At 40.1% G+C, this 144,179-nt stretch overlaps 1 protein-coding gene across 3 annotated transcripts; it reads left to right on the plus strand.

Moving 5' to 3' along the window:
* Positions 1 to 7,018: 7,018 nt before the first annotated feature.
* ACSL3 (acyl-CoA synthetase long chain family member 3) lies at positions 7,019 to 89,531 on the plus strand. 3 transcript variants are annotated; one of them, XM_082841556.1, is made up of 16 exons: positions 7,019 to 7,245; positions 28,736 to 28,792; positions 57,236 to 57,652; positions 66,879 to 67,056; positions 68,304 to 68,413; positions 69,281 to 69,419; positions 71,379 to 71,529; positions 72,989 to 73,112; positions 73,348 to 73,419; positions 74,707 to 74,846; positions 76,440 to 76,612; positions 78,523 to 78,597; positions 79,674 to 79,865; positions 81,372 to 81,486; positions 82,877 to 83,034; positions 87,423 to 89,531. In XM_082841556.1, the coding sequence occupies exons 3-16, from the start codon at positions 57,275 to 57,277 to the stop codon at positions 87,578 to 87,580; spliced, it is 2,163 nt and encodes a 720-aa protein (XP_082697682.1). In that variant the 5' UTR covers positions 7,019 to 7,245; positions 28,736 to 28,792; positions 57,236 to 57,274; the 3' UTR covers positions 87,581 to 89,531. The 3 variants fall into 3 exon arrangements, with proteins under 3 accessions (XP_082697682.1, XP_082697684.1, XP_082697683.1); XM_082841558.1 differs by having other exon boundaries at positions 87,427 to 87,555; XM_082841557.1 differs by lacking the exon at positions 28,736 to 28,792.
* Positions 89,532 to 144,179: the final 54,648 nt, after the last annotated feature.

Consider the following 144,179-nt stretch of genomic DNA (forward strand, 5'->3'; position numbering starts at 1 on the left):
ATATATAGGAATGAACTGGCTGCAGAAAGAATGACTATTAAGATAAACTAAATATCACCGAAGCAAGAACCGAAATAAATGTAGTGTGAGGACAGTTTCTCAGTCAAACTTTTAAAAAATAGTTTGATGTCTTGTGAGAGATTTAAAGGTACTGCAAATACCATCACTGGTATATGTACTCTTCTACACTTACACATGTGTGTACCGTACTCAATAGTTGAATTCAGCAAATGTGTGTTGAGCTCACTTGGTGCAGGTATTCTATCTATCAGCACATTGGGTAGACCTTATGGAATAAAAAGATGAAGATGTGGTTCTTCTTCTCAAACAGTTCATCATGGGGTTTGAGAAAGAGAGAAACACATTTGACCTAATACAGCACAAGAAGCACTAAGATCACGGTAGTGCAATATGGTGCTTTTGTTTCCTTTCACCTTTCTACCAGTAACAAGCTCTGATTTTCCTGTGGGACATCTACACCCACCTCCCAACACTTTCCCTCGTGCTTCTGAGATGTGAATTGCTGACCTCCATCCTTGGATCCCAGGCTGGAGCCGGTGAGTCAGGTCTGGACAGACAGAGTATACTGTTGTGGACATAAATTGAGCAAGGAGAGACATAATGCCTCAAGAGGAAATGAAATTTCTGGGAGGAGAGTTGGAATTTCCAGTGGGAGAGGAGTGTCCATAACCTCCAGCCGTCTTGATGCCCTGGGGGTGGGGAAGCCAGGATGAAGCAAACAGTCACCAAGGAAGTAGATCTGAGGAATGGAGAAAGTCAAAACTACTCTTTCTGATCCTTTTGAGCTCTGTATCAAGCTGTCCCTGAAGGCCGATGTACACCCTTTAATTTGTAAGCCATTAAACTCCAATTGCTTAAGCAAGTTTAATTTGCATTTTCTATTGCTTGTATCCCAAGGAGACCTAACTGATAAAACAATAGCATGAACAAGGCAGAGAGAATGGGACAAGTAATTTTGCTTGGGATCTTCCCAGAGCACTTGACATTGAGTTAAATGCCTTAAATGACAAAGCAAGATATAATGGACGTTTGGGTGATAGGACTGTGTTCCTTGTTGTAATATTTATGGATTCTGCAAACTGGGCAGGATTTCTAAAAATGCCAGGTCAAGTCCATGTGATACGAGAATATATTTCTAGTTTCTGGGAGAGGCTCTCTAGAGTCACAAAATTATTTTCCTGCCAAAAATATCAGCCAGTTCCTCACTAGGGCTTAAATGTCACCTCTCAGAGTTGTCTCCCCTGACCTCTTTATCCAAAATTGTCTTTGTTCCTCTTTTCTCCTAGTTATCCTGTTTAAATGTCCGAAGAGCACCTCCAACTCTGGAACTATCTTTTTATTTATTTATTATAATGATTTAGAGCATAAGCTTCTTGAAGGTCAGGACCATTTCTGTCTCGATAAGTGCTATATTTGTGACATCTAGCACAGTACCTGTCCTCTGGTGGCACTTAAATATCTGTTGAATTAATGTTCAGTTAATTAGAGCATTGAATCCAGGTTTGGTTTCCAAATACTTTATAATGATGGAGAGAAATTATAGCAGGTCCAGAGAAAAGAAACAAAAAGGATGCAGGGAGTGAGAAGTAAGTTCAGTAAGGAATGCTAAAAGGAATTAAGACAGTTCCCAAGAAGTCTTAGGGGTTATTTACTTATTTCACAACTATAGGAAGGCTCTTTATCAGAAAAATATAGAACAGTTTGTATTGCCTAAAACTCTCTATTGCCTTTTACATCCTTCTTTCTTTATTTTTTAAAGCTCATGATGTTCTTAAGGGTTTTTAAAAAAATTTTATTTTATTTATTTATTTTTGGTTGTGTTGGGTCTTTGTTGCTGTGCGAGGGCTTTCTTTAGTTGCGGTGAGTGGGGGCTACTCTTCACTGTGGTGCGCGGACTTCTCATTGTGGAGGCTTCCCTTGTTGCGGAGCACGGGCTCTAGGTGCGTGGGCTTCAGTAGTTGTGGCATGTGGGCTCTAGAGCTCAGGCTCAGTAGTTGTGGCACATGGGCTTAGTTGCTCCGTGGCATGTGAGATCTTCCCAGACCAGGGCTTGAACCAATGTCCCCTGCATTGGCAGGCGGATTCTTAACCACTGCACCACCAGGGAAGCCCCCTTTCTTCCTTCTTAATGCCAGCGTGTGGTTGTAATGGCTGGAGCTCTAGCAGCTATTTTATGACCTTGAATATGGACCTTGAATATGGTCACATATGAAGAATCCACACACCGAGAATAGCAGAGCAGAAAGAGAGAAGCATCTTGGGTCCCTGATGATTTCATGGAATTGTTGTTCTAGCCTTGGACTACCTCGTTCCCTACTCCTTTTATGTAGAATATACACCTTTGCATGGTCTAGCCACTATTATTTTGCATTCTCAGGTACATGCAGCCAAAATTAATTCTAGCTGATACTCTAGGTTATCTCTTTTTAATCAAATATATTGAGTCTCTGTGCCAGTACATCTTTGAAAAATAATAGAAAACCAACTATTCTGGAGAGTTTAATATAACTGCCTGAATTCAGAGTTTTTTTTACAGATATAAAATGGATAGGAGAGTTATATGAATTGATAAATTACAGAGGTTTAATAAAAATAATATAAAAAGCTAAGTATTCAGAGACTAATACATAAAACAGCAAACAAGCCCAACAGTGGATTTGAAGAGACTTTTAGACACATAAGTATGCATAGCTAATTAATGTTCACTGCCTTAATTGGAAGTTATCATTAATCAAAATGAACCAGGAATGAAAAAGTATGTGTGGTTACTTTAAAAAGCCAATTAATTTTAGGCTATTTTAATGGAATTCTGACAGGTAAGGACTTGGAATGGATTCTTTCAATATGTTTTACAATTGTCAGGCCCTTGTTAAAGTTTAGGTATTCTATTTCGTCCTCCAGATGACGAAGAAAGGAGAAAAATAATAAAAATGACTAAAGGGATAGACGATAGGTCATTTGGAAAAGAGTTAAAAAAAAAAGATAGTCTAGCCTGGAAAAGAAAAAGTAAAAGTGGAGTTTAAAGTATTTCATTAATATGAAGGGTTACTAAAAGGAGGCGGGTCGGTTCTTAATCACTAAAGTGGAACAAAATTAAATTACCTTAAATTGAAGAAAGAACACATTGCTAGAGTGTTTATGGAATCCAGTGTCATTGAAAGACATTGAGTTTGAGAGTCTCAATCCCTAGAGATCTTTAGTGGATGAGAGGGTGTCCCACTGTGATGTCTCACCCCATGATCAACATGTGCATCCCTCCTAAAGTTGATACCTGTGTTGCAAAGAACTTTCTAGAAGGACTGCAGGATTTGGATATATAAGATCTCTTAGAATTCTCCTGATTCTTCCCTTGAAATTCAGTAATTGGAAAATTTCTTAAAATACATTCCAGTTTCTTTTTTTTTTTTTAAACAAAATGATAATGGCAGACACTGTTGAGTGTCCACCTGTAGCAGATTCTGCTGATGCCCTGAACATATCCCCTCAGCAGTCACACATCCAGGATTTGCTGATGGCGCCTGTGAATCTCCATCTCAGGGCTTTCTCCCTACCAGAGTGTAAGGCAGTAATTTGTCCCTATTGGGGCTGATACATAACCCAGGCACAGTTCTGCCAATCCTGCCTACTAAGTCTTGCTAGCACTACAACGTGAGGCCCCACAGAGTATCGGCTTTGCCTTCATGGAATCTTGCGTTAACACTGATCTGCAACCAAGAAACTCATTTTCCTGCAGAGTAGCAGCAATGGGCATGTGACTATAGGATCCATGGATATTACCATATACATGCGGCCTGATAGAACTCTTAAAGGTCTCTTAAAGGCCCAGCTAAGGAGTCAGCTTGTAGATGACGCTCTTTTGGGGTGGGGCCCTGTGCTTGAAAATATGGCATGGGCTTTGAACCAAAGGTCAAATGATGCTCTGTCCCCAGCTGCTAGAACATCCTCTCCCAGCCCTAGTGGATGATCTATGATTGAGCTAAGCTTATCAGGGTATTTTCACTTGCTAGTGATTGGTTTAGGGGAAGTGGGCTGAATACACCTTGGGAAGATGCAGTGCCATAATAAACACATACTGACATGTCAGAGAAGCCAATTTCCCCTTCTGGCTTTGGATGTAGTATTGTGTAAAGATAACGTTTGGAGCAGTTGCAGCCACTCTGTAACCAGGAAGAGACAGAACATGAAGACTGAGAATGGCAGAGTAAAGAGATAGAAGGAGCTGGGTTCTGATGACACCAGTGAGCCCTTTGAAGAAACCCTAGAATTGCCTTCCTCTGGACATCTTAAGTGAGATAACAGATGGTTTTATTGTTTAAGCCACTTCTAGTCAGAGGTGAGTAATTTCCAGTGATACCCACGGTGGACACTTCTGAATTGGGCTTCCCACATTTATTCCTTCCCATGGCTGCTTCTGTATTGATGGTGTCCACCTTCCACTAGAAAGGCCCAAAATGCTGGCATTTCCTGGTTTCTCTTGCAGCTAGGAAATGACGTGACCCAATCTGGCCACTAGGACTTGAGGAGCTGTCAGTTGTTAGCTTTCTGAGAAAGGGTTTCCTCCTTGATAAGAAGCGGCATTTAGGCCCTATTCTTTGGCCAGATGCTGTTGTGTCTTCATGTGACACTTGAAACTGTGGCGTCCATCTGTGACTATCATGGTCTAAGGATAAAGCCAGAGTGAAAGATGTAAAAGCTGAGGTCCTCAGTGACCTAGCAGAGTCCCTGGACCAATCGTGGACTTGTCCTGCCTCTTGAGTTATCTTTAAGTGAGGTAAATAAATGACGTAATTTAAGTTGGTTTTTGTTGGATGTTCTGTTCCTTGAGGCCAGCGCCATCTTAACTCAAAAATATAGTATAGTATGCTACCTCAGTCACGGTCTTCCCTTCCCAATCCACCAGAAATGAAAGAACAAAAAGTTTCTGTTAAACTTTTAAACATCAGCTGGTCCTGGTTTTACCTTATAACGATTATGGAAAATGCTGGTAGTATATACTTTGCTATAGAAGCACAAACTATTTCTATGACCCTTCACATGAGACAGGTCATTAGGTATTCAGGAAAATGACAAAGATATCTCCTCTCAGTAGCCCTGTAATTGGGAGAACTAACAAAACTGTAAAAGGAACTGTTGGATGTTTTCATTCAGTTGGCCATTATAGTTTCTGAATTGAGTTTTTCTAAAAAGAAGGGAAATGCAGCCAAATTCCATAATTCCCTCAAAAGCTCTAAGTAAAAATATACTGAAATCCTGAATAAAAGAAAAGCAACTGTGCATATATTATTTTATTTTAAAAACAGAACATCTTAGAGACTGGAAACATTACATTTCTGTTTACCCTAAGCAAACAAGATGGGAATTTAGAATTTTGAGTCCAGGGAGTATTTTCCTTTAAAATATATATATCATACACACACGTACAGAACGAGATAATGAAGATGTTAAGATGTTGCTGGAATTCTACTAGTCTGCTTTATGCTTATTGATGGAAAAAAAGATTCCTCCCTTGTAAATTACTTATTTTGCTAGAGGCTTTTCCTGGTTCTGGAACTACCACTTTTAAGGTATACTTCCCTCAGCATGCAGAATGGTGGCAGTCTTTTCAGATAAGAAATTCTGCATTCTATTTATCTTCAGGATGTTAACCTTTGACAGCACTTCGAAAGATTAGCGAGCAAATTAACCTATTTTTCTAGCAGAAGAGCAGGTTGCCTGAATCAGGTATCCTTTCCTTTAGGTAGTTAAACTGGCCTGGGGCCCAAGGTGAGTGAGATTTCTTTGCTCTCAGCCTCATCACTCCACCCAGCTCAAGTTCAGGCGGCTTCACGGATTTTGAGATTCTCTTGGGAAGTGAGCCCCTGCTTTAGCCTGAGGCTGGCTCATGAACGTCACCTTTCACCTACTTAAAGACAAGTTTTGCATAGCATCGAGGTTTACTATTCAAGTAGCTATTTCTAGCTCCTTCATTACTTCAAAACAAAATAAACCCCTCCAAATGTTTTATTTCCTGTGGTATCAAATCTGACTTAATGTTGTAACTTTGTCCACAGACCAACTAAATAATATGTTGGATTAAAGGAAAAAAAAAAGCTCAATCCCACTGCTGCTTGGGTAATGAAAGCCATCTTTCTTACAGTGTATTGTACTTGTTGTTTTAGTCATTTGTGTTTTGGTTCGTTTGCTTGCAGTAAGGCAGTCTACCTGAACTCTATGTTTTTTTCCTTTTTGTAGTGTCTAAAGTGAAATATAATGGCAAACTTTAAAATACAGGAACACTTTTAGCTTCATAAAAAGAACGTACAAAGACAATAATTTGGGGTCAACTTTATCATTTGAAAACAAATATCAATCTGGTATAAGTAGTGAGTGCACTGAGGGGAGATGGGTTATTTGCTGGGTTCGGTAAGGCCAAAACAAGAGACAATAAAGAAACATGCTTTGAATTTTTGAGACCCTCTCGCTTCAGACATTTCCAAAAATCATTTTATTTTACAAAATCTGACAAATTTGTGCAAGAACGAAACAAGTAATCCAATTAAGAATGAAAATAATAACGCGCATTTTTTTTCCTGAACTATGTTAAGATTTAGGCATTACAGCAATATCTGCGTTTTCTAGTTCTTTTTTCGGGAGACAAGGCGGTGGTCTTTTACCCCAGGAACTGCCCTCCTGCAGACCCGGCCGGCCCCGCCCCATCTCCGCCCATGTCGTGGCCGCACAGACCGGCTCCCCTCCCCTCCCCCGGCCGCAGCGGTCCCGTTCCTCCCCGCCGACCTGTCCCCGCCCCGCGCCGGCTGCGGCTGGGTCCCGTCCGCCCAGGCTCGGGCGAATGACCCATAGTAACCCCGCCCCGCCCCCGGCCGCCCGCGCCGCGCTCCCGGCCGGAATTCGATAGGCCCAGCCCCGCACGCGCCACCGCCCGCGGGCCAATGGGCTGCTGCCTCTCTGCATATGCAACGAGCGCCGGCCGGGGGCGCGCGTCCTGGGCGGTTCGGCTCAACAGACGCTGGTCTGCAGGCGCTGGGGCGCTACGCTGCGCTTGTTGCGAGTGCTGGGGCTGAGACGAGTCGGCGCGGCAGCTGACCGGGCAGCCGACCGCCGCCCTCTCGCAGTGCGACTCGCGGAGGCTGCGTCAGGGTCCCCAGGAGGCGGCCCGGGGCGTGAATGCTCTGGGGGCACAGCCAGGCCTGCATGGGCCGGAGGAACCGGAGCTCCGGCGTCGCGGTGAGTGCAGCGCCTGTGGTGGGAGCGGCGGGGCCGTGTTGGCGGCGGGGCCTCCGCGTGCGGCCGGGCTGGGCCCGAGGGCAGCCCGGGACTGGGGGAGGGACGCGGCCGGCCTGGAGGCCCCGGCTCCTCGACGTGGCCGCCGAGCCCGGCGCCGAGGGTGTGCGCGCTGGCGGTGCGGGCTCTGGGGCCGGCTCGCGGCGTATGTGGGAGGCGCGCCCGTGGGGTCCGGGAAGCGGGTGAGGTGGCGCCCGGGCCGAAGGGCCCACGTGAGCTGGGGGAACCGCAGCCCGGGCGGCCGCGCTGTTCGGGGGAGGAAGGCTGCGCGGGGTCTCTCCCGGCGCTTTGGGGGCGGGGTGACCTGGGGGATTGGCAGCTTTCACTAGCCCGGCTCTGACGCCGTCGCTGGGAGGAAACTGAGCCCTGCGGTTTCGGAAACCCACACTGGGGGGGTGGGTTGCTGCCGGGTGTGAGGAGAAATTGGGGGTGTGAGATGGGTCGACTTTGGTATTTGTTCAGGCCACGATCGGTGGTGATGGGGCGGGGATGAATACTGTTGTTTTGGGGTTGGGAGTTGAAGGTTTATTTTCCCTAGGTGCGTTTTAATTATACAGCAGTAGTGGAATGTGTAACACTGAGAGAGTGCTCACTACCAGCAGCCCAGTGGGGTAGGGATGATCCGGCCCGTTTCACAGATGAGGAACCTGAGGCCCAGAGACATAGAACTGGTTTGTCCAGGCTGGATTTAGAAAATGTGCTCGAAGCTATTGTGTATATGGCCCTTCCAAAATAGGGTAGAACAACGTCTTTGAAATTATATGGACGTTAGAGAGAGAATAGGCCTCGTGAAAGTGATTATAGCCGAATAAGATGACAAACAGCTGACACTTATTGAGCCTTTATAACATTGCAGGCGTTGTGCTAAGAGCTTTCTGTATAGTATCTCTGAAACTGTTAACAACCCACTAGGGTGGCGGTTATTCCCATATTACAGCTGGAGAAACTGCCGTTTGGATATATTAACTTGCCTCCAGATCACAGCAAGTAAGAGGAGAAGCTGGGATTCAGATCCGCCTGTCTGAAAATCCAGAGCTTTCACATCTAAGCACTATAGTATGCTGCCACTCCTTGGTGGCTGGCTGAATAGTTGTCACCGTGGATTTTTGTTTGAGTGGCCAGGAGAGCTGTAGTGTGATGATAACCTTTTTTGTTTCCCCAGATTAGTTCCGAGAGTTGAAGGGTGCTGCTGAGGTGCTCCTGAAAGTGTATTAGTAGGTTCTTACAGGGCGGAGGAGGTGTGACACAGGAGTGTGCTGCACAGACTTTATTCTTTTCTTTTGTGTTCTGGCGTCTTCCCATGCACTTCTCACCCTTAGGAATGAGTAAGGCTTCTTTAGTCACTCTGGCATTTTCCCTTTAGACTTTTCCTGGTTTCTCTCTTTTTCTATAGAAGGAGTTGTTTCTGTAGGAGGGCAGTGTTGGGTGTAGAGCAGAGATCCACTGGATGTATGGGTCACCTAGTGTCTTTGGGTCTCAGTTACTGGGTTTGTAAGATGTTTGCGCTGGTTGATTTAAAGCTGAAATATTCTGAGTCATGTCCTTGAAGGAAAGAAGGAAGGAAGGAGGGATGGGAAGGAGCAATCCCTGTCTGGTTTGGGAAGTCAGATCTTAAAGCCCCAACATTTTTCTCATTGCTTATGTGCTCCTCTGCTGTCTGGTTCTGCTTAAATTAAGCATTCCTCTTTCAATTAATTGCTCACTTAGAGCCTTTAATTCCTGTTCTATGTCAGGCACCATGTAAAGTGCTAAGAATGCAGCAGTGAACAGAACCGATGTGAGCTTTGCCTTTACGGAGGAAACAAACGAAGCAAATCTCATACAAATAATAAATAATTACAAATTATATGTGTAATGTGTAATGAAGGACAAGTAGTGTGTGAACAAATATTATATAGAGGATTGTGATTTAGATGGAAACCTAGTCTAGGGAGGCTTTTTTGTTTTTCCCCTTAGATGGTTGGTGACCAGTAGTGCTTGTTGACTAGACTGGGTACTATATATATATTTTTAAACTTTTTATTTTGGGACGATTTGAGATTTACAGAAAAGTTGCAAATATGGAATATTCCTGTATACCATAACCCAGCTCCCCTGCTCTTATATTAACGTGTCACATAAACTTGGTTCATTTGTCAAAACAAGAAATTAATATTGATATTATCCTCTTAACTATAGACTTTATTCAGCTATCACCAGTTTTTCCACTAATGCCCTTTTTTCTGTTCCAGGATTGAGTCCATGATACCAGCTGGCATTTTGCATTCATGTTATTTTAGTCTTCTCTAATATTAAATACTAATTTTAAAATTTACCTTTTATGAGTTTACTTCTAATAATTTGTAAGAGTGGTATGGAACACTAAGAAAATAAATATACGAATATGTAAAATAAACTATATGTCATTTTCCAGCGATTCCAATTTTGTTTAAATTAAGATTGCCCAGTATCAGTACGGTAGAAAGAAAATTGATCAGACTTAAAATTCAGGATCTGGAAAGGGAACATTTTCACTGGCATCTCTTTTTTTTTTTTTTTTTTTTTTTTTTTGTGGTATGCGGGCCTCTCACTGTCGTGGCCTCTCCCGTTGCGGAGCACAGACTCCGGACGCGCAGGCTCAGTGGCCATAGCTCACGGGCCCAGCCGCTCCGTGGCACGTGGGATCCTCCCGGACCGGGGCACCAACCTGTGTCCCCTGCATCGGCAGGCGGACTCTCAACCACTGCGGCACCAGGGAAGCCCTCACTGGCATCTCTTTCCCTCTCAAATTACTTTTATTTAATTTTACTTATTTCTCTTTCTTTTTCTTTGACAGATTATATTCCATTATAGGTTATTACAAGATATTGGGTATAATTCCCTGTGTTATACAGTACATCCTTTTTGCTTATCTATTTTACGTATAGTAGTGTGTATCTGTTAATCCCGTACTACTAATTTGTCCCTCCCCTCCTCCCTCTCCCCTTTGGTGACCATGTTTGTTTTCTGTGTCTGTGAGTCTGTTTCTGTTTTGTATATATATTCATTTGTATTATTTTTTAGATTCCACATACAAGTGATATCATATAGTATTTGTCTTTTTCTGTCTGACTTTTTTCACTAAGCTTAATATTCTCTAGGTCCATCCATGTTGCTGCAAATGGCCATATTTCATTCTTTTTTATGGCTGAGTAATATTATAAACACACACACACACACACACACACACGCATATACACATCACATCTTCTTAAGCCAATTGTCTGTTGATGGGCACTTGTGTTGCTTCCATGTCTTGGCCATTGTAAATAGTGCTGCTAATATACATGTACCCAAATGTCCATTTTGAATTAGACTTTTCATCCTTTCTGGAGTGGAATTACTGGATCATATGGTGATTCTATTTTTAGTCTTTTAAAGTACCTGAATAGTGTTTCCCATAGCGGCTACACCAAATTACATTCCCACCAACAGTGTAGGAGGGTTCCCTTTTCTCGTTCAGCATTTATTATATGTAGACTTTTGATAGTAGCCATTCTGACAGGTGGGAGGTGATATCTCATTGTGGTTTGTTTGGATTTGTATTTTCTTTAATAATTAGTGATGTTGAGGATCTTTTCATGTGCCTGTTAGCCATCTGTATGTGTTCTTTGGAGAAATGTCTGTTTAGGACTTCTGCCCACTTTCTGATTGGGTGGTTTGAGTTTTTTTTGATATTGAGTTGTATGAGCTGTTTGTATAGTTGGAATATTAACTCTTTGTCAATCGCATCATTTGCAGATATTTCTCTCGTAGGTTGTCTTTTCATTTTGTTTATGGTTTCTTTTGCTGTGCAAAACTTGTAAGTTTGATTAGGTCTCATTTGTTTATTTTTGCTTTTATTTCATTTCCCTTGGGAGACTGATTTAAGAAAATATTGCTACGATTTACGTCAAAGAATGTGTTGCCTATGTTCTCTTCTAGGAGTTTTATGGTGTCGTGTTTTATATTCAGATCTTTAAACCATTTGGAGTTTGTTTTTGTATATGGTTTGAGGGAATGTTCAGATTTTGTTGTTTTACATGGAGCTGTCTAGCTTTCCCAACACCACTTTTTGAAGAGACTGTATTTTCTTCTGGGGAGATTTTTGAATTGATATGGTGAGATATTACTAGATGACCATCTTGCATTCTGAGGCTGTAATTAAATGTACATAAAGCAAGAGTTAGAGAACTTTTAAGCAACAATATTCTTTTAATTTCAATGTCTGTTTCTACTCAGAATGTCACTCCAGCTCACATTGCAAGATATGAAAGTGAGAGGGAATTTTTTCAGGAAGTCATTCTCCCTGCCTTTAGGGTACTTAAAGCTTAAATATTCCTGTAATACTTAAACTTTCCCCTTTCAGATGAACAGTTGGGAAGCAAGAAACTTATGTGAGATTTGGACCTGAGGATGGGATTTGGATGTTTTCAGGAAAGCTAGGCAGTTTTTTCTAACTTTAGATAAGTAGTATTATAATTATCGGAAGTATCCGGTGTAGTTTACACTTTACAGAGTGATTTAACTTAAAATTCTCACCTCTTAGGAGACAAATGATGACATGATTTGGGAAATATGAGCCATTAAATGTGTGACTATTTCAGTTGAACATGTATTAAGTCAATACAAATAGTTCATTGCAGTACATTACTGAATGCCGTCTGCATGCAAAGTACCGTGCTAGGTGTACAATGTGGAATAAATAAAAAGATGAACTTGTAAAGTCGTTGCTTTCAAGGAGATTTCAATTTAATGAATACTAATACTCAGATTAAAGGTTTTTTTCCTTTTTAAAGTACTATCATTTTAGCTTATTTGATCCTCTTAAGAGCCTTATATCATTAGCAGAAATATTGAGAAAATGGAGATTTAGAGGCAAAATTGCCAGACCTGGTGATTAATAGTAGTATATGGGTTGGAAGAAGGAGATGTTGAGTGATTACTCATTTACTATTTTGACGCTATCAGTGTAGAGATTGCCAGTGGAGAGACTAGAAAGAGAACAGGAAGAGGCCAGGGATGGAGCTGGGTATAGGAGGCTGAGCTTGCAAAGGAAACAGGAGTAGTGGCCAGGGAGGTGAGAGGACCGCCAGAAGCAGGTGTCCCTGCTGCCAAGGGGGAAGCTGTCAATACTGTGGAACGCCCCTGTGAGGAAAATTGAGTACCGTCTGTTGTATTTAGCAACTGGGAGGTCATGGGTGACCTTGGCAGGAGATACTGATGTGGTGGTAGGGGTAGGATGGGGAGCAGAAGTAAGTAGAAGATGGGGAAAATGGAGACAGCAAGAATCGGAAACTGCTTCCGCGAGTTCTGATTTTTAGCATATTTAAATGCTGAAGGGAGGGTGTCTGTTGAGAGGGGGAGGTCGAATATAGATGAGAAAAGTGTTACTTGTTTGTGCAAAGTTCGCGAGAAGATGGGAGGGCATGGGATCCAAAGCACGTGAGCCCTGTGCCTTAGCTGGGAGGAGGGACACGTCTTCTATAGTAACAGAAGATGGGCCTGTAACCACCTGACAGGAGTCAGTACCATATTATGGAGCCCTGAGCAATTTCCAGAAAATTGCCAAGAACTGTTGAATTCCTAAAAATCAGCCCAATTTTTGCTGACTCATGACATAGTCTTTTTAGAAAACCTCACTACAAAGCATTGTGTGAAATTGATTTAACATGTGACTTAATCTCGATTTTTTTATCCACCTTAATATGGTATATACTTTCATCTGACTTCTGATTATAGTTTATTTCTTTTCTGAAGAAGGGGACAATATAAACATTAAATCTTGTGATTTCTTCCTTACGTGCTATTTTTAGTTTCATAATAGTTTTCGCACTGCTTCTGTCTTCCTGACATTTTAAATGCCTAAATTCTTTTTATTTAAAATCTTAACTGCTGTTTTTACTGAAATATGTTTACTTCTCATGTTTCCCATTTGGAGGAGTAAAGAATTATTGGATGATTCAGTGGGCTTAATGGATCTGCTAATTTTTATTTTTAACTGAAGATACCTAAGTAACCAATGTTTTGGATAAATTGCCTCCAACTATAGTTCCCTATTTGTTTGTGAAGGTATTACGAGGATATATAGGGGCAATGATTTATTTGCTCATGTATTTCTTTAGTATGTATCTTGCAAGACACTGGGAATTTGAAAATGATTAAGAGATCGTCCCTGGGCTTCTCTGGCGGCACAGTGGCTAAGAATCTGCCTGCCAGTTCAGGGGACGTGGGTTCGAGCCCTGGTCTGGGAAGATCCCACATGCCGTGGAACAACTAAGCCCGTGCGCCACAACTGCTGAGCCTGTGCTGTAGAGCCCACGAGCCACAACAACTGAGCCTGCGCACCTAGAACCCGTGCTCCACAACAAAGAGAGCCACCACAATGAGAAGTCCGCTCACCGCAACGAAGAGTAGCCCCCGCTCGCTGCAACTAGAGAAAGCCCACGCAGCAATGAAGAATAAATTAAAAAATTCACTTATAAATAAATAATTTAGAAAAAAAAAAAAGAGATCGTCCCTGCTCTCGAAGAACTCAGAATTCATGTAAGGAAAGTGTGAACATTATATGGTGTAAGGGAAGAAGGTATAAGAATAGATGCATTACTGTATGGTATAGCTCAGGGCAGGAGGTGTATACCATAGCTCCTGTCTGGTATAGCTCAGACAGAACAGGGCAGGAAAAAGGGGAGACTTTACGGTGGAGGTGGTAGCCCAGTTCTCTACAACAAACTGGACTTTTTGCTAAGTGAACAAGGGAGACGGAATAGAATGTTTCACCTTGAATCTGTACCAGGTGTGTGTGTACACAGATATGTACACATTGGAGGTGTTATAACAATACTAAGGAATGTTGTTAGAAAAATAAAAACCATATCTTGCTATAAAAAGCTTCCCATTTGTTTGTCATGTCATGGTCAGCTTTTCTATCCTTTATTTAATTTGGAAAGTAATCACACTTAGATAATATTTTTCTGATACAAAGCCTGGTTTTTCTTTTTCTATACTAATGGTCTTTGGAATAAAGATGATAGCCAATACCTTTACAGTATTTCCTCTGGCCAGGTGCTGTTCTGATTTTGTTCTCAATTTTATGAGATAGTTTTTTTTTTTTTAATCATTCTTATTTCACACATGAGGAAATTGAGGCACAGGGAGCTTAAGTGATTTGCCCAAGTGTGTGCTGTACCTCATCCCAGGTAGTTAGGTTCCAGAGTCCAAGGCCCAGGCGCTGCACCTCCTCTCTGGGGTGACAGCTTGGTTTGAAGTTCATATATACCTCTGAAGGCATGATTATACTTGGAAGGAGCTGTGATGACAGTTTATCTATTTTTATTACACATAACTTACCTCCCCCCCCCCCCCAATAAAAGCCCTGTTTTTACAGAGGAGAATGTGAGGAGTAACAAACTAAATTGAGAGAATTTAACTAAAATTTTCTTCTTGAACTTGAACGTAAATACATCAGGATACATTCTCCTTTAACATTCTTACATAGGAATCATTAACATTGCCCTTTTAGCATTTTTTTGGATCAGGAATATAAAGCAATTTTGGGTTCTGTAATTCCATTTTTTTCCTTTTCTTTCTTAAGAAAAAAAAGAAAGGAGACCTGCTTTCTGTATGTCTGAGAAATATTTCGTACTATTTAATCCAGTTAAAGAAACCCACTTCCTTCCCCCAAATCCTCCAGTTAACCACTAATCTGAATTTGGTGTTCGTTATTCATATCCATTGCTCTGCAATTTTACTACATATGGATGTATCCCTAAACAGTGTACAGTATTGTTTTATGTATTTTTAAACTTGATATAGATGGCGTTGTATGTATTCTTATGTAGCATCCTTTTTTTTCAATCAATATCACTTAATCTATGTGGTTCCATCAGTTGAGTTTCATGACTGTGGGTACATCTCAGTTTAGCTAATTTACTTTAAAATTGTTTTACTTTCATTTTTATTTCCCTTTTTGTTCTTAGTAGATAATTTTGCAGATATATATCTAATATTGTTTCATTTTAAATTACATAAATGACTGTAGGGATAATTCACATGTGTCCTTCCTTTTGGGAAATTTTTATAAATCTACTTTTGATTTAGCCAGTTCTGTATCTGAGTGCTTGTTTAAGAATTTTCCTCTAAAATGTGCCTTCTTCCATTGTAATTTTGGTGGGTAGGGACATGGACTTGGAGTTAAGTTTTCTTGGAATTGAATTCTGGCTTATTAGTTATGTGATCTTGAGCAGCTTATTTAACCTCTCTGTGCCTCAATTTCTTCTGTAAAAAACGGATAATAAGAAAATCTGCTATATATTGTTGTCAGGATTTATATGAGATAAGTTCCTGGCACATAGTCAGCACTCAGTAAATATTAACTATTTTAAATTTATTTATTTTGAGAATATACAGAATTTTCTAAGTTCATCCACTCACTTTTTGTTATTGCCTTACCTTTTGAAGCAGCGTTATCCTTACATAGACAGATACACTTCAAGGAAATGTCTAATGTATTGTAACCTCTGGTTAATGGAGATTGGGAAGAGATATTGTAAATAGTAAACTGTAAACTGAGGGACATTAAGTAGATTTTGTTATATTTTAACGTCAATAATTTAGGATTTATCTTGTGCTTTAGTTTTCTGGAAGTGTATATAAAACACCTTGAAAGTAGGTTGACATGGTGTACTTCTCAGTCGGGTAACTTATGAATCTCTGTATTAGTTTTAAACATCTTTTGAATATGACCTCGATAATGGTTCAGGTAGCATTTCTAAATATACTGTTTTAGGTCATCAACTTTGTGTTGAGTGGCGAAGGAATCATTGCCATATATGTGGGTAAAACTTGCTGTGTAAATTTGATCTGATTCCTTAACCTTTCTCAGCCTTCCATTTCAATTTCTGTAACATAAAGATGTTCTTACTTTGCAGGGCTATCACAAGGATTGAGGGAGATGACAGATAGTAGTTTAGGGTACACGGTTGACCCATATGTTAGTTGTTAGTTATTTCTCTGCCTCCCTCTGTCTTCTCTTTTTTCCTCTTTTCTTTCTTCTCTATTCTTTTTTTCTCTTTCCTCCTTTCTCTGTCCTTTCATTGATATATAAAAATCTGCACATATTTAATGTATACAATTTGAGTTTGGACATGCATGCACCTGTGCAGCCATCACCACGATCAAGGTAATAGGCGTACTGATCACCTCCAAAAGTTTCCTTGTGCCTCTTTGTTTCTTGTTTTTGTTGTATTTTGATTTTTTCTGTCCTTCAGAAGCAGTTTTTTGGTAAGAAATAACAAGGTATTCTGAGTCCAGCGTGTGACCAAACCCATCATATAGGTAAAAAGCATACATCACTTAAAAGGGACTAAGGAATACTAATTCCTTAAGGATGAGAGTGTTCAAGATACACAAAGGATGTGGTTAATGTTGAGTGAGCAGTACAGAGGTCAGAGAGGTCATGTTGGCCAGGGTATACAAGAGTCAACTGAGCAAGATTGGATTTGAAAAAATAGTTGAGTTTAAGTTGGAGGAACTCAAATGGGGATGTCCAGGGCAGTTGGGGAAGAGCAAGGTTGACAAATAAAATTGAGAAATCACTTGTTCCGGGGGACTAGAGAAGCTGTGAGGATAAGTCACATCCCTGCGGAGAAGCAAGAACACCAGAGATTTGGAGGACAGAGACAATTAAAGACAATTAAGACTCATTTATTTATTGATTCCTTCAACTCAGGAAGTACAGTTGACCCCTGAACAACATGGGTTTGAACTGTGCGGGTCCACTTACTTGTGGATTCCCCCCCCCCCCCCCAAATGTGTACTACAGCACTACACAATCCAAAGTTGGTTGAATCCCTGGATGTGGAACTGTGGGTATAGAGGACTGACTATAAAATTATATCCGGATTTTTGACTGTATGGAAGGTTGGCGCCCCTAAACCCCGTGTTCAAGGGTCAGCTGTAATTGTTGAATGAATGGAAGGTAGTAGGAATAGGAAGGGACACTGGGCAGCCAGCAAGTGAAGAGAACCATGTGGGCTCTGAGTTGTTACAGGAGGAGCATTCAGGGTCTGGCCCGAGTTGTTTCTAACCCTGCTGCTTGACTGTCAGTGTGGCACTGCCCATGCCGTTTAGCCTTTGTGGAGCTCAGTTTCCTTGTCTGTAAACCTTGCTCAACGCTGTTGTGAGCTGCTTCTCCATCAGTGCTCTTTTTCTTTTACCTCCCTTTCCACCTCTTCCTTTTTCTTGGTTTAGGACTTTTTCTATTTCTGCCACGTTTCTTTCTTAGGCTTCTTTGAAACTTTATCAGTTAGCTTTGTGTGTTTCCCCCTCTGTGTTTGTTTATGTGTTTACTACTTGTAATTCACTGGGGTATTTGTATGGATTTTATTAGATACTAACTACACTGGCTGCTGCATAGGTGTAACCTTTAGAATATTATCTTCTAAATTGGTATTGTAGGCATAAAACAGTTCATTTTTCTGCATTGCTGTTTCTAGGTTATAAAATACTCAGTTATCACTTTGGCCAGAATTATGAAAAATTCCTACTTCAACCAGAGAAGTTTCTTATTTTTACTTATTTTACTTTCATCAGGATTGAAGTGATCCTCATTCTGGACCCTGACTTTGGCTATTTTTTTTAATGTAACATTAAAACAATCAGAAATCTTTCTCTTCTTTTTGGAAACTGACTTGATCTCTGAACTTATTACCTCCTGTTTGGGGGAAGCTTGGGGTAGTCGAGTTCTTTCTAAAATGAAGTAAGGAGTTTATTTTAGTTCCATGGAAAACCAGAATGAACCAGAATGAATTAATCTTACAACTGTACTTGACATTAATTGCAGTTATACCACATGGACCATAATACACGGAATTATTATTTGTTACATATTCACAATACTTCCGTAAGTCATTTTCCTTTCGTACTGAAACTTTCCACATTGCTAGTGTGTTAGAGTCTAGGAATTTGTATTCATCATTGACTCTGAAACTAGGCCTGACTTCTAACCTGATGCCTGTTTAGACTCTCCTGCCTAGTATTCTCCTTAGAAATTCCAGATGTTTATTTGTAAATCACTTTCTGAGGCATAAAAAGAATACCTGTTTTCTCCAACATCTTGAGTTGGGAGGGTTGTGAGAGGTAGTAGCTGGTTGGGAGTGAGGTGTGAGGTCAGAGAGGGGAGCTCATGGGACCCCAGGTATAAGGAGTGAGGTTGGCGTGATAGAGGGGAGCGATGCAGGGCTTGAGCTTTACGACCACATTGGCACTTGAATTCCCAAATCTGACTCCACCTCATTTTAGTTTTGCAACCACAGCAGATTACCTCCAAGCGTCAATTTCTTTGAGATAAGGATGGTCTCTGTCTTGCAGCGTACGTGTGCTCCGGGGTGTGCATGCAAGTCATCTCTGCAGTGCTGGAAGAAAACGTTAGAGTTAAAAAAAAAAAAGTCCATATTTTATGCATGATTTGTGGTGTTTATAGTATGCTAGAAAAATAACACATATGTACAGTGTTAAAGGTGCACATGTTTGCAATGCCAGCAGTTTTACCAAAAGGGGCTTGTTGTGACCCTTAAAGTTTAGAGACCCTGAGCTAGTAGATAAAAGCTAGGCCCATGCTCGGAGGCTTATTAGTTTGGGGGCAGCATTATATATAGATGAATTGGGGATGGGGTTGAAGAACTTGGGTTATTTGGCTCTGGGAAATGAAGGGTATCAGATTTAGGGAGCACGTCTCTGCAAGTTCATTTGAAAAATGGTAGACATAGTGAATCTGGCATGGGTAATGATTTGAGTTACTTTGTGAAAGTTTTAAACTGTATATTCTTACATTATCTCAGTGTTAGAAGATTACATGGTAGAAATTTGGGTGGGACATAACCCAGAAAAGTGAGTCAGTGTTTAGGGAATTGCTCTTGATATGCATGGGTAGTTTACCCACAGATAACTGAGAGCTGGCTAACTTAATGTTTGTTTATATTGTATGATGCCAGAGGACAGGCTTGTTAACTATAGGTGATTAATTACAGTTTTGTGTTTCATGCTCTCAATTTCAAATTGCTTTATGAAATAAATGTATTTGCTATCTTTTCTTTTTAGATAAGTCTAAAACATAATGTGTTTGTTTTGGGCTCCTTTAAGGGAGAGTAGCTGTTTAACGTGGAAAGTAAGCATCTCTGAGGACGGGGATACTTGTTAGTTACTGATGCACGTCCAGTGCCCAGCACATAGAAGACACTCATATTTGTTGTTAGAATCCATCTCTGCATCCCTGTCGCCTAGCACAACAATGAACATGAGATACTCAGTAAATGTTTATTAAATTGAATTGAAAGATTTGAGCATAATACCAGAAAAATTTTGGAAGGCCAAAAACCTGACATCAAAATGACCAGTGTACACTTATTAGTGGGAGCTCAGGAATTCTGAAAGAGTAGACTTGCTTTTGATATGCATTTGAGTAGCTCACTGGTTGAGTAATAGGTATAGTTACAATTTAAAAATTATGTGATAAAGAAAGCAAGAAAGTGTTATGGATTGTCTCGGGCCAGGCCAGCTGCTTGTTGTACTTTAATATCATAACCACTTGTAGCCTTTGACACTCTTGACCATGCCCTCATTGACCCTTATGTCTGCCTTTGGCTTCTAGGACATGCTCTTGGTTTCTTTACCCTTCTAGCTGGCTTTTATAATAACTGTCTTTAATCCTTTTATCTTATAACTGAGTATACTATTTTTGAGGGATTCCATGGTTTCAACTCTAATATGGTTAGAGTCAGTGATGATTCTAAAATAAACATCTTCAGTTCTGTCTGGAGCCCCAGTCTTGTATTTCTGACAATATTGTGACTATCTTTTCTGGCCATTTCCCCAGACTTAATATCCTACCCTATACTCATGTACTCATATGTATCTGTTCTTCTTCCTGTATTCCTCATATCTATTGCAAGTCATCCAATATTCCAGAAGTGTTGACTTTAATCTTCAAAGATGAATCTTCACATCTCACCACATCCTATTACCTCAGAAAAGTCTCTCCAGTTGGTCCTCGTACTTCTGTATCTACTGCCCTAAACCCTGGACCTCATCATCCTTTCTTGGGCTATTGTAGTAACTACATACCGGGAATCTTTTGTGCTTTGTTCTGTTTGTTGACCCAAGTAGTCATTCTGAAAAAACAAATTTGGTCAAGTGCCTTGCTTCTTAAAACCTGTCTCTGCAACATATTCCTCTATTCCATTTTCATTTCTACCTTACCTCAATTTCCTGTGTTCCAACTATCTCAAGCTACTTGTGATTCCTTATTCTCTGCCCCTTCATGCCTCTGTGTGTCAGGCAGGAGTGGAGGGTGGAAATGGGGCACAGAGGGATTGAGTTAGCGCTTGTCTGTGGGACCAGGGAGGCCTTCACATGGAGGCTTCAGCTGAATCTTAAAGAATGAGTTTACTTTGGCAGGCCTTTTAGTTTCTTTTAATTCTATCAAATTCTTTTAATTCAATCCCAGTTCCAGGTTCTAGAGAGAATATTAGTGAACCAACACATCAGTGCTTTCGTTACAGGCCTCACTGGTCATAGGCTCCTGGATCCCTGTGGATGCCTGTGTTTGCCAGTCAACTGGGGTAGAGATGGGCGTGAAGTGGCGTAGTTCAAACGAAACCAGTGCTTCTCTTCCCAACAGAGCTGTAGGCCAGGCAGTGTGGGCTGTGTAGGCTACCGTGATAGCACTGGAGATGGTTTTATAATGAGAAAAAAGACTTAGGAACAAATCCTTTTTGGGACATGGGAGCTGTGGAAGAGGTATTGCTAGGCTGATTGTTTGTTTCAGGGATGTGTTCCTCATCTTTCTAGGACTCACATTCAGCCATTGGCTCAATTCTGGTTTTACTTTGATGCTGTTTAATTTATTGAATAATCTATCCTTCACTCATTGATCTGAAACGCCACCGTCATTAAGTGTAAATGTCCCACGACTATTTCTAGTTTTTACAATTCTGTACCAGAACAGTTAGTGTTAGTTTTGGCATCTAATAGGCTGGTATGGGCTAAGTATTCTTGTTTTCAAATTTTCTTAGTTAATCTTAAAATGTTTCTTCTAGATAAACCTTGGAACTAGTATATCAACTAGCCATACAGAATTGACAAAGTCCTAGTAGGATTTTGATTGGGATTGTATTTGGTTTATAGGTTAATTTTGGTGGAGTTATAGTTATCCTTTCTACCTGGGACCTAGTCTGTCTTTCCATGTATGCAAGTCTTTTAGTGTCTATCAGTAGTATTATATATATATATTTATATATATATATATATACACACACACACGTATATAAAATCTTTTTCCTTTTTATTTTCTAACTGGTTATTACTACTGTATAGGAAAATGATTGGTTTTTGTTGTCTACCTAGTATCCAGATATCTTAATGAACTTTCTCTCTGGTTGGATAATTTTCAGATGATTCTTTTGGATTTTCTTGTCAGACATTAATTATCTGCAAACAGTGATTATTGTGTGTCTGTCTCCTTTTCCAGTATTCCTATTCCTCATTTCTTTTTTTCATCATTGCATTGGCTAGACTGCAGTGCTGTCCATAAGAAATGCAATTAGAGCCACAAATGCGAACCATATCTGTAGTAGTTTAAATTTCTAGTAGGTATCTTAAGTAAAGAAGAAACAGGTAACTTTAATATATTTTATTTAATCCAGTATATTCAACATATAATCAATATAAAAATGATTAATGAGATGTTTTACATTTTCTTCATACTAAGTCTTTGCAAGTCCACGCGTATTTTACATTTAGAGCACATCTCAATTTGGACAAGCCACACTTCAAGTGTTAAGTAGCTCCATGTGGCTGATGACTACAGGGCTAGAGCCTTTTTAACAGTGTTAAATAATTATAGTCACAACTGGCCTCCTTGTCTTAATTCCTGACTTTAATGGAAATTTGAGTCTGATGTTTGCTATTGGTTTCTGATATGCTTTTATTAAGTTGAAGTTTTCTTTTGTTTCTGAGTAAGAAGTTCCTTTTAATAATTGACGGTGATGGGGAAATTGGGCAGCCACATGCAAAAGAATAAAACTGGCCCCACTATCTTATACCGTAAACAAAAATTAACTCAAAATGGATTAAAGACTTGAGTGTGAGACCTGAAGCCATAAAGCTCCTAGAAGAAAACATAGGTGGTAAACTCCTTGACAGGTCTTGGTGGTAATTTTTTGAATCTGCCACCAAAAGCAAAAGCAACAAAAGCAAAAATAAATAGGTGGGACTACATTAAACTAAAAAACTTTTGCACAGCAAGGGAAACATCAACAAAAAAGGCAGCCTATTTAATGGGAGAAAATATTTGCAAATCATCTATCAGATAAGGGGCTAATATCCAGAATATATAAAGAACTGATACAACTGAACAGCAGAAACAAAACAAAACAAAAAACAACACAACCACAAAAACCGATTGAAAAATGGACAGAAGATCCAAGTAGATATTTTTCCAAAGACATACAGATGGCCAACAGATGAGTGAAAAAATGCTCTACATCATCATTCATCAGGGAATTGCAAATCAAAACCACAGTGAGAGATCTCCTCATACCTGCTAGAATGACAGTTATCAAATAGACAAGAAATAACAGTGTTGACAAGGATGTGGAGAAAAGGGAACCCTTGTGCACTATTGATGGGGATGTAAATCAGTGCATCCAGTATGGAAAACAGTATGGAAGTTCCTCAAAACATTGAGAATAGAACTAACATATAATTCAGCAGTTCCACTCCTGGATATTTATCTGAAGAAAATGAAAACACTAATTCAAAAAGATATGTGCATCCCCATGTTCACTGCAGCACTATTTATAATAGCCAAGATATGGAAACAACTTAAGGTGTCCATCAGTGGAGGAATGGATAAAGAAGACCTGTATATACACAGTGGAATATTAGGCATTAAAAAGAATGAAATCCTGCCATTTTTGACAAAATGGATGGACCTTGAGGGCATTATACCAAGTGAAATAACTCAGAGAAAGATAGACACCATGTGATCTCTCTTTTATGTGGAATCTTCAAACAAACAAACAAACAAAAGCTAAGGTCATAGATACAGAGAACGGATTGGTAGCTGGCCAGAGGTAGGGGTTGGGGGAGGGAGAAATTAGCTGTTTTGGCAAAAGTTAATAATATTTATTTTTCTTAAATACTTAAAAAAAACATATACTGACATGATTACACCTTTCTGCCCCACTTAAACTGTTAATATAAATAATGATAATAATAGAGTTCTGTAGTATAATACAAGAGATATATAAGGTTTTTGTCCCCACTCTTGGCACAGAGCTCCTGAGACCCTTGGAATTTCCTGATTGTTAGGAGTACCTTTTATTCATAAAAGCTCCTTTGGATCACACCCTAGTTTACGCTAATGCAGTGACTTAGGATGGAGTCCCTAGAGCATCTCAGGATGGAGCTGGTCACCAGAAAGACCAAGTGATTAGAGGTTTGAACTTTCAGCCCTACTCACCGACCTCCTGCAAGGAGTGAGGGGGCTGGAGACTGAGCTTTATACAAACTCTTGAACAAGGGGATATTCAGTAAGCTTCCGAGACGGTGAGCATTTCTGTCCAGGTGCTGGGGAGGCGGCACACCTGGAGAGGGTTTGGAAGCTCTGCTGCATACCTTCCTCCCCATCCCTTGCCCTGTGCATCTCTTCCGTTTGTCTGTTTCTGAGTTGTATGCTTTATAATGAACTGGAAAACATAAGTAAAGAGTGTTCCTGAGTTCTTTGAGCCATCCTAGTAAGTTATTGAACCTGAGGAGGGGTTTGTGGGAATCCCTATTTATAGCTGGCCAGAGACTTGTAACTACCAAGTGGGGAACAGTCTTGTGGGACTAACCCCTTACTTAAGCTGTGGGATATAGCTCTTATGAAATAGATTACAAAACTTAGACCAATTCTGGCTTAAAAATTATCTCTAACTTTTATCAAAAGAGTGTACACACACGGTGGAAGACTTTTTAAAGTAATTTCTTGGCAGAGTGTGTTTGTGGAATTAAATTTCGTGAGTCCGTGTGTGTCTGAAAATGTCTTTATTCTACCTGCAGTTGAACAGGAATGTAGATGGGAGTAGAGTTCTGGATTAAAATTTCCCTAAAAAGTCTGTAAGGCAGGGCTTCCCTGGTGGCGCAGTGGTTGAGAGTCCGCCTGCCGATGCAGGGGACACGGGTTCGTGCCCCGGTCCGGGAGGATCCCACATGCCGCGGAGCGGCTGGGCCCGTGAGCCATGGCCGCTGAGCCTGCGCGTCCGGAGCCTGTGCTCCGCAACGGGAGAGGCCACAACAGTGAGAGGCCCGCGTACCGCAAAAAAAAAAAAAGTCTGAAGGCATTGTTCATAGCCTTCTAGCGTCCAGTACTGTGGAGACATCTGCTGCCAGTATGATTCTTATTCCTTTTTAGGAAGGGTGGCTATACATCCTGGTTTGTCTGGAATACCTTCAAATTTATCTTATAGTAGTACATGCTTTTATTCCCCAAAATATCCTTCTTTGTTGATTAATTATAGAATCACCTTATTTGTAAGTGACCTGGTTTTTGTTTTTTGGAAGCTTTTAGGGTATTCTTATACCTGGTGCTCTGAGAATTCACAAGGCTGTGTTGAGAGTTCAGTTAATTTTTTTCCCCCCTTCATCCGCTCAGTACTCAGCAGGCCCTTTCAATTTGAAGACTAGTGTTCATCAGCTCTGGGATATCTTATTGCAGAATACTTCAGTAATTTTTACCTCTTCATTCTCTTTATTCTTTCTTTCTAAAACTCCTTTTAGTGGAACTTGGTCTTTGGGATTAATTTGACACCCAATTAGAAAAACAAAAACTTTTTAACCTCCTGTTCTCTACTTCATTGCCTTTGCTTTCCTTTCTGGGAAAATATTCCCAACCTCATTTTCTAATACATCTATTGACTTTTATTTTCAGGTGTTACTAACTTCCAAGAGCTTTTTCTTATTTTCAGTCCTTCTGTATACCATACTATTCTTGTTTCATCAACAAGATGGTCTCTTTTATCCCTTTGAGAATATTAATTACATGTGCATATTTAAAGTGTTTCCTACATTGTCTATCTCCATTTCATACCCTCCTCACACACACTTTCTGTTTTCATCTCTCACTGTGATTTTTTCCCCTCAAATATCTGGTGATCTAGAGCTTTATTTTCTGTCTGGATTTTTGGTTCTGATACATCTTCCTGTTTCTAGTTTTTTTCCATCAATACATTCTAAACATTGGCACTAGATTTAACATTATGAAACAGATCTGATTATCCCATTCACTTGCATAAAAATCTGAATGGGTCTTCAGAGATCTGGATAATGTCTAAACCACTTAGCGTGGCACACAGGGCAGTGGCAGTGAGGTACAGTGTTTTCTAGAGCTGCTGTCATGCCACAAATTTGGTGGCTTAAAACAACAGGAATTTATTCTCATAGTTAATAGAAGCTAAAAGTTTGAATCAGCATTACTGGGCTGAAATCAAGGTGTTGCCAGGGCTGAGCTCCCTCCTTCTAGAGAAGAAGCTGTTCCCGCCTCTTCTAGCTCTTCTAGCCTCTTCAGCCTCTGGGACTGCTGCAGTCCGTTGCTCCACTCGAGGCTTCTAGGCCAGCGTCTTCAAATCTCTTTGCTTCATCTTCACTGTGTATGTCAAATCTAGTGCTTCTGTCTTACAGGGACACTTGTGATGGCATTTAGGGCCCACTGGGTAATCGACGATTGTCTCCCCATCTCAAAAGCCTTAATTTAATAACACCTGCAAAGACCCATTTTCCAAATAAGGTAACATTTACAGGTTCCAGGGATTAGGACCTGATACCTTTGAGGTCGTTATTCAGCCTACAACAAATACTTAGAGTTTTCTTAAATTGCCCTTTTCTTGAATACCTCTGCTTTTCCAAATACTATTACTGCCTGCAGTTTCTTCTCTTCTTGCCTCCTTGGCCAAAAATGAATGGATCATTAAATCTTTGTTGAGGAGATTCAACAATTATTGAGGGTCAATTGAATACTAGGACTTGTCATATTAGAAAACAAAACAAGGTAAAGTAAACATGCACCTGTGTCAAACCTTCTCCGCGGCAAATTACTCAGAAGGGATTCACTAAGTCATAGGAATTTACACTTTTAGCTTTTGCTGCCAAATTGCTCTCCAAAGTGGCTGCACTTCCCCTAATAATGCCAAGAGCGATCTTGTTTCCTATAGCCTTGCCAATACTTGTGATTTTTTTTCATTAAAAGAAATCTGATAGGGGAAAATTATATTGTTTTAACTTGCATTTCCTGGATAACTAGTGATGTTGACCATGTTTTTCAAAGTTAAGAGGCGTTTGGATTTTTTCTCTGAATGTACATAGCGCATTTTTTCTATTACGTTGCCTTCTATTTATAGAAATTCGACAAATATATGTCGAATATGTCATATATGTTGTTGCTGTCCTCATTTACATAATGAGTAAACTGGCACAAGAAATAAGTAAATTGATAAGGTGCCCCCCTCACTCCCCATGGACAGATGGATAGATGAATGAAGATAGATGAATGAAGAAATGAATGAATGCGTCTAGAATCATAGCTATTAAAAAACAGAGCCGGGATTTTGGACCCACATATATCTGGTTTTAAGGCCTGTCCCTTTTAAAGTACATCTGGCTGTCTTGTAGCGAATGAGGAAATTAATAGTGAGGCAGTGGTGTGCTGAATTTTGACTCAAAATACTTAACCATTACTTACTAGCTCTGTGAGTTTGGGCTGATGTTAATATATTTTTTTAAGTAACTGTAATGATTCCTAACCTATCTGCTTTGAAGGTGATTGAGAAAATCATTGAGATGATATACAAAAGTATGGTATATACAATGAAATACTATTATAAAACTTACAAATTCTCCTTGACCATCATAACAGTGAGTGAAAAAACTCAACATACTTTATAAAAGTTTTGGATATACCTTTTTTAAAAAGGTAGACTTTATTTTTTAAGAGTAGTTTCAAGTTCAAAATTGAGCAGAAGGTAGTGAGATTTCCCACGTATCCCCTGTCCTCCCATATGCACAGCCTCCCCCGGTTTCAGCGTCCTGCACCAGACGTCCTGCACATTTATTACAATCGATGAACCTACACTGATGCATTGTTACCATGCACAGTCCTCAGTTTACATTAGAGGTCACTTTTTTTTTTTTTTAAATGAAAGTAATCTACCTTTTTTTTAAAAAAAATTATTTATTTATTTATTTTTGGCTGTGTTGGGTCTTCATTTCCGTGCGAGGGCCTTCTCCAGTTGTGGCAAGCGGGGGCCACCCTTCATGGCGGTGCGCGGGCCTCTCACTCTCTCGGCCTTTCTCGTTGCGGAGCACAGGCTCCAGATGCGCAGGCTCAGCAGTTGTGGCTCACGGGCCCAGTTGCTCCGCGGCATGCGGGATCCTCCCAGACCAGGGCCCGAACCCGCGTCCCCCGCATTAGCAGGCAGACTCTCAACCACTGCGCCACCAGGGAAGCCCTAGAGGTCACTCTTGGTGTTGTACGTTCCATGGATTTTGGCAAATATGTAATGTCGTATATCTACCATTATAGTATCGTACAGAGTAGTTCCACTGCTCTGAAAATCCTCTCTGCTCTGCCTGTTCATCCCTTCTTTCTCCTTAACCCTAGGCAACATTTTGCTGTCTCAGTAGTCCCAATCCTGTCTCCGTAGCTTTGCCTTATCCAGAATGTCATATAGTTGGAATCATATAGTATGTAACCTTTCAGATTGACTTCTTTCACTTAGTAATCTGCATTTGAGTTTCCTCTATCTTTTCATGGCTTAATGGCTCATTTCTTTTTAGTGCTGAATAACATTCCATTGCCTGGATGTAGCAGTTACACATTCACTTGCTGAAGGACATCTTAGTTACTTCCAAATTTTGGCATTTACAAATAAAGCTGCTATAAACAGTTGTGTGCAGCTTTTTTGTCTAGACATACATTTTCAACTCATTTGAGTAAATACCAAGGAGATCAGTTGCCGGATCATACGGTAAGAGTCTGTTTAGTTTTGTAAGAAACTGCCCAACTGTCATCCAAAGTGGCTGCACCATTCTGCATTCCCACCAGCAGTGATGGAGAGTTCCTGTTGCTCTGCATTCTTGTAGCATTTAGTGATGTTAGTATTTTGGATTTTGGTTATACTAATAGGTGTGTAGTGGTATATACAACATGCTTTTTTGGTAAAAGTTTACATGATAACATGTCATTTGCTAGTATAATAGATGATGTTTCCAGAAAAACTCAACAGAAATTTTCCCGTGAGGTTTGGAGATAGAGATATCTCCAGGAAAAGGTTGATATTTGGCTCTATGATTAACCAGATGAGGAGTAGTAATGCTTGCCTTCATGTGTTTGTTTTGACAGGTATTGAAACAAAGGCCCATATTTGAAGGCACTAGTACCTCCTACCATTGTCAACCGGTAAAGTGTTTAATTTTATTTAACTACAAAGTTTCTATTATTAGGTGTAAAATGTATTAAGTTAAAACCAAATGTGGGTAAACTGTCAAAGAAAAAATTATTTTCTCTCCATTTTGTGATTGTAGAATTATGAAAGTTATGAGAAAGTAGCTTTTATACTAATTTTAATTCCATGTAAGCCCATTGGAACATTGAGCCATGTTATTCAGCAATATTATTGATATTGACCTTCCTTTCCTCAATTTGAATATCACTAAGCATCTCTGCAAAAGTTTGAACCTCAGTATCCTCTTTATTTGGCGAAGTTCAGCACTAATTAGACTGGTAGCACCATGTCAACACGTGATGGTCCTTTGAAATTTGTGTTTTATTTAAAATTTCAAACTGGACATTTTAACAGAAATTGTAGGTTGAAGGCCAGTAAAACAGTGGATTTTTTGTTGTTGTTTTTTGTTTGTTTTTTAACATCTTTACTGGAGTATAACTGCTTTACAATGGTGTGTTAGTTTCTGCTGTAGAACAAAGTGAATCAGCTGTACATAAACAATATCCCTATATCATCTCCCTCTTGCATCTCCCTCCCACCCTCCCTATCCTACCCCTCTAGGTGGACACAAAGCATCTAGCTGATCTCCTTGTGCTATGTGGCTGCTTCGCACTAGCTATCTGTTTTACGTTTGGTAGTGTATATATGTCCATGCCACTCTAGTTTCTAGGTCCATCCACCTCACTACAGATAACTCAGTTTCGTTTCTGTTCATGGCTGAGTAATATTCCGTTGTATATATGTGCCGCATCTTCTTTATCCATTCATCTGTCGATGGACACTTAGGTTGCTTCCATGTCCTGGCTATTGTAAATAGAGCTGCAGTGAACATTGTGGTGCATGACTCTTTTTGAATTATGGTTTTCTCAGGGTATATGCCCAGTAGTGGGATTGCTGGGTCACATGGTAGCTCTATTTTTAGTTTTTTTAAGGAACTTCCATACTGTTCTCCATAGTGACTGTATCAATTTACATTCCCAGCAACAGTGCAAGAGGGTTCCCTTTTCTCCACACCCTCTCCAGCATTTATTGTTTCTAGATTTTTTGATGACGGCCATTCTGACTGGTGTGAGATATCTCATTGTAGTTTTGATTTGCATTTCTCTAATGATTAATGAAGTTGAGCACTCTTTCATGTGTTTGTTGGCAATCTGTATATCTTCTTTGGAGAAATGTCTATTTAGGTCTTCTGCCCATTTTTGGATTGGGTTGTTTGTTTTTTTGTTATTGAGCTGCATGAGCTGCTTGTAAATTTTGGAGATTAATCCTTTGTCAGCTGCTTCATTTGAAAATATTTTCTCCCATTCTGAGGGCTGTCTTTTGGTCTTGTTTATGGTTTCCTTTGCTGTGCAAAAGCTTTGAAGTTTCATTAGGTCCCATTTGTTTATTTTTGTTTTTCTTTCCATTTCTCTAGGAGGTAGGTCAAAAAGGATCTTGCTCTGATTTATGTCATAGAATGTTCTGCCTATGTTTTCCTCTAAGACTTTTATAGTGTCTGGCCTTACATTTAGGTCTTCAATCATTTTGAGTTTATTTTTGTGTATGGAGTTAGGGAGTGTTCTAATTTTATTCTTTTACATGTAGCTGTCCAGTTTTCCAAGCATTACTTATTGAAGAGGCTGTTTTTTCTCCACTGTATATTCTTGTCTCCTTTATCAAAGATAAGGTAACCATTTGTGTGTGGGTTTATCTCTGGACTTTCTGTCCTGGTCCATTGATCAGTATTTCTGTTTTTGTGCCAGTACCATACTGTCTTGATTACTGTAGCTTTGTAGTATAGTCTGAAGTCAGGGAGCCTGATTCTTCCAGCTCCGTTTTTCTTTCTCAAGATTGCTTTGGCTATTCCGGGTCTTTTGTGTTTCCATACAAATTGTGAAATTTTTTGTTCTAGTTCTGTGAAAAATGCCAGTGGTAGTTTGATAGGGATTGCATTGAATCTGTAGATTGCTTTGGGTAGTAGAGTCATTTTCACAATGTTGATTCTTCCAATCCAAGAACATGCTATATCTCTCCACCTGTTTGTATCATCTTTAATTTCTTTTATCAGTGTCTTATAGTGTTCTGCATACAGGTCTTTTGTCTCTTTAGGTAGGCTTATTCTTAGGTATTTTATTCTTTTTGTTGCAGTGGTAAATGGGAGTGTTTCCTTAATTTCTGTTTCAGATTTTTCATCATTAGTGCATAGGAATGCAAGAGATTTCTGTGCATTAATTTTTTATACTGCTACTTTACCAGATTCATTGATTAGCTCTAGTAGTTTTCTGGTAGCATCTTTGGGATTCTCTATGTGTAGTATCATGTCATCTGCAAACAGTGACAGCTTTACTTCTTTTCCGATTTGGATTCCTCTTATTTCTTTTTCTTCTCTGATTGCTGTGGCTAAAACTTCCAAAACTATGATGAGTAAGAGTGGTGAGAGCGGGTAACCTTGTCCTGTTCTTGATCTTAGTGGAAATGGTGTCAGTTTTTCACCATTGAGAACAATGTTGGCTGTGGGTTTGTCATATATGGCCTTTATTATGTTGAGGTAAGTTCCCTCTTTGCCTACTTCCTGGAGAGTTTTTATCATAAATGGGTGTTGAATTTTGTTAAAAGCTTTTTCTGCATCTACTGAGATGATCGTATGGGTTTTCTCCTTCAATTTGTTAATATGGTTTATCACACTGATTGATTTGCGTATATTGAAGAATCCTTGCATTCCTGGGATAAACCCCTCTTGATCATGGTGTACGATCCTCTTAATGTGCTGTTGGATTCTGTGTGCTAGTATTTTGTTGAGGATTTTTGCATCTATGTTCATCAGTGACATTGGTCTGTAGTTTTCTTTTTTTGTGACATTTGTCCGGTTTTGGTATCAGGATGATGGTGGCCTCATAGAATGAGTTTGGGAGTGTTCCTCCCTCTGCTATATTTTGGAAGAGTTTGAGAAGGATAGATGTTAGCTCTTCTCTAAATGTTTGATTGAATTCGCCTATGAAGTCATCTGGTCCTGGGCTTTTGTTTGTTGGAAGATTTTTAATCACAGTCTCAGTTTCAGTGTTTGTGATTGGTCTTTTCATATTTTCTGTTTCTTCCTGGTTCAGTCTCGGAAGGTTGTGCTTTTCTAAGAATTTGTCCATTTCTGCCAGGTTGTCCATTTTATTGGCATGTAGTTGCTTGTAGTAATCTCTCATGATCCTTTGTATTTCTGCAGTGTCAGTTGTTACTTCTCCTTTTTCATTTCTAATTTTATTGATTTGAGTCTTCTCCCTTTTTTTCTTGATGAGTCTGGCTAATGGTTTATCAATTTTGTTCATCTTCTCAAAAGAACCAGCTTTTAGTTTTATTGATCTTTGCTATCGTTATCTTCGTTCCTTTTTCATTTATTTCTGATCTGATCTTTATGATTTCTTTCCTTGTACTAACTTCGGGGTTTTTTGGTTCTTTTTCTAATTGCTTTAGCTGTAAGGTTAGGTTGTTTATTTGAGATGTTTCTTGTTTCTTGAGGTAGGATTGTATTGCTATAAATTTCCTTCTTAGAACTGCTTTTGCTGTGTCCCATAGGTTTTGGTTTGTCACGTTTTCATTGTCATTTGTTTATAGGTATTTTTTGATTTTCTCTTTGATTTCTTCAGTGATCTCTTGGTTATTTAGTGTATTGTTTAGCCTTCATGTGTGTGTTATTTTTTTGTTTTTTTTTACAGATTTTTTTCCTGTAATTGATGTCTAGTCTCATAGCATTGTGGTTGGAAAAGATTCTTGATAAGATTTCAGTTTTCTTAAATTTACCAGTGCTTGATTTGTGACCCAAGATATGATCTGTCCTGGAGAATGTTCCATGAGCACTTGAGAGGAAATTGTATTCTGTTGTTTTTAGATGGAATGTCTTATAAATATCAATTAAGTCCATCGTGTTTAATGTATCATTTAAAGCTTGTGTTTCCTTATTTATTTTCATTTTGGATGATCTGTCCATTGGTGAAAGTGGGGTGTTAAAGTCCCCTACTGTGATTGTATTACCGTCGATTTCCCCTTTTATGGCTGTTAGCATTTGCCTTAAGTATTGAGGTCCTCCTTTTGGGTGCATAAATATTTACAATTGTTATATCTTCTTCTTGGATTGATCCCTTGATCATTATGTAGTGTCCTTCTTTGTCTCTTCTAATAGTCTTTATTTTAAAGTCTATTTTGTCTGATATGAGAATTGCTACTCCAGCTTTCTTTTGATTTCCATTTGCATGGAATATCTTTTTCCATCCCCTCACTTTCAGTCTGTACGTGTCCCTAGGTCTGCTATGGGTCTCTTGTAGACAGCATATACATGGTCTTGTTTTTGTATCCATTTAGTCAGTCTATGTTTTTTGGTTGGAGCATTTAATCCATTTACATTTAAGGTAATTATTGATATGTGTGTTCCTCTTACCACTTTCTTAATTGTTTGGGTTTGTTATTATAGGTCTTTTCCTTCTCTTGTGTTTCCTGCCTAGAGAAGTTCCTTTAGCATTTGTTGTAAAGCTGGTTTGGTGGTGCTGAATTCTCTTAGCTTTTGCTTGTCTGTAAAGGTTTTAATTTCTCTGTCGAATCTGAATGAGATTCTTACGTGGTAGAGTGATCTTGGTTGTAGGTTTTTCTCTTTCATCAGTTTACATATGTCCTGCCGTTCCCTTCTGGCTTACAGATTTTCTGCTGAAAGATCAGCTGTTAACCTTATGGGGATTCCCTTGTATGTTATTTGTTGCTTTTCTCTTGCTGCTTTTAATATTTTTTCTTGCTATTTAATTTTTGATAGTTTGATTAATATGGTCTTGGCATGTTTCTCCTTGGATTTATCCTATATGGGACTCTCTGTGCTTCTTGGACTTGATTATTTCCTTTCCCATATTAGGGAAGATTTCAACTGTAATCTCTTCATATATTTTCTCAGTCTCTTTTTTTTATCTCTTCTTCTTCTGGGACTCTTGTAATTCGAATGTTGGTGCGTTTAATGTTGTCCCAGAGGTCTCTGAGAAAGTCCTCAATTCTTTTCATTCTATTTTCTTTATTCTGCTCTGCAGTAGTTATTTCCAGTATTTTATCTTCCAGGTCACTTACCCATTCTTCTGCCTTAGTTATTCTGCTATTGATTCCTTCTAGAGAATTTTTAATTTCATTTATTGTGTTGTTCATCATTGTTTGTTTGCTCTTTAGTTCTTCTAGGTCCTTGTTAAATGTTTCTTATATTTTGTCCATTGTGTTTCGAAGATTTTGGATCATCGTTACTCTCATTACTCTGAATTCTTTTTCAGGTGGACTGCCTATTTTCTCTTCATTTGTTTGGTCTGGTGGGTTTTTACCTTGCTCCTTCATCTGCTTTGTATTTCTCTGTTTCTCATTTTGCTTAACTTTCCTCGCTTGGGGTCTCCTTTTTGCAGGCTGCGAGTTGGTAGTTCCTGTTGTTTTTGGTGTCTGTCCCCAATGGGTAAGGTAGGTTCAGTGGGTTGTGTAGGCTTCCTGGTGGAGGAGACTGGTGCCTTTGTCCTGGTGGATGAGGCTGGATCTTGTCTTTCTGGTAGGCAGGACCACTTCTGGTGGTGTGTTTTGCGGTGTCTGTGAACTTACTGTGATTTTAGGTAGCCTCTGTGCTAATGGATGGGGCTGTGTTCCTGTCTTGCTAGTTGTTTGGCATGGAGTGTCCAGCAGTGTAGCTTGCTGGTCATTGAGCGGAGCTGGGTCTTAGCATTGAGATGGAGATCTCTGGCAGAGCTTTCGCTATTTGATGTTACGTGGAGCTCGGAGGTCTCTGGTGGACCAGTGTCCTGAACTCAGCTCTCCCACCTCAGAGGCTCAGGCTTGGCACCCAGCTGGGGCACCAAGACTCTGTCAGCCACCCGGATGAACTGTGCCCTGAAGAGCAAGCATATCTTCTACCACCTGGTTATCAGGTTTAGAAAGTGAAATGAATGCCATTGCATTGTAGGCATTCAAAAACTCGCTTTCCGTGGATCCTCAAGTGCCGGAAGACCTGGCTTCACATGGACTGTAGACGTCATATGCCCGCGCCTGTGCCCACTGCATCCGCATGTGTCCAGCAGTGGAGTTTTTGTTAACCTGTAGCAAGATCTTCCTGTTAATTAGTTGTCATGGGGTAAAATATAGCATAGTTTTATTCTTTACTTACTGTGACTTGTGAAGTGAATTAGAGTTTGTGAAATTTTGGGGCAAGAATTTAAGGATCATGTGTCCAGGAAGTTTTTAGCATTCTGAGAAGTGAGGGTAAAGTTGGTTAGAACCGTTATAAGGAAGAGTCTATGTTTAAGTGCTTTGCAAATATAAGAGCAATAAGCGTTTTATCTCTTAGAATCATGATTGTTGACATTTATCTTCTATTTCAGAAGATCATTTCAGAATCTTTGCCCACAACTGTTGAGTTTACTGATTTTATATTTTCTACTGATTTTAAGAAATTACATGAAGAATGTTTATTACTAAAAACTGTAAACAGTATAAGAGTGTGTAAGTAAAAGGAATCTTCCCTGTCCCCTGTTTCTTTTGCTAGAGGTTACTCCTTACCAATTTGGAATGTGTCCTTCTAGACTTTTTACGTGCATATCCAAGGTTACCATCTTTTAATGAAGCAGGTATGATGGAGAAAGGCAAATACCTTGCCCATTGGTGTGCCTTTGTTTTACTTTAGACATTTCTTTGCCTACATCTTCTTGAGCGATATACTTGGCTAAATGAAGAATGCTTTGAAGTGACTAAATATATTGGAACACTGTTATTTTCTCTACAAATTTCTTTTAGCGAACATAAAAGGGAAATTCTTTGGAAACCCCAAACTTCAAATTTCTAGCTAAGAATAGATCAACATAGTTTAGATTTACATTGAAATTAAAATCGCAAAGTTAATTTACTGTGTACTGAACAACAGGTATTAAAGAGTAAAGCATTTATATAAATGACTGCAATTAGTGTTGCCTTTATTGAGGGTCAGCTAGATTGGGGTAGAGAAAGAAGTGGTTTTGGAAGTTTAGTCCATCTGTTTAGGGTGGGGGAGGGAAACAGTGCATGGAGAAAAAAGTGCTGTGGCAGAGTGACAAAGGTAACTTTGTCTCTCATAATTTTGCCTAGACTTGATCAGGTATCCAAAAAGAGGAAAAGAAATTCATCATTTTATGTAGGCTAACTGTATTATGAAGTAAATAGAATTTTATGGACTATTTGAGAAATCCAGTGTCTTGAATTATAAAACTTAGAACTCCACCTCTTCACATTTGGGAACTACTCATATTCAGAAGTTTTGTGACTTAAGATATGATGTAAAAATTGACCTGATTCACTTGTGTGCATATCCTTTGTGTAGTTGTTAGATTGAAGCATTTAAAACTCCTTAAGAAATTTGGAGAAGTAGATTTTGATTTGGGTTTTATTTTAATGCTACTTATTAGTAGTCCCCCCAAAAAATGACATGTAGAATTTAAAAGAGAATATTAACAAGTAGAATTGTATGTGAATAAATTTAGATTCATTATCACTGCTATTCAGTAGTGTTTTAAATCTATGTTACAGATTCACAGCAAGTTGATTACTCTTTTTCTTGATGTTCAGTTATACTGATTAAAAAAAAGGGAAATTCTATCCATGATTCTAGTGATTCATACTTAAATATTTTATAGAGTAGACAAGTTTTGATGGCCTTCAGGATTTCATCACTTACTTGATCCAGTAGTCCATATTCAGCTGGTAGCAGAAAGTGTTACTTTGTGCATTTAGTCACGCAGTAGAGAGAAATTATTCAGAGTATTTTCATGTGTATTTCAGTGAAAATGATGCATATTATAAGTTTGCAAGGAGATGGGGACAGCAGCGGTTTTGCCACTCCCTTGGTGTAACACGAAAAGGTTTCTTAGAGTCAGGCCAAATACTGCTCATAGGTATTGAAGGTGGATTCCTTTTTTTAACACCTTCTATTTTTTAAAACACAATCTAGTTTTTGAACATTGATGGAAAAACTGCAGAGGCCAGAAAACTGAGCACATCGGAGAGTGGTGGAGAGGAGTGGGAAGACAACGCTTTATCTTAGTAGCTTTGATTTTGAAACCTGTTTAGATAAAGCTTTATTAATGGTAAAATAATTGAGGATTTATGGAAAGAAGAAAATATTTTATGTAAATTAAACAGGGAAAAAATCATGAATAAAATACAAGTAAAAGACTATTGACTAAAGGAAGTAGTTGAATGTTTAAACCTTATTCTTAGCTATCATTCAGATAGTATAAATAATGAAGTTGATGTAATGTTGTGATACAGGTCATTCATCCAGTTCTGTGTATTTCCACAGTGTACTTATAATGTCTAATTATATATGTTATTTGCTTTTTCTTAAGTTTGATTTTAACTGATATGCCAAAATTTAGATAAGAAGGGCTTTTGGGGTAAGGAGGTGAAAAAGGAAATATCTAAAGAATCTTACTGAACAATTTATAAATCCTTGGAATTGAAAGAACAGGTATAGAGTCAGACTGGATAGTTTTCAGTAGAATTTAGATTGCAAAATTATTCTAGCATTTTATTATTTTTTTCTTTTTTACTAGAAGCATTTTAAAATTATCTTAGATTAAATTATCCTGAAAATCTTAATTTAGACACTTGAATCTCTTCATATTCCTGAAGGCTAAACTTACCTGAAGCGCTTTCTTTTCTCAGACGTGCATACTTTGCTCATTATAAGCACATTTAGTTTGCTGACATATTTCATATGTTTGGAACTATTAAGCCTTTGAATTTTCTTTAATTTTATTTTAAATTTTACTCTAGGGAAGAAAATAGGTAAGTTCAAAAGGGAAATTGTTAATACAGCTAAATCAACCTTCACTTAAAAATTAGGCCATCTGGGGAATTCCTTGGTGGTCCAGTGGTTAGGACTCTCTGCTTTCACTGCGGAGGGCCCAGGGTCGATCCCTGGTCGGGGAGCTAAGATCCCACAAGCCGCACGTTGTGGGGCCCCCGCAAAAAAAACATTAGGCCATCTGTTTACTATCCTAGGTATGGGTTCATGTAATACTATATATAGCACTTAGCTGGATTGAGTTGGAATTATAAAGACCCTCAAGTACCAACCAGCCAAGCTGATGTCATTATATAATTTAATAGTTCATGTTCTCCTGAAATGTTTATATAATTGGCCCTCATTAGCCATTTTGTGTGAGATCACTGGAATAAATAAGGAATAGTCCTAAAGGGGAAATAGTCCTATTTAATATATGTTTTAATATAGTCAAGGAATTCAGTTCTTGGCCGGTTAGTACTTACTGGTAAGTATTGTTAATAATGTCAAAACAGTGCTAGTAAGTAGGTGTCCTAAGTTTGGTTTCTCTGCCCTGCCATTTGGGTAATGTAATAGTGACTAACATGCCATTCTCCCCATTCCCCTTCAATGAATCAACCTTGAACAAAATTCTCAATGAATCAACCTTGAACAAAATTCTAATGTAAAAAGCTGTACTTTTGTATAGAGAATTTCATTATCACTTCTTTTGGATATAATAAGAGGAGGGTATATGTCTTGGGAAGGTAAGTAGAAAGCAGAGTAAGGGTAGGCTTTCCCATAGACGAGGAAGTTGAGGCAAAATGATTCAGAACCCTGAACCTGGGGCTTGTGTATGTGTGTTTGTCTGGGCGGGAACTGTTTGGTGAACAACCACACGATAATGAGATAGATGAATGGACTCTAGAGCCACCTCTTAGTACTTCCCTTTGTGTTGCTGGGTCCAGGTATGAGGTGGTTAAGGGTGGACCTAAACCCCTGAGAGTTAGGGAAACTTGTTGATGATCATATTCTTTAGGTGTATGGGGGCTGTGTAAGTTGAATTGGTTAAACAGAGTTGGTCCTGAGTTGTGTTCCACGTGTATTCTCTACCTTTGGGACTGGAGTGGGATCCAGGGAGTGGGATTCAATAGTTCTGTGTTGTAAAATCCAAGGACTTAAAATTTTTGCATGGAGTACTAGACGTGAGGAAAAAATATTAGTATATGTATTTTCTTAAACATAAATTTGTAATCATCTAACTAAAGCTCATGGAGAGAAATTCCCAAAACTGACTGGCTAGCTAAGGAGGCTCAATGGACTAGTACCAATTCCAAATACAAGATGTGTTAAGCGTCATTATTTTTGCTTACTATTTTATAAGGGACTTCATGGATGTATATATGGTTTCAGCTTCTTCTTACCTTTGAATTTTTATTTAATCAATAATAATAGCAGCTGAGACTTGAGTGCTTATTATGAGACAGTTGTTATATTCTTTACACGTATTAACTGTTTATGTGATACAGATATTATTCTCCACATTTTACAGATGAGGGAACTAAAGCTTAGAAAGGTAATTTACCTAAGGTGACATTTCGTAAGTAGTAGAGCAAAGTGTCAAACCCAGTGTGTTGGGACTTTCCTGGTGGCTCCGTGGTTAAGAATCCGCCTGCCAATGCAGGGGACGCGGGTTCGAGCCCTGGTCCGGGAAGATCCCACACTACGCGAAGCAGCTAAGCCCGTGCACCACAACTACTGAGCCTGAACTCTAGAGCCCACGAGCCACAACTACTGAGCCCGTGTGCCACGACTACTGAAGCTTGTGTGCCTAGAGCCCGTGCTCCGCAACAAAGAGAAGCCACCGCAATGAGAAGCCCGCACACCGCGACAAAGAGTAGCCCCTGCTCTCCACAGCTAGAGGAAGCCCACGTGCAGCAACGAAGAACGCAGCCAAAAAAAAAAAAACAAAACAAAAACCCAGTCTTTTACTGAGAGCTTAGGCTGTGGAGCCAGAGTACAGCTGAATTGACTTCAGTACCTTCAGAATCAGGGGGGTATAAGAAATTATCAAGATAAAAATATTGATATTGGTATCCATAGTTTCGTATAAACAAATTAAAAGTGCTACTAAAACATACATTGTATTTTGTAATTTATGAAGAATGCTTTCACTTCTCTTGTTTTTTCCCCAAAGGAGTTTTGTGAGGTATTTGTTATCACCCCAGTTGTACAGTGAACCTGAAGCTTGGGGGTGTAAATTGACTTGTCCCATGTTATACAGCGAGAACGTGGGGGGCCAGCATCAAACCCACAGCGTAGCCTTAGTTCTGAAAGGAGCAGGTCTGTTGGAACAGTTTCTGTGTGCAATCAAACCAGTGTTGCAAGGAATAGAACCTTCAGTAGGTCATGTAAAAAGTATATAAGTGAAACAAGTACCTGTCTGCTTTGAAGCTCCACATGAAAAAGAACTTTGTACCCAAACCAGCTATGCTGATAATTAGCATTTACATGCCTTTGCATTTTTCCAGAGTCCCTTTTATCTACCGCACTTTACATTTTGTACATATGGGGAAATAAGGTACAGAAAAGTTATTTCATTAATAAAACATCAGACTTAACTAGTGGTGGAGCCCAGGCTATAATTGGTTTGCTTACTTGGTGAAATTAATTTTAGGGTGACTAGCTCATTCTGGTTTGCCTGGAACTTCCCTGGTTTTAGTACTGAAAAGTCCTGTGTACCAGGAAACCCTGAAGTCCCCGGCAAACTAGAGTGGTTGGTCATCCCAATTTTCCCACTTTGTGGTGGATTGGAGATGGGAGTAGGGTTGCCATATAATATACCAGGCACTTAGTTAAAGCTGAATTTCAGATAAATGTTGAATAATGGTTTACTGTATGTCCCAGATGTTGCACGGACATATGTACACTGAAATTTGTTGTTTAACTGAAATTCAGCTTTAACTGGGCATCTTGTATTCTTATTTGTTAAATCTGGCAACCCTAAGGAAGAGTGAAAGGACATTCTAATGGGTAAAAAGACCACTTTACTGCTTCTTTTGTGTGGACCTCAGGTTTATACATTTACCTATGTAAGGGAGCATCATCCGGCAGTTTCCTTTTCTGGGGTACTTGACTCGTTCTTTTAGCCAAGTAGACATAGATGTGAGAGGTCAGGATGAATGTATGAAACCACATTTTGCCAATGCATTAAAACTGGTGCGTGCGTGCGTGCGTGTGCGTGCGTGTGTGTGTGTGTGTGTGTGTGTGTGTGTGTGTGTCTTGGTTTGAGCAGTTAGTTCTCCTTTACATGGTGGGAAACTTAACCCAGACCTGAACCCCTCTCCTCTTTGTTGGATCAGTCTGTCCAACACCAGCACAATCTCACAGATCACCCATATCATCTTTAGACTATATATATGTTAAAAAGTACTTTTGTTGTTAAGATAGTACGTTCACGTGATTCAAAATGAAAAGGAAGTAAAGGCTTTCCCTACCCCTTTCTTGCAACTCTTCTTTTTCTCACCATGGAGGCAATCTGATTAGAAAATGTTAGAATTTTTTTTTTTTGAAGTGGACCATTTTTAAAGTCTTTATTGAATTTGTTATAATATTGCTTCTGTTTTTATGGCTGGGAGACATGTGCGATCCTAGCTCCCCGACCAGGGATTGAACCTGCACCCCTTGCATTGGAAGGCAAAGTCTCAACCACTGGACCACCAGGAAAGTCCCGAAAAATGTTAGAATTTTTGAAATGGAGTTTTAGAAGTCTTCTCGTTGAGTGTTTTTTCTTTGTGTATGTGTGTTTGTGTGTGTGTGTTTTTAAGCAGGGAACTCTTTCCCTACCCCTTTTCCCTTCACCCCCAAAAGGAGAGGGATGTACCTTATAAAGAAGACAGAAATGGGTTCCTCAGGGCATTTAAATCTCCAGTGTTTGATGGTTGTCAGTACTTCTGAATCAGTCTGGGAGTCCTTTACATCAATAGAATATAGCCTTGAAATAGATCTAGTTGAATTCCGGCAACATTAATGGTAAGCAAATTAGGATTTAGTGACTTGGACAAGGACTCATAGTAATTGGTTGCAGAGCTGAGACTGGTGTAGGTGTGTATTTGTGTATTCTTGTGCATGAATTTGTTTAAAATCCTTGTTCTGTAACAAGCAGAAAAAGGTATAAATTTCCTTGCCTAATTTCTTTGTTTCTTGTTTAATTTTATGCCAGGACCCAGCATTTTTTATTTTTTGAAAGAACGTCTGGCTTGGACTTTATTTAGAAAAGGAAAATGGAATAAAAGTTTTCAGACATATATCTGTATTTTCAGATTACTTTCTGTTATAGGTTATTATAAGATATTAAATGTAGTTCTTTGTGCTATACAGTAAATCCTTGTTGGTTATCTATTTTATATATAGTACTTTGTAGCTTTTAATCCCATACTCCTAATTTTTTCTCCCCCCACTTCCCCTTTGGTAACCATAAGTTTGTTTTCTACACCTGTGAATCTGTTTCTGTTTTGTACAGATCCATTTGTATTATTATTATTATTTTTACCCTTTGAGAAAGCTGAACATTTTTTTTTGAAGTATAGTTGGTTTACAATGTTGTGTTAGTTTCAGGTGTACAGCACAGTGATTCAGTTTTTATATATATATAAAGAATATATATATATAAGAATTCATTTATGTATGTATAAAGAATATATGTACTCAGTTATACATGTAAAGAATATATATATACTTTTCCAGATTCTTTTCCTTTATAAGTTATTATAAAATATTGAGTATAGTTTCCTGTACTATACAGTAGGTCCTTGTTATCTGTTTTATATATGGTAATGTGTATATGTTAATCCCAAATGCCTAATTTATCCCTTCTCCCCTTTCCCCTTTGGTAACCATAAATTTGTATTCTGTGTCTGCAGGTCTATTTCTGTTTAGTAAATAAACTCATTTGTGGTTTTTTTTTTAGGATTCCACATATAAGTGATACCTATGATATTTGTCTTTCTCTGTTTGACTTACTCCACTTAGTAAGATATTCTCTAGATCCATCCATGTTTCTGCAAATGGCAATATTTCATTCTTTTTTATGGCTGAGTATTATTCTATTGTGTGTGTGTGTGTGTGTATATATATATATATATATATATGATATATTCTTTACCCATTCTTCTGTCAGTGGACATTTAGGTTGCTTCTGTGTTTTGGCTATTGTAAATGGTGCTGCTGTGAACATTGGGGTGCATGTATCTTTTTGAATTAGAGTTTTCATCTTTTCCGGATATATGCCCAGGAGTGGAATTGCTGGATCATATTGCAGCTCTATTTTTAGTTTTTTAAGGAACGTCCATACTGTTTTCCATAATGGCTGCAACAAATTATTGATATATTCCCACTGACAGTGTAGGAATATTTCACGCCCTCTCCAGCATTTGTTATTTGTGGACTCTTTGATGGTAGCCATTCTGACAGGTGTGAGGTGATACCTCATTGTAGTTTTGATTTGCATTTCTCTACTAATCGGTGGTGTTGAGCATCTTTTCATGTGCCTGTTGGCCAGCTGTATGTCTTCTTTGGAGAAATGTCTTCTGCCCATTTTTTGATTGGGTTGTTTGGGGTTTTTTTGGTATTGCGCTTTATTAGCTGTTTGTATAGCTGTTTGTATATTTTGGATATTAACACCTTGTCAGTCTCATCGTTGCAAATATCTTCTCCCATTCTGTAGGTTATCTTTTTATTTATGGTTTCCTTTGCTGTGTGAAAGTATTTAACTAGATTCCATTTGTTTATTTTTGCTTTTATTTCATTTGCCTTGGGAGACTGGTTAATTTATTCCTAGGTTTTTTTTTTGACATAATTTTAAATAAGAAATTTTTTTTAACTGCTTTTCAGTTTTTAATTTATATTTATGGCAAAGACTTGAATTTTCCTCCCTCCTTTCTTCCTCCCTTTCTCCCCTTTTCTCTTTCTTTCCTTCCCTTTCTTCCTCCCTCCCTTCCAATATATGTCTTTAGGGTCAAAATCTTATTTTCTGAGGTTAGAATAAATATAAGCCTCATAGTTTTCTTGAAGAGACCAAACTATTATTTCCTCATCACATTTCCTAGTTGCGAATTGAAAGTTCATTTAATCCAGATGGTAATATGACTCATCCCTCTAAAAATGTCTTTAATAGACTTTCTGGCTCAGAATTTCTTGAGCTTTTTAATTTGTTGTATTAAGGAAGTAGTTAACATGGATCAGTGGGCTCAATTTTCAGCTGTACAGTCTAATTTCATTCATAGAATAGTAATAGCTGTGAGGTCAGAGTTCAAATTTTTAAATTTGTGAAAGATTGTATTAATATTTGAAGTTTTAAAAAGGAGAAATCTTTTTCAGTAAAGGAAGAGTGAGAACCAATGCAGTACTGAGTCAACATAGTAAATTAGCTTATATATTGATATTTGTAAGAATTAAAAAAAACTTTCCTACAGTTAGGGTCTGGGTGTTTTTTGTTTGTTTTTTTGCAGCGGTGCACACAGTCAATGTTTTAAAACCATTCTCCTGAAGCAGATGTGTATTTTTCATATTAGGATCTTAGCATTGGGAGGCAGAGAAGCAAACATGTTCATCAGAGCCAGGGTCCTCTAAAATTCTTTTCTGATAGCAAATCATAATTGCTGGTTGCATTTTCTATGACGATTCAGTAAAGTCTAGTTTTGGGAAGGAAGTCTTTCTTTCTGCCCTTCTTGACCCCAGTTTCTTATTTCAAAATAAGTAATTTGGATAATTTATCAGGACTCTTGGTTTCTGTAGAATGTATGTGACTGTGACTATAGTGGAAGGGAGAATCTATAAGTAGTGAAGGGCTTTTTATCTTTTTTTCCACCCCTTTTTTTTAAAAGAGTTTAGGGTGTGTGGGAAATTAAAAAGTTTGGGTTGGCTTTGGAGTCAAACATGTTGGTTAAAATTTCACCTCATCTGTTAGATGTGTCTTTGGGCACGATCTGTTTGAAAGTGGGTTTTTGTGACAATTAAATGAGATGATATGAAGCTCCCTACATAGTACTTGATTGCTTGGTACTCAGAATTGCTTCCCATTTATTGCAAGCCTGGTGAAAAATTCTACTTAATGCTTTACGCCAGCAAATGCAGATTTCTTGGTATTCATCGCTGTGCAATCCACTTATACCTCATTAGAAAATGCTAAGCTGTATTTTTTTCCAGATGTGAGTAGTTATATAGTATTGATGCATGTTTGGGTGTGTAGGCTACAAGGAAAATATAGAGGAGGAAATAGGACTGGGTGGTGGGTAAGGTTAAGCAAGAAATAAATTGTCTGTGGGCATCAGGATGCCTCCTCTGGAGCATTGTTTTGTCACCTCCTCTCTCTTTTTGGGTCACTCCTTCTGCCCTCAGTGAATTTGTAGGAGAATTTCCAAGTTTAGGGGTTCTTCCCCTGCTCTGGAAGTTGAACTTTCAGGTGGCTTTTCTTGGTGGGCGTGAGTGTGGAAGCGTAAAAGACTCTGTTGGCAGAGGGAATATAATTGTGTTAATTGACCTCTCCCCTCCTGTAGATATTGCAGACGTCTTAGATTCAGAGTGACTCCCATTTCCATTGTTCAGTCTTACAACTTGTGGAGGTTGATGGATTGAGATACTGCTGTGTTGCATCTCTCCTGAGCCTATGACCTTCTTGTAGATGAACCAGATCTAAGCAGGTAGAACCATGGAATATTATAGTATGAACTTGATCCCTTTGGCAGCCTATACCCCGACCCCCCCCTCCATAAATTCAGGCATTTATATTTTTTTTCCCTGTTACTAAAACATGTTGTCTCTGGAAGCTGTTCATATGAGAATTTGTAGCTTTTTTTGAGGAGGGGCAGCATTTAAAGAAAAGTGGGAACTTAATATAGGTTGTATGACTATGATATTACTGATACCCCTTGGTAGCAATTTAAAACATAAAATTTTATCTTAACATCAGAATTTCATATACTCCTGAAGCATATTATTTGAAGGTGGTTATTAATCTCCATTACTTTATGCACAGTCATTTTCATAACCCCAACTTCTGTCTTCAGTGTTCTGACAGTTACCCACAATCCTGTCTGCCCTCCTTCCTCGTCCTCCACTCTCTCCAAGTCTCCCGTGTTCTTCTTCTCAAATAATAGAGGCCACACTTGGAGAGATTTTTCTTAAACTTCATCATTATGATTTTAAACAAAAGCTAAATAAAATTATATGAGATCTGAAAAACTTATTTTGATGTAATACAATTGACCATTTACATAAAACGTTTTAAAAACATTTCAGGTGTTTGAACCTAGCTAGTTGTAATCACAGTTTCACATTTAAAGATTTAGTGCTGGCTAATCTAGCATTGTGTAAATAATGATGGGTCATTTTCTTTTAGTGTTAAACTTGACTCATCTTGTTATTTTAATTAGCAGTTCCGAGAGCATTGGAAAGGTGGAAGTTATCATGGTCTTCAAAGATTAATGTACTTTGACCAATTATAGCTGCATTTAAATTTTTTTAGAATTAACAAGATATGTGGAAGTCCCTCCAGGTTAATTGCAGGTACATATAACTTGTTTGTGATGGCTGCATAATTGTCCACAAATAATCGTCCATAATTGTTTGTAATGGCTGTATAAGTTCTTTAGCCATTCTTTGATTTTAGATTTTCTGATTTTAATTGTTAAAATTTTCCACAATTTTCTGATCTAGTAGGATTTATTCAGCAATTCAAGAATTAGGCAGCATCCAATCTAGCAGACAGAAAGGAGCTCCAAAGAGCTGTACAAAGCAAGAGGTTTTTGTAGATCACAATGAGCAGGAAAAAGGAAGTTATACTGGGCATTTGCTGATTGGTTAAAGCAGGCTTATTTTCCTTTACGTGGTGCAAAGGGTGGTATTGGAGCTGGGTCAGGTAACTTGTGCTGAGCAGGCCAGACTGATTGGTTGACCTACGCCTGCCTTTTCTGGGAGAGCTGAGCATAGAGACTTAGCTAAGTTTTGCTTTGCTGACGTGGGGCTTAGCATGAGCGACTCCATCTTGGGCCTAATCTGATCAACAGTTTTTTTGCCTTTGAAACAGTACTACCACATCCTCCAAGCTGTGCCTTCAGACTGTACTACTTACCATACGTAATTCCTTTTCGTTACAGTCATCTATCCCCTTATTCCTTAAATATTAGAACCTCAGGCTTCCTGTGACTCTACTGCTATCCTATCATGATTCTTAGCGTTTTCAATCCTTCCAATACCACAGCCTTTCATTTCCTTAACCTCCTGTCCTTAAATGATCTCATATTCCAGTCTGCCTCTGCTTTCCCTTTCTCCGTTACTATAATCTAGACCTCCCCGTGATGGATAACCGTACGGCCTCAGCAGTCTCAACTTCAGACATTCTGCACAGACCATTACCTCCTGTGGTTCCAACTCACACCCTTGTAGCGCCTCACCTCCAAGAGTTTTATGACTAATTCCACTGATCTGTTTCCTCATAAATGCTTTCCCTCCTTGTGGCCTTCCTTTCTCAAGTTAAAATTGCCTTATCAGTCATTATACTGACTGCCTTGGAAACAGACTTAGTTTACTTATCTTTCCTTTCTTTACCCCTGTTTTGTTCTGGAACTTGCCTGATGAAATCCCATCCTTGGTTAATCTAGCTCTCCCTGATCCATATTTATGCTCTGTCCACTGACCTTGGCTGGGAAGCACACAGCCAGCTTGATTGGTCTCCCTTCACATCCACGGCGGCTGACCTCAGGTGGGCCTTTCGAGCTGCCAGGCGATCCTGCTCTGTCCCCTGCTCCATGCACCCTCCTGCTTTCCTAGATGACTACTTTATACTTAATTTTTTTAAACTTTTTATTTTATATCGGAGTATAGCTGATTAACAGTGTTGTGATAGTTTCAGGTGCACAGCAAAGCAACTCAGCCATACATATACATGTATCCATTCTCCCCCAAATCTTTCTCCTTAATTTTTTAATACTTTCCTTTTTTCCTCCCTCTCAGCCAGTGATTTTTTTCTTCCTGTTACTCTGATAACATAGAAGCACCCGGAAGAGGATCTTCCACCAGCTCCTGTTAGCATTTCTACCCACTCACATGCATCTGCCTCCCTGTTCCTATCTAAGGCCAACCTCTTCCACTTGGGTACCATGCTCACCCTCTCCTACCCAAGGATGTGACTCTCTTCTGCACACAGTTGACTCTTGGTATCGGTGGGTTCTGTATCCATGGGTACAGAGAGCTGACTGTACTGTGCCGTTTTATGTAGAGGACTGGAGCATCCCACGGGGTCATGGAAACGGTCCTCTGAGGTTTCTGAGGAATGAGTGTAGTCCTTTCCTCTTTTGGGTCATAGCTATCACTATGCAGACAAGCTATACTATCTCCTATTTTTATTTTTTTGACCGCCACGTGTGGCTTGTGGGATCTTAGTTCCCTGACCAGAGATCGAGCCCGGGCCCTGCAGTGAAAGCTCCCAGTCCTAACCACTGGACTGCCAGGGAATTCCTGTTATCTCTTATTTTTGAAACAAAAGGAACCGCTTTGTCCTGTCCTATTACTTATTTCTCTACTCCTCTTCCTAGAGCTCTCTTCCTGTTCTTTCTCGAACTCTCTCCAGTTGGGCTTTGATCTTTAACCACAGTTCTTTTCAAGGTCAGTAGTGACCTTCATGTTGTTAAATCCAGTGTCTGATTCCCAGTCCTCAATTTTTTTTTATTTTTAAAAAATTGTAGTAAAATATACATAACAAAATGTACCATTGTAATCATCTTCGAGTGTATAGTAGGCATTAAGTATATTCACATTGTTCTGCCCCCATCACCATCAGCCGTTCCCCAGAACTTTCCCATCGTTCCAAACTCTGTACCCATAAAACATAATTTTCCATTCCCCTGCCCCCTCAGCCCCTGGCAACCACCATTCTACTTTGTCTCTTATGCATTTGCCTATTTTAGGTATGTCATGTAAGTGGAATCAAATATTTGTCTTTTTGTGTCTGCCTTATTTCACTTAGTGTAATGTTTTCAGGGTTCATACATGTAGCATGTCTCAGAACTTCATTCGTTCTTTAAGGTTGAATAATACTCCATTGTGTGGCTGCCACATTTTGTTTATACATGTATGCGTCATGGATATTTGGGTTGTTTCTGTCTTTCGGCTGTTATGAATAACGCTGCTATGAACTTTGGTGTGCAGATATCTGTTTGAGTCCATGCTTTCAGTTCTTTGGGAAATATACCCAAAAGTGGAATTGCTGGATCATATGGTGATTCTGTGTTTAATTTTTTTTAAGGGACTGCCAATCTGTTTTCAGTAGCAGCTGTGCCATTTTACATTCCCACCAGCAGTGAATAAGGGTTGCAGTTTCTCCACCTCCATCTCCCAGCCAATGCTTTTTATTTTCTGTTTTGTTTTTTTTTTTGGTAATGGCCATCCTAATGGGCGTGAAGTCTCATCTCATTGGAGGCGTGGCTTCCATTTATCTTTGTTGACAACACGTGTAAAGCGGATCAGTCCTCCTTGACTCCACCCTCCTGCTTCTCCTCTGTCAACACTGACCCCTCCTCTCATGCTCTGTTTGCTGGCCCCTCTCGTCCCCGGGTCCTCTAAACATTGACATGTCCCAGGATCTGCTGTTTGTACCTCTTCTCACTCCCTAGGCCATCTCAGCCAGTCTCATGCCTGAAATACCACAAATAGGCTGAGAATTCCCAAAGTTAACCTTTCACAAAACGGAACTGCTCTTCTTCAAAATCTCCTCCTGCAGCCTTCCCCATCTCAGTCAATGGCAGCTCAGTAGTTTTCAACGTCTCAAGCCAAAACCCTGAGAGTCACTTTTGACCCCTCTTTCTTTCTCGCTGTTTACAGGGCTGTACCTTCAAAATAGAGTCAGGTCATTTCTCACTGCCGCCTCCGTCCTCCTCCTGGTCCAAGCCAATGTCATCTCGCCACCTGATCCCTGTCAGAGCTCTTGCAGCAGCTGTGGTCTCCCACGTCAGTACTGTTCTCACAGTGACAGGCCCTTCAAGATCCGGCCCCTTTCTCACAGTATCCTCTCCGACCTTGTCTCCTTTCACTGTCCCCCTCTCTCCCTGGGTTCAGCTAGAGTGCTCTTCTCCCAGATATCCGCTCGTAACATCTGAGATGCCTTTTCTTTTTCTTTTTTTTTTTTGCGGAGCACAGTCTCCGGACGCGCAGGCTCATTGGCCATGGCTCATGGGCCCAGCCGCTCCGCGGCATGTGGGATCTTCCCGGACCGGGGCACGAACCCGTGTCCCCTGCATCGGCAGGCGGACTCTCAACCACTGCGCCACCAGGGAAGCCCCTGAGATGCCTTTTCTTAATTGCTTTCTGATGCAACAGTCCTCTCCTCCCTCAAATTCATTCCCTTTAACCTGCTTTATTTGTCTCGGTAGCTCCTGTTACCTCTCGGTATTTAGTTACTTGTGCGTGGTCTGCTTGCTTCCCATGTTTTGTTCATGACTGTGACTTCATCCTCTGGAAGAGGTCTGGGTATGGAGTCTGTGTTCAATATTTACTTGGCAAATGAATGATTGAATCTTTGTTTATATGTTTAATAAGCATTTGCTTTTCTGTAGACTAGAATTTGAATGTGGGATTGCAAAGGGTGTGTTTTGTGTGTGTGTGTGTTTTAAATATTAATACTGTACTGCTGGAATACTTCAGTGCACTCTGGGTATATGGTAGTCTTTTACATATTTGTGAAACTGTTGGATGCAAATTAGTATGGTTTCATTTTAATCTTGATTACAAGTTCAGGAGAATATTGTCTGTATGTATTAGCCATCTGCATTTCCTCTTTTTTGGCTTCTCTGTACATATTCTTTGCCCAGTTTTCCTTTTTGTTGCTTGAATTTTTTTTTTTTATTTATAGGAGTTCTTTCTATATTCTGTCATGGCATTTTTTTGTTTTTTTCCTAAATCTTGTTTTCCTTTTTTCAATTGAAGTATAGTTGATTTACAATGTTTCAGGTGAAGAGCATAATGATTCATTCATATGTATTCTTTTTCAGATTCTTTTCCATTATAGGTTATTACGAGATATTGAATATAGTTCCTTGTGCAATACAGTAGGTCCTTGTTGTTTATCTATTTCATACGTATCAATAGTAGTATGTATCTGTTAATCCCAAATTCCTAGTTTTTCCTCTCCCGCCCTTTCCCCTTTGGTAACCATAGTTTGTTTTCTGTCTGTGAGTCTATTTTTGTTTAGTAAATAAGTTCATTTGTATCATTTTTTTAGATTCCACATATAAGTGATATATATATTTGTTCCTTTTTTATTTTTATTTTTAAATTTAATTTACTTTTTATTATTTTTTGGCTGTGTTGCATCCTCATTGCTGCATGCGAGCTTTCTGTAGTTGCAGCCAGCGGGGGCTGCTCTTTGTTGTTGTGCGTGGGCTTCTCATTGCGGTGGCCTCTCTTGTTGCAGTATACGGGCTCTAGGCACGCGGGCTTCAGTAGTTGCAGCACGTGGGCTCAGTAGTTGTGGCTCACGAGCTTAGTTGCTCCTCGGCATGTGGGATCTTCCCAGACTAGGGATCGAACCCATGTCCCCTGCATTGGCAGGCGGATCTTAACCACTGTGCCACCAGGGAAGTCTCTGATTTTTTAAATTGTGTTTCACCGTAAAGAAATGTTAAATCTTTAAAATTTATGTGGAATTAATCTGTAAGAATTGATGAGAAAATTTTGAAAAATATGGCTGGTGAGGGTCTTACCAGCTATTTAAAGCAGTAGTTCTCAAACATAAGTGCACATTAAAATCACATGGTTGCTGTTTAAAACTGAGTCTGCCAGTAGTTTTCAGCTTATAGGTATTGGGAAAGAAAGGAAGGGAAAGGTATGTCTGAGGAATCTTTATTTAAAATATACTCTAAGGTAATTCTGATCTGATTGGTCCATGGATCACAGTTGAAGAAGCATTGTTGTAGATCTGTTTTTGGTGTAGTGTGGTATTAGCAAAGCAGTAGACAGGTGGATCCAAGAAACAGAACAGCGTCCAGTAACGAATCCAAGTGTGAATGATAACTTATTATGGAAGATGACATTCTGGTTAATTGAGAAAAGCATGGTTTATTTCATAAATGGTTCAGACAGTTCACCTGAAAGGAAAAGTTAGCTTTTTCCCTTAAACAATAGAGAAAAATAAATTCCATGTTGATTAAAGATCAAAATATAAAGATTTTGCAAATACTAGAAAAAAATATAGGATACCATTAGTTTAACCCTGGGGTTGGATGAGGCCTTCTTAAACTAAATTGGAAACCTAGAAGCTGTGAAGGAAAAGATTAATAGATTTAATAGTTCAAGTTTACTTTCTGAAAGGTGATGCTCATATTCTTTTTTTTTTTTTTTTTTTTGCGGTACGCGGGCCTCTCACTGTTGTGGCCTTTCCCGTTGCGGAGCACAGGCTCCGGACACGCAGGCTCAGCGGCCATGGCTCACGGGCCCAGCCGCTCCACGGCATGTGGAATCTTCCCGGACCGGGGCACGAACCCGCATCCCCTGCATCGGCAGGCGGACTCTCAACCACTGCGCCACCAGGGAAGCCCAATACTCATATTCTAAGATGTGGCAACATAATAAAGTAGCCGTGACAGGTTTCCTAGTGTGCATGAAGAATGTTGCCTGCCACATCAGTAAACAAAGGATGTTGTGGCCGTCAAGCCATGAGCCCATTCAGGATAGAGAAAAACAGAATAGTGGCCCTACACAGTTAAGGTGCATATCAAAGGAATGATTTCAGTGAGCCCAGACTCTTGCATCTTCCTATATATAGAAAAGCACTAAGTTCATTAACTTGATGTTTGTTTTTTTTTTTCTTTAATTAGCAGAAATCTTTTGATACTCAACTACGTGATTTGTTTTTGCAGAACTCCTATATACCCTGGCTCCTTCCTTACCTCTTTGGAACAGTCTTTCAGAGCTATGTCTTTCAGAGCCTGTCTCCTGGGCTTAAAGTCCTCAGTATGTCTGTGGAATAAAACATAAACACTTTTTGGATGTGCGTTTTTTTCAGTTGACACTAGTCTACATTTTCTGTAGCCATTGAGCAAATAAGATGCAATTGACCAAAGTTTTGTTACTTTACCTAGTTTATCTAAAACATTTTAGACAAGTTAAATGTCTTAATTGCATGTGACTGGTACATCTAGGCTACGCTTGACACCATTGACTCTCCCCTCCCTTGACTTTCATGACACTGCCCTTTCCAAGTTCTCCTACTTTATTGGCCTTTTCCATGGGATTTTCCTCCTCTCGGTCTTGGCATTAGTTTCCCTCCAAAGTTTTCTGTCCTTGAACTTACCTTGGAGGTTTCCTGTGTGTTCTTTTTGGGCAGCTCTGACCCCTCTTAACTTTCACAGTTTGTGTATTTGGATGACTCACAGACATCTTAAACCCATTATTTTCAAGACTTGTATTCATTTCCTTTCCACCAATCATCCAGCCACTGGCCAACCTCTTCACTGTTTGTATTTCTGTCTCAGTTGAAGGCACCCTAGCTGTTTTCCCTCCTTTCACTGCCTCTGCTCTAATTTGCAGCTTTATTCTGTTGACGATTCAGATACAGTACCATCCTCACTATGTTAAGCAGAAAGATTTCAGTTGTTGGAAAGGCTGGAGGAACAGCTGCTACCCTTGCCACCCTCTGGGCAGTTAGGAGCCAGGAATCCTAGCTGCTGCTCCTTGTCACACCCACCATAGCCTTGTGACCTAGGAGTAAATGATTACTTGTTGTCTCTTATGTAATTTCCTTCGCTCCAGTTTCTGCTGCCTTCAGGTTATCCTCTGCATAAAGTTATTTTCTAATACTGTGTGTTTATGTACATTTGAATGCAAACTAAGTTTCTTCCTCAGCATCAAAGGCCACAACAATTTGACCTTTAAAATTTGGGGCCTTTAATACCCTGCCCTCATCTCTCATCTCCTCATCCCTACCCTGCTCTACTGGGTGGCTGATTATTTCCTGAACACCTGCTGATTTGGGGGCTTGTTCAAGCTGTGTGGTATCATCTATTCAAAATCTCTATTCCTCTGCCCTTCCTGTCCCTGGACTTTTAAGATCATAATAAATTGCTGTTTGCTTCAAGAGGATGTCTCAGAAAAAGCCAGAACTAGCCTCTACCTTTTACTGTACTCTTCTTGAAACACTTTATACTCAATGATTAGTACTTATTAAAGTTTCATAGTTTTAGTTCTTATATTTAGGCCTGTGATCCATTTTAAGTTAATTTTTTGTATGGTATAAGAAAGGGGTTCGTCTTCGTTGTTTTAGGTGTAGATGTCCAGATGTTCCAGCACCATTTGTTGAAAAGACTGTTCTTTCCCTGTTGAGTTTTTCTGCGATCTTGTTGGAAAGACTCTTCTTTCCCTATTGAGTTTTTTTTGCCATCTTGTTGAAGATCAGTTGTCCATAATAGAAAAGTTTATTTCTGGACTCTCAATTTTATTCTGTTAATCTATATATATGTACTTTTTCTAGTACCACACTGTCTTGATTAATACTGCTTTGTATCAAGCTTTGAAACTGAGATGTGTGAGCACTTCAACTTTGTTCTTTTTCAAAAGTTTTGGCTGTTCTGGCTACTTTGAATTTCCGTGTGAATTTTAGGATCAGCTTACAAAATTCTCTAAAAGTCAGCAGAGATTTTGATAAGCATCGTGTTGAATCTGTACATCAGTTTGGGGAATGTTGCTATTTTAACAATATTAGGTTTTAAAATCCATAAACAGGATGTTTTCTATTTAGGTCTTTAATATCTTTAAACAATGTTTTGTGGTTTTCATAGTACAAAGTTTGCACTTCTTGTTATATCTAATCCTAAGTATTTTTGAAAGTGTTGTAAATATAATTGTTTTCTTCATTTTCCCATTATTCATTGCTAGTGTGTAGAAATACAGTTTATTTTTGTATATTCATCTTATATCCTGCAACCTTTACTGAATTCTTTGTTTATTCCATTAGTTTTTCAGTGGGTTCCTTTGGATTTTCTATATTACAGTCATATCATCTGTGGATAGAGATAGTTTTTTAAATCACAGTTATTTTTAAGTTCAAAATGCAAACATGCAGAATTAAATTTCAGAGTACTTAGTGAGATAACATCATTCTCCTGGGTTATTAAGGTGCATCTATTCTTTGCAATTCTGATGTCCTGAAAGTATTAGGGCCGTTGTTTTCGTTGTGCCACTTTTCTGTACAGAAACCTTCAGTGGCTCCCCATGCCCTTTCTGGCAGAAATCTAGATTCTTTGGACTCAATTCTTCAGGGTACTACACAATACGTTGTTGAAGAAAAGAGCTTGGAATGGTGAACAGAGCCCAGAGGTCAGTCGGGAGTCCTGGCTTCTCACCAGCTGTGCATGAGCAAATTCGGAGGTGTCCCTTTTCTTGTAAAGTTGCAGAGTTTGACTTTTACTTTTTTAAGAATGGTTTCCTTTAGTTCTCTGAACACATTTATAATAGCTGCTTTGATGCGCTGTCTGCTAAGTCTGACATTTGGATCCTCTCAAGGAGGACTTCTGTTTCTTGCTTTTCTCCCTGTGTGTGGGTCATACTTTCCTGTTTGTTTGCATGCCTCATAATTTTTTGTTGTAGACTGGACATTTTAGGTATTTTTGTAGCAGTTCTGAATACTGATTCCGCCTTCCCCTTTTCTGCACTTTCTTGTTTGCTTGCTTGTTTGCTGACTTGGCTGACCGGTTTTGGTGAAGTTTACTTTTTCTGCAGTGTGCATCCTCTGATGGGGCTCTTTCAAGGGCACAGCCTTGGGAACACGCACAGTTACTTTGAAGTACCTTCTTTCAGGGGGTGACAGCACGGTGATTCTTGTAGGGCTCCCTTTAACGGTCTGCCTCCCTGGTGTGCCTCTTGGCACCACACCCAGCAAATATTCTCCACTGATAGCTGGTCGATTGCTTTATTGTTTTGCACAGTGCCCTGGGCTATAAGTTGCCCCACAGGGTGATCCAATTAAATTAGATGGTCTTTGTAGGGGTTGTGTTTGAGGCCAGTCTTTGAGCTGCGCTGACTCTAGGAGGGCTCTTCCTAGCTGTCTCTTTCCATGATTCCATTGAACTTCTCTGGATCTGTTCTTTTGCTTGTTCCTGTTGTGGAACTACCAGCCTCATCTTAGTTGCTCACCACTAAAGTCTCCATTGTTTTCCATAGTGCCATTAGGCTTGAACTTCTCTGTTCTCTGTTGCAACTAAGGTCAGTCCTCTTAGGGATTGCTTAGTGGTTCTATCTGTGTTCTTACAGCCTGCTTCTCTGGCCTGGGGAGAACCTCTGTGCCATTGCTCCAGAGCCAGGGGCAGGGGCAGGGGCAGCAGCTTGTCCTCTGCTCTGTGAGTGGGGTCCTGGGCTTGGCTGTAGCCACTGGTCTCTGGAGCTTCTCTCCCTGCATCCACCTTACGAATCACGGTGCCCAGGAGTCTTGGTCTGCTGTGTCTGCAGTAGAGCTTCTGCCCTGAGTGGAGACTGGGTGAAAGAAGGGATTCCTCAGATCTCTCGGCCACACTTTCCTAGAATAGAATTTCTATGACATGGAGATGAAGAATGCTAGAAATCATAATCCTGGATTTAGAGCTGGGTGGCGTAATCAGTTAGTAGTTAGCTTCAGTTTTGTTTCTTCAAAAATGATACTATCACCTACCTACCAAACAAAGACTGTGTCCTCTGCCTTGTGTTCTTCTTCCCCACCCTCCCTCTTCCTTTAAGTCTCAGCTCAAGTATCACTGGCCAGGGAGGCTCTCGTGGACCACCCACATACTAGAGCACCTCTTTAGCCTTGCCTGGTCACCTAGTATTTCCCTTACTGGGTTCATTTTTCCCTCTTAGGGTTTCTCACCATCTGGTGATATTTGTCTGCCTCTCCCAAGGGATGTATAGGTTCCATGGGAAGAGAGATTGTTTCTTTCACTGTTACGGTCCCTGTACTTAGAACAGTGTCTGACACATAGTAGATTCTCAATAAATCTGATAAATGCAACATGTAAAATGTCCAAAGTCTGTTGTCTTCTTGCTTCACAATTTAACCTGCCTAAATTGAAAAGTATCTAGAATCACTGTGGGAAGTGAATTTCATATTGTTTGCTAACTCCAATTGCTTGTTGCTGCCTAGAGTGGGAGAAGGGGGCTCCCTGGGAAAGAAAGCAGTGATGATTCAGCAGTGGCTGCAGGGGTCGGGAGAGAGGAGAATGTGGCATATGTGCTAAGTGTCTGCCATCTCTAATGTAATGAGACACTGAAGAACAGGAAGTGGGTGCATTGTTGGTCTCCATTCTCTTGTAGGTCTTCTGGCTTGCTTCCTCTTCACCACTGGGAAGTATTTGTGGTTACTTGGGGTTAGGTTGGAAAAGCCACCTGTGTACAGAATGATGTGGAAGCTTTTCTGTAGAAATCCCATTGTTAATAGATATGGCATAAATGTGTATCCTATAAATATCAGGAGTGGACAGGACATTGCTGGCGGCCAGTATACTAGCTGCTGCTTATTGGGAAAAAAAATCGTGTGCCTATCTGATATGAAGACTTTTTCTTTAAAGTTACTTAAGAATGATTTTTTGACTAATAACTTTCTTTCTTTTCCTTCTAGATTCTTACAGAAATCTGTTAATTCTACTTTTTGAGCACTATGAATAACCACATATCTTCAAAGCCATCGACTATGAAGCTAAAACATACCATCAACCCCATTCTTTTATATTTCATACATTTTATAATATCACTTTATACTATTTTAACATATATCCCATATTATTTTTTGTCTGAGTCAAGACAAGAAAAATCAAACCAAATTAAAGCGAAGCCTGTAAATTCAAAACCCGAGTCTGCGTACAGGTCTGTTAACAGCCTGGATGGCTTGGCCTCAGTGTTATACCCTGGATGTGATACACTAGATAAGGTTTTTACGCACGCGAAAAACAAATTCAAGGACAAAAGACTCCTGGGAACACGTGAAATTTTAAATGAGGAAGATGAAGTGCAGCCAAACGGAAAAATTTTTAAAAAGGTAATGTGGCTTTTTATTGCCTTTGAATTCGCTCTGAATAGAATGTACGCTTAGAAATGGTGGCAGGGGACAAGCACGGCCTGCTTCTGTTGGAATTTGCTCATGTGGCAGGAGAAACGGGGCAGAAGGGGACTAGACTGCGCTTTTTTCTCCTTCTGTACCCCCGGCATGGATTTGTTCCGAATTTTCACGAAGACCTTGAGATCACTCACTGGTGTGGGGCACTTCTGAGCCTGAATGGCTACCAGGACTTGGAATAGAATGTCTAGGGCAGTTTGGGGTTTGCAACTATATTCCCTGGTAGTTCCAGAAGCGCCTGTGAGCTCGAGATTGCTCTGGGTTTTGGGGTGTGACCTGCTTTTTCTGATTATAATGTTCCATTGGATACAAAGTACTTTGGTACTTGGGTTTGTGGCAAGTGCTTTGGTTTTCTAAGAATTTCTTTTCACAGATATAGAACTTGCCATTATTGATTTGAAACAGAGGGTAAGACCTCCTTAGAGGCAGTGTAACAGTGCTTGAGAGCCTGGACTCCAGATACAGACTGTGGGTTCGAATCTCGGCTTTGCCACTTACTAGCTGTGTGTGACTTCCGAAAAGCTACATAACACATTTGCCTCCGTTTCTTTAACATGGAGGTAATGATCATTGCTGACATTTATTAGCATTTCTTATGAGCCAGGCTGTTTTAAGAGCTTCACACATCAACTTATTTAAGACTTACAATAGCCCTACGGGTTAGTGTGGTCGGGATATCCCTCCTTTCCAGATGATGGCACTGAGGCACAGATAGGTTAGGTAACTTACCCAAGGGCATTATAGCTAGCAGGTGGTGAAGGTGGGACCAGAACCCAGGGTGTCTAGCTCCAATCTCCTTAAATAATCCCAGCTCAGAGTTGTTGAGAGGATTAATAGAGAAAGGGAGTGAGAGTGTGTGTGTTTGTGTGTGTACATTCTACAAGTATGTGTGTGGCACAGTTTGTGGTATCTAGTGTAAAAAGCTCTAGCTTTTATTATCATCTTGGGAATTCACTGGGCAAAATTGTATGAATGAATCTAAAGACTTATATCATGGAGTAGTGCAGCCCTGTGAGGGGTAATAAGTATAAAAATGTCATGAAAATGCTGTTTATGAACTTGGGTATGTGAGTTTCTTATAAACGGTTCTTGAAGTTCTGGTAGGTGAGAATTGAAGATCAAGTTTTTTTAGAGGCAGTAAGATGATCTGTAGTTAGTTGATAATTTGGTTAGGTTATAGGTTTAATACCTGTGTAGGCACAGTTGTTTTTCCCTTACCCTCTTTTTCCAACTACATCCTGACTCCAGCTGTCTTTTTTCTGTTAATCATGAAGGAACTCTCAGATCTTGGAGGAGAGTCCAAATAAGCACAGCTATGGAATGAAACGCTCAGATTTACTCCTGTTACTGCAGAATGTGGGGAGGGGAGTGAGAAGGATGTTGATTGACTTAATGGTCCATTAATGTTGCCACTTACCACACAAATTGCAGTCATCATCTTCTAAACGTAAAGGAGATGGCGCGCAAGTTAATAATCAGTGACGCCTAGAAATTCAGAAACATTATTTTAACTCTAGACAACAGAATCTGTATGTGTTCCTAACCTTCGAATGGAGTGATGTTTTATCCTGTTGTGCCTGGAACCCTCCTGACTTACACTTGTTGTTCTGGCATTAATAGTGCCCCCTGCAGTCGCCCGGGTGATTTGGATAAATCCTGTGGTCACTCTACTTTTAAGGCATTTTCCGTTTCTTTTGGTGACTTAGTTTTGCCTCACTTAAATAATTTTTTTTCCCTTTTTTTGCTAAATTAAGATCTAGCTGGGGTTAGTTAATAGCACATTTCGAGAAATTGAAGTCATGTAGTTAAGCATGTTTGATTACTCTTCTCTAGCCTATAGATTATAATTTGCAAAACACTTTATCATAATGATGTCTGATTTTTGTCATATTTGGTTGCTACTTTTTATGGTGTACCTTCCTTGATTCTGTCTTTGCGAGATCTGGTAGTTATAAAAGGTACTGAAAACACTACATTTTTTAAGTGCTAAAGTTTTCCACTCCTCTGCCTTCTTTTCTGTGCTTTTTGTTTCTAAAATAAACATTCATTTTTGTCCTTTGACAATTCCTACTGCTATTTGAATTCAAAGATTGGGTTCTCTTACTTTTAATGAAAGCATATATAACAGAAATCCTGTTTTAGCAGGAAGCTTATTTTTTCTCTAGTATCCTGCACACACTACAGGATAGTGTGTGCAGGATACACACACTAAATGCATTTTATGGAGCTAGCACTTTCAGTCATCCAGTACTCATAGCAGCAGACTGGTTCCCAAGTATATAAAAAGGAGAAAAATATGGTGAACATGAAATTCTTTCTTAATTCAGGTGTCAGTATAATTAGGACAAAATAAAATCCTAGAGCTGTCATAGTTGTTCCTTAAATGTGGCCAGATAGGGCTTCCCTGGTGGCGCAGTGGTTGGGAATCTGCCTGCCAATGCAGGGGACGTGGGTTTGTGCCCCGGTCCGGGAAGATCGCACATGCCGCGGAGCGGCTGGGCCCGTGGGCCACGGCTGCTAAGCCTGCGCGTCTGGAGCCTGTGCTCCACAGCGGAGGAGGCCGCGACGGTGAGAGGCCCGCCCACACACACACACAAAAAGTGTGGCCAGGTAATGCAATGGACACAAGCAAAGTTCTTCTTCTTTTTTTAAAAAAATTAATTAGGTTGTGCTGGGTCTTAGTTGCGGCACATGGGCTCCGTAGCTCTGGCTCACTGGCTCCCTAGTTGTGGCACGTGAACTCTTAGTTGCGCCATGCCTGTGGGATCTAGTTCCCTGACCAGGGATCAAACCTGGGCCCCCTGCATTGGGAGCACAGAGTCTTAACCATGGCAGGACCAGGGAAGTCCCGACACAAGCAAAGTTCTTATGCCCTGTGCATGGTGTGTGTGTGTGTGTGTGTGTGTGTGTGTGCGTGCGTGTGTGTGTGTGTGTGTGTGTGTGTGAGAGAGAGAGAGAGAGAAAGAGAAAGAGAGAGAGAGAAAGTATGTGGCTCTTTCCTCCCTGTCTTGACCGTGGTGCCTTTGTATTCATTGTTTATTCAACAAAGAAATATTTGAACTCTAGTAGAAAAATTAGAAGGTGAGAGAAACCATTTTCAGTTAGCACCCTTTTCTGTCTATACTGTATCACTGTCAGAGGGTGTGCCTACCATTGATTGACATTTGCCATTAACTTTGCATTTGTGATTCATCAAACTTTTTTCAGAAGTCTTTAATATAAACTCTGGTGTAGAAAACACATATTTTTTCTTGTTTGAAATTAGACTCATTGGGAAAGTAGGTTTTGTGTATCATAAACAAAGCAAATATTTTTTGTTAGCCGTACTTGAGAAGGTGTGCTATACCACTGGTTAGCCAAGACTTCAGTTTCTGTTGGTCTGCATTGCAACTGTAGCAGTGGTCTGTAGACTGGATAAGGGGGTATCTCCACTGTGTATTAAACTAGGCTGCCCCGCCCTTGGTTTCTTATTTAACACCCATTGTATTGCAGCAGCAGCTGCTGCTATGGAAGGATAGTGAAAAGGGGACCTTTCACAACCTGCCCTTAGATGTAAAAATAGAGTCGCTTAGGCAGTGTGGCCTCTGCTCAGAGTGCTTACTAAGAGTGGAACACATACGTAATCTTGATGGAGTGTATCTTCATTTAATAGTTTCCATATTTGAAGATAATCTTATATTGGAAAATAAAGCTAGTGATTAGCAACATCTAAAAGTTTTCTCCCTGTTTTGGGGGACTGAGCTTTGGGGATTAACCCTAGAGTGTATCTGGCATGGTTGAAACAAAGATGCTCAAAGCTTTATTTCAAATGAATGAACTCTGAAGCTTTGTTTCTGTCTTATCCTAAAAGTCTCTTTTGAGCTTCCAAGGGAAGGTAAGTGAAGATGCGATGGTTCCGCTGTAATTACGCCCAGGATACTGCGGCCATCAGCTTCACCAAGACAAGTTTCCCGAGGGGCACAAACAGAAGAACAAACAGCGAAGAAACAGAGGCGGCTGTGTTCCTGAGGCTTGGCCAGCTTTTCCAGCACTATATCATGCTGTCATTTTAAGTCTCCTATGGTTTTATAAAACTGTGGCAGAGTGAAGCGTGTGGAATGTGTCAGTAGCTCCTGATTCCAGCCTTCCCAGCAGCAGGTGCTTGTAGTGATGTCTTTTGAAATGAATTAACAATGAAATGATCAGTTTCCAGAACGTTTTAAAAATACATGTACCTGAAATAGAACAGAGTTGCAAAGAATAAAAATAACTTTGCAGTGAAACAGAAGACACAAGACCAGCTCAAACATTTAGTGATCTAACTTCCGGAGATACTTTACATCTTTTTCTTATATATTTTACACACCTTAGAGAGAAGAAACTAGAAGGAATTATGCAGTCATAGTGCTTAGAAAGAGAAGTTTCACTATGACTGACATTCCTTCTAAATTGATGCAAAAAGATACTAGAAATACTCCTTTCTGTTCTTAGGAGTTGACTTAGCTTTCTTTTCCTCTTCCTCATTGCCTACTTTTGTGTTATTTCTTTCTTGAGTCATGTTTTTATCCTATTTGCATATGTGTATGATTTATTTTTTGACTTATTCGGATATTTACATAATTTATATAAAAAGTAATGGCCCATCTCTTGGCCAGAATTTGTGGTTGGTTATTATGTTAATACTCTCCCCAGCCAGAACGCTTGGTTTTCTTTTCCATACTTGCTCTTCTCCCTGTCATCCCCCTGTTTGTTAAAGGCACTGCTGTGTACCAGATGGCTCAAGTCAAAAACCAGGAGTCTGATTTTTTTTTTTTTTATTTTCCCCGTACAGCTCCCTCCACCCCCGCTCCCTTTAAAAAAAAAAAAAAAAATCAGGTCTTCTGCTTCCACTCTTGCCTCTACTATAATCCACTCAAACACAGCAGTTGAAATGATATTTAACAGCTGTTAATCAGGCCTCCTTACTCACTTGCCCAGCAGCATCTCAACTCCTTTCTGTAGTGCAGTTGGAGCATTGTGATTTAGTACTTAGATTCTGGAATGAATCTGCCTGGGTTCATATCCTAGTCCGTCACTTAATAGCTGTGGGATTTGAGCAAGTTATGTTTATTCTGTCTATGCCTCAATATTCTCATCTGTAAAATAGAATAATAGTAATTATCTTAGTTATTGTGAGAGTTACTTACAGCATACCTAGCACGTAGTAAACACTAGTAAAGGTTAGCTGCCCTCATCGTCGCCATGGTTATTACCAACTGTCCAGATCTCTTGAATATTTTCACTCTCTGGCTCCCTCACAATAATTTGTTTGTAAAGATCTTCATTTGCAGAGGGAAAGGTTAAATGAAGCCAGATGTACTTTGTCAACGGTAGGAAAGTATATATTTTTGAGATATCTCTGTTCTGAATAGTTAAAGTTTTAGTGCTGATAGAGGTTAAACTCAGCTACCTGAAAACTTAACCTTTATAGAATATCTCATTCTTCAGGGCCTGACTGGTTAAGTATTGTGTGATTTTGTTTTATGGAATGTTCTGTATCTTATCTCCATTTTATTTTTATAGTTTTCTTTTGAGATAAGAGGCCTTCCTCATCAGCATAATCAAGGTATCTAATTTCATAGGTTCCTGAACAAAGGTAAATTATTAAGTTCCTATGTCCCAGGCAGTGATAGTCTGAGCGACAACATTGATACTTACATATGTGTATGTCACACCTGTCATAGAATGAAAATACAGGCAATTAAGTGTGAGAGAGGAAAGCGACTGTAGGGATCATTTAGCCTCCACTGTGGCCGTTCACGTAGCCACACTAGGCGTGCGTCTTCCTGACTCTTAGGACAGTCAAACATATTTATGTCTCATGGGTCGCAGGTAAGAATATTTAAGAGGTGCTGGCAAAGGATGTATGCGATTGAATGGTGATGAGAACAAAAGAAGCCAAGGGAGTTAAATGATCTGGTGGATATGGACCTTTAAAAAAAGCCATCGGCTTCCCTGGTGGCGCAGTGGTTGAGAGTCCGCCTGCCAGTGCAGGGGACGTGGGTTCGTGCCCCGGTCCGGGAAGATCCCACATGCCGCGGAGCGGCTGGGCCCGTGAGCCACAACTACTGAGCCTGCGCATCTGGAGCCTGTGCCCCGCAACAAGAGAGGCCGCGACAGTGAGAGGCCCGCGCACCGTGATGAAGAGTGGCCCCCGCTCGCCACAACTAGAGAAAGCCCTCGCACAGAAACGAAGACCCAACACAGCCAAATAAATAAATAAATAAAATAAATTAAAAAAAAAAGCCATCTTTTAAACAAATGAAGCTGCTGGAGGAGAGGTTGAAGACCCTGAGGCCCAGAGTGAATTGAAGTTGTTTCGTTACACCGGTCCGTTCTACACATTTAGCGAATAATCGCTGAGTGCCTGCTGCATGCTAGTACCGTCCTAGGCACTAGGAGACAATAATGAACAAGACACACAGATTACTTTTTTCTGGATCTTGTATTTGTATGGGAGGAAGAGAGACAATAAATAATAAGGTAACAGATTTAATAACTGTCGTGAAGAAAGAAAGCTGATTGGAGATCAGTGATAGCCTCTCTGAGTAAGTGACGGCTAAGTGGAGGCCTGAAGGCCGGTAACGAGCCCTCTTTGCAGTGGGACAGGATTGTGCAGTGGCTCTAAAACAGGAATGAGCCCAGCTGGGAGAGGCACTTAGGGAGCAAAGTTCATGACGGCATTCAGACCCTGAGACCGCGTGCCTCCTTAAATTTCGTGCCCTGAGCACCTGTTTTGCCTCATCTTGGGTCCTGCGCTGCCTGGTTGAAGGATAGAAAAGACAAAGTTGTATTTATAGGAAGTGAGTCAGGACAGAGGTTTTGAGATGGGCACAGAGACACTGGCAAAGTCTAGGACCCTTAAGGCTTTGTAGGCCAGGGTAAGGTTTTCCAACTCCATTCCTACTGGAAAGGGAAAACACTTGCAGAGGAGTAAGCTGATTTATGTTTTTCAAAAGCTCACTACTGTAGGGAGAAGGGGCTAAAGGGGAATAAGAATGGAAGTTGGCCAGTCAGCATTCCTTAGTTCAGGGGAGAGACGGACTAGGGTGACAGGGTGCAGGTGGAGGGCAGTGGTTGCATTGGGGGAATACCTGTTAGACAGCTTAGTTGCATAATCAAGTGAAAAAGCAGGTTGGAGATCCAAGTATGGGTGGTCAGGACGAGAGATGGAAACTTGGGAAGCTCTTCAAATTAAAGTCCCAGTGAGTCGAGCTTTTGTCAGGGACACTTCAGCCACTGTGATACCGTGAGGGACTGCAAAGGGTATGGGTACAGGTACGTGTATGTAGGTTATTAAACTTGGTGGTAGGAAGGTAAGGGAGTTTCTGTTTAATTTCTGATTTCTCAGTGGAGTGTGAGATAGTATCGTCACATGGAAGTGGAGAAGGGAGAGAAAGGGTAGAGGATATTTGAGTAGGGAGAAGGTTTCAGATAGCCATTTCAGAGGGTGAGAAAATGAATGTACCAGGGAAGCATAATAGGATTGCTGGGTGGTGAGATCTGTGATCCTGGATTTAAAACACCTGGTTGGTGTTCTTCAGCAGTGTTCCACAGTATAGGCAGGGAATAGATACATGAGTTTAATCTCAGGGTGGGCTAACCATAGGGTCAACGTTAGGATTTGAGACCTTTTCTAGCACAAGTCAGATAAAATTATGGGGTAGGTAGGGTCCCTTAAATGTAATCTTTATGGGAAAGATCACTCCTAGAAAATTCAGTGGTTTAAAGAATTAAATTCAGATTTTGGTTACACTTGAATTAAACTCATGACTTGATTTCTTTGCACCATCATTTATTTGGGTTTACATATTTGGGTTATATAGCTAATGCTTTTTCAGAACACATATATTCTCTGAAATTTACAAAACTCATTTAGATTCTAGAATCTAGGAGGTAGCTCATGCCTATCTTTGGAGTGTGAAATTCTTAATAATGGTGAATCCAGTTCCTACACGTTTCGGCCAAATTCTCATCTGCCTTCTCACCGCCAGAGAGCTCCTTTTGAAGCCATTGGAGCTCTGCGTGCTGAGCATTTCATGGGGGTGCAGAGCAGGGTGAGGGTTTGGGACCCACTGAAGTTAAGTGAGCATTTTAATTTCAGCTGCTTTATCCAACAAAATGAGAATTTACTTCTCAAGTCCAGTTTGGAATAGGGCACTAGAGGGCAGTAATTAACTTTTTCCATTTGTATCTTCATCCAACCTCTGTTTTCTAGAAATCTCTTAATATTATAAGCATTTTTGAAAATGAATATGGTTAGATGGTTTTAAGGCATGAGAGACGTATGTTAGTGACGCAGCCATGTTTGGGAACTGTCTATATATTTTTGCAGCAAGAACAGCTTTCTGTCTAATCTGTATATAATTGGGGATTTACGGCCTGATCTAAGTTGGAGAAAATTCTTAAAGGTAGTTAAGAGGGGGTTGTTACTAATGTGAGCCTTGATGTCACCTGCACAAATAAAAGTCGAAAGCCCTGGCACGCCCGCAGGCATTCAACAGAGGGACTCTGGAAAATAGTATGACAATTCCCCACCCGGTCGTATAAATAGACTTGTTTACTTTGCTTATCCAGAGTTAGTTACAACAGTTCCAACTGAATGGCCATAAGCATTTCTGTTAGCTTGGGTCTGCTGGTTTCTGTTTGTGAATCATGTTATACTGTCTGATACTGAAATCCAGGAATTCATAAGTAGAGGGAAAGTAAAATGTTGGTATCAGTAGTACTTGACACTAGGTTAAATTATAAACTAGCATCTACATTGTTTAAGTAAATGAAGTCTATAAATGAATTCTTAATATATGTGCCTTTGGCCAGAAAGTTGACATTTAAGATCCTGTCAAACCTTGAATAATTTTTTTTAAAGGAAAACAACCCCCTACCCCCAAATTACAGTTAAAGATTTGGCAAAAGATTTGAGTTGTCATAGAAGATATCACAAAAGAGCTAATTTTAAAAATAGACTTTTCACTTGCAACTCACTTTCCAGCTTTTCGTTAGAACAAAATAGCTTATATACTAACACAGCTTTCTGGTCTGTCAAAATGTGGAACACATCCTGGCTTCTTTCTAGAAATTAATATCTTGGTTAATTTGAAAACCATTTGTATGCTTTCTGTTTTATCAGGTTATTCTTGGGAACTATAATTGGCTGTCCTTTGAAGATGTCTTCGTTAGCGCTTTTAATTTCGGAAATGGCTTACAGATATTGGGTCAGAAACCAAAGACCAACATTGCCATCTTCTGTGAAACCAGGGCCGAGTGGATGATCGCTGCACAGGCCTGCTTCATGTATAATTTTCAGCGTACGTGGACTTTCTTATCTTCTCAAAGCGTGGACCTAATGTGGGAGAGATGATACTCACTTTTTGTTATAAATATTTACTCCCAAGAGATTAAAATTCTGATGTTAATTTTTACCTTGTATCCAATCAGTGGATAACTCTTTGTTACCACTTAGAATTGTTGATCTATTTTGGAAAAGGAACCAGTCGTGGAACAAATTATACCATGTATAGTAAGGGGACTTGAACCTGTTCAGAGGGGACTTTCTGGGTCTGGGGAGCTAGATCTGTACCTGTGGGTCATTGCTCTGCTACCCCTCTCAGAACTTTCTTTTGAAGTTAGTGTTATGCCACTTCTGTCAGTAACAGCTGGCCTCTAAAACACTTCCAATACTCAAACCTAGCTGCCCCGTTAAATGATAATTTTTATGTTGTAACTATAACACAACCTGTGGAAGTTGTGGTGCTTCAGTCTGTGAGGTAGTCCTGGAGGCTTAGTTCAGAGGTCTTGGTGCCAAATATGATGCAAAATATGGACATTGCTTATCCTTCAGATGAAACAGAAAAGCTACTTTCATCAGATTTCTTGCTGTAAATGCCTCCACTGTTTCTTTTTAAACTGGCATACCTTTTTGTGGTCACAGGTTTGGGTTTACAGTATGTTACTTCTAAGAAGCTTTAATTATCTCTTAGAGTGACTTTAAGTCTACCTTTTTTGAGTTAGGGAGAAAGCAAATAAAAATTCTCTTCATCCTCATCATCATTATTATTTAATTTTGACATTTCTAAGAATGTCTTTCTTTAGATTTTTCTACTTTAGCATAAGCAGTATTACCACTTGTTCATGACATATTCTTAACAAGTAATATCTTAAATATGACATTCAGTATGTTATCTTATTGGTATATTTTTCATATTTTAGTGTCAAGTAGTTAACAACTAAGACTGTGACATTTTAGAAGTCAAATGTAATTCCTTTCAACATGATAGTCTCAGAATAGCATCTATAGGTAAAACAAAATAAAATAAAAAATTTTTAAATTTTAAAATATTACAATTTTGGGGGGAAGTTACAGAAGGGTGAGTAGGCATAATGTTAGTTAATATATTAAAATAATTTAGAAAGACAGCATGAATAGATCACAAACTGTGGATCTAACAGTTTAGGGTTTAGTATGTTCCATCCACGGTCAGAGGCTTTATTTAATTCCTTTTAGTATTTCCATGAAATGTCCAAATGTCTGACTTGCCCTTCTTTTTCCCTGTAGTTGTTACGTTGTATGCTACTCTAGGGGGTCCAGCGATTGTTCATGGATTAAATGAAACAGAGGTGACCAACATCATTACTAGTAAAGAACTCTTACAAACAAAGTTGAAGGTGAGAACTAGTTTTCTAATAACTGTCCCGTACTTTAGAATTTTCAGTGTCATGAGCTCATTATTGATACTTAGTTCTTTTATGATCTTTAAAATCCTTAATATCTCTGTAAACTTTGTGGGACTCTCATACTTTATTCTTCTCCTTTAGAAAAGAAAAAGTGGATTTCATATATATTTGTGTATAAGCAGCACAGAGAGCTACAAATTAATTGTCAATGTGTCCATGTCATAGGGGAAGGGATCACAACTTTATTGTGCTCATCTGTTTTCTAGTCTATTTTCAATAAATTTGTAATTTTTAAGGATTATCTTTAAACTAGTAATTCACTTGGTTCTGAAGCATTTGAGTCATTACAAGTTTCAGAATTTTTTAAAGGGAAGAAAAAGACTTTACAAAACTACAGGAGAAGGGGTTTCTTTCGTCTGCAGACAACTCTGTGAAAACAATAATATCTGATTTTTTTTTTAAAATACAAGTTTCTAAGAGGATTCCCTTCCTCTCTCCCTGTATCTTTATTTGCCTCTTAAAAGCATGAGGAGTGTTTGGCTACCCTGTAGTTCAGGCAGTGTGTGTTTACATGCCCGTTTTTGTAAGGAACTGACTTTATTGATTAAGATTTTACCAAAGAACAAGGGTACACACAGTAAATCTAATGTCATAAAACAGTAACTTATATTTCAGACCAGTAGTTCTCCATCTGAAAAAAGGCGTATTCATACCACTACACCCCACTCTTGCTTTTTTGAGGCAAGAAATTAACAATTTGCTGAATATGGTAAACTGCTTTTCATGTGCCCTGGACTATTTGTCAAGCTATTTAATGAAGAGTAATGAAGAATACAACGAATGCTTGTGTTTTTCCAGGATATAGTTTCTCTAGTCCCATGCCTGCGGCACATCATCACTGTGGACGGTAAACCACCGACCTGGTCTGAGTTCCCCAAGGGCGTCATCGTGCACACCATGGCAGCAGTGCAGGCTCTGGGAGCCAAGGCCAGCGTGGGTATGTGGCGGTTTCCCAGTTCCTCATGCATGTTCTACAGTGACCGTGTTCTCCAGAAGTGCTCCAGATATTTGATTCTAAAGTTAGATCAAGTGACAAACTAGTTTCCTAGGCCATCACTTCGGGAAGAAAGGTCACCCTAGGTATACTGTCATCTACCCTTTAAAGAAAAAGCTTAAGGAAAAACATGAACGTTAATTTATTAAAATGTTCTAAAAGTAGTATTTATTTGAAGTTAATTTAAAGTACTTTTTACATTATACAGTTTTCCCGTTTCCCTTTTTCTCTTTGGTTTAAAGTTAGTGTTTAAACCAGATAACAAATAATGCCATTATTTGTTTAAACAAATTTAAACAAATAATGCCATTAAACTTGCCCTATGTGAATTATCTGTAAGTATTAACAGATATGTAAAATATCTAAACCTGCATTCCTTTTACTTTCTGCTCCAACTGTGTTGTTTCCAGAGGGGACATCTTTCTGTCCTCCAGCTAGCACACCCAGGCATGGTAACCGGAAATTCCCACTCTCAAATAAGTGTCAGAAGATGTTAGAGAATATATTGATGTTTAAGGATATCACAAAAGCTGTTAGGATGGTGGGACTGTACTTCCTTTATAGTTGGAAACATAGTGATGAATTAGATGTAAACATTCACTCAGCTTGGGAATGGGGTTATGCTGAGGTTAATTTTGGACATGTTGAATTTACCTGCTGGTGGGACATGCAAATGTAGCTTTGTAGTGGGGAGTGGCCTATACAAGTCTAGTACGCTGGAGTTTAATTTGGAGTTAAAAGATTTAGAAGCTAGAAACAGATTTTAATTAAAGCTGTGGGAGTAGGTGAGGTCACCCACAGAGAATGGTACCTCCAAAGGCCACCAAGAATTGGTCAGAGAAGAAGGAAGAAGACACGCAGCGTGTGGTTCGTGGGAGCCGAGTGAAAGGAGCCCCCTCAGTGAGGCAGGAGTCTTCAGCAGGACCAGGTGCACTGGAGGAGTCCGGTGATGCGGGGATTGCAAAGGCACCGTTGGACTTCTTAGCCAGTGTCACGTCAGAGAGAGCAGCTTCTAAGTGCTGGTGGCAGAGGAGAATGGTGCCATGATGAAGGAGTGAATGGCGGATTAGGAAGCAAGAACTTGAATGATAACGATTGTCAAGAAATATATCTTGACAGGTAGGAGAGAAAGAGTTCACTTGGGAACGTGTTTAAAATGTTTTCCTCATTTATTTAAGAAGACCGCATTTAGGGTAGTTCCAAGATTAATTCAGGCAGATCACCAGTGCTATCCATGACCTACTTCTCTTAGTCTTTCTTACTGTGTCACCTCTGTAGGATGTTGGCTGCTGTTCTTAGGCTTGTGCAAATGAGGGACAGTGTCTTTTAATCCAGGATTCCGAGTATAGCCATGTTAACTTCACCGCTCTGAAGCAGAGAACGTTTTGTAGCAAATGTCTGGGTACCCTCGTCTGACCACCCTTATTTCTTAGTTGAGTTGCTGGAATGGCCTTTTCTCTCCCTATACCTCCTTTCTTTCCTTTTTAAGTTAGGTAACCACACAGTAGCTAAAGTGATCCTTGTCACAGGTGATGGCAAGCCTCTGTTGAAAGTAACATTGCTTTCCACCCAGAGTGAAATCCAGAGTCCTTCGCGTGGCCTCTGAGATGGCATGATATGGTGCTGGCGGCTACTTCACCTTCACTTCCTGCCACTTCTCCTAACATCTTCTCACCTTGCCCTGCTTTATTTTTCTTCAAAGCTCTTATAACATTATAGATTTGTTTATGTCTGTCCCAATAGCATATCTCTCTTATGTGCAGGGACTCGATCTGTTTTGTTGAGCTTGTAGGAACCCAATTAATAGTTGTTAACTCACTTAGACAAACAGATGATTATGAAAAAGTTGGTGATACAGCTAAATTTCTCAGAAGTATGTGTGTCTTTTCTTCTCCAATACAGAAAACAAACCTCATAGCAAACCAGTGCCCTCAGATATTGCAGTAATCATGTACACAAGTGGATCCACAGGACTTCCAAAGGGGGTCATGATCTCCCATAGTAACCTTATTGCTGGTATAACTGGGATGGCGGAAAGGATTCCAGACCTGGGGTATGTCATAGTAAATAAATTTGGGGTAGTCCAGTATTTATGTCTGTTGTTACATTAACGTTTGTGTCATTTATTACTACGCGGTTAAATTAGTCCTTCAGAGTCTGTTTACAGTAGGTATTTCTTCAAGAAAAGGACACTAAAATTACAAAATAGTTATAGTTGGGCTTTTTTTTTTTTTTTTTTGGCGGTACGCGGGCCTCTCACTGTTGTGGCCTCTCCCGTTGCGGAGCACAGGCTCCGGATGTGCAGGCTCAGCGGCCATGGCTCACGGGCCCAGCCGCTCCGCGGCATGTGGGATCTTCCCGGGCCGGGGCACGAACCCGTGTCCCCTGCATTGGCAGGTGGACTCTCAACCACTGCGCCACCAGGGAAGCCCTAGTTGGGGGTTTTAAAGTATAGTTGATAGACATCATTGTTAATATTTACTTGTTGCTTTAAAAGTGCAAACTTTAACTGACTTAAATGTCTTAAATTATTTTAATCAGTTGGTGTTGTTACCTTCATAGTCATTTTTATACCTAAATATTATACTTCAAGTGAACAAATAATATATCCAATAAATGCTTATTGAGCTTCTCTATTCAGTCTCTGATTTTTCTTTTTAAGACACATTCCGGTAGTAGTGGGGGAGAGTGGGTATACTGGGATGGGAAAGAGACCAAGGGAGGAAACCAGATGGGAGCGAATTTTAGGGGTGGTAAAGCTAGCATTCCCAGAGATGGAATCAATATTGTGATGACTGATCTAGTGCAGTGGTTGGATGCACAGAAATTATACACACACATGTTACTGTGGAATTGAATTTGGGGATGGAGAGAGAAATTTTTCTTGTGTGTGCATAACTTTTAGAAAAAAAAAGTAAGAGCAACTAATTCCTTCTGGGAATGGAAGCAGTTCTTGAAATATATGGATATGTATACATATACATTTTATTACATAAGGTATAATTTAACTCTCAGAACATGAATCTCATCCTGAGATTCCTGGCAGAAGGTTGTGGATCCTATTTGAACTCTCCTGTTTGATAGCCCATTAGCTTTAAAGACCATTTCCTCCTTGGGGGAATTTCTTCTGTCCTTCCAAAGAACCCTCATTTTCTTTTTCCCCCCTCCAAGCCCATATTTCTTCTGTCCTGGTGCTTTGCTTCTGCAGCACGCACAGTTAGTGAGTGCCTTCCAGGAGGACCTGGAAACAGGAGCCACTTCCTCAGAGTGTCTGCCTCCTCAGCTTTATGTTGAGCTGTACTACAGTTCTTTTCCCTGACACCCTCAGTGTCTGTGTTTGTCTGTCTGTCTCTCTCTTCTCACACACACACGCACACACACACACACACAGGCACGCACGCACGTGCATGCACACACAAAGAGCCCAGATTGAGCCCTGAGGGTAAAGCTCGCTCCCATTTTCACAGAAACAGCACCTGACTCTCGCTTCCTGTATCTCCCTTTTCTTTTAGGGAGAAGGATGTTTACATCGGGTATCTGCCTCTGGCCCATGTTTTAGAATTAAGTGCTGAGCTTGTTTGTCTTTCTCATGGATGCTGCATTGGCTACTCTTCACCACAGACTTTAGCAGATCAGGTAAATTCTGTGATTTGAGATACTAAAAAATCATAATTATCTTTAACACAATTTTCATTCAGTATGACAGTATATTGTAAGGCTGACAGTTCATCATTCTAAAGGAACTTGCCTTTTAAGTGCTACTTAGAATATAAGTGAATTAAAATGATGAATTTGTAATGTGTTTTTTAAGAGTTTTATTGAATTTTTAAAATAAAGATCACTTTATATAGGTAACTTTTTCTCTCTGTAGTCTTCAAAAATAAAAAAAGGAAGTAAAGGAGATACATCCATATTGAAACCAACACTGATGGCAGCTGTCCCGGTAAGAATTGACCATTAATCAATATTGCCTGCTAAAAAACATCTACAGAAAGTAAATGCTAGTGGAAAAGATACTGTTGACATGGTAGTTTATGTAGGATTTATTCCTTATTCGTTATCTGTGTTACCTTGAGCTCGACAGTATTTATTTGATCTTGTTTTATCTTTTTTTTCTTGCTTATTAAACAATCAGCTTAGTTTCAGCTTCGATATGATATTATCAGTGCCTTTCCCTAAATAGCTTCTTGCTCAGATCATTTTTGTGATATCTGTTTGCTATTGGTGGAAACCTGAAGCCCAGCAGGAGATAGGAGAAAAGGTTTGAGATCACCTCCTTCTAAGCAAATCATATCTCCCGAGTCCTTGGGGAAAGTCTGGCCTAGACACCAAAAAAAAAGGGACAGAGAAGTTGGTGCAACTTTGAATTACCCTAGCAGCACTGTGCATCTTAATTTAATACCAGGCATAGGGAGGGGCCTGGGAATAAGATCAGTAGAAATGGGATAGCAATGATTTTCTGCTCCCTTAATGTAAATTTTACGAGGCTCTCTGATTTTGTTTGAAAGTGTTGGGAATTATAATTGGATACTGAGTGTTCACATTCAAGCATAATTGCTTAGTTATTCCAAAGTCAAATATAAATGACCAGTAATTTTGGAGTTTCATTAGGTATGTAGTTTCCTTAGTACTATCTTTCTTTAAAGTTTTGGTTCACATAAATATTAAATATAATTTAAAATTGTGGAGAGAAACTATTTCAAGTCATTAAAGTATATGTCATAGGAATAGGCATAGTAAGCAAAACACAGTGCAGACAAGGAAATTTTTCACGGATGCAGCATTAAAAGTCAAACAACCAACCAAAATAACCCCATGGTCTTGTTGTGAGCAAAGAATGTAGTACTTTATATCTTTATAAGATAGAATGGTTTTTAAAATTCTCTTTTAATTTTATATAGTTGTTCATTTATTTAGTGAGTTTAGTTTTTAGTTCAGAATAAATAAGAGCAAAGCAGTATAAAGAATCAATAATGGCATATTACTGCCCTAAGGTTTTTAATATCTCCCTGCCCCCCCCTTTTTTTTTTTTTACTACTCATGAGCGTCTATTAAAAATTACAGAAATCTCATTTTTAAACAAATTGTGGCTCTATTTTAAAAGTTTATTCTTGACAGAATGTATCTTTTAAAATGCCTCTATTGATGGAAATAGTAATCTGATGTTAAGATTTTAAATAAGGTAGCTGATAGCATTATTGACTGTATTAACTCATTTTTATACATCCAGGAAATCATGGATCGGATCTACAAAAATGTCATGAATAAAGTGAATGGAATGAGTAATTTTCAACGCACTCTGTTTATTCTCGCCTATAATTACAAAATGGAACAGATTTCAAAAGGGCATGGTACTCCGCTGTGTGATAGGTAAGTAAAGGCTCTCCCTCTCCTTGATAACTTGATCATTTTATTCATATTAATAGCCCAATTAATTGAGATAGTGATAAGAAAAAATTATCTTAAAAAGTCAAAGGGACTCTAAAAAAATCCATCTTGCATAAGAATATGAGAAATTAAAAAAGATTGCAAGGTTATTTGAAAAAAATTTTCACTAAAAATTTTACTGTGTTAAATGTGTGCTTATGTCTTCTGTGGACACTTAATATGATTGTAATTATTTTGAGACGTTTCTCTTTGCTTTTATATTTATTTCAATATGAATATAAAATGGCAACGAAATATGATTAAATGTTTTGTGTTTAAAGTGTTAAATGAGTTTTACCACACACCTGTCATCCCCACCCCCCCCCGCCATGGCACTAATAGAATAAGTAGATTTAACTATAAAATTGTTTAGAAATTAGAAAATAAAAGTATGACATTCAAATTATTTTTTATGGGAACGTTAATGTAGTTTTCACATGTGTTTCACATTATTTAAAACTTCATAATTTTTTTTCCTGCCTTTTGCTCATATCTCCAGTGAGATACAGAATTGCTTTGTAAAGCCTATTTACATATACATATATATATATATATATATATGTATATTTTAATGATTGCCTCTTGGTCTTTTTTCAAAGTTATTAAAATACAAAACAAAACCCTTCCCCCTTTTTCATCTAGGTGGTAAGCAATCTTTTTAATTAGTGTGTTTTCAGAAACATATCAATTAGATGTTTGAATTGTTTTCTTTTTTAATTTACCAGATACTTCAACTTGAATTAGTGAAATTTTAAAGAGTTAAACTGCTGTATACAAATACATATACATCTTTAATGAAGTAAGCGAAAGCAAAAAAATAATTTACTTTTCATACTAAATTTTATGAAGATACAATAGGATTATTCAGTATTAATATAATATGTATTATATAATGATATAAAACTAATTGCTCTGGCCATAAGCAAGGGTTTTCCATTACTATATAAAATTAAACCTGACAATTTTGAATTCAAATATTACTTGAAGTTCTCAAGAGAAAAATCACATGTTCTTGGTTGAATAAACTTGGTTGAATAAACACTTAGATTTAAGTAGTGGGTCAAGAGAGTCTCTTAAATTGGCTTTGTGGCCTTGGATAAGATACGTAATCTCAACATCTCATATAGGTGTACCTCGTTTTATTGCACTTTGCTTTACTGCGTTTCACAGATACTGCGTTTTTACAAGTGGAAGGTTTGTGGCAACCCTGTATTGTCAGATGGTTAGCATTTGTTAACATAAAGTGTTTTTTAATTAAGGTACGTACATTGCTTTTTAGACGTAATGCTGTTGTACACTTAATAGACTATAGTATAGTATAAACATAATTTTTGTATGCAACGGGAGACCAAAAAATTCATGTGACTTGCTTTATTGCAATATTCACTCTATTGCGGTGCTCTGGAACTGAACTCTAAATATCTTCACGGTGTGCCTGTGTATCAGAATTGGAAGATTAGGCTAAATGATTTGGAAAATCCCATTCAGCTTTAAAATTCTGTGATTATCTGATTGATTTTTCTTTTTTTTTTTAAGCTTTATTTTCCGGAAAGTTCGAAGCTTGCTAGGTGGAAATATTCGGCTTCTCTTGTGTGGGGGTGCTCCACTTTCTGCAACCACACAGAGATTCATGAACATCTGTTTTTGCTGTCCTGTCGGTCAGGGATATGGACTCACTGAATCTTGTGGGGCTGGAACAATTACAGAAGGTTAGTGTTATCTACAAAGTGGTGTGTCCAACAGAGGCTGGGGTGCAACTCCAGGCACTTTTTAGTATGGGTTGTTTTTTGCAGATATATAGAAGAGCAGTTAAAATATTTGTGTAAATCCCAAGTAGTGTGATTATTGATATGTTTTTAGAATGTATTAGGTGTATCTCATTGTCAATAATTCATCTAGAGGAGTTTTCGAATTAAGACTATGGTAAAGACTATGATAGTATTAAAAACTACTTAGCTGGGCTTCCCTGCTGGCGCAGTGGTTGAGAGTCCGCCTGCCGATGCAGGGGACACGGGTTCGTGCCCCGGTCCGGGAAGATCCCACATTGCTGCGGAGTGGTTAGGCCCGTGAGCCCTGGCTGCTGAGCCTGTGCGTCCGGAGCCTGTGCTCTGCAACGGGAGAGGCCACAACGGTGAGAGGTCCGCGTACTGCAAAAAAACCAACCAACCAACCAAACAAACAAAAAACTACTTAGCTTTCTAGAAAAGAAGTTTTTGTCACAAGCATTGGCTGTATTGTGTACATTTATCATCTTATATCAGTTTTTAAATTTCTTTTTATGTAGAAAAATTAATGTGTATTTTCTAGTTGTTTAGGTATGTTTATTAAGGCTCAAATTCAGAAATGTTTATTGGGGTGGGTGGTCTGTGTTAAGTGCAACGAGAAACTAGATTCCGGTCTAGAGAATCTAATTTCCAGAGTTTATCATGGTGACGGGGTTGAGGGGGCAGTCCATTACCTGAGTGGTTCCCAGATGACTCCCCTAGTGCCTTATATGCCCTTTTATGGAAGAAAGGTACTTTGTCTCCAGTCCTAGATAAAACTATGCTCCTCCTTTGTATTTTCTAGATACTGATAGACACTAAACCTCTTAACTTTTCATTTTCCCCTATTTACCTTGAGCGCTTTTGTGCACCATTCTTATGTCAGGTTTATCCTGCATTACTTCTGTATTTTCCAGTTTTCAGTTACGTTCTCTATATTTTATATATTTTGGGAATCTGCTTCTAAGTCTTGTTTTGCACAAAATAGACAAGCAATCTTAAAAACATGCATATACGGTCCCTGAAGAGCCTTAATTGCTTCCATTTTTAAGGTTTCCATTGGATGTGTGATTAATCAGTTACAGTTTATGGTGTAAATAAGTCTGTAAAGTATTAAATATCAGCCTTTCATTTCTGATATTTGAATGCTCTTTGAAGAGGAAACATAATGCAGTAGTAGTTCATAATAGTGGTGGGTTCTTTCCCAGATCCTTGAAAGTTAACAATCTTAATCTCCAGTGTGATCTCTGAACTCTTACTATATGAATTTATGAAAAAATAAGGTGTGATAGTATAAGCTGATGTGAGGGAAGCTTCAGAGATCTCAGTTTGAAATAGTGGTACATGGGAGAAGATTGGAGACGTTATTTGTACTGCAGATCTGTTAAGTCTAGTAAGAAAGTAGAATAGGTGTAAACCACTGTGTTCCTTTATCCTTTAAGATAGAGAAGACAAACTCATGAACCAGGCAGCTACTTAAATGAGTGAAGTGGGCCCTGGTGTAAGAAAATGTGATGGTAAGGGATCTGGGGAAACTGGAGCAGACCTGCACCGTCTGATAGGGGCTACAGTTGTTGCCGTGCTGGAAATGTGGGCCCATTGTTCTCGGAGATTCCATACTCCTTTGTAAAATGTCTTGATTTTTAAATGTCTATAACCAATTCGGATTAAAAAAAAAAAACCAAAACATTTCAGTGTGGGCTACACAGCTTGCTTCACCAATGTGCTACTTCTGCATTTAAGGGTTCTCTGGGGATATCTAAGGTTTGGGATAAATCACTGGTTTTTTGTAGTTTAAAAAAATGAAGCAATTTATTAACTACTATAATCAAATACTTTTTTCATTTGCATTTTAGTGTGGGACTACAATACTGGCAGAGTGGGAGCACCGTTAGTTTGCTGTGAAATCAAATTAAAGAACTGGGAGGAAGGTAATAACCTCTTTTAACCACAGAGCATTAATTTGTATAATATTAAACTTTAGAATTGTGCTTCATTTCCTTCCTTACTTTAGAGTGTAAAATCACCCACAAGTGCTCACGTTTGTCCTTTATAATAGAAATATTTTATCTAGAGCTATATGAACGCATTTATTTTGCTTATTTCAAAGATGACTTCAAAGAATTATAATTGTTTTTATTTGCTTACTTTATTACATAAATGCAAATAAGAATTATGGGAAAAACTTGAGAAATGTGCTAAATAAATAATGCCCATAAGTTACAAATGAACATATTTTGTAGAAACAAAATCATATAATTCATTCTGTGAAACTGAAGATTTTTACCTGTTTTTTCTTTTTTCTTTCCCTTCTCCGAGGGCTTCAACCCAAAATTATCAGAAGGAAATTTTTACTATAATTACATGAAAATGTATTGCTCATGCCATTTAAATACTAGGCACTTCTTAAAAATTTTATCTGACCCTATTAGCATGTACATGTTATCTGTGATTTGTCTGGGTGCACTTTTCTTTTATGCAAAGAGAGTCTAAGGCTTGGGTGTCATTTTTCAGCTCTCTTTTAGCAGAACTAGTGAAAATGTTTAATAAGCTTAAACATGGAACCATTCTGAAATTATCTGTAAGGAATAAATCTTCTATATATATAGTAATTTGATTTTATACGGAGACTTATTCTCAAAATGCACAATTTAACACTTTTATCAGTTACTAGTATAATATTTAAGAATCTCTACAGAATCCTTAAAGGAATTGACCAGTGTCGTCCATATGTAATTATTTTATACAGTAGATGTTGGATTTTTGAGTTTAATTTTTTTCTTGGAATAGTAGTTTGAAAGCAGAAGTGCTTAGGGTTAAGCAGCTGAAAATTTGCAACTAGTTTTATGTTGATGAATTTTGTTCGTAGTGCCTGCCTTATTTCCTTTGGGAAACGCTGATTGGATCAAAATCAGATGTCCCTATTTAGAAACTAATAGTTTCAAATATTCACACGATGCACACAGGGATAAAAATGTTGAATTAACTCTAAATTATTCTGTGTTAGGTGGATACTTTAATACTGACAAACCACATCCTAGGGGTGAAATTATTATTGGTGGCCAAAATGTGACAATGGGATACTACAAAAATGAAGCAAAAACAAAAGCTGATTTTTTTGAAGATGAAAATGGACAGAGGTGGCTCTGTACTGGAGATATTGGAGAGTTTGACCCTGATGGTTGTTTGAAGATTATTGGTAAGCGAAGTAATACTTTTTTCTTTACGTGGATGTTTCCAAAATAGCTTTTCAAAAGAGAGACTATATATTTAGAGAAGCTGTTTAATACTGTAAGAATTAATCTTTATGTAGTGTTGGTATGGTCTCTGCATTATCCCTGGAATATAAAAATGTAAAATAGGGACTGTGTGGAATTTATAAGGCTTGACCTTTTATGAGGTCTCAAGGTCTGTTCAACAGCAGTGGTATTTTTTTTTTTTTTTCCTGCGATATGCGGGCGTCTCACTGCTGTGGCCTCTCCCGTTGCGGAGCACAGGCTCCGGACACGCAGGCTCAGCGGCCATGGCTCACGGGCCCAGCCGCTCTGCGGCATGTGGGATCTTCCCGGACCGGGGCACGAACCCGCGTCCCCTGCATCGGCAGGTGGACTCTCAACCACTGCGCCACCAGGGAAGCCCAGCAGTGGTATTTTTAATTACTACTAGATAATCCTTAAAGAGTCCAGTTCTTAATAGGGAATATTCATTTTTGTGAATTCTTTGCTATCTAGAGGTTATTAGAGCTCTTTTCCTGTCAGAGCCATGTCCTTCCCTTGCCTGTGAGAGCTAAGGAAGGCCTGGCAGCTCAGTACTAGGACCTGTGGTTGAGAAATACCTTCCCTGCTTCTCCTCTTAGGTTCTTTCTCTCAGTTAATGGCACTTCTATCCCAGTCGTGCCATCTAGACACTGGCAGGAGATGAGAACCTCTTCAGTCAGCTCCCCATATCTAATCCATATCCCACTGCTTTACCTTATGACATAGGCCTCAAGATCATTCTTTCCCGTCTGTCCCTCTTTCTGTGATCGTAGGTCAGGCCTGCACCTTCTGTCACCCTATTGCAAGAAACTCCTTTCTGTTGCTAGGCTTACCCCTGCTGAATGCACCCTCTCGCTGCTGCCACGTGATTACTAAACCCCCATCTCACTGGCTGCTTTCCCGCTGAAAACCTTTCCTCCTCCTGTAGCTGCAGTAATTCAAGCTGGCACGGCTCTCTTCTTTGCCAGTGTTCTTCCACTTGGCCACTGCTCAGTCTTCCCTCAAGACTCAGCTCAGGCCTCACTTGCGGGAATTCTTTGAAAATCAGCAGGTTGGAGAGTCCTAACACCTAGTACTACTGTATCGTATTAAAGTGATAGGTTTTTTCGTCCTGCTTCTCTTCAGGTAGAATGTGAGCTTTCAGATGGCATTGAGTATATTCTTGACCTTTCTGGTATTAATGTATACCAGGAACAGAACCTGTTCAGCAGAACATGCCTGAAGCCCTGATGATGGGGTCCCTTAATCAGAATCTAGATCTTTAAAAGAATATATTTAGTCGTACAAAAATAAGGGCCTAATTTTATGTGTTTTCAATTTTAGCATAACTACTATAGTGAACTTAATTGATAGCAAATTACTTAGGGAATGGCCAATATTTCTATGCATTAAAGGTATAATAACATTGTCCTCCAATGTGCCCCCCTCCCGGCCTTGTTTTTGCGCAGATCGTAAAAAGGACCTTGTAAAACTGCAGGCAGGAGAATATGTTTCTCTTGGGAAAGTGGAGGCAGCTTTGAAGAATCTCTCACTAATAGATAACATTTGTGCATATGCAAACAGGTAAGAAAGTAGAATTTATGCTACTTTTACTTAAAACATTTGGTGTGCTGTTGGCATTTCCTTTCTATGCCGGCCTTCTTTGTAAAGTGATACCAAGAACTCTTCCTTCTTATCCATTGTCTCTGGGAACGGCCTGTTCTCATTACGGCCGTTAGCGATTCTTCCCTTGTGATGCTCCTCTCCTTATCTTCTGTCCCTGTTTTCTGTTTTACATCTCAGTGCGGTGTTCTGTGTGCCAGGAAGGGGAAGGAAATAAAATCCTCCTCCCTGCTGCCTTGCTACCTGTCGCCCTGCACAGGGAAGCTTCCCACAGCCAGTCCAGAGGAGAGGCGAGTAAAGAAGGAAGTTGGGGGTGGGGTCAGAGAGCAGTGCTCTGCTCCGTTCTTACTACCCCCTGTCAGTTTGAGCCTGCTTGGGACCCTAGCCAGGTGTGGGCTTCCGTTCCCCCTTAAGCCATGTTAAGCTGTGGCTTCATACATAGCATCTTGAGCCCACGATGATATAGAGGCAGCTGGGAAGGAGAGTTTAAAGTTAAAATCCCAGAAATGCACTCTTGGGAAATGTGTTGGAATTTCAGATTGGCACTCTGATTACATTTTTTCATAACAGTATTGCATGTGGCAATCATTCTCCAGGGTTAATGATCGGATATTTTCTGGCCAGCCTGGGACCCTTACTGCAGCAGTTGACATAATGCTTATTATGAAAAGATAAAATCTGGTGTTAGGAGAACCAATTTAGAAATAGGCTTTGAGGTACAGCCCACTTTAAAGATTTACTACATTGGTTTATAAATGATTCTGCCCTTTGTTAGTCATGAAGTGTTTTCTTTAGTGATGCTACAGTTCTGGATTTTCATGTGTGATATTAACCAGAACTGACCTTCTCCTGATGCCGCTGCCATTTCTTCAGGTCGCCGCCTTCAGCGGGCATACTCCAGATTTCCTCTAGAACACATATTCCCACGATAACAAAGGAAGAAATATGTATAATCACAGTACTTTGATTTGTTGCCAAATTTTTTTAGAAACAGTTTCATATCTACATTAGCTTTCAGTTTTGTTTAATCTGTTGATGTGAATTACTGATTTTTTAAGGATGAATTTTCTGATTTTGTAACTTTCTTTTAAAAAAGCATAATTCATAGTGGTTATATACATAGTTGAAATTTATCATGAAATGTCAGGTTCAGTTTCTTTAGCAGTGAATTCTGCCAGAGCACCGCAGCGCGTTATGAATCAGACAGCAAGCGTGGCGGTACCAGATACGCCCTCACGCGTGTCGCTTGGGGTGGGGAAGAGCTGATCGCTAAATGTCAGCGTAGCCAGTTAGCCGCAGTTAACGCGGTGTACGCCGTGTGGTGCCTTAACCAAGTTGCCCTTTATTTCAGTTATCATTCTTACGTCATTGGATTTGTTGTGCCGAATCAAAAGGAGCTAACGGAACTAGCACGAAAGAGGGGACTTCGAGGGACCTGGGAGGAGCTGTGTAACAGCTGCGAAATGGAGAATGAGGTGCTCAAAGTGCTCTCTGAAGCTGCTGTTTCAGGTGAGAGAGTGTTCAGCTGATTCTGAGAACTGAGATGGGAAGAGGCTACTTAAGCTTGCTTATCCTGTTTTTGCTACAAGGGCTTAGGTTACATTTCCTGCTTAGAAACCAATCATATTTTCCCACCATTAGTAGGGAGAAGAACGTACTTATCAGTCCCCCACTATAGCCCCTTTAGGGACACACAAATCATCCACGCCCACCGCTGATGGACATGTCTCAGAATGTCCTCTTCTCAGCAGCTTTTGTTTTCTGGGTTGGCCCTTTCTCCACTCTTCTCAGCTGTTTCCAAGGCCCTGCTTAGCTTCCTGGACACCCCAGCCCGCAGTGAACCGTCCAGGACTCTTTGCTACACTGTTAGTGTGCTGGTAGTTGGTTGAACTCATGTGTCCTCCACCCCTTGTGCGTGCGTGCGTGCGTGCGTGTGTGTGTGTGTGTTGAGGGGTGAGTGCAGAGAGACTTCGTTTAATGTTGTTGGTTTCATAAAAACAGCTGTACCTTCTGAGTCATGGGTAATACAAGTATGCATTTTTATTCTCCTTAGATATGTTATTCAGGATTATGAAAAATGTAAATTGCATTTATAGTTAATCAGACGAAATCATTTTGACCCTTTATTTCAACAGTAATTGTGTTTTGTAGTATGTCAGCTTGAAAATAGTTTCCAACTTTTTCTAGGTAACTTGAAATCCTTGGTCTGATGCTAAATTGAGTTAATTAATGGATATGAAATTAGAAAGCTACATAATTTCTAAGTAAGGTAGAATACTGAAACAATAATTAAGCATAATTTAAAATGTATATGCCTTCTTGCTTTATTTTTAAATTTTATGTATATGTTAACAGCTCTGAGATATAATTCACATACCAAACAACTTGCCCATTTAGTATATACAATTACATAGTTTTTTAGTATATCCACAGAGCTGTACAATTACCATAATCAGTTTCAGAACACTGTCATCACCTCAGAAAGAAATAGCATGTCTGTTAGCAGCCACTCCCCACCATACCTCGAACCTCCTAGTCCTTGGGGACCACTAATCTTTCTGTTTCTATAGATTTGCCTGTTCTGAAGATTTTGTATAAGTAGAACCGTATAATATATAGGGTTTTGTGACTGGTTTCTTTGACTTAGCATGTAGTGTTCATCCATGTTTTCTTGTCGTAGCATGTATCAACACTTCATTCCCTTTTATTGCCAAGTAATATTTGGTTATCCATTCATCAGTTGACACCTGGGTTGTTTCCAGTTTGGGCTGTTAATGAATAATGTTGCTGTGAACATTTGTACGCAAGCTTTTGCGTGGATATACTTACTTATTTCTGTTGTGTAACTAACTAGGAGGAGAATTGCTGGGCCTCCGCTAACTTTATGTTGAACCTTTTGAGGAACTGCCAGGCTATTTTCCAGAACATATTTTTCTAAATATTTTCCATACAGTTTTTAAAAATGGTGGCACCATTTTACATTCCCACGAACGTTGTATGAGGCTTCAGTTTCCCCACATCCTTCCCAGCGCTCGTTATTGTTCATCCTTTCAATTTTCGCCATCCTGGTTCGTGTGAAGTGGCCTCTCATTGCGGCTCTGATTTGTATTTCAGATGGTGGTTTATGATGTTGAGCATATTTTCATGTACTTAATGGCCATTGTATGTCTTCTCTGGAGAAATGGCTGTTCAGATTCTTTGCCCATTTTTTAAGTGAGGTTGTCTTTTTATTATTGAGTCGTATGAGTCTTTATATATTCTAGATGCAAATCCATTATCAGATATACTTTCTCCCATCTTGTGGGTTGTGTTTTTACTTTTCTTGATGGTATCCTTTGAAACACAACAGTTTTAATTTTTTTTTTTTTTAATGTTGAGCCTTCTTTTAATTTATTTTTATTTTTGGCTGTGTTGGGTCTTCGTTTCTGTGCGAGGGCTTTCTCTAGTTGTGGCAAGCGGGGGCCACTCTTCATCGCGGTGCGCGGGCCTCTCACTGTCGTGGCCTCTTCTTGCGGAGCACAGGCTTCAGACGCGCAGGCTCAGTAGTTGTGGCTCACGGGCCTAGTTGCTCCGCGGCATGTGGAATCCTCCCAGACTGGGGCTCGAACCCGTATCCCCTGCATTGGCAGGCAGACTCTCAACCACTGCACCACCAGGGAAGCCCAGTTTTAATTTTTATAAGATACAGTTTATTTGTTTCTTTTGTTGCTTGTGCTTTTGGTATCACATCTGAGAAACCGTTGCCTAATCCAAGTTACAAAGAAATAGCGCTTTGTTTTCTTCTAAGAGTTTTATAGTTTTAGCCCTTATATTTGGGTCCTTAATCCATTTTGGGTTAATTTTTATATATGATGTAAAGAAGGGATCCAACTTCATTTTTAAGCAAATCTATATTAGGTTTACACCAGAGAAACAGAATCAGTAAGTTAAATATATTAAGAAACTTATTGTAGGGAATTGGTTTACATGTTTATTGGGGGCTGGCTAGACAAACCTGGAAATCTGTAGGGCAGACTGTTAAAAAAAAAAAAAAAAAGGTGGATTGGAACTCCTAGGCACAAGCCAAAGCCCCTGTCCACAGGCAGAATTGCTTCTTGTTTGGGGGTGCCTCAGCTCTGCTCTCAAGGCCTTTCAACTGACTTAGTCATATCTACAAAACCACTTTCAAAGCAACACCTAGATTAGTGTTTAACTGAATAACTGGGAACTCTAGCCTAGCCCAGATGATGCATAAAACTGTCACAGCCCACACTTTGTCAGCTTGGCACCCAGATACATTTCCTTACACCATAGTTAATTTCCAAGTAAAGACAGTAACACCTAACATTATACACCTGTTCTGCGTGCAACTGAAGATACATTAACCTTTTCCCCAGAAGTGGATGAAGACGCCTTGACTGATTTTTTTCTTACTCTTCTCCTTTGATATCCTGTAAGTTAAATACTGTGATATAAAGTGAACTTATTAATATATTGTGATAAGAGAATAGGAGGGAAGAAAACAAAAATATTTGCTTAACATATATACAAGCATATTCACAACAAAATAGGGAAGAAATACTCATAATTATACTTAGAGTCCCCATTTCTTCACTTGGTCATTTGGTTGTAGCTCTGTGCATTTTTCTAAAACCTGGTCTAGATGGTATCACTGTACTTAACTAACGTCATGTTGAGTCAGGTCGTAGAGCGCGGTGCCGACTGAGCACTTAACAGCTGAACGTGGGCTTCCAGTGCTTGCCTGTGAGTCTCCCCACATCTCCGTAGTGTCAGACTCCTGTCCCTTAAGAACTGTGTCCCTGCCTTACTGCTTTTTCTCATAGTGGTTTTTCCTCTTAGAAACCACTCCTGACATATTTTTCATCTTTGAAGAATAAAACTTTGTTATTTCTGTTTCTTTTTACAGGCTAGAGTTAATATATCATTTTTGTCCCCAAGGCACTTATACCTTTTAATTCAGTTCTTTTAAGGTATATACATTATTATGGCTAGGTGTTTACCTGTTTCCCGGTAGTATACCAGTTGAGAGCAGAAACTATTCATTTTTGTATTTTAAAAGAATGTTTAGTAAAGCACTTTATACAGTATTTTTTCCCTGGTAAATATTTGTTAAATGAATGCTGGAGAAGTAAATCAGTCTTTTTAAGGAAAGGTGTTTCTTCAAAACTACATCTCTTTTCCCTGTCTTCCCCCCCCACTCCCCACCGCCCCCTTTCAGTTTTCCACTGTTGAGGACCTACTTGGTATCAAGCAGTGTGGGAGAAGCACAGTAGTGAGGAGACATTCTTCTTCAGAGCTCATGGCGAATATCGTGGCTCAGTGACAAGATTCTGTTTAAACTTTATTATTTCTTAGTTTCTAAAGTGATTTTTAAAAATAAATGCAAAGAAAACAAATAGGTGTAAGGTAAAAAGTGACATTTCCTTTTCCTTGATCCTGGATCCTAGCCCCCTAGAAGTATGCGGTTTATTTTGGTGTGTACCCTTGTCGTACACATCTAGTTGCATATAAGTTTATCTAGTGTTAAAAAACAAAACAGAACTTCTTTTAAACCTAACAGTATATTGCAGGTATCTTTATATACCCATACCAGATAGATCTAACTCAATTTTAGTGACTGAATGTTGTACGTTTTATGCCTGTGTCATAATTTATCCAACTCCTTCTATTGATGGACATGTAGATTTTCTCAGCAGTATTTTGCTATTGTAATTCTCATACATACTCTGTTTCTTCTTGTATTTCTGAGGGATAGATTGTTTAGAAGTGAGATTTATGAGCTGTTGGCTTTGCATTTTGATGAGTGCTCAAAGACTGAGGAAGTTAAATTATTTGCCAAGAATTTTAATTGTATATTTTTCATGACCTTGCATTTACATTTCTTTTCACCGTCTCAGCAAGTCTGGAAAAGTTTGAAATTCCAGTAAAAATTCGTTTGAGCCCTGAACCGTGGACCCCTGAAACTGGTCTGGTGACAGATGCCTTCAAGCTGAAACGCAAAGAGCTTAAAACACATTACCAGGCGGACATTGAGCGAATGTATGGAAGAAAATAATTATTCTCTTTCAGCATCAGTTTGCTGCAGGGAGCTCAGATCAAATAGGAAAATACTTGAAATGCATGTCTCAAACTGTGAGGCAGACTCCATTCCTCATATTAAACCTAAACTGTTGTTTCTCATGACATCACCATTTTTAACTAACAGGATTAGTAAAATATTAAGACAGCAAACTTGTGTCTGTCTCTTCTTTCTTCCCCTCCTCCAAGTTACTTTACCACCTAGGACTGCACTTGTCAGCATGAGGACTTTTTTGAATCATCTTGGGGGAACAGTGATTTTAAAACCTCAAGTTTTTAAACATGATTTGTATGTTCTGTATAGTGTTCAGTTTGTAACTTTTTAAAGTTTGGATGTATAGAGGGATAAATAGGAAATACAAGAATTGGTTATTTGGGGGGCTTTTTTACTTACAGTATTTAAACATGCAAGGGTATGTATGTGAAATTATGTAAATTTAATTCAAATGCTTATGAATCAAATCATTGTTGAACAAAAGATTTGTTGCTGTGTAATTATTGTCTTGTATGCATTTGAGAGAAATAAATATACCCATACTTATGTTTTAAGAAATTGAGACCTTGTGAATATATGCCTGACAGTGTCTTCTTTATATATTTATTTTTCCTTAGGAAAAAAATTAAGTTTGGTTGGTCCTGCATGAAACAAAATAGCAATAGAGGGTTATGGTTTCATAGTAAAGAAGAAAACACAGCAAGGGTAGCACCAGTGGATCATTAATCTCTGGTAGTTTACCATCAGAATATCAGAGTCTTCTAGTCAGCTGTGGAAACTAGGAAACTAAAGTTTTAGAATTGGGCACAATTTGAAAATTTAAGGTAGAATTAAAAAAAAAAAAGGATGGAACGTTATTCTTTATTTCATTGACTACATGTACATTGAGTTGTCTGTGTTTATGACATATTAGTCACGGATAATTATTCTGTCCCACTCTACTTTTAGTCTAGCTGTTTAGTGATATATCTCATTTCCAAATTAGGATTATTTTCTTGGATAGTTTGCACTGGGTATGTGTGTCAGCCACTGTCAGTGTCTGTTGGCACCTTACTGAAAAAGCACCTTATCTTTTCTACCATAACCTTTCTACACTAGAAAATGAAATAATTGAGAATGCTTCTAGTAATAGCATTCTTACTATGATACACGAGCATTTAACTTTATAATGAGGTGAGTTAAGATTTAATTTGCAGGTTTTTAATGTCAGTGTGGAAATTATTTGTGATTCTAAAAATACTGTATTATATATAGTACGTCTTTTCATATGTATTGCTTGTCCATTGTTTGGCTATTATTAAGAGTGATGTTGCACCAATTAAGATGTGTTTAGACTAGGATGTAAAAATATCATAGGTACCATGTTTTTCATGTCATATTAGTTATTTTCTTGATTCTCAGTTACTTTGGGCACCAAGAAGGCAAAACAAAACAAAAATACACATATGTGAAAAGGTATGAATGTAGATCTGCGTAGGATAGTGGGAGTGTTGAGGACCTGTAACCCTGTAGTTTTTGGCCATATCATGAACACATCGTATTTGGAGATATTGTAATATGGTGTTTTTTGTTTTAAACTTTTCTTGTATTCATGTATATATTTGTATTATGTTTTGAATGCTTTTCTTGTCATAGTTTAAGTTTTCACAGAGTTTTGAAAAACTGCCAAGAAGAAGTAAAAATAGGGAAAAATTAAATGGAGCCTCTCTAAAATGTTGTGATCTAAACATTAAAGTTAGCTTGGGTGGACAGAATTTGTTTCTGATGCTTTATCTTTAGAATTATTACTTGCTCTCAAATGACTTTTGGAAAGTATTTAGAGAAAAACCATTCAGCGCTTCAAAGGAGAGATATCAGTATAACTGTGACTTGAAATAGTGGCATATGAATATGTAGCTTATCACTGATTCAGAATAAAAGTTGTTTCTTTTCAGAAACATCTAATAAGACTGGCTTAATCTGTACATAGTCCCATTTTTCTCTCTCTCTTTTTTTTTTATAATTCCTTTCATTCCTAAAATACCAGATGCCAGGTGTCAGATGCCACAGCAGAATATGAAATTAAATAAGTAGAATCCCCTTTCCAATTACTTTCTAATCCAAACCATCTTTAGTGATTTGAAAAATAGTACGTTTTAATGTTATCCTTTGAAAAAAGAAAAAGTTGGTTGATTTGGGGGGGAAAAAAAGCACCCAACAACTGTAATTTGATTATAAGAAAAATACTGGTTTAACCAGAAGATACTTGGAGGGAAACTTTCAGGAATTTCACAGTAAATGGCTAAGTGTAATTAATATACACGTCTGAAAAGAGACTATAGATTCTAAAAGGATGTCTTCTGAGAACTGTTGTTTCCCAGAAGTAAGCTACATGAAGAGTTCTTGAATCTCTCCTGTAAGTCTAGCAGTTTACATCGGTGGCCACCTCTGTCCTGTCGTTCCCCCCCACCCCGCCCCGCCCCACATCCCCATTCCCCCTGCTGGTATTTCTTAGCTTAAACTTCATTAGAAAGTTCTTACTGACAACAGAACAAAACTGTAAGCGTTAGCTGCTTTTTAATACTACTTTGTTTTTAAGTAATGGATTTGATATCTAGGATCTCTAAAGTTTCTGATATTAAAACGCAGTATTTTGTTTTTCCAAAGAAAGAAAAGCTCTCTCCATAAAAGTCAAACTTGATTTGACATTCCTGAAATACTCATTGAAAAGGAGTTAGGAGAATTGTCTTTCTCGGCCTAGCAATCCACTTGAAGGGAGACTTTCCCGGAGCACTGTTTGAACGTGCAGGCTCAGCGGCCATGGCTCACGGGCCCAGCCGCTCCGCGGCATGTGGGATCTTCCCGGACCAGGGCACGAACCCGCGTCCCCCGCATCGGCAGGCAGACTCTCAACCACTGCGCCACCAGGGAAGCCCGAGAAGCTCTGTTCTTGATGTGCCTGCTTTGCTAGCATTCTGTCCTCACTTGCCCTGAGCCCCCTGAGTCCCTCCCTCCCTTGGGCTTTGAGGGCACAGGAGCCACGCTGTCCGCCAAGTCAGTGGTGATAAGAGGTTTTCTGCGCGTAGAACATTCACATAGCTTGAAGGCTTGCATAGAGATGATACATCAGAATTTGGCATTAAAATTTGTGGGGCAAAGGCAAGGTGGCAGCAATGAAACATCCAAATTTAGTGCCTGCACGGAGTCCTGGCGTCATGGGAGGAAGCTTCCTGTCTCTGAAACCGACCCCTCCCTGCCTTCAGCTGCTGTTCATGTTGGTTTCTGACAAGACCGGGTGTATGTACCTTTATACTAACGTGACTTCTATAAACGTAGGTCTTTGTGTGTAGTCTTGTAACTGTAACAAAACATATGGCAGCTTCAGTGTTTGGTTTGAATCAGTTTAAAAAGATTATTGTGCCTAATTTTCTGTCATTAACGTTGCTCAGATTATTAAACATAGGTAGCTTAATATTTCTGCCATATCAAATACGCCTGTAATTTTAGGATGAGGTAGGTAGGTCTCTGTTGTCATGGAAAGATTCTTCGGACATATCCGTGTAAAAACAGCAGGCTATGTACCTGTGTTGCCTGATTTTAAGTAATGAAAATACGTTAACCTTCAATCTGATTCCCCTCCAGCACTCCTGTCTCAGATTCCCTTCTCATTGGCCCACATGCAGGCACGCAGGCTACAAGGGCACGTCTGTTTAGAAACCACCTTTCACCCCAGGGCCTTGACATGGGACTGAGTAGCTGTTGCTTAACTTTTCTGAGCGGATTAAAGTGTTAAAATTATAACGAGGGATATGTGTGTCCGCATTTAATGTTACGTGCATTTTTCTAGTCAGTTCAGACTTCTCAAAACACTCTTCAGCAAACCCTTCCGCATCAGTGCCTTTCTTTACTGATGCCTTTGAATACTGTTCACTTTGGTGGGATTCAATCAGGGGCAACTTCTCCCATTTGGTGGTGGTTCAGGCTGGGCTGGAAAGGAAGAAGGGCAAGAAGGTGCTGATGTATAAAATACCAGCCCTAACAGCCCAGCAGTGTGTACCCTGGAAGCCCCCCTGTGTGGGGGCTGAGAGCTGGGCCTCTTGGTCCTGAGCTGCCCAGCCCCCACTGGGGCCTCGCCCCCTCCCCCTCCCCCCCAAGGCGAGCCCGGGGCAGGTTCCCCTCCTCTGCTACGTGCTTGGCCTGCCCTGCAAAATAGCCCTCTGCTCAGCTGCAGTGCTGACAACAGTATCGCTTACCTACCTGTCTGGGTTCCAATGATTTCTGCCTCAAGAGGAGTGTGGCAAAACCTCAGGGAGTAAAAAGAGAAAAGTGCCCACAAATGGAGGAAAGACAGCTGTTCTACAGCCACCGTCACAAGTAGCCACCGGAATCTGATTTAAATCTGTTCACTTGATCAGTAGCTCATCTTTGGAAAGCAAGATGCAGCAGAGGGTGAAAATGTTCTTATGTTTTTTGCCCATTAATTCCACTTCTAGGAGTCTAAGAAAATACCCGAGATGTGGATTGAGAGTTCCTGCACGACCTTCATTGTGACGTTGTTTACAGTAATACCCAAACAGGTGATATTATATAACATTCATTTGATTCATTTGATTGGTTATGTAGGCAAGAAAAGTGTCACTGCAACTTCTTTTATCATGAACATTATTTCATATTATGCATCATTTTGGGGGGGAAGAAAGTGGGAATAAAAATGCAGCAGGCTCTTCCAGTCATAAATCTGTGTGTGTTTGTATGCATGTATAAATGTGTGTGTGTGTGTGTGTGGTGTGTGTGTATTGCATAGAGAAGAGCCTGGAAGAAAATGTGCTAACGTGTTGGTTTAGGAAGTGTGGCTGACTTATTTTTCTCTTCATACTTTATTAAAAGCTTTTTACGATGGCATTCCTTACTGCTGTCATAAAAATCCAAGCTTATAAGAACAACTAGTTTAAAGCTTTTTTATTTTTCTTATTCTGGCAAAATTAATAATTTTTAAGAGAGAAAAAAGTCTTGAAATTGTCTCATGTTTTGGTAAAGAAATAACCAGAAACCCTTATATTTTCTAATCTCTTATTTATATTAGTTTCCTAGGGCTGTCATAAACTAGTACCACAGATTGGGTGATTTAAACAAGGAATCTATTCTCGCACATTTCTGGGGGCTAGAAGCCCGAAATCGAGGTATCGGCTGGGCCGGGCTCTCTCTGAGACCTCTAGGAGAATCCTTCCTTGCCTCTTCGTTGCTTTTGGAGGTTTGCGTGATCTCTGGTATTCCTTGGTGGGTAGATGCATGTCTCCAGTTCTCTGTCTTCACATGGCATTCTCTCCATGTCTTCATCTTCCCTTTACAAATATCCCTGTATCTAAATTTCCCCTTTTTATAAGGACTTGGTCATGATTGGGTTAAGGCCCACCCTAATGACCTCATTTTAACCGGACCATCTGCAATGAGTATCTCCAAATAAGGTCCCATTCTGAGATTTAGGAGCTAGGACTACAACATAGCTCTTTTTTTTTGGAGCAGGGGGAGACACAATTCAGCCCATAGCTGAATTTGTATATTTTTTGAAAACTTTCTTCAATTTTACTTTTTTTTTTTTTTTTGCGGTACGCGGGCCTCTCACTGTTGCGGCCTCTCCCGCTGCGGAGCACAGGCTCCGGATGCGCAGGCCCAGCGGCCATGGCTTACGGGCCCAGCCGCTCCGCGGCATGTGGGATCTTCCCGGACCGGGGCACGAACCCGTGTCCCCTGCATCGGCAGGCGGACTCTCAACCACTGCGCCACCAGGGAAGCCCTTCAATTTTACTCTTGCTTATCAGTCTTGTTCTGTTTGTTCTGTCTTTATAATGTGATATGTGAGTACCTGCTCCAGTCTTCTACTCTTACATTAAACATGTTTTCCCTTGGTAATTCCTTCCCTGTTCTGAATATCTTTATTTTCATATACTTAGTTTGATTTTTTTCCTGTTATTTACTGTTTCATTACTTTATTTGAATTTTACCATAACCAAATACTGTGGAACTTTTGTCCTCGAAGCAGACCTTTTCTAAACCCTTCATGTATATCCAATAGATTTGTTACATTCTTCTCCTTCCCCTCTAATGTAGAACTTTATCAGTATCAGTTCAGGTGGTTTATTGTTTTTCAGATCATCCATTTAAATAAGTGTAGGTAATCTGCTCATCTTTAAAAGCAGCTCCCACAAGAAATGGAAGATCAGAGAGGTGGTACTTTCCTCCTATGTTTTTCCTGAAAGGCAAAAGTTCTCCTCTGCTCTTTGGTTTTGTCTTTGGCTGATACGCTGATTCTGTGTTATGGCACTGGTGTATTCTTGGCTTGTTTTCTCTCTGCCCCCAGTCCAGCGGCCACCCCTGTGGGATGGTTATTGCCAGTCCTTTAAAGACCAGGCCTGTGGCTCCATCCCCACTGTGATACACTTTTTTAAAAAGTTTCATTTGAAAGTAATTCCAGACATAAAACATTGCAAAAATATCATAATAGTTTTTAAAGAATTGCTGATTTAACGTAATAGATGAATGTATGCCCATTATAAAATTTCTAGCAATTCAGAAATATAAACTGAAAATAAAAATTCTCCATCTACACACAGAGTTTTTAAAGGGCATATTAAAGGCTGAATTATATCCCTCCCCTCAGTTCATGTGTTGAAGCCCTAACGCCCAGTACCTCAGAATGCGACTGGAGACTGGGCCTTTAATGAGGTAATTAAATTAAAGTGAGGCCTTTAGAGTGGGCCTTAATCCAATATGGTTGGTGTCCTTATATGGAGAGATTAGGACACAGACACACACAGAGGGAAGAACTTGAGACAAGCCAAGGAGAGCGGCTTTAGAAGAAACAACCCTGCCAACACCTTGACCTCAGATGTCCAGCCTCTGGAATTGCGAGAAAGATTTTAGTTGTTTAAGCCCCCCAGTCTGTGGTGTTTGTCTTAGCAGCCCTAGCAAACTAGTACAGAACATAAGTGGACCATGGTGTATATTCTGGAACTTGCCTTTTTTTCATGGAGGGTACACTGGGCATCTTCCTAGGTCAGTATGCATAGGTTTACCTAATTAATTAATAATGTGATCTTTTTAATGGCTTCATAGTATTCCATAGCATGGATGTATTGTATAGTGTGTTTAATCATTTTATTGCTGGGCATTTAGGTTGTTGAAAATTTCACTACTAGGATCAGTGTGACAACAGACAGCCCTTACTAAGATTTTTGTGCCTAAGTGGAAACTCATCTATAGGATAGCTCCCTGATAGCGGACTGGCTAGATCAAACCTTTTGCAAGCTATCCAATTGGTATTTTGTTTTGAATGTATATATCCTAACTCCTCCGGTAAATTTCATTTCCAGAGGATGTGAGTCCTTTAGTGATTCTTTGTATCCTCCTAGTCTAGTGTAATAATGACTTTCTCCTAAAAGATTCTGAATAAGTGCTACTGTTTTGCTTTCATCAGTTAGCCTTTAATTCAGTCTAAAATGCAGGGAACAAGGGGAAAGATGGTGAGCAACGTGACCCTGGCAGGCCCATCCCTGTGAGCCGCCATGGACACCCTGTCAGGTTAGGTTTTTTTGGTCATATATTTCCTCCCTCCCTCCCTCTCCCTCTCCCTTCTTTTTTCCCTGATTACAAAGCATAATTTCAAATGCCTTTTGAGTCCTTTGTGGAATTGTTTTGTTCTGCTGTTTCCCAGGAACACACTAGTAATGAGTAACATAAAACCGAATCCAGTTCCATTAATCAAGCAGAGCTCATGCAGGTATTTTCTGTAGAACTTAGGCAGCCTTGCTGTCGTGTGTCTTGCCTTGCCTCCTCCGCGGCATTTACAGGAAGCAGCAGGGGCTGTGTGGGGGTAACTGATGTTGCTGTCTGCCACCGACTACCACCTGTTGTACCGTGAATCAGCAGCCCCGTGACACTGTCCAACACACATGCGGAATGTTTGCCAGCTGCCACTTCCCGTCTTCCCAAAGTGGCGTAGTCACAGAGCCTCTCTCTCTCAGACTCAGGGCACTCTGGGCAGCAGGAAAGGCTATTTCCAGAGGTAGAGAGGATGATGGATGCAGACTCACCATAGCAAGACACCCACAACCACTAGTCATCTCCATGCCCTTGATGTTGAAACTGATTATGGATACGTGAAGAAAAGGATGGTTCTGGGATTGCAGTGTTCGTAACAAGAATTACCTTTTGAATTTTATGATCGGTCTCTCTATTTACCCCCCAAGTCCTGTCTTTTTTTTTTTTGCTTTAAAGATATGGAAAAAATAATTTCAGTTTTATTGGAAAAACCTCTTGAACAGCCATGCTCCGTGAGATGCTAACAATTCTCATGCTTGTGGGTTCTGGAATAATAATAATAATGTAATGATAATTATTATTATTATAGTTAACACTGAGAATTAGCCAAGTATTTGATGTGTGTTAATCCCCATGACAGAGCCACAAAAATGGGTGTCCTTATTCATCTTGCTTTACATGAGGAAGCTGAGACTTACAGCAGTTAAATGAGTAAGTGACAGAGCCGGGTAGGCACTGAGTCCGTCTGACACACATTGCAAACTAGTTTGGTGGACCCCAGTCTCCTAGACTCCAGACTCTCTTGGTTAATGCTGCAAGGCCTTTCCGAGCTGCCCTGCTGGTCCTGACCTGTTGACTGGCTGTAATAGCTCCAAACCTCTCATCCCTGCCTTGTTGACCCAGGATGCTAACCATATTCTGCCCGCGTAGTCTCCCACCCTTGCTTCTCCAGGCCTGCCCCAGTGTCCAGGAGTGGCACTGACATCTTTCCTGAGAAGTCAGTGAAATGACAACCACTCAGCTGATGGCTTACTGTGTGCCCCACACGGCGCCAGACGCTTTATGTAGACGAGGTATAAATGAACACATTGACTATATGAAAACAGGAAGACTGCTATATCCTTAGAATGGAGTTTTGTTAACTTCGGTTTAGAGTGGACATCCTAGTTACCCTGTTCCTGACACGCACATTTGAATTTCTATTTTGGTTTGAATTTGATAATTGTACCCACATTTTCTATTTAAATTTTCCATCCATTTGTTTCGTTTTTCTTTTTTTTTTTTAAACTTTATTGAGGTATACTTTATATACTGTAAAATTTACCCACTTGAAGTGTGTAATTCAGTGATATTTAGTCAATTTATAGAGTTGGGCAACCATCACCACAGTCCAGTTATAGAGCATTTCTCTAACCTCATAAAGATGCCTCGCCTGTTTACAGCCACTCTGGGGGCTTCTTTCGCTCCCTCCTGCCCCCATCCTGGACTTTAAAATACTTTCTCAAGGAGGGGGGTCAGAACTTGCACTGTGGACCTTCTGGGATTTCCTTCTCTGTTAGCACGAGCTGTGGTGTCTGGCATCAGTGCTAAAAGTCTAGTTGGTTCTCTAAATCCTGGTGGCTTCAGATGCTGGCTCCCTCAGGGGGACCTCAGATATCTGCAGCCTCTCCCCTGGTGACTTCACCCAGAGCTTTTCAATATGGGGACACAGACACCTGCTGTAGCCCCAGCAGGATCCCTCCCACCTCCACCCAGACTTTCCATGGGGCTCTTTCACGTTGATGAGGAGATTCTGTGGGACGAAAGAGAGCTAGCCTGTCCTTGGGTACTAAGGGCAGCCTTCTCTGGGTGCAAGGTCAGCACAGACCTCCCCACTGCACCCACCTCTGCTTGGGGAAATGGTGGTGGCGGTGGGTGAGTTTGTTTCCGTCGCTTCTCCTGACTCACGTGCTTGCAACGTCATCTTCCCATGGCTCTTCTTCAGGTTTCGGCAACGCTGGAGTGGTTTGCCAGTCCTGCTGTTGAGCAGAGCGCTGGTGAGATGTAATTGCATCTCACACCTCACCATGTGACAGTGTGCTGTGCTCCTATGCAACCCTAGACCTCTCCTCTCTGTCCCACTTTATGTATTTGTTTGTTCGCAAAAGTTGCCAAGGAGATGTGCCTCTTATGAACTGTGGACTGAGATCCTCACACCAGGAAGTGCAGAGCTACGTAGAATATAGAATCTTTGCTGTCACTGGGAGCTTTGTCCACGGCAATCCCTTCACCTTTTGTTTGGGTATTTCACACACCAGTGTTCCATGTAATATACACTCCTTAGGTTGAGAAAAATTGAGGCTCAGAGACATTAAGTAAACTGGACATGGTCACACAGCAGAGATACACACAAACTAGGTCTGTCTGCAGACTGAGGAGTAACAAGGTGCAAGGAAGAAATCTTGTACCCAACACCAGGGACATAGATTAAAATGAAGGAACAGTCCTATGATGGACTATTATGCAGTTATTTAAATTCCTCTATTTAAAAATATTTAATTGAGCAACGGAAGCTGTTAGAAGCTATGGACGAAATGGAGCTTGTGAATATGCAGAGTGAAAAGCCCAGCGTGAGATGTGTAACATGCTCACTCCACGAAGTGATGCACGTTATAAGAGCACAAGCAAACAAAAAGGAGAATGGGGATAAAGCGAATGAATAAAAAAGGTACTGTTGACAAATATAATATAGACTCCGTGAAGCACAACACCCCTCTGGCACCATTTCCCTTACATTTCTAGGTCTTTCTTTGGCTTCTCCTGTGTGGCTGTATCCTCCTCTAGCCAGTCCTTTAAACAGAAAGCGTTCATCAGGCTCAGCCCCAAGCCCTCTTCTCTCCCCAGGTGATCTCGTCCAAGCCCAAAGCTTCATAGCCAAAACATGCTGGTAACCCACACACTGCTGTCTTCAGCTCTGTCTTCTCTGAGTGCCAATCTAGTGTCTCTGTTTGCCGAACATCTCTACTTAGATGTCCCCAAGCACCTCTAAGTTAAATGCGTAATAATCCTGTCCGTAAAAGCAAGCTTGGTCCTTTCAGCATGCTCTGTCTTAGTGAATGCAATCATTTGTCCATCTAGCTACGGCCTGGGTACCATCTTGGACTCCTCCCTTGCACTTATTTCCAGTAGCCAACCGGGCACCGACTCCTGTGTATCATGCCTTCTAAATCTCTCTTGAATGGTCCGTGTCTCCACCTCTACCACCACCACTGTAGTGTAGTCTGTCATCAACACCCACCTCGATTGTGAAAATAGCCTACTCGCTGGTCTTTCTATGTTCATTGTCTATATTCCTGATTTTTCCCATGCTGCTACCAGGTTGATCTTTCCAACACATGAATCTAATCATGCCTTAAAAAGAAAGTCTTATTGAGATATAATTCACATACCATACAATTTGCCCATCTCAAGTATAAAATTCATGCTTTTTAATATATTCATAGAGTAGTGCAAACATTGCCACAATCTAGTTTTAAGCATATTTCCATCACCCCAAAAAGAAACTACATATCCATTAGCAGGGACCTTCCATTACCGTATATTCCCAGGCCTAGGCAAACACTAGTACTGTACTTTCTGTCTCTCTGGATTTCCCTATTCTGGACATTTTCTATAAATATAATCATACAGTATGTGGTGTTTTGGGACTGGCTTCTTTTACTTAGCGTAATGTTTTCAAGGTCCATGTTGTAGCATGTGTTAGCCCCAGTTGAATGAAGGAATGATGGACTTGGGGCCTGAGGATATCGTGGGTGAATTCTACTCTAACACCAACCAGGTGTGTGATACAGTTGTCCCTCAGTATCTTTGGGGATTGGTTCCAAGAGCCCCTCAGATACCAAAATCCGCGGATGTTCAAGTCCCTTGTATGAAATGGCGTGGAATTTTCATATAACCTATGCACATCCTCCTGTATACTTTGTCATCTCTCGATTAATTATAATACCTAATACAGTTGCTGGCACATAGCAGATTCAAGTTTTCACCTTTGGAGCTTTCTGGAATTTTTTTTCAAATATTTTCCATTGGTAGTTGGTTGAATCTGTGGATGTGGGACCCATGGATACAAAGAGCTGACTGTACATCACTTCTCTCTCCCAGGCTAAGTGTTCTGATCCATAAATGGAAGCTGTGAACTGGTTGTGACGATTCCACTGGCTACAGTATAATGGGCTTAGACTAGTACCTGGAGATGCTGATGCTAGAGAAATAGTTGTTGAATCTGAATCTGTGCAGTTTCCATGGGCACAAACCATCCTCTTTCCTGGTCTAAACTCTTACTCACAGGGCTTTGTAACTGGCAATCTCTACTTCTCCATTAGTCAGAATCCTTGACATCCTTCCAGGTTGACCTCAAAACTCCCCTCCTTTGTGACCTCTTTCCTTACTAGCTGAACCCGCAGTGATCAGTCCCACCTCTGACTTCTCACTGTCTTGTATCACTTCTTTGATAATTTCTTCTTCTCCTGTGTTCTCTGTTTCTCTTTTGCTAGAAGTCTTGTTAGTCTGATATTGGATCCGTGGATTGGTCTTCTGTTATCTTTTCTATCTTCTTTTTTTTATCTCGTGTTTTGGACCTTATTTTTGGGACGTCATCTTAGTTTTACTTTCCAATTCTTGTGATGAATTTTTCTGTTTGTAGTCATTTAAAATTTTTCAATAGTTCTTATTTTTGTCACAATTTTCCTTTCTTTAGCATCCTATTTTTATTTTATGGTGCAATTACTGATTAGAGTTTTCTTTTTTTGAGTTCTCATCTATAACTCATTTTTCTGTAAATTTGTTGGAGTCATTAAAAAAATAAAGGTCTCTATGCTGAATGGCTGGTCATACTTGCGTTCATTCAAATTAAAGTGTGAGGCAATAAAAATGTCCTGTATGTGGGCAGGACCTGTTAACTGGAGGGCTTTGGAGTTTGAGAGCATCCTGAATGCCAGAATGCAGAGATGTTTCCAGTGGGGCCGTTTGATTTGTTCTGAGGAGAACTCTCTGATGATTAGACTGGAGAACTGGGTGGGTGTGGATGCTGTCTGGATACCAGGTGTTTAAAGTGAGTGCAGTGGGGCAATGCAGCTGCTTCTTGTTCACAACTTCATTTCACTGTATTCATCATTCCTGTTGTTTCTGAGTTCTGAAACTCACCAGGGTTTGGCAGAATAGACAAGCTTTTTTTCTGGAATGTATTCCCTTCCACACAGACTCCAGGCTGTGATTTCCTGTTATTTTATTTTAACCTGCCTTCAGCCATCCTCTATCTTCCAGACATGTGTTGAATTTTCATTAACCGCCTCCTCTCTTTAATTTTCTTTTTTTTTTTGCGGTACGCGGGCCTCTCACTGTTGTGGCCTCTCCCGTTGCGGAGCACAGGCTCCGGACGCACAGGCCCAGCAGCCATGTCTTACGGGCCTAGCCGCTCCGCGGCATGTGGGGTCTTCCTGGACCGGGGCACGAACCCGTGTCCCCTGCATCGGCAGGCGGACTCTCAACCACTGCGCCACCAGGGAAGCCCCTGGCTACCATTTTAATATGAACTCAGGAGTGGGAAGGAGTTAAACATATTCAACTTTCCATCTAGAACTTTCTATACTACTTACTTAATTATTCAAATCAAGATAATTTTCTGCTTATGAGACTGGATTGTTAGGGATCATGTTTATTCTTTACTTCATGAAGTCTAGCTCAATTTCTTCTATGTGGGTGCTCAACTGATGTTTCCCAATTGAGCTTTAACATGTAAGGTCCGCCACTTTACTTCCTGTTTCACGTTTTTATCTGTCCTCACAAGTGCAATTTCTCCTAAGATGGACTCACATCTGGAGAGCCATTTGCATCTCCATCTTATGGCCTTTTCTATTTTCTGTCTTGACTGTGCACTTCTGCAGGATTTGAAAGAGATGAGAAAATATGGTGAGTACCCTCGGTGGAGAGATTCATATTCTATAACTCGTCTTCAAAGTGATAGTCTTCTTGGCTTACTTTCCTTCCAGGGAAAAGCATAACCTGGGCATTTTATCCCTTATCTCTTGCTTGTTTTGGCTCACTAGGAAGAGTAGGTTATTTCCTCTTGTAAGTGCCAGAGTTCTCTGAGTTGGGGGGCGCCTTTCCCTCCTTCCCCATGGCTCTGAACACGTGGGTGTGCACACTTCCATGCCCCCACCCCACATACCCTAGTATACGCTGGACATTTTTCCCCTCAAAAGAAAACCAAATTGGTACTCTCATCCAAGTAAAAATCATCAAGCGGAGCAGCATGACATGGTCCTTAAATCCCATAGGTCATATTTTTGGCAAATAGCTGCGTACTGTAACTGTCATTCCCATAATGTCCAGCTTACTCATCATCGAATGCATGACATTTTCTTGATCTTGGAATGTTCCATCTCAATTAATATTGGAGGAAAAAAAGTCATTCTTCTACATTGTACATGGGAAAAAAAGTACATCATGGGGGTTTCCCTGGTGGCGCAGTGGATAAGAAGAATCTGCCTGCCAATGCAGGGGACACGGGTTCGAGCCCTGGTCCAGGAAGATCCCACATGCCGCGGAGCAACTAAGCCCACAAGCCACAATTACTGAGCTACTCACCGCAACTACTGAGCCTGTGTGCTGCAACTACTGAAGCCCACGCGCCTAGAGCCCCTGCTCTGCAGAAAGAGAAGCCACCGCAATGAGGAGCCCGCGCACTACAACGAAGACCCAACACAGCCAAATTAAAAAATATATATATATATACATCATGGAGACTTTTCTCATCAAACTATAGAAGAGAAATTGGTGCCCTGCTGGGGTCTCGCAGGGGAGTTGACTGGTCCAGCTCAGGAGGAAAGCTGGAAGATTCATGTATTGTGTACTTGGAAAAATTCATTGGGATGTTTTTTCTTTTTGTGCTTCAGTAATTAATAAAACCACCCCAATTTATTCACAACATGTATTCAACACAGAATAAAATTTTATTTGCACAGAATAAAATTTAACAAATCCGTAATCCAACCCATTTGGAAATAGACAATATAAGAAAGAACATTGATTTTGGGGGACTAAGAAAGACATGACTTTGAATAGTAACTCAGCACCATCTTCTTGCTTTCTATCTTTCTATTTATTTACTATTGTGGTAAAATATATATTAAATTGACCATTTTGACCATTTTTAAGTGTGCGGTTCACACGTTCACAATGTTGTGCAACTATTACCACCTTCCATTTACAGAAGTTTTTCATTATCCCAAACTGAAACTGTGCCCATTAATACTAATTCCCCATTTCTCCCTCCTCCCCTCCTAGTAAACGCTGTTCAAGTTTTTGTCTCTATGAATTGAATTTGCCTATTCTAGGTACCTCATTTAAATAGACTAATTTACAAATTAGTAAATTACAAATATTGTGACAGTACAATATTTGTCCTTTTGTGTTTGTCTCTTTTCGCTCAGTGTAGTGATTTCAAGGTTCATCCATGTTGTATGTAACGTGTCAGAATTTCATTCCTTTAAAAAGCTGGATCCGCTGTACGTATAGACCACATTTTGTTTATTCATTCCTCTGTTTATGGGTATTTGGGTTGTTCCCACGTTTTGTTTATGGTGGCTAATGCTGCTTTGAATATTGGTGTAGAAATATCTGAGTTCCTGCTTTCATTTCTTGGGGGTGTACCCCCAGAAGTAGCATTGTGGGACCATAGGGTAATTCTATGCTTAAGGCTTTAAGGAATCATCACAGTTTTCCACAGCATCAGCATCATTTTACAGAGGAGGAAAATGAGGCTTGGAGAGGTTGCCTTACTAGCCCAAGGTCACGTAGCTGGCCTCTAAGGAGAGTTACTAATTTAGATAAATAAGTGTGTAATATGCATAGAGCTTGCCATAAATAGGCTGTCCATAAATGTATATTCTCTTGCCTTCTCCTTAGAGTTTACATTTACTTAAGACTCCACAGTCTTTCGTGTTCTTTACAGATCTCACAGAAACAAACAAACCCCTGCATCTTGGCTAAAGTGATTTGAGAAGCTTCTCATGTTTCAGAAGTGCCAGCTCCTTTCAAGCAACTCATGTGCTAATTACAAACCACCCACCTGTGTCCCTAGCCTTTTCTCAGACTTTGGTGACTGTAGTTAATTTGTAGTTTGTGGTTCTTGAGAGTAATAGAATTGCTTTATAAATTATTTCAATGTCGAATTTTCAGAAATGCAGATTGATCTGCCCCTTTCCCCTGTCTAGTCCCAAACACAAAGGTTGGAAGTAGTGAGCTCACTCTGTGTGTAGGTGGGCTGAACATGAAGGAAAGAGTAGGGCGTGTGAAGTTGAATTTGGGGGCCCTGTTGACCTTTCTTTGTCACAGTCTCTGCCCCTTGGTGTCTACCTTTAGACTTTGTCTTCCGGGTGACAAGTGACCTTCCTTCTCTGTCCTCCCTCTTTAATACCTGCCTGTAGGTTGTCTATCGGACATTTAAGTTGGTGTGATTGGAAATCAAGCTGCACTTCTCCCAGGATGATTTACCTCTAAAGCCTGAGTTCTGATAGTGAAATAAAAGCGTATTATAGAACTCCCAACAGGCTGGTGGGTGCTGAATTTTGGAAACTGGGGCTGAGATGGTCTTCCACGATGACAAGGAAAGCGTGCCTCGTAGGAGAGCAGCTTTGGATATGAAACACTGACATTGCCTGCAGTATTTCCTGCCTTAAGGACTAGAGTTGGGTGAAGCTGCTTAGTAGAACAGTTTGGGAGAAGTCAAAACCTCAAGCACCCTCAGTTCTCTCCTTTTTGGGCCAGGAGGAAATTGATTTTTTCCTGAAAGAGTGAGATCACCAATCTAAAACACTCCCAGTCATGGAGGAGTTTGGGACGTCAGGAAGGTGAGGAGAGGAGGCGTTTTGTTGCCTTGGGGGTGGAGAGGAGAGCAGTAAACAGAAGCAGCATTTCACACACGCTGGGACACAGGAAGACTGGTTCAGGAGGTGTAGTTCCGAGTCTGTCAACAAGATGGTGCAGGAACTCCGCTCTCAGCCTCTCCTCTGAGGCAGGATCCGTAGTCTCAGCCAGACTCCTGGAAGATTGATAAAATGGTTAGAAGGCACGATGAAGCCTTCACTGTGGCGAAGATACATGTTGACGTTTTAAGCATTCAGATTGAATATTCAATTAGAAATGGATCGAGTTCCTAATAAACTAAATGAAATTACGAATGTGCCTGCCTATACGAAGGATCAAAGTCAGGGAGAAGCAAAAGGAGACATGGGCAAGATGCTGGGTGGGGTGATGCAAAGCATCTCACGTTCCCAGAGAATCTTGAAGTCTAACTGGGGATTCGTTCCTTTGTCACACTGGGCATTTACTGCAGACAGCACTACTCTGGGTGCTGTGCAGACAGCAGTGAAAACTATCCCCAGCCTGTAGAGAGCTTGCATCCTATTGGGAGGATTAGACAAGTTAGACAAGAAGAATATGATGATATGCACTATGGGAAAAGTATTAAAACCGACGAGGGGAGGTGGAGGGCTACAATTTTAAATCATGTGACCTCTCTGAGACGGTGACATTTCGATAAGACCTACAAGATTGATGGGGCAAGCCGTGGGGATTTTAGGGGAAGAGCATTCTAGGCAGAGGGCACAGCAAAGGCAAAGGTCCTGAAGTGGGAATGTGTTAGGCTGGCCAGTGTGGTTGCAGAGGGAAGGAGGAAAAGCAGTAGGATACGAGTCAGAGAGATACTGCTGGGGGCAGATAGGGGATTTTGTAGCAGATGGATCATGTGAAAATGTGTAAGAATTATACGAACTTTGGCTTTTATCTTGGCATGGACAGGAGCCACTGAAGATTCTGAATATAGAAGTGACATGATCCGATTCATATCTTAAAAGGCTCACCTGGCTCCCGAATTGAGAAGGGGACAGAGGTAGGAGCAGGGAGACCAGTTAGGAGACGAGGGTGATGCTCTAGGTCGAGACATGATGATGGCTTGGGCCAGGGTGATAATTGATTTAGGATATATTTTGAGTCAGTAGGATTTGATGGTAGATTGAAGGAGTGTTTGAGAGAAAGAGAGGACTCAGAGATGACTGCTCAGATTTTCCTGAGCAACTGAGCAGATGAAATTTTCATGAACTGAGGTTAGTTGGAGGAGCAGGTTTTCTTTTTTGTGGGGGGTGGGGGGTGGGCGGGGAGTACGCTGGCCTCTCACTGTTGTGGCCTCTCCCGTTGCGGAGCACAGGCTCCAGACGCACAGGCTCAGTGGCCATGACTCACAGGCCCAGCCGCTCCGCGGCATGTGGGATCTTCCCGGACCTGGGCACGAACCCGTGTCCCCTGCGTTGGCAGGTGGACTCTCAACCACTGCGCCACCAGGGAAGCCCAGAGGAGCAGGTTTTTGGGGGGAAAGATCAGGAGCTCACTTTTGGATGTGCTGAGTTTGAGATGCCCTGGAGACGTCCACATGGAGATGTTTAACATCCATGAACCTGGAATTCAGAGGGGAGTCTGGACTGAGAGTCAAAGTCAGGTCTTGGTAGGTCTGAAGATATTTAAAGGCATAGACTGAAGTGAGAATGGTGGAGGGATGAAGTCCAAGAACCGAGCCTGGCACCAATGTTTAGAAGTTGGGGAGTTAAGGAGGGACCAGCGAGGTTGGAGGAAACCCAAAAAGTGTGATGTCCTCGAAGCCAAGTAGGAGAAAGGGCGAGAGGAAGGAGAGCTCAGCTGTGTCAGATGCCGCTGCTGGGCCAGCACACGTCACCCTCAAGCAGGGAGGCTTTCTCGGCCTCAGCGCTACTGATGTTTGGGGCTGAAAGTCATTTGCTGTGGGGCTGTCCTGTGCATTGTAGGATGTTTCGCAGCCCCCTGGCCTCTCCCCCACTAGTTGCCAGTAGCACCTCCCTCCTGGCCGTGACCATCAAAAATATGTCCGTTGGGGTGCATGTGTCTTTTTGAATTAGGGTTTTCTCATAGAAGCACTGTTTACAATAGCCATGACATGAAAGCAACCTAAATGTCCGTCGACAGATGAATGGATAAAGAAGATGTGGTACATATATATAGTGGAATACTACTAAGCCGTAAGAAGAATGAAATAATGCCATTTGCAGCAACATGGATGGACCTAGACATTTTCAAAATAAATGAAGTAAGTCAGACAGAGAAAGACAAATATCATGATATCACTTATATGAGGAAACTAAAATATGATACAAATGATCTTATTTGCAAAACAGAAACAGACTCACAGACATAGAAAACAAACTTATGGTTACCAAAGGGGAAAGGTGGGGGGAAGGATAAATTAGGAGTTTGGGATTAACAGATACACACTACTATATATAAACTAGATAACCAACAAGGACCTACTGTAGAGCACAGGGAACTATTATCACCATCTTGTAATAACCTATAATGGAAGAGAATATGAAAGACTCCATATATGTATAACTGAATCACTTTGCTGTACACTAGAAACTAACACAACATTATAAATTAACTATACTTGAAAAAAATGAATACAGACATTGTCACAAGTCCCCTGAGACACAAAGTCACACACCCCCCCCCCACCCCATTGAGAACCATTGCTCCAACTGAAGGTCTGAAGAACTAACATTCAGGGGAAGGAAGACCTCCTCTAACTGAAGGGGGAGGATGCTTCTGGGGAAGCTGGTAATTTTTTTTTAATTTTTAAAAAATATTTATTTTTATTTATTTGGTTGTGCTGGGTCTTAGTTGCGGCAGGCGGGCTCCTTAGTTGTAGCATATGGGCTCCTTAGTTGTGGCTCCTGGGCTCCTTAGTTGTGGCATGCGAGCTCTTCGTTGTGGTATGCATGTAGGATCTAGTTCCCTGACCAGGGATTGAAGCCGGGCCCCCTGCCTTGGGAGCATGGAGTCTTATCCACTGCACCACCAGGGAAGTCCCAAAGCTGGCAAATTTGAATTTGACTTTAAAGGTTGGGTAGAATATTGACAGAGAGTAACTGGGACAGAGTGGTCGAGGGCACCTCAGCCAAGGGACCGTCCCTGAGGCTTGATAACCGTCTCTATATGGAGATCAACATCTCCTTTTGGAGTCATGGAAACAGTCCTATCATTTTCACCATCTCTTGCTTTCGGCACAAGCGTGGTTTCCATGACATCTTTCTTCCTCACAGAGGAATACTGGAGGTTAAAGGATTTTTTTTCTCTAAAATATGATTTAGGGAGATTTAGTCACGGCGATACATGTTATACCATTTACAAACCGTGATTAAAAAAGAAAAACTACTCTCCCACCCTCCTCACCTCTGCTGCCTCCCCACCCCTGGCATCCTTCCTAAGTGATAAAAGAGAAACTTGTCTTTCCCCCAGTTTCCAAGTACCGGGTCAGATTGTTTTTCCCCTTTGGAATACATGACTAATTTATTGCTTTGCTTAAATCTGACTCAAAATCTCTCCGCCCCTACAACACACACACACACACACACACACACACGCACGCACGCACGCACGCACACTGAACTGAAATAAAACAATCTTTTTTTATTTTTTTAAGCAAAAAATCCGTGGGTACATTAGGACTTTTACTGGGCACCTGTCAGAGTGATTATTTTTCCATGATTTTTTTGCTGGACTATCGTATTTTAGCCACTGTGTTTCAAGGACAAACTCGTGTCGCATTTACAAGACTCTCAACAGGTAAAGTCTTCAGCGTGAGAAGGGGTAAGCTGGATTCCACTTTGAGAGCAGGGAGGTTCAGATACAGCTCAAGGTAAAGACCAATTTAAGCGGAAAGCGTTATTAGTGCTTTGGCGGGAGGGACTTTTTGCAGCAGAGGAGCAGGAAAACCCCTGGATGAGTAGAAGGAATGGGCTACTGGCGTCACGTTATCTTCTTGGAACTTGCTGGACAACTTCCTGATGGCGAGTTCCAAGGACAACCAATAATGAGGAGATGACGTTCTGGTGCAGGCTCTGTAAAGCTGGGCCAGGAAATGGCCTATTCCAGCAGTTCCCAAAGTTGGTTACCCATCACAATCATCAGGAATGCTTAAAACAATGGGGGCCCACCCCTGGAGTCCTAGGTCGGTCTATGTGGGGTAAGCTCACAGCACCTGTAATTTATGAATGTTCTCCAGGTGGTTCTGACCAGCCCTGGACTCCACATTGACATTTGGCAATTATTTGCCCAATTTTAAGAGAAATGAAGGCAGGTCGTACACAGGAAGGGGTTCTATAACTTTGTGACTCTGATTTCTCCATTTTTTAAAAAGTCAACCAATCGGTATCTAAATGAAGATGGTAAGATCATAGCAGATATATAGCTGAGAAAAATGATTTTTTGACTTTTTGTTTTAGGGAGATTCCTGTTGACCATCTGGCAAACTTTTTCATTCCTATTTTTTTTTTTTTTTTTTTGCGGTATGCGGGCCTCTCACCGCTGTGGCCTCTCCCGTTGCGGAGCACAGGCTCCGGACGCGCAGGCTCAGTGGCCATGGCTCACGGGCCCAGCCGCTCCGCGGCATGTGGGATCTTCCCGGACCGGGGCACAAATCCGTGTCCCCTGCATCGGCAGGCGGACTCTCAACCACTGCGCCACCAGGGAAGCCCTCACTCCTCTTTTTTAAAAAAAATTCTTCCACTTCCTCTTGGTCATGACCCCTATCATCTAGCACTATTGTACTTTGGTCCATGATGCCCTGTCAAATGAGGCTGGTGCCTAGGTCAGGCCCAGGCACTGAGACTCTGCTGGCCAAGCTAGTTTATACATTCTGATGTGCATCTGTCAATCACCTGAAGTGACTAACTTCATGCCTTCCCTCTTTTGAGGTCTGTCAGCCTCAAAAAATGCCCATCTCTCATGTTGTCCTCTTCAGAGCATCTTTGGCAATCTTGGCTGTATAACTACATTCATCAGGGACGGGAAAAGCCAAGAGTTTCTTAATGATGGCTACTGTCACTCCACCCCTTTTTCATTAATAATGATGCAAAGTTTGTAACTCCCACTCAGCTTGCAGGGTGTTACTTCACTGCTTTGTGTCTGCCATCCCTATTTTTATGGTCGCATCCCAGAACCAAACCAAGAGATCTTTCTCCACAAGCAGTGGAAAGAACATGACTGATGGAAGACCAGTCTTCAAAGATCTTGGTTACTCTGGAACCATAAACATACAATGACGTGAAATGTTTAAGGAGTGTCTCCTCTGTAGGATCTTAAAGGCTCCCTGCAAAGTGCTAACTAGCCTTGATCAAAGAGTTGTCTTCTAAGCTTGAAGGTAGAAATCTGTACATGTGCCACATGTGCCACAGCTGATCTGTGGTTTTCCACCATCAGTAAGGGCCCCTTCTTGTTTCCCTGGCTGGAGTGATGACTGCAAAATGGCTCATTCTCTGTGAAGAAAGATGGTTCACTTACAAGACCTTTTCAGAGATTAATAAACATAATTTTAATATCGTTTCTGTCAGTACTCATCAGCAACTAGACACTCCACCAAGCCTAATCTCATTTAATTTTTACAACAATCATGAGGGAGTTATTAGCATTATTGCCATTTTACAGATAAGTAAGACTGAGGCTAAGAAAGGTTAAGAAACTTGCACGAGGCTGGTAAGGGGAAGAGCTAGGCATCAGACCAGGTCTGCTTGACTCTTCATGTTTTTTGAATGTCTTTGCCATGCTTTGTGGGCTTTGGACATAATATCTGCACAGTAAAGGTGCAGAGGCAGTTGGCCAACACAGTTCCCTGCATGTCTTACCAAGAGCACCACCTGTACGTGAAGGCTGCTGGCCTCACCACGGCAGCTGTCGGGGTGGTGGTGGAGGGAGCACACAAGAGGGTAGAATCTGTGATTCCTCCTGCTTTACTGCATTGTTCATATACCCGCAGAAAGGATCTATCAAATAATAAATGCCCAGTCTCCCTGCTCATCATCTAGTCACCACAAGAAATCAAGTTAAAGATTAAAGCCTGCATACACCAATATTATTAGTTATCGCCATCAAGGGCTTTAGCCCATTAGGTAACATCAAGCCCCTGCCATGTCACTGATTTTTTTTTAACTATCGGCTGAAGAAGGGGAGACCAGCCCCAAGATTCTGTGTTGTCCTAATTGCCAATCAAGTTGCTCTCAGATGGCATGCTCTGTGTATTCTGGAAACTTCATACTGCTACCAGAAATTTCATGATCACCTAGGAAACTTCTGAACATCTTTAAAGGATGTTATTTTCCTGGAAGTGTTATTTCCACTAATGAGTCCTGAGGGCACGGTGAACTTGTCTTTCTCCTTCAAAATGCCATCTCCATCCTTCGTTGTCTGTTATTTATATTGCCGCAAGGGCTGTCTTCACCTGGTCTCTGTTTCACTAAAATATCTTCCTTGAATTTAAACAATTTATTTTCACTTCTCTCAGAGAAGCAGCAATGCCTCAGGCTCAAGAAGGTGCATTTCAGTCTGCTTTCTTCTTCTATTAAGTAGACTACAAATAAAAGAAAAGAGATTCATAAAGGGGGGATGAGAAAACAAAACAAACGAAAGAAAACAAGACAATACGAGAGTAGTCTACGATCATTTCTTGACGTAGCATGTTTCTATTTCTGGTCCTGTGGCTCAAACATTAATTTAAGGGATTTTTTTTAAAGACTTAAAATAAATCTCTTTGTTGTAAGATTAAAGAGAGTTTCCCATATAAAATAAAATTTAAAACTCAGATTAAAGAAAGCAACATCACTAGCCAGCTTTCTCTCATTGGCTACACCATCGACACCTTTGAACCCCAGGATCTCAGATGGAACAACTTCTGAAAACTCTCATCTTTTCAAGTCCTGTTTCTTCAGGGAGGCTAAAGGCTGTGGGGAATCCAGAGGCCACCTGTTTGGCCAGTGGGAGCCACTTCGAACTCTTGCACTGGGTATAATCACTTTGATTTTCACATCTGATTGGCAGAACTGAGGCCAGCCCGTGTCTCACACAAACAGCTTCCCTTAGCGACAGACCAACTGCTCCTGCTCTTGCTTTTTTCCCCTAATCCTCAAAGGTAGACTCACCTGTTTGGAAACCTAACATCTGTGCTCCAAAGTTCAGGAGAGCCTAGGCGTCCTGAAGACATGACGGGATGACCTTCAAGGGAAATCAGGCTGTAGTTTGACTAAAATGAAGATTTTTCAGATTTGGAAACCTTGTTTATCCACTGGGGCTCCAATTTAAAAAATGGGACAGTCAGTAGACATCTTCTGATCCCAAGAAGGACATATTGTAAGTTCTGGGTCACTCACCTTCCCACGGCGTCCTCAGTTTTCCCAGAACCTTTGTTGCTCTTAGCAAGCCTTCAGGAAAACCACTTCCTCTGGATGTCTGCCCCCTGTCCCCTGCTTGTTACAGTCTTCCCAGCTGCCCTCTTACAATACTCCCACCATTATTCATTGTCCCCACCGATCACCCCTCCCTCTACCTGCTCCCTTCATAACTTGACCTTGCCCACTGTCCTTTTAAAGGGGAAGAGCAGAGGTAGAGAAATACTCATCTCAGTCATGCTTTTATGGGACTCTTAGTAGCTCTGAATACTTCATTAAAGGGGGACATCAGCTTTGATTGCCCCTCGCTCAGCAAAATGCTTCAAAAAGCTGCCTTTTCACAGAGCCCTGGCCACCATACATCACAGCCTGAGGACCACTTCTCTGTGGCCAGAGCAAGGTCCCTCCCCACACAGCTCTTACTTTCTCTTTGAAGCTGAAGCTAATCTGGGCCTCTGACTCTCTGCAACCTTGAACTTTCATCGTTATCTTCTTTGGCTGACCATCTGCAGCTCAGTCATCTGAATGTGGATGTGCATAAAGGTTCTGCTCGTTACCATGCCATATACATTTGTCCCACACAGGAGCAGTGACATTGGCGCTAAGGATAAGAGTGTGAGCTTTGGGTTCGACATGGCTGGAGGGAATCACAGAGAACTAGCTGTGTGACCTTGAGCAAGTTAATGGATAACTCTGTGCCGGCCTCTATCTCTGCAAATGGAGGTAGGTAACAGAACCTACTGATATATTATTAAAAGGATTATGTGAGACCGTACATATTAAGACCTTAACATAGTTTGTGGCATACAGTAAATGGTCAAAAAATATTAGCTAGTAGTCAGAATAGAAGTCGAGTGAGATTGAATTACATTTATAAAAATCATTCGAGTCTGCAAGCTGCCAGTCCGTCTAAGAGAGCCACACCATCCTCATGATCCAATATCCTTCTTCCTGTACCAAGTAAGAACACGTCAGGGCCCATAGCTCAGTCCTTCCTTCCTCCATCAGTTGAAGTAGACATGTGAATGCCTTCCTCCCTTTCTTGTCCTCCAGGTGCCAATGGCAGGATAGATGGTATATTGTACACCAGGACGTCTCAAATGTTAATGTGCATATTAATCGCCTGGGAATCTTAGAAAAATACAGATTATGGTCAGGTAGCTCTGGGGCGAGGACCTGAGATTCTGAATTTCTCTTATTCATAAGTTTCCAAGTGATATTGCTTCTTCTGGTCTGGGGACCACATTTTGAGTAGCGAGTATCTATACGATAATCCAATCGGCAGGAGGGAGCTTATTCTGGATGAATATTGGTTGGAAAAAGGATGCCAGGAGATCAACTGCTCTGGCTTGGCACAGTCTTTCAGGCTCCTGCATTTTCACACTCTAGAAATGGAGAGATGGACTATTGCCAAAAAGGTCCTGGAATGGCCATTAAGTCATTCCTGTGGCCAAGGTCATCTTGTTTTCATCTCAGTGTCTCTTTCTCTCTCTTTAAAAAAAAAATAAATAACAAGGGAGTCATAGTAAACACTTAAAATGGGACACAAATATGCATTTTTGAAAGCAAAGGCACATTAAATACAGGTAAAATATATTTCCGAAAAATGATTCAGATATACACTTCCAAAGTCACAGATTTTTTCAGCATTTCTAAGTTTTAGGAAAAATGATATAAAGTTCTTTTGACTCTGGGGGCTAACTTTCTTCATTATTCCCCATTCTGTGTATATATGAATCACACATTCATACCGATATTCTAATTTAGCTGATATTATAACTTTCTAGGGATTATAATTCTTCACTGTTACTGTAAGAGAGATTTGAGGGAGGTGGACAAGGTGAGGATGGGAAGGAGGCCCTTCCTGGTGGGCAGAAGCAAACCACAACTGGAGAAAGGGTCAAGACTTCCTTATTTCATAGTGAGTATCATTAGCCTAGGGGTTTTCTAGAACATACTAGCAGATCTGATGTTTCTTGTTCTGTGTCTCCTCACAGCTCTTTGAGGTTTAATTTTGATCAATCAGGATGCCTCAGAGCACCACCTTTGTTTTCTAGGTTAAAGCTCCTACAGGGAGAAGACACCTAGGCATTCCCTTCTAGATCTTTGTGGTATCTGTGATTTGCAGAAGAGTCAAGCTCATCATTCTTTGATGGCATTTTTCACGTGGGTAGATTTTATGGTCCCTGGGTCTCTGATCATAGTGAACGATTGACGTAAAAGGGAGACTCTGCCCGTGAGGGTGGCCAGGGGAATTTCACACGGCCCAGTCTGTCTGAGTACCAGACAGCTCTTCCTTCACATTTTCCCTCGGTGGACACATTCTCCTGATGGACTGGATGTACTGATGTGAAGTTTGCTGTTGGCTTGGCAGCCAGCACTCATGCTGTAAAAGGACAACGGCAGCAATGTGTCTTCTGATACATTGTGTTGGAGGAAGCAGCTGGAAAAGAATCGACTCCTGGGTTTCCCTGGTGGTGCAGTGGTTAAGAATCCGCCTGCCAATGCAGGGGACACAGGTTCGAGCCCTGGTCTGGGAAGATCCCACATGCCGTGGAGCAACAAAGCCCGTGTGCCACAACTACCGAGACTGCGCTCTAGAGCCCGCGAGCCACAACTACTGAGTCCACATGCTGCAACTACTGAAGCCTGCACACCTAGAGCCCATGCTCCGCAACAAGAGAAGCCACCTCAATGAGAAGCCCGTGCACCACAACAAAGAGTAGCCCCCGCTCGCCGCAACTAGAGAAAAGCACGCTCACAGAAACAAAGACCCAACACAGCCAAAAAAAAAAAAAAAAAAAAAAAAAAAAAAATTAAAAAAAAAAGAATTGACTCCTCCTTTAGATGGCCCCCACAGTCCTTGATCCTGCAGACCACGTCAGGACAAATGGAAGGACCTTGGGCCCTGGAAGCTCCTTTTGTTGCAATTTATATTATTACCAGCAGAGATTTAGGCCAGGAATATATCTGGATTCTTGTTTGTAATCTTAAGGGTATGTGCTAAGTTTATTTATGTTATAATGTCAAAGATTCCTTGCCTTTATGAGGGGAATGATCACTTAGTCCACTTTCATGAATGCGAGATATGCACTTTAATTTAATTTTACTTTAACGTAATTTTACTTTAAGTTTTGTACTGGGAGAAGCTCACGGCTCCCACTAAGCCGATAAGCTCTTATGATGTGTACGTATCTTTCCCCTTCTTTGTCTAAATCTTTGAATTTGATGGGGTTTTAAGAAATGGAAGTTTATATACTTTAGAATCTTTTTAACTTCTTATATTCTTAGGCCCATACAACACCTAAAGATATCTAAAGTTATATTCTATTGGATTTTGGATAGTTTATGTGGCTTTCTCTGACTTGAGAGCAGAACTTATTGGATCATTCTATTATTATTCCTGCTTGAGTTAAAATCTGGTTTTTAATTGATGTGTTTACATTTGCTATTTCTGTTCCTGGTTGATACATTTAATGAATCAATTCCATAAAGGTGATTGGATAACAAGACTCAACAGAAATACATTAGAATATTTCATTTTCTTTTAGAATGTTTTATGTTAACTTTTTCTCACTTTTTAAGAAAAAATATTTTTCTAAATACTTTGTTTTGTAGACCCCCTTGAGAATCTGATAAACTATTGACTCTCCAGAAAAATACACATACACGTGCCATTTTGTCCTGGTTCGTAATCACTGGTCATTACTGGATTGTATTAACTTTCTAATCTGTACTTCACTGTTATATTGCTGTCTTCCTATGATTATATTTCCTCATTAATTTGTTCATTCAAACAGGTTTTCTTTCTTTCAGTGCAATATCTAAGTACTATAACACAGTTTTGAGTACGGTGATATGGGCACATTAAGTATTGATCATCCAACTCCATTCTGGGATCAGAGAAGGTTGCAAAGAGGTAGTGATGTCCTTGGAACTAAAGACTGAGAGATGAGCTGAAGTGTCTCAGGCAGAATGGATTGGGGGAAAGACTCCTAGTCAGATGGAACAGCATGTACAAGGGCAGGAGGTGTGGAAAATTTGGGTGAAAGTTCGAGAAGAAGGAGCAGGGTGGTAGATGAGCCTGGAGGTGTTGTTGGAGCAGTAAAGAGAAGACATCAACCAGAATGCACATAAGGAAGCCTCTAGCTCTATATTTAAGTTCCAGCATCATAAAATCAGCAGATCTTTCTGTTCTTTGGTTTGGATGTTCAGCAGTGTCTGGGGGAGACCTAGTTGAAGGCGAGAATGGCTTTCAATAATGGTATTCTTGTCTCTGAAGAAACAACCTCAAACCTTTTGAAGGAATAATTGGTATTCAATTTTAGTTCAGGGGAGTTTGAAGCTTGATCTCACATTCTATGTGGATCTATGTCATCATCATTATCAACATCTTCATCACCAAAAATGACAACCCACCACCACTGCCACTCACTTATGTTGGGAGAGCTTAGGCCAAGATAATTTTTAGTAAATATAAGCAAAGAAAAACACACGATCTTGCCTTAGAATGCAGATATTGTCTTGTCTGATTCCACGTCACAATATGAGGCAGGAAAAAACTGTTACCTTGGTAACTGAATGACAAAAAATGGGAAAATCCATGCCACTGCTTTACTTCATATCCTCATCATCTCTGGCTTGGACTTCTCAGTACCTCTTCACTAGTTTCCCTGCCTTCGATCTTGTCCTGGCTGCATTATCTCCAGCACCATAGCAGAGGGATTTTTTTAATATGCAAACTTGATCATGATGCTTTGTGACTTAAACACTTCAGTTTTCCCTACTTGCATGAGACAACCTCTAAACCTTTAAATGCAGAGCGTAAGACCCTCTTGCCCTGGCCACTACCTACTTGTATAGTCTCATCTCTAAATACTGCTGTTGAATGCAGTCTCCTGAATACACAAGTTGTTTTTCATCTTCTAATATTTTAAGATGATTTTCCTGTAGTGTCATAAGCTCTTTCCTTTTTCTGACTGCATAGACAATTACTATTCATCCTTTAAACTCAAATGTCACACCTTCTAAGAAGCTTCCTCTATATTGCTGGAGACAATTAAGACTTTATTGCACTGTATTCCAACAATGCCTTGCTTCTATCGGTATGAAAACCTTAAGGCACATAAAAAAATTATTCTAACACTGGGATTCCTAGGATAGCAGGATTTTTATTCTGTTACCCTTGATGTCCTCTGCACAGGGCTCGGTAGAGAGCTTGACAGTTATTTTATTTTATTTTTTTGAATTTTATTTATTTTTTTATACAGCAGGTTCTTATTAGTCATCAGTTTTATACACATCAGTGTATACATGTCAATCCCAATTGCCCAATTCATCCCACCACCATCCCCACCCCCCCGCAGCTTTCCCCGCTTGGTGTCTATACATTTGTTCTCTACATCTGTGTCTCAACTTCTGCCCTGAAAACTGTTTCATCTATACCATTTTTCTAGGTTCCACATACATGTGTTAATATACGATATTTGTTTTTCTCTTTCTGACTTACTTCACTCTGTATGACAGTCTCTAGATCCATCCATGTCTCTACAAATGACCCAATTTTGTTCCTTTTTATGGCTGAGTAATATTCCATTGTATATATGTACCACATTTTCTTTATCCATTCATCTGTTGATGGGCATTTAGGTTGCTTCCATGACATGGCTATTGTAAATAGTGCTGCAATGAACATTGGGGTGCATGTGTCTTTTTGAATTATGGTTTTCTCTGGGTATATGCCCAGTAGTGGGATTGCTGGATCATATGGTAATTCTATTTTTAGTTTTTTAAGGAACCTCCATACTGTTCTCCATAGTGGCTGTATCAATTTACATTCCCACCAACAGTGCAAGAGGGTTCCCTTTTTTCCACACCCTCTCCAGCATTTGTTGTTTGTAGATTTTCTGATGGTGCCCATTCTAACTGGTGTGAGGTGATACCTCACTGTAGTTTTGATTTGCATTTCTCTAATAATTAGTGATTTTGAGCAGCTTTTCATGTGCTTCTTAGCCATCTGTATGTCTTCTTTGGAGAAATGTCTATTTAGGTCTTATGCCCATTTTTGGATTGGGTTGTTTGTTTCTTTAATATTGAGCTGCATGGGCTGTTTATATATTTTGGAGATTAATCCTTTGTCTGTTGTTTCGTTTGCAAATATTTTCTCCCATTCTGAGGGTTGTCTTTTCGTCTTGTTTATGGTTTCCTTTGCTGTGCAAAAGCTTTTAAGTTTCATTAGGTCCCATTTGTTTATTTTTGTTTTTATTTCCATTACTCTACGAGGTGGATCAAAAAAGATCTTGCTGTGATTTATGTCAAAGAGTGTTCCTCCTATGTTTTCCTCTAAGAGTTTTATAGTGTCTGGTCTTACATTTAATCCATTTTGAATTTATTTTTGTGTATGGTGTTAGGGAGTGTTCTAAGTTCATTCTTTTACATGTAGCTGTCCAGTTTTCCCAGCATCACTTATTGAAGAGACTGTCTTTTCTCCATTGTATATCCTTGCCTCCTTTGTTGTAGATTAGTTGACCATAGGTGTGTGGGTTTATCTCTGGGCTTTCTATCTTGTTCCATTGATCTATGTGTCTGTTTTTGTGCCAGTACCATATTGTATTGATGACTGTAGCTTTGTAGTATAGTCTGAAGTCAGGGAGTCTGATTCCTCCAGCTTCGTTTTTTTCACTCAAGACTGCTCTGGCTATTCGGGGTCTTTTGTGTCTCCATACAAATTTTAAGATTTTTTTGTTCTAGTTCTGTAAAAAAATGCCATTGGTAATTTGATAGGGATTGCATTGAATCTGTAGATTGCTTTGGGTAGCAGAGTCATTTTCACAATATTGATTCTTCCAATCCAAGAACATGGTATATCTCTCCATCTATTTGTATCATCTTTAATTTCTTTCATCAGTGTCTTATAGTTTTCTGCATACAGGTCTTTTGTCTCCCTAGGTAGGTTTATTCCTAGGTATTTTATTCTTTTTGTTGCATTGGTAAATGGGAGTGTTTCCTCAATTTCTCTTTCAGATATTTCATCATTAGCGTATAGGAATGCAAGAGATTTCTGTGCATTAATTTTGTATCCTGCAACTTTACCAAATTCATTGATTACCTCTAGTAGTTTTCTGGTGGCATCTTTAGGATTCTCTATGTATAGTAGCATGTCATCTGCAAACAGTGATAGTTTTACTTCTTCATTTTCAATTTGTATTCCTTTTATTTCTCTTTCTTTTCTGATTGCCATGGCTAGGACTTCCAAAACTATGTTGAATAACAGTGGTGAGAGTGGACAACCTTGTCTTGTTCCTGATCTTAGAGGAAACGCTTTCAGTTTTTCATCATTGATAATGATGTTTGCTGTGGGTTTGTCGTATATAGCCTTTATTATGTTGAGGTAGGTTCCCTCTCTGCCCACTTTCTGGAGAGTTTTTATCATAAATGGGTGTTGAATTTTCTCAAAAGCTTTTTCTGCATCTATTGAGATAATCATATGGTTTTTCTTCTTCAGTTTGTTAATATGGTGTACCACATTGATTGATTTGCGTATATTGGAGAATCCTTGCATCCCTGGGATAAATCCCACTTGATCATGGTGTATGATCCTTTTAATGTGTTGTTGGATTCTGTTTCCTAGTATTTTGTTGAGGATTTTTGCATCTATATTCATCAGTGATATTGGTCTGTAATTTTCTTTTTTTGTAGTATCTTTGTCTGGTTTTGGTATCAGGGTGATGGTGGCCTCATAGAATGAGTTTAGGAGTGTTCCTTCCTCTGCAAATTTTTGGAAGAGTTTGAGAAGGATGGGTGTTAGCTCTTCTCTAAATGTTTCATAGAATTCACCTGTGAAGCCATCTGGTCCTGGACGTTTGTTTGTTGGAAGATTTTTTTTTTTTCCCGTATGTGGGCCTCTCAGTGTTGTGGCCTCTCCCATTGCAGAACACAGGCTCTGGACACGCAGGCTCAGTGGCCATGGCTCACAGGCCCAGCCACTCCGCAGCATGTGGGATCCTCCCAGACGGGGGCATGAACCCGTGTCCCCTGCATCGGCAGGCGGACTCTCAACCACTACACCACCAGGGAAGGCCCTGTTGGAAGATTTTTAATAATACTCTCACTTTCATTACTTGTGATTGGTCTGTTCATATTTTCTAGTTCTTCCTGGTTCAGTCTTGGAAGGTTATACCTTTCTAAGAATTTGTCCATTTCTTCCAGGTTGTCCATTTTATTGGCATAGAGTTGCCTGTAGTAGTCTCTTAGGATGCTTTGTATTTCTGCAGTGTCCATTGTAACTTCTCCTTTTTCATTTCTAATTTTATTGATTTGAGTCCTCTCCCTCTTTTTCTTGATGAGTCTGGCTAATGGTTTATCAATATTGTTTATCTTCTCAAAGAACCAGCTTTTAGTTTTATTGATCTTTTCTATTGTTCTCTTTGTTTCTATTTCATTTATTTCTGCTCTGATCTTTATGATTTCTTTCCTTCTGCTAACTTTGGGTTTTGTTTGTTCTTCTTTCTCTAGTTCCTTTAGGTGTAAGGTTAGATTGTTTATTTGAGATTTTTCTTGTTTTTTGAGGTAGGCTTGTATAGCGATACACTTCCCTCTTAGAACTGCTTTTGCTGCATCCCATAGGTTTTGGATCGTCGTGTTTTCATTGTCATTTGTCTCTAGGTATTTTTTGATTTCCTCTTTGATTTCTTCAGTGAACTCTTGGTTATTTGGTAATGTATTGTTTAGCCTCCATGTGTTTGTGTTTTTTATGTTTTTTTCCCCTGTAATTCATTTCTAATCTCATAGCATTGTGGTCAGAAAGGATGCTTGTTATGATTTCAGTTTTCTTAAGTTTACTGAGGCTTGATTTGTGACCCAAGAAGTGATCTATCCTGGAGAATGTTCCGTGTGCACTTGGGGAGAAAATGTAATCTGCTGTTTTTGGATGGAATGTCCTATAAATATCAATTAAATCTATTTGGTCTATTGTGTCATTTAAAGATTCTCTTTCCTTACTTATTTTCATTTTGGATGATCTGTCCATTGGTGTAAGTGAGTTGTTAAAGTCCCCCACTATTATTGTGTTCCTGTCATTTTCCTCTTTTATATATGTTAGCATTTGCCTTATGTATTGAGGTGCTCCTATGTTGGGTGCATATATATTTAAAATTGTTATATCTTCTTCTTGGATTGATCTCTTGATCATTATGTAGTGTCCTTCCTTTTCTCATGTAACATTCTTTATTTTAAAGTCCATTATATCTGATATGAGTATTGCTACTCCAGCTTTTTTTTTGATTTCCATTTGCATGGAATATCTTTTTCCATCCCCTCACTTTCAGTCTGTATGTGTCCTGAGGTCTGAAGTGGGTCTCTTGTAGACAGCATATATATGGGTCTTGTTTTTGTATCCATTCAGCAAGCCTGTGTCTTTTGGGTGGAGCATTTAATCCATTCACATTTAAGGTAATTATCGATAGGTATGTTCGTATGACCATTTTCTGAATTGTTTTGGTTTGTTTTTGTAGGTCCTTTTCTTGTCTTGTGTTTCCCACTTCCCAGAAGTTCCTTTAGCATTTGTTGTAGAGCTGGTTTGGTGGTGCTGAATTCTCTTAGCTTTTACTTGTCTGTAAAGCTTTTGATTTCTCCATCGAATCTGAATGAGATCCTTGCCAGGTAGAGTAATCTTGGTTGTAGGTTCTTCCCTTTCATCACTTTAAGTATATCATGCCACTCCCTCTGGCTTGTAGAGTTTCTGCTGAGAAATCAGCTGTTAACCTTACGGGAGTTCCCTTGTATGTTATTTGTCGTTTTTTCCTTGCTGCTTTCAATAATTTTGTTTGTCTTTAATTTTTGCCAATTTGATTACTATGTGTCTCGGCGTGTTTCTCCTTGGGTTTATCCTGTATGAGACTCGCTGCACTTCCTGGACTTGGGTGGATATTTCCTTTCCCATGTTAGGGAAGTTTTTGACTATAATCTCTTCAAATATTTTCTCTGGTTCTTTCTCTCTCTCTTCTCCTTCTGGGACCCCATAATGCAAAAGTTGTTGCATTTAATGTTGTCCCAGAGGTCCCTTAGGCTGTCTTCATTTCTTTTCATTCTTTTTTCTTTATTCTGTTCTGCAGCAGTGAATTCCACCATTCTGTCTTCCAAGTCATTTATCTGTTCTTCTGCCTTAGTCATTCTGCTATTGATTCCTTCTAGTGTAGTTTTCATTTCAGTTATTGCATTGTTCATCTCTAGGTCTTTAATTCTTCTAGGTCTTTGTTTGTTCTTTAATTTGTTTGTTTGTTCTTTAATTCTTCTAGGTCTTTGTTAAACATTTCTTGCATCTTCTCAATCTTTGCCTCCATTCTTTTTCTGAGGTCCTGGATCATCTTCACTATCATTATTCTGAATTCTTTTTCTGGAAGATTGCCAATCTCCACTTCATTTAGTTGTTTTTCTGGGGTTTTATATTGTTCCTTCATCTGGTACATAGCACTCTGCCTTTTCATCTTATCTATCTTTCTGTGAATGTGTTTTTTGTTCCACAGGCTGCAGGACTGTAGTTCTTGTTGCTTCTGCTGTCTGCCCTCTGGTGGATGAGGTTATCTAAGAGGCCTGTGTAAATTTCCTGATGGGAGGGACTGGTGGTCGGTAGAGCTGACTGTTGCTCTGAGTTTGACTGTTATTGAATGAGTGAAAACACATATATTATTTAAGATAATCTCTAAGGATAAACACCCAAAGTTTATCTTTGTGATGAGAAAGTTATACTTTCTTTCCCCTCTTGCGAATTCTTTTCCCATTTACTTTGGTGAGAATGGGATGGAGGGTTAAGAACAGAGCTATGAAAAACAGAGAGAAGAAGGAAATTAGAAGAGATTAAAGCATAGAGATTGATAATCAAGACAGAAAGGAAGTGAAAAGAAGGCTATCCTTCTTGATATTAGTGTATCAGTTTCAGGACCAGAGAGAAAAATGCCCATGGATTTCCAAAAAGCAAGCTGGGGTTCCCGTCTGGCCATGAGGTAGGGCCATGTCCATCTGTCCCTGCTTCCGAAGGAAGAGAAGAGAACATGTGAGGTCTCCCTGTACAAAGTTCAGAAGGAATTCGGGCATCCACACTCCAGCTGTCTCTCCATTCTGTTTATTTTCCTTTTCATACTCTCTCCCAGCTCTTAGGAACCTTCCCTTTCAGCCTGTTCAGCTGAAGACTGCAAGAAAACATAACCTTGGCAACCCCAAAGGGCCTTTGGAACCCATTCAGACATCCATTATTAAAATCCAAAAGCTAGATTTTTCCTGAGAACTAAGCACAGTACTTGGCTGTGCTTGGTAGATGTATGGAAATATGCTGGCTTTTCCATGTGGGTGAGTGGGCAGTAGCACTGTTGACCTACCTAAACTGGGAAAGCAAGTATAGGTGAAGAGTCTTTAGTGCTGTGTCTTTTTACCCTTTATGTGAATACAGCCTGGAAAAGGTACTCTTGAAATATGCTCTAGCCTAAAGAAGAGAAGATCATGGTGGAGGCAAGAGCACATGGAACCTGGCTGCCAGTGTCATTGACAATGATCGTCCCAGGAGATTGTCCTGCTATGGTAGCTCTGAAAGTGGAAACTCCCTCACTCAGTAGTCTGCTTGGAAATGGGCTAATGGCTTACAGTGGTTCCTCTTCCAGACCAATTGCCCTCCTTTTGGGGTAGTAGCTCCAAAGTGCCAGAGGTGAGGGAAGGGGTGCACCCCTCACCTGAAATTGAAATATGGGCAAAATCTAGTTAAAGAGAATGTCCAGAGTAGATGTGATCCGTGGAATGAGAGCATTCATATGAGGAAGTGTAGCTGGTGGGAAGAAGTGTTTCTGAGAGGAGGTACCAGAGAGGGATAACAAGTAACTTGAGGGGTTTACCAGGAGACAGTGGATGATGATGGTGGTAGGATACCTGTGGTTGCATTTCCGGGACCAACAGATAGCAGTTCTATTGCAGCTGCCAGCTGATAGCTAGCTGCCTGCTTTTCTTCTTCCAGTGGTGCCTTAAGAGTCCTTTCCCCAGAGTGTTGATCTTGGTACAGTTTCCCCCTTATACCCTTTCCTAGTGATGGCTCAGGTTCCTACACACAAAGGGAAGATAAGAATTGAATACTGAAATATTCATATATATGGTTTATCCGTGGGGTTGCTAGACTCAAAATCTCCAACTAGTAGGACATTTTCACCAAACCATATTTTACTTTCATGGTCTAACTATATGCAAAGACAAAGATCATATTTTCCCCTGGGCTTTAGTATAGTATCTTCCTTTAGTAAAATATCTTTCCTCTGGGCTTTAGTACAGTTGCTTCAGTATCCATAGGGGATTGATTGCAGGATTCATGTGAGCACTGAGGTCCGAGGATGCTCAAGTCGTTTGTATAAAATGGCATAGTATTTGCATATAACCTATGCCCATCTTCCTGTATACTTTAAATAATCTCTAGGTTACTTATAATATTTAATACAATGCTATGCTATGTAAATAGTTGCCAGCCATGCAGCAAATTCAAGTTTTGATTTTTGGAACTTTTTTTCCTGAATATTTTTGATCTCCAGTTGGTTGAATCTGCAAATACAGAACTGTGGATACAGAAGGCCAACTGTACTTCAGAAGCTGGAAATCAATGGAAACACACACACACACACACACACACACACACACACACACACACACCCCACATGCATGTAGCTTTTTCTATGATTAGGGTTGGTTATGGAGGAAAAGTAGGTAATGTTTCATTCGTTCATTCATTCATTCGTTCATGTCATATACTCTGAGCACCTTTTTGAGCTAGTTCTCCTGCTAGGAGCTGGAGTATAGCAGGGTATAGTCAGAAGTCTTTACCCTTATAAGGCTCATAACTAATATGACCTCAGGCAATAGATTGACGTCTCTATTATCTCTACAATACAATATAATATTCAGTTGACTTTCTTCCTCTCTGTTCTCTGTCCCGGGAGTCCCGTGGGCCCCAGCACCTCTGCAGTCCCAGAGCAGATGCACGGAGGGCAGAGTCAGGGGAGTGCACCGTGACACTGACTCATGTCCGCCGGGTGACTGGATAAGCCAGAGGGTTTCTTGGGAGCTTCCATTTCTACAACCGTATTATGAAAAATCCAGTACCCACCCTTGCCACAAGGGCCATTCTGCTGGCTTCCAGTGTCACAGCTATGCTAGGAACAGCTGGCTGTTCTAGGCGGTGCTTTTGCCATTAGTGTTTCATGCTGTCTGTTCAATGTCCACATACGTGGTGCGAGGACCACCTGGTCAGAGGTGGCCTGCTCTGCTTTGGGGTGGAATCCTGGCTTCTCTCTGCCGTCTTGTTTATAAATCTCCGTCTGCTCAGTCTCAGAGCTCTGAGAGGAGAACACCAGGCAGCACTGCTGGCTGCTCTGCGTCCGCTCTGCAAAGAGTTCTGGTAATTTTCCTCTGAGAGAAAAAGGGCTGGTTGCCAGCCTTAGCCTGTGATCCCTCCGCTGTCCTGCCTGTGTCAGCTGATGAAATAAGGGCTTTTGATTTCATTTTCCATTATTTTCTCTGACACGGAGCCACTAAGAAAAGGAGGCTAGTAACTTTCAGGTTATCCCAGGCAGCTGAGAAATATTCACAGGAACAAAAATATTAGACTCACTAAATCCTAGGACTCAAATCACAGTAGTATACTAACGCTTATTAATACATTATGCCTTTGTAGATTTGCAGATATGTTGTGTATGCACATTTTTCTCCCCCCCAAATTTGTAACAAATGAGAAAGAATAATACCCCCTTTGCACTATCTTTGTTTTTTAGGTTGAAAAGCAAAAACACCATGCAGCCCTTGGCCAAAAAGAGTTTCTCTTCTGTACATTTTTGGAGCAGGGTTTTGTGGGAATCTAGGTTTTCCATCTTTTTAAAAAATTATTCCTATCTTCTAGCTACTTGTGGGGACCCTTCCTCTTGGAAAATGTAGAGAGTCTAGCGCTGAACATTTTAGTTGAGGCACTATACCTCAAGCTCCTAGTGTATTTTGTTGCCTTCTAGTATATTTCACCACTGAAAGTGCGTGCATGTATGGGCGTATTTAACAACGCAATCTAGTCTTATATGCCGGAAGCATTATTTTTCTTATCAAAACTTTAAATCCTTCTCTCCTTGCTAAATAATAAATTTAACATTATTTAAAGAGATTGGACTCTCGTGCCTATTTCCCTTATAAGAGCCTCTAAGGAGCTGAGAATGGCTCTGCATGAAACTTCTGGAACAAGCGGGGTCAACCTTGAGCAGATTATTTCTGATTCTCAGCTCTCTCCTTCGATGGAAGGGGCATGGGGCTCAGTAAATGCTGCCAAGGATCTTTAAGTTGTGGGCACATCTACATGTATAAACAGTTTAAATAAATGCATCAGTGTGTTTCATTCATTTAAGTTAGTAAAATATACACTTATTAAATTACACACTTGGATTCATTCTCTACACAACTGTTTTGGAATGAAACCAGCCATTTAAGGGAAAAGATCAATTTGGTTGGTTGCTGCTATCGTGTAAGATAGAACAACGCACGTTAATATGCTTTTCCCTCTTTGGCCGTGGGCACAGCTGGTATTATATAGTCCAGAGTGATTCAACGGGTCAATTATTGTGACACTGCATTTCTAAACTGTTCCAAAAGCAAAGGTTGAACGTTGTTTTTAAGAGTTATCAAGCGATCATTCTGTTGGTATCTGGAAGGGAAAACCCCCCTGAGAAAACCCTGCTCACAGGGGTCATTTCACTTGATTCACATATTCACCGGAGGAATATCGGATCCCTCTCTAATAATCACTAAGGTGCCATGTGGGATCATTTAGCTAAGTGATATGCAGATGTTGTCATCCCTCACAGGTAACTATGGCAACGGATGCTCTGCTGACAAGCTCTGTGCCTACCATTATTAGAGATTCGACAGTCTTCTCAACTACAATTAACTGGTATTTTTTTCCCCCTGGATTTGTAAGGCAATTGACGTCAGCATTTCCAGAGTGCAAATAAAGATATTTCGGATGCGGAAAAAAAACAGACTTCATTTTAAAATCATGGCATTTACTCAGAAAGGCAGCTCAGAGAGGGAAATGCAAATGGGGAAGCATCAGTCTGGTCTGCCTTTCTCTTTTCAGAGAGAAGGAGCTTGTCAATGTTTCTGTGTGTGAAATTTGAGCCAATGGTTTTAGACATCTCCATGTGTTAAACAGCTAAGTTTTTTTCTTGCAATATTTAAAGACAAAGCATCCCAGAGAAAATTCTAAATAGCAATACACTATTTTGGCCAGCCCAAAAGATAGCTTTTTCTCAGCCTTTCCTTTTTTTCTTTTTTTTTTTCCTGCTTTATAACAAAGTGAATCAGTTATACATATACATATATTCCCATATCTCTTCCCTCTTGCGTCTCCCTCCCTCCCACCCTCCCTATCCCACCCCTCCAGGCAGTCACAAAGCACCGAGCTGATCTCCCTGTGCTATGCAGCTGCTTCCCACTAGCTATCTACCTTACGTTTGGTAGTGTATATATGTCCATGCCTCCCTCTCGCTTTGTCACAGCTTACTCTTCCCCCTCCCCATACCCTCAAGTCCATTCGCTAGTAGGTCTGTGTCTTTATTCCTGTCTTACCCCTAGGTTCTTCATGACAGTTTTTTTCTTAAATTCCATATATATGTGTTAGCATACGGTATTTTTCTTTCTCTCTCTGACTTACTTCAATCTGTATGACAGACTCTAGGTCTATCCACCTCATTACAAATAGCTCAATTTTGTTTCTTTTTATGGCTGGGTAATATTCCATTGTATATATGTGGCACATCTTCTTTATCCATTCATCTGATAATGGAAACTTAGGTTGTTTCCATCTCTGGGCTATTGTAAATAGAGCTGTAATGAACATTTTGGTACATGACTCTTTTTGAATTATGGTTTTCTCAGGGTATATGCCCAGTAGTGGGATTGCTGGGTCATATGGTAGTTGTATTTGTAGTTTTTTAAGGAACCTCCATACTGTTCTCCACAGTGACTGTATCAATTTACATTCCCACCAACAGTGCAAGAGTGTTCCCTTTTCTCCACACCCTCTCCAGCATTTATTGTTTCTAAATTTTTTGATGATGGCCATTCTGACTGGTGTGAGATGATATCTCATTGTAGTTTTGATTTGCATTTCTCTAATGATTAATGAAGTTGAGTATTCTTTCATGTATTTGTTGGCAGTCTGTATATCTTCTTTGGAGAAATGTCTATTTAGGTCTTCTGCCCATCTTTGTATTGGGTTGTTTGTTTTTTGTTATTGAGCTGCATGAGCTCCTTATAAACTTTGGAGATTAATCCTTTGTCAGTTGTTTCATTTGCAAATATTTTCTCCCATTCTGAGGGTTGTCTTTTGGTCTTGTTTATGGTTTCCTTTGCTGTGCAAAAGCTTTGAAGTTTCATTAGGTCCCATTTTTTTTTTTGTTGTTGTTGTTTTTATTTCCATTTCTCTAGGAGGTGGGTCAGAAAGGATCTTGCTGTGATTTATGTCATAGAGTGTTCTGCCTATGTTTTCTGGCCTTACATTTAGGTCTCTAATCCATTTTGAGCTTATTATTGTGTATGGTGTTAGGGAGTGATCTAATCTCATACTTTTATATGGACCTGTCCAGATTTCCCAGCACCACTTATTGAAGAGGCTGTCCTTTCCGCACTGTACATTCCTGCCTCCTTTATCAAAGATAAGGTGACCATATGTGCGTGGGTTTATCTCTGGGCTTTCTATCCTGTTCCATTGATCTATCTTTCTGTTTTTGTGCCAGTACCATACTGTCTTGATTACTGTAGCTTTGTAGTATAGTCTGAAGTCAGGGAACCTGATTCCTCCAGCTCTGTTTTTCGTTCTCAAGATTGCTTTGGCTATTCGGGGTCTTTTGTGTTTCCATACAAATTGTGAAATTTTTTGTTCTAGTTCTGTGAAAAATACCAGTGGTAGTTTGATAGGGATTGCATTGAATCTGTAGATTGCTTTGCGTAGTAGAGTCATTTTCACAATGTTGATTCTTCCAATCCAAGAACATGGTCTATCTCTCCATCTACTTGTATCATCTTTAATTTCTTTCATCAGTGTCTTATAATTTTCTGCATACAGGTCTTTTGTCTCCTTAGGTAGGTTTATTTCTAGATATTTTATTCTTTTTGTTGCAGTGGTAAATGGGAGTGTTTTCTTGATTTCACTTTCAGACTTTTCATCATTAGTGTATAGGAATGCCAGAGATTTCTGTGCATTAATTTTGTATCCTGCTACTTTACCAAATTCATTGATTAGCTCTAGTAGTTTTCTGGTAGCATCTTTACGATTCTCTATGTATAGTATCACGTCATCTGCAAACAGTGACAGCTTTACTTCTTCTTTTCCGATTTGGATTCCTTTTATTTCTTTTTCTTCTCTGATTGCTGTGGCTAAAACTTCCAAAACTATGTTGAATAAGAGTGGTGAGAGTGGGCAACCTTGTCTTGTTCCTAATCGTAGTGGAATTGCTTTCAGTTTTTCAGCATTGAGGATGATGTTGGCTGTGAGTTTGTCATATATGGTCTTTATTATGTTGAGGAAAGTTCCCTCTACGCCTACTTTCTGCAGGGTTTTTTATCATAAATGGGTGTTGAATTTTGTCAAAAGCTTTCTCTGCATCTACTGAGATGATCATATGGTTTATCACATTGATTGTTTTGCATATATTGAAGAATCCTTGCATTCCTGGAATAAACCCCACTTGATCATGGTGCCTGATTCTTTTAATGTGCTATTGGATTCTGTTTGCTAGTATTTTGTTGAGGATTTTTGCATCTATGTTCATCAGTGATATTGGCCTGTAGTTTTCTTTCTTTGTGACATCCTTGTCTGGTTTTGGTATCAAGGTGATGGTGGCCTCGTAGAATGAGTTTGGGAGTGTTCCTCCCTCTGCTATATTTTGGAAGAGTTTGAGAAGGATAAGTGTTAGCTCTTATGTAAATGTTTTATAGAATTCGTCTGTGAAGCCATCTAGTCCTTGGCTTTTGTTTGTTGGAAGATTTTTAATCACAGTTTCAATTTCAGTGCTTGTGATTGGTCTGTTCATATTTTCTATTTCTTCCTAATTCAGTTTTGGCAGGTTGTGCATTTCTAAGAATTTGTCCATTTCCTCCAGGTTGTCCATTTTATTGGCATAGAGTTGCTTGTGGTAATCTCTCATGATCTTTTGTATTTCTGCAGTGTCAGTTGTTACTTCTCTTTTTTCATTTCTAATTCTATTGATTTGAGTCTTCTCCCTTTTTTTCTTGATGAGTCTGGCTAATGGTTTATCAATTTTGTTTATCTTCTCAAAGAACCAGCTTTTAGTTTTATTGATCTTTGCTATCATTTCCTTCATTTCTTTTTCATTTATTTCTGATCTGATTTTAATGATTTCTTTCCTTCTGCTATCTTTGGGGTTTTTTTGTTCTTCTTTCTCTAATTGCTTTAGGTGCAAGGTTAGGTTGTTTATTCGAGATGTTTCCTGTTTCTTAAGGTAGGATTGTATTGCTATAAACTTCCCTCTTAGAACTCCTTTTGCTGCATCCGATAGATTTTGGGTCGTCGTGTCTCCATTGTCATTCGTTTCTAGGTGTTTTTTAATTTCCTAATTGATTTCTTCAGTGATCACTTCGTTATTAAGTAGTGTATTGTTTAACCTCCATGTGTTTGTATTTTTTACAGATCTTTTCCTGTAATTGATACCTAATCTCATAGCGTTGTGGTTAGAAAAGATACTTGAAACAATTTCAATTTTCTTAAATTTACCAAGGCTTGACTTGTGACCCAAGATATGATCTATCCTGGAGAATGTTCCATGAGCACTTGAGAAAAATGTGTATTCTGGTATTTTTGGATGGAATGTCCTATAAATATCAATTAAGTCCATCTTGTTTAATGTATCATTTAAAGCTTATGTTTCCTTATTTATTTTCATTTTGGATGATCTGTCCATTGGTGAAAGTGGGGTGTTAATGTCCCCTGGTATGAAGGTGTTACTGTCGATTTCCCCTTTTATGGCTGTTAGTGTTTGCCTTATGTATTGAGGTGCTCCTATGTTGGGTGCATAAATATTTACAATTGTTATATCTTCTTCTTGGATCGATCCCTTGATCATTATGTTGTGTCCTTCTTTGTCTCTTCCAGTAGTCTTTATTTTAAAGTCTATTTTGTCTGATATGAGAATTGCTATTCCAGCTTTCTTTTGGTTTCCATTTGCATGAAATATCTTTTTCCATCCCCTTACTTTCAGTCTGTATGTGTCTCTAGGTCTGAAGTGGGTCTCTTGTAGACAGCAAATATATGGGTCTTGTTTTTGTATCCATTCAGCCAATCTGTATCTTTTGGTGGGAGCATCCAGTCCATTTACATTTAAGGTAATTATCAATATGTATGTTCCTATTCCCATTTTCTTAATTGTTTTGGGTTCATTATTGTAGGTCTTTTCCCTCTCTTGTGTTTCTTGTCTACAGAAGTTCCTTAGCAGTTGTTGTAAAGCTGGTTTGGTGGTGCTGAACTCTCTCAGCTTTTGCTTGTCTGTAAAGGTTTTAATTTCTCCATCAAATCTGAATGAGATCCTTGCTGGGTAGAGTAGTCTTGGCTGCATGTTTTTCTCCTTCATCACTTTCAGTATGTCCTGCCACTCCCTTCTGGCTTGCAGAGTTTCTGCTGAGAGATCAGCTGTTAACCTTATGGGGATTCCCTTGTGTGTTATTTGTTGTTTTTCCCTTGCTGCTTTTAATATGTTTTCTTTGTATTTAATTTTTGACAGTTTGATTAACATGTGTCTTGGCGTATTTCTCCTTGGATTTATCCTGTATGGGACTCTCTGTGCTTCCTGGACTTGATTAACTATTTCCTTTCCCATATTAGGGGACTTTTCAACTATAATCTCTTCAAATATCTTCTCAGTCCCTTTCATTTTCTCTTCTTCTTCTGGAACCTCTATAATTCGAATGTTGGTGCGTTTAATGTTGTCCCAGAGGTCTCTGAGACTCTCCTCAGTTCTTTTCATTCTTTTTTCTTTATTCTGCTCTGCAGTAGTTATTTCCAGTATTTTATCTTCCAGGTCACTTATACATTCTTCTGCCTCAGTTATTCTGCTACTGATCCCATCTACAGTATTTTTAATTTCATTTATTGTGTTGTTCATCGTTGTTTGTTTCATCTTTAGTTCTTCTAGGTCCTTGTTAAATGTTTCTTGCATGTTGTCCATTCTATTTCCAAGATTTTGGATCATCTTTGCTATCATTATTCTGAATTCTTTTTCAGGTAGACTGCCCATTTCCTCTTCACTTGTTAGGTCTGGTGGGTTTTTATCTTGCTTCTTTATCTGCTGTGTGTTTTTCTGTCTTCTCATTTGCTTATCTTACTGTGTTTGGGGTCTCCTTTTCACAGGCTGCAGGCTCATAGTTCCCATTGTTTTTGGTGCCTGTCCCCAGTGGCTAAGGTTGGTTCAGTGAGTTGTGTAGGCTTTCTTGTGGAGGGGACTAGTGCCTGTGTTCTGGTGGATGAGGCTGGATCTTGTCTTTCTGGTGGGCAGGTCCACGTCTGGTGGTGTGTTTTGGGGTGTCTGTGGACTTATTATGATTCTAGGTAGCCTCTCTGCTAATGGGTGGGGCTGTGTTCCTGTCTTGCTAGTTGTTTGGCATAGGATGTCCAGCACTGTAGCTTGCTGGTCGTTGAGTGAAGCTGGGTGCTGGTGTTGACATGGAGATCTCTGGGAGATTTTTGCCACTTGATATTATGTGTAGCTGGGAGGTCTCTTGTGGACCAGTGTCCTGAAGTTGGCTCTCCCACCTCAGAGGCACAGCATTAACTCCTGGCTGCAGCACCAAGAACCTTTCATCCACATGGCTCAGAATAAAAGGGAGAAAAAGTAGAAAGAAAGAATTAGTAGAAGTAGAAAGAAAGAAAGAAAGAAAGAAGGAAAGAAAGAAAGGAGGGAGGGAGGGAGGAAGTAAGGAAGGAAGGAGGGAAGGAAGGAAAAAATGAAAGAAAGGAAGAAGATAAAGTAAAATAAAATTAAGATAAAATATAGTAAAGTTATAAAAATAAAAAAGTAATTATTAAGAAAAAAAATAAAACAAAAATACAAAAACAAAAAAAAAAAAAAACAGACGGATAGAACCCTAGGACAAATGGTGGAAGCAAAGCTATATAGCATAAATCTTGCTCCCAAAGCCCACCTCCTCAATTTGGGATGATTTGTTGTCTATTCATGTATTCCACAGACATGAAGTTGATTGTGGAGCTTTAATCCGCTGCCCCTGAGGCTGCTGGGAGAGATTTCCCTTTCTCTTCTTTGTTCTCACAGCTCCCAGGGGCTCAGCTTTGGATTTGGCCCCGCCTCTGCGTGTAGGTCGCCGGAGGGCGTCTGTTCTTCGCTCAGGCAGGACGGGGTTAAAGGAGCCGCTGATTCGGGGGCTCTGGCTCACTCAGGCCGGGGGGAGGGAGGGGCACGGAGTGCGGGGCGGGCCTGCGGCGGCAGAGGCCGGCGTGACGCTGCACCAGCCTGAGGCGCGCCGTGTGTTCTCCCGGGGAAGTTGTTCCTGGATCTCGGGACCCTGGCAGTGGTGAGCTGGACAGGCTCCCCGGAAGGGGGGTGTGGAGAGTGACCTGTGCTCGCACACAGGCCCCTTGGTGGCGGCAGCAGCAGCCTTAGCGTCTCCTGCCCGTCTCTGGGGTCCGCGCTGTTAGCCGCGGCTTGCACCCGTCTCTGGAGCTCCTTTAAGCAGCGCTCTTAATCCCCTCTCCTCGCGCACCAGGAAACAAAGAGGGAAGAAAAAGTCTCTTGCCTCTTCAGCAGGTCCAGCCCTTTTCCCGGAGTCCCTCCCGGCTAGGCTAGCCGTGGCGCACTAACCCCCTGCAGGCTGTGTTCACGCAGCCAACCCCAGTCCTCTCCCGGCGCTCTGACCGAAGCCCGAGCCTCAGCTCCCAGCCCCGCCCGCCCCGGCGGGTGAGCAGACAAGCCTCTCGGCTGGTGAGTGCCGGTCGGCCCCGACTCTCTCTGCGGGAATCTGTCCGCTTTGCCCTCCGCACCCCTGTGGCTGTGCTCTCCTCCGCGGCTCTGAAGCTTTCCCCCTGTGCCACCCGGAGTCTCCGCCCGCGAAGGGGCTCCTAGTGTGTGGACACCTTTCCTCCTTCACGGCTCCCTCCCACTGGTGCAGGTCCTGTCCCTACCCTTTTGTCTCTGTTTATTCTTTTTTCTTTTGCCCTACCCAGGTAAGTGGGGGGGTTTCTTGCCTTTTAGGAGGTCTGAGGTCTTCTGCCAGCGTTCAGTAGGTGTTCTGTAGGAGTTGTTCCACGTGTAGACGTATTTCTGGTGTATCTGTGGGGAGGAAGGTGATCTCCTCGTCTTCCTCTTCCGCCATCTTCCCGGAAGCTGGCTGGGAGACTTTCCAGACTTGATTTTAAATACTGTATCTGTGCCTTACTAGCTTTAAAGGCTTTTGTTGGAGGAAGTGAATGTTAACAACTCTTTATAAATTAAAGTTGCCCTCTCCCAGGAACTTCAACACTTCTCCGGAGGGATCGAATCCTTCTCAGCCTTTCTAATGAGTTGTTTGCAGTTTTATTTCTCCAGGGTTTGTGGTGAAAAGCAGTCTGATTATTTTGACTTTGAAACTTTACTTAATAGTATTTTAATGTGTCAGAAATCCTTAGGCAAGGGACTAAGGCTTCAAAAGAACTCTGCATTATGGGTATATTTAATTCCATGGTAGGGTTAGGACAAAAGCAGACCTTGGTGTCTGCTGTGAAAAGTTGAAAGGCCCCAGAAAGAAACTTCAGCAGATCCAGGTTAATAAGCATTTATTAAGTACCCATATGTGCCTTGAAAATCCTAGGTACTTTCACATTTATCTCCTCACTTAGTATCCTTATTAAGGTAAAAAGAACTCTTACAGTTAGCCTTGAATATATATATATATTTGTGTGTGTGTGTGTGTATATATATATATATACCCAAGGAGATAATTAACAAGGGTAAAAAAAGGAAATAACTCCACCTCATTGGATCTGAATAAAATTTGATGCAGGAGAAAAAAATAGAAGCAGAGTCCAGCAATGTTTGGATGATCCTATCTGGTCAACTCTGGAGGCCGTTACACCTAGTGCTTTATTTTTCTCTACTAATGTGACAGTCTGTTTCACCACCTCTTCAAGGTGGGAGTTTTTCCAATGATGTTTACTTGCTGGAGCTTGGACTTGACTCAGCTGAGTTCTTGCTCCAGAAAATTCATAGGAGGACAGTGACTGATTAAAGTCTTGAAGCCTCAGGCTGTGCTTATCAAGTACCATCTGATTTCCCTGGAGTTTAGACCTGGGGTCGGAAGGAATCAGGTATTGGGCCTCATCATACCCAGACTGAAAGACACTCAGAAATATCATTCTTCTACAGGAGAAATTTCTAGAAAGTTACTTCTAGGCCAGAAGCCAAAGAATGTAAGGTTCAGAGCTGGAAGACTTGGATTTGAAATCCTGGCCCTACTCCTTGCTCTCTTTGTGTCCTGGGATGGATTATATTACCTCTTTCTAATTTTCTTATCTCATATTGAAAAATGTTATAATGAGGTTGATTTAAATGTAAAATGAGATAGAGTAGGTGTGAGATTTCTGTAAATTCTAAAACGCTTTTGCAAAACTTATTAACTCACTATTGGAAAAATTGGAAAATACAATCTTGGGGTTGGAAAAGGAAAGGGAAGCCAAATGGTTGGTATTGGAGTAGATTTTTTCGCAATGCGTTCTTGGGCAAGATACGTACAAGGGAGACAAAGCATACTGAGCCTTATCCCACAGTCTGTCAGTTGGGAGTTGGGGGGAGGAGTTTGAGAAGGAGGAGTCATATAGTCAGGAGTGCTTTGATACATTTTGATGCATAACAGCATCATGGGTAGAGTGATGCCACTCTCTTAGGTTGGGTGAAGGGAATGATCTTGATGCTGCCATTTTTTAAGCACTTACTATGTGATAGGCACATCACAAAATGTGCAAAATGCTTTACAAACATTCCTTTATATGTAACAAGAAATTTATGCAGATGAACTCTTACTATACCCTACTCTGCATATCAGGAGATTAGAATATAAAGAACTAGCTTGCCCCGCGTTCACCTGGAGAAAGTGGCAGAACTAGCCCTTAAGCTCATGGAGGGACCCCAGCCCACCAGTTAACTAAACATACTCCGAATTGAGGTGAATGGAGTAAAATGATAACTTGATTTATATAAGATAAATAATGTATTTATTAATTTATTGAATAATAATTTCTGCAAGTTTCTGTGCTAGGACCTGGGTCTATAAAAGTAAGCCTCTTGACCACCTGCAGCTTCTGGTCTGCTGGAGAAGTGTGATACATATGGAATAAATACTTAAATATTAATCAATTAATTTATTGATTAAATGCAAATATAATAAGTGCTGTACAAGAGAGTATTGGGAGCTCTGAGAGCATGTAGAGAGGGCGGTAACGTAGCCAAAGGGATAATGAGGAAGTGACACTGAAGAGAATTCTTGGACAGAGTACCCAGGTGAGCGACATGTGTGTAATTTCCTCCCATCTTCCCATGCCCACATCGTATAAACAGTTCTTCAAAACTCAGCTCAAACGCTGCTTCCTCAGTGCTCTCCCAGCTGAACATGGCCCTCTTTCTCTGGAGTCCAATAATTGTTTTATTAATAGTGAACATTAATTATGTACCTACTATGGGCCAAATGTTCTACATGTTTTCGATGGATAACTCATTTGACCCTCACAACAACCCCTTAGGTATCTACTGTTATTGTCACCATTTTGCAGATGAGAAAACTGAGGGAGCTAAAATAACTCTTCCTGTCACAAGAACAAGATCTCAATCCAGACAGTGCTGTACAACCCAAGAGAGGGTGGTTATAACACTTGGCTATGCAGGCTCTAGCTATGCCTCTCTTGTGGGACTTAGGCTTTCCGACCAGTGTTAAACTAATTTTTGGAGGTATTATCTTCCTTATTGGACAGTAAGCGCTTTTTTTTAATAGATAATTTACATGCAATTTAAACCCCCCTCCTCTATAAAACATTTCCATCACTGCTGAAAGTTTCTTTGGATCCCTTTCCAATCAATAACCCTCTTCTCCATTTTATCCCGGGGATGATTTATATTATCACAGTTTGTTTTTCTCTGATGTAGAACTTCATATAAATGGAATCGTACAGTATGCACTCCTTTTTGTCTGGATTCTCTCACTTAGCACAATGTTTTTGAGATTCAACCACTTTGTTCTTTTTTATGGTTGGTAGTACTCCACACATAAGCTCCTTAGGACCTGCCCATTTTTGTATCCACTCCTGTACTTAGAACCAAAGTGATATTAAAAATATTTATCAACAGGGATGACAGGGTACTTATCAGAACAGACACTGGCCTAAGGGCTGGAGCAGAGTCGTGTGCCAGAGATTAACTCCTAGTCACTGGACTGTGGGAATGTAGGGGTCCTGGAGAGGTGCCTTAGGAATGGGGTTGGCTGGGGTGGTGATGGGGCACTTGAAGGCCTGGGACAGTGGCTATTCACCAGCCGGCATGGGAGTTTCCACTATTTCGGCAACTGATCCAAGTGTACCAGTGTATGCTGCTGAATATCAGCTCTGCCTAGTAAAGTGTCCTATATAGTAAAGACATTCGATAATATTAGTATATTGAATGGATTAATAACTACAAATTAAATGTAAACCGAGGATCTCTGCTTTTATCACTTAGAATTGATCTGTCTTGAAAATATCTCTAATTACTTTGGTTTTATTAGTTGTATCATGTAGTTATGAAAAAAATTTCAGAGCCTGTATCTATGTTGTAGCATTTGGCCCAAACTTGATCCCTATCATGGTATCAAAGACTGATGAGCAACCAATACATGCTGTTAAGTCTTAAATCGAGTTTTCAGATACGAACAGTTATACCTGGAATATCACGGGGAGGAGAAACAAGACTGTCAGTTGCAGAACGGGTACCCAGTAGAGTACCGGGCACATAGTGAAGGCCCAAAGGTATTTGTCAAGTGAATGATTATGTGAATGACTACTTGTATGTGTTAAGAAGAGGAAGAGGTCAATAAGGGTTGGAGTATCCAGAGGAGGCTTCTTAAAGAAGGTGGGTTGAAGGTAGACCATGAGGGTGGGAGGTTTTAGATGAGAGAGTTAGAATAGTGAAGAGCGCGAATAAAGAAATGGCACGGGTCCTGTAGAGGACACCTGTTTTTGCCTTCACAGCACCCCTTCTTCCTCCTTTGGGGGACTCACCTACATTTTCTCTGTTGCTTTCAGGCTTGGAGGGATGGCCAGTCAAGGACTTCTCTCTTCCCTGGACAGAAGTGGATGGGCGATCCAAGCTACACTGGTAAGATGTTCTCTTCTTAGCATGTGGATAAGAATTCCAGAGAATTTGGTTAAACTCATGTACCCTGATGGCAGTGCCCTGAATGGAGTGTTCCTTGGTTGCTGCTACCTGGCTCTCCAGAGCTTTCCTGATTCCTGGATTTTCTGAAATTTTGACCACTCTGCTATTCCTGCATTTCTGTGAATTATTCTGTAGCCTTTCAGTATTTTTTTTTTTTTTTTTACTTAATGTAGCAGGAGTCAACTTCTGTTCCTTGTAACCAACAAACCTTGATGGATTTAGGCATTTTCCAGCTTCCCAGCCCCTAGCAGTTTTTTTTAAGATGTCCTGGCTGGTCAGTAGCTGATGTCAGAATTCTTTTGAATGTTTACTTTAGAGAATGGAATCCCCTACACTTTCCTTATGAGCAGACCATGCGGTTTCACTACTTGAGTCATAAATTGAGATGTCTAGAAATGGAATGTTCCTCTTTATAACTCAGTATCACGTTCTGCTATGCATGACCCCCAAGAGGTTCCACTCAGAAGGGTGTTGTGAAGATTTGAAGATAATACCAATCATATTGTAGACTCTTAAGAACAAAGATATGGTCTGATTAAAAAAAAATGAAGATTCTTAATTTTATAGCTGTAGCCAGTGGCTGTCTTGTGGGTTTTTCCCCCCACTTACTTCATCTGCTATTTTTCTTGCAATAAAAGTAAATTTTTCTCTTTCCCTTCCCACCTCCTTTTATTGGGATAAACTATTGTGGTGGTGGTGCCTTCCGTCTTTCTTTCTTAGCCTCCACTAACATTTTCATTAGCTTCATCACTTGCTTCTTACTTGGAACACTCCAAGATTTGCTTCTGACTACTGCTAATTGAACTATACTCCTCATTTTTTCTCATGAATCCTGGGGAGAGTAGCATTTTCTCCCCGAGGGAAAAGGAAAACATGACAGAAGACAGAGGTAGCTATTATGTAAACAAGAGAGGAATCACAGAACAGATTTCAGTGGCTTTTGTGCGAAGGGAAAGCGGAAGTGAAGAGCAATTCAAGTCCAGGCCCGGCCACGTGGATTAGACTTTTTCAACTATACGAAAGCACAACATGAGAAAAAAGGAGGGCCTGACTCAAGAGGAAGTGCTCCACGTGGGATGGCTGAGCAAGTAGTTGCTCTTACAATCCTCAGTGGACTCAGGGTGAATGGGGAAAAGAAGGCCCTAAAGAATCTAGATACGGTACAAAATCAAAAGAATCCAAGAATGAATATGATTGTCAACAGTTTTATTCTTTGTCATTGGTTGATAATAAGTGCATTTAGCAGATAGAAAATAAGCGTTAGCTTGGGGAAAAAAATCTGCCCTTCTGATTTCAAGGCAAGCACCATATCCTTGGCTGCTTTGAAAATTACCTATCAAGTCTCACTCCTCTCTGCTCTTCCCATCATGGATCTTATTCAAGCTCTCATTATTCCTGGTGTAATTTTCGAATGGTCTTTCTTCTCTGGTTTCTTCCCTCTTCAAGCTCTTCTTTCTGCTCCCAGAATAAACAAGACCTGGCCGTGGCAACCACCTGCTTAAAGACTTTTGAGGATGCTCCTTGGTCCACAGATGGAGTTGGACTCTTTACCATGGCAAATAAGACCCTACCCATGTGGGCCTCCACATGCCTTCCCAGCCTGTCTCCTGCTACCTGCTTCCACCCGTCACCCCACACACATACTAACCTGCTTGCCATTCCACAAACACATCAAGCTCTTTAAGGCCTCCGTGACTTTGCTCATGCTTCTTCCATTTTGGTTTTCTCCTCAAGGTTTTCCTCCTCCAGAGAAATCTCTTAAAGACCAATATTAAAGGTCAAAATCTCTGCCCAGCAAAATCTGTCGCCTTTTCCTCTGTGCACAATTTTCTTTCTATACATACCACACATATAGCACATACATTATATCAGTGCAGCCCAATAGAAATATAACATGAACCAGATACTTAATTAAAAATTTCCAGTAGCCACATTAAAACAGTAAAAAAAACCATGCAAAGTTAATTTTAATAATATGTTTTATTTAACTCAATATATCTAAAAATATCATTTCAATATGTAATCAACGTAAAAATTACCAATAAGGTATAATAAATTCTTTGAAATCTGGTGTATGTTATATACTTACAGCATACCTCAGTTTAGCCTAAATACATTACAAGTGCTCAATAGCGACATTTGGCTAGGACTACCATGTGGGACAGTCACATTATTTTATAGGTCATTGTTTTCTTGTCTTTCTTCTGGTTCAGTGATGTGTTTCTCAAGGGCTAAGCCTTATTCACCTTTTGATGTCCGCTATATAGTCCTATGTGGGGAACATAGCAGCTGAGTGAATGTGTGCTGAATGGAAGAATAATTTTTAAGTCTTGGGAATCTATGAATGTTGGGCCCACAAATGAACCATTATATTTCCTTTTATGTCAAATTCCCTTGGTAGCCTCAGTGCAAGCTATCACATAATGTTCAACAGTTCCCGTAAATCCATTGCCAAATGGTCAATGCGGCGTGCATAATAAAAATGACCTGGATGGAAGATGAGTTACACTGTTCAAATTCCATTTGGCTGTTGTAAAATTATCATAATACTTTGAATACATTATGACTATAATGATTGCACTGTAATTGAACACTTTTCAGGTACTTTTCTCATGACATTGACCTAGATGAATCAGCCATGCACACATGATCTAATCAATCATGGACAGCATCCCTGAATGTTTTCAGAGAAGATGGAAGTGGAGGGAAAAAAGGGATTAGTTAAATCGCATGTTATTTGATTACTGTCATCTCTGAACTCCTGTAGCATTTATAACCCCTGCTGGGTAACGTGTACACAATGATCCTATGGGTTCAGGGTCACAAGGAAAACCTGTGGGACCTCTGAGAGCAATGGTTATGCACCATTGGCAAAGATCCTGTTCTTTAATCCTACACTGTTAACGACCTTCTCAGTACCACAGGGACAGAATCTGTGGTGGGGACTCTTGGGGTTTCAGGATGAGATGGCAGAATACAAAGTACTGTAACATACATTTAATGGTTTATAATCAGTATCTCTTCTGGCCGGACTAAAGTCCTTGAGAATCATTCAGTGACTCAAAATACAAATAATTGTGACTAAAAAGATTATCCAAAACACATGGTTTTGAATTCCTTTGCTAAAAGAAAACCCCCATTTCTGTTCCCTAGATGATAATATTCAGATGAGACACTTGTCATGTCTGTCACCATATTCACCATCACAGATCATTTTGACTTTTCCAGTGTTTTTACGTGCTTTAATCTGTCATAGCCATTCATTTATTCAAAAAGTGGGTCAAACTCTTATTGTCATCTCTTGCACTATGATTCACATTGGCCATGGAAACTATAAAAACTATTTGAGCTAATATAATATAAGGTGTCTGTTATCTTTCAACATATAGACGCAACCATAAATAATTTCTCTCATGCTGTAAATAAATCAATAGCTGTAATTAAAGGAAAATCAGTTAAAAGGAGGTAACAATATTAAGACTTTGTGCCCTACTCACTTCTCTCTGTGGAAGAAATTCCTGAATGCTGGGAGAAGGAACAGACGGGGTCTTGGTGGACAATACCTCGTCACGTGGAATAGTCTCGTCTCCAGCTGTGCAAAATATAATGACTTTGGCATGTCTCAAAAGACCCAGCTCTTCTGTGTTCTGGAGAAGGGAAGAGCCAAACATGGAATAGCAATGTCGATATTCAGGCCATTTATCAATCAAATCTAATCATTAAAACAATAATGTATTCAACATTTAAAAATTTTAAAGTTTCTGTTCAGCCCAATTGTCTGAAGCACATATGTTTTAGTATGTCTTTTTCCCCTCGACCTAGACACTGAAAATATGAGTGAAATTTGAGTCTTGTCCAAATATAAACTGAAATCTAAAGGTGATGGGAGATGAGGTGCTTTGGGGGGACCATCCTTCATGCTCCATCTGCTATGAGAACCCTCTCGAGGTTTGTTGGAGAAATACTACATGATCCATTGTGTGCCTGCCTTGTTTTCATCCCTTTCCCAGACATCCCATCCCTCTGGTGTTGAGTGGAGGTGGAGAACGGCTCTGGAGTCAGACAAATCTGGGCTGGATTCACTCTGGGATTTTGGGCACGATATTACTCATTAAACAATGAAGGCTTTTCTTTATATTGTTCTTGATCTTTTTTCAATTATGTATATACATACCAAAAATTCAAATTACCATTCAAGCTTTGAAACATTTTTAGGAGATTAGATCAATGGCAAATTTAGTTTATTTTTTTTCCCAAGAGTGTAATAAGGGAAGAAATTCTACTCCCTTATTGCATGCCATCAACTTTAGACTATTTATTAGACCAACTGACAGATTTTCATCAGTGTGGCTAATTTGGAACAGCATAAAACTAAAACAATTTTTTGTTTGGGATGCTCTTTGACTTGGGTGGTTTCCAATATGTCAGACAGCCCTGCAGTTAAGTTCAAGTATTGAACTCAGTAACAGTTTGCCCCCAATTTTAGAAGAGCTAATCACCAAATCAAATCTTACGAAGCAAATAAAGTAGGGGATGGTGATGCTTCTCTGACAAGAGAAATATTCTGATTACGATTCATCCTTGGGTTTCTTTAAATCAAACATCCTCAATGGAACCAGTTTTGCCCTATAGGAGGCATTTTTTGTGTCACAGTGATTGAGGTAGTGTTACTAGCATTTAGTAGGAAGAAGCTGGTGGTGGCTGACTGTGCCACAGTCCTGCACAAATGAATTGTCTCTTGGCCTTTACAATTGTCAAATGCCCAAAGGGACATTCACACAGGTGGAAAACCTGTTTTTATTGAGCTGAGCCTAGAATCCAACCCTATTTTACATATAAACATAATGTGGATTTGTTGGGAAGGCATAGTTTTAATAATATACAGTAAATTTCATGGGAATGCAATTATTTTGAAAACTGAGGGGAGATTATACTACTTTGTTCTGTTCAGAACTTTATGAAGAGTTAGTTTCTCTTATGGACTGATTGTGTTCCCCTCAAATTCGTATGTTGAAGCCCTAACCCTCAGTACCTCAGAATGTGACTGTATTTAGAGACAGGGCCTGTAAAGAGGTAATTAAGTTAAAATGGGGTCGTTGGGTGGGCCCTAGTCCAGTGTGACTGATGTCCTTATAAGAAGAAATTAGGACACAGATACACAGAAGGATGACACAGGAAAGATGGCCATCTGTAAGCCAAGATGAGAAGCCTCAGAAGGAGCCAAACCCGCCGACACCTTGATCTTGGACTTCCAGCCTCCAGAGCTATTAGAAAATACATTTCTCGGGCTTCCCTGGTGGCGCAGTTGAGAGTCCGCCTGCCGGTGCAGGGGACGCGCGTTCGTGCCCCGGTCCGGGAAGATCCCACATGCCGCAGAGGGCTGGGCCCGTGAGCCATGGCCGCTGAGCCTGCGCGTCCAGAGCCTGTGCTCCGCAGCGGGAGAGGCCACAACAGTGAGAGGCCTGTGTACCGCAAAAATAAAAAAAAATAAAAAAAATAAAATACATTTCTCTTGTTTAAGCCATCTGGATTATGGTCTTTTATTATAGTAGTCCTAGCAGACTAACACAGTTGCTTTATTATTTTTAGAAAATCACACTAATGATGTTAACGCCGCTTTTTGCACTTGAGTCCCCAGCACAATGTATTCGTGTCAGTCTGCATTTGTAGCTGTCACATTCACGGTGAGTCTGCATATAGTGCAAGCATTCTGATCGCCTTATGCCTAATACCATCAGGTCTTAATATTCACTTAATGACATTCCTATAATTATGCCTTTCTCTATTTTACTTTTAATGATAGCTAGGTTAATATACTAATATTTTTGGACATTATGTGTATAGGCAAGTTGTATTACCTATGAATTTTAATTCAGAACATAATGAAGACATTTAAAAATATTTATCATGAAAGGCCGGCATTGGGTTTGCTGAGGTGGAGAATCATTAGGGTGATTTGAGGTTTGCTAAAGGTTTGCCGAGCGTCACTAGAGGTAAGTTTTAGGTAGGTTTTTTATTTTGCACGCTGAACAAGAATACCGC

This window comes from Leucopleurus acutus, assembly GCF_964270905.1.
Source record: "Leucopleurus acutus genome assembly, chromosome: 6".
Classification (NCBI taxonomy): Eukaryota; Metazoa; Chordata; class Mammalia; order Artiodactyla; family Delphinidae; genus Leucopleurus; species Leucopleurus acutus.

Bases quoted from the DNA above. Each gene is read 5' to 3' on its own strand.
- ACSL3 (XM_082841556.1), top strand. From the start codon at position 57,275: ATGAATAACCACATATCTTCAAAGCCATCGACTATGAAGCTAAAACAT. The intron at 73,113-73,347 runs GTAAATTCTGTG...TTCTCTCTGTAG, and splicing joins CACAGACTTTAGCAGATCAG to TCTTCAAAAATAAAAAAAGG. The intron at 74,847-76,439 runs GTAAGTAAAGGC...TTTTTTTTTAAG, and splicing joins GGTACTCCGCTGTGTGATAG to CTTTATTTTCCGGAAAGTTC.